Raw genomic sequence first — 144,179 nt, 5'->3', positions numbered from 1 at the left:
AAGGTTTTCATGTACTTTGATTTGGGTATGCATAAAGTTGAATAAAATCATTTTGAGCATCAAACTCTCTCTCCGGTCTCTCGCTCGTACTTGCTCTCTCATCCCCTCATCGTGTGATCTTCTTCTTCCTCCCCGCACCTCCTTCTTCGAGCCGGCCAGAGAACTCTTTCATTTCCGTGGTGGCGACGGCTCTCTACCATCAAAGGATCGTGACGTTTCTCTTCTCAACCCGGGACCTCGTTTCCTCTTCTCCCCGCGAGGCAATCGATCTTCCAAGGTAGGAGTTATCAGCTGCTTCTCTCTAGCCATCAGTTTCTTCTTTCCCGCAAGTTTCAACAAGATAAGCGATCCATGCGCAAGGGGCATTCTCCCTAAAACAGTCGGGAGAATAGAGGCCAACACGAATCTAAGAAGATTCCTCAAGTCGCCGGAATCAATCTTGGATCACCGGCCTTTTCAAAGAAGCAAATCGATCTCCCTCGTCCTTCTAAAAGCAAGTACACAAATTCGTTTGGTTTAAGCATTTGAGTTTAATCAATAGGAGGAGTATTAGCAAGATACGCGGCTCTAAGGCTAGGTTTACCCCTTGGCATCTCTGAGAGGTTGATCTCAGTCTATGGCTGAAAATCACTGTGAAACTCCTCTGGAAAGTCCCCTTTTCTTGGCCAATTGAAATCTAGATTTGTCCACCGGTTGGGCGTTCGGATTCGAGAGGAACTAGTCCGCGAGTGAGAGCTTGTCTTCTCGGTCTTGGGCTTGTTCAAGTGTCCGTATAACCGCAATACATCGACGTCTAAATCCTAACTCCGGGCAAGATTCGTGTGTGAAATTAGTACCAAAGAATCGCCCGAAGCTAAGAATCTTCTCGGTGTATTTTGAAATTCGTTGGAGTAGTATCGTGGGAGTTCTAGCACTGGCCGGATTCCTTTTTATTCCATCGCCGCTGCTACTATGCCGACCACCGGAAGTCACCGGCAGTCCTTTCCCGAATTACCCAGGTTAATATTCGTAAAGTTGATTAATTTTGAGCAAGGGTAAATTAGTATGGATCATAGTTGGCGTTTAGGGTTAAGTTTTCCATAGCCGCCGGCTCTTGAGGCACCTTCCTTAGCCGTTTATTTTCATAAACGGCTAGGGTGCCACCTCGTCGACCCTTCTCATCCTCACCGTCCAAAGGAGTCACGTGGCATCCATTGGAGGAGCTCGCCGACCAGCATGCCCTCCCTTGCCATGAAGATGTTTCGCATGTTCCTTAGTCGTTCCTACAAAATAGGAAACCGGCCAAGTCACTCGCGCTGCCACGTCTCCTCCTTCTGTTTCAGATGCCACCTCACCTCTTCCCTTCTTAAGCGTGCTTCTTTTCCCCGCTCGCCTTCTCCTCTTTTGGTAACTGGCGCTAATTACTCGCGCCATCTCGTATCCTCTTTCCATAACAGACCTAGTCCCTACTTTGACCAACTCGGACCCGACTCCAACCTTGGACCTTGACCTAGCCCCCCTCAGTCCGAACCACCTAAGCTTATTCTCGGACCCTTCTTACCCGTGAATGAATCCAAAATAAGAAGGTCTTTGAGTCACCTAGGTCCTTAGCCTCTCTTGATTCGAACCTAGTCGTTCATACCCGAGTCCTATCCATCAGTCAGCCTTCGTCGCCAACGCTCGGCCAGGCGGGTTGAGCCCTGCAGCACCAACATCAGCCATCCTCACCTCCGGATTGCGGTTGCCTCTCCTCTAGCACCGGCACCCCTTGTGCTATCGACAACACCTCTTCGGCCAAGCGGGTTATCTCGCAGCAATACTCACCTGCGGCCTGGCGGGCCGAGGCCCTTGAACCTTTTGTCTTCGGCACAGCTCGGCCAGGCAGGCCGAACCCTCTACTTCTCCACTCTCCTTCCCTCAGTCAGGCGGACCGAGTCTTCTCACCTCCATCACCTTTGTAGCTGAGATACTCCAGGGAGCGGCTTGCTGTGGGTATTCCCCTGGGGTCACTTGCTGATTACGCCGGGTCCTTCTCGCCGGTAACGCTCTCATCCCCTTTGTAGATATCGGGGTGATAGTCTTTGCTTCCTTTGCTTTTGCAATTTCTTGCTTTTGCCTAGCTGAAGCCACCGCTACCACGCGCGGTTCCTCCAAGGCCCACAGCCAATGACACAACCGCAGGGCAGCTAGCCACCTACTGGGTTCTCAGGGTGTGGTTTGCTTCGTTAGTTGTGGTTTGTATGATGTGAATGTGTGTGAGTGAACTCTTGTATCGCTCACGTTTGTAAAGCCTGTATTCCCTAGTTTCCGTAGTAGGAATAGACTTTGTGGGTCGGGAAACTTTACTTGTACCTCTGTCCTAAGGGTTTTTCTATTGGGATGTCTGTCCGACCAAGTAGAAAATTTGTATTAACTTTCCTACGCCTATGTTCTTGTGGTTCTCCCTCAAAGATCATGACATTCGCGGACCATACTGTAGCTAGATTAGGTCGATGTCGGGTATAGTTCCCAACAACACCCTTCTCTTTCTCCCACTCCCTCGTCGGCCCCGTTGGGCCGGCCCGGCCTGGCTCAGTCCGGCACTTGAAATTTGGGCTCGGGCCCAGTTGGACCATTCAAGCTCGAGTTCAAGGTCGACCCGATTAAATTAGAAAAAATATTCTTTGAAAATATCAAATAATACATAAATATAATTAATCATAATAAGATATTATATATATATATATATATTAATAAAAAATATATAAAAGTCATTATCGACCCACCTAAACTTATCGAGTCCAACCGAACCAGCCCGAAAAAGAATCGAGCCGAGTACCGAGTACCTGCTGGCAGTGCGACCGTATGCTCAGCCTAGAAGAGGGACCACAGCAAGATATAGGGGCTCTTTGGAAGATTCAAGCGGGTGGCGGCGTCGTGGGAGAGGGAAAGAACACGAGAGTCGGACAATCAGAAGAAACAAAAAAAAAAGAAAGAACCACGGTGGAACTCTTGGAGTCATCTCTTGGGACTTCAAGAACATGACCATGATGTTTGCTGAGGGAGGCGATCAGCCCGTCACCCTCACAGCCGTTAATACCACGGTGGCAGCAAAAGCAACCCTCAAGGCTATTGAGGCCCAGCAACCCACATATTGGGTGGTTGCTATGGCCACAGATGTGCCTCTGAAGAACAAAGAAGAAGAATTAGTGTCTGCGGAGGTACAACAGGTACTAGACCAGTTTGAAGACGTGTTTGAAGAACCCAAGGACTGCCTCCAAAACGATCATATGATCATTGAATATTACTTAATAACGGGGCAGAGCCAATAAACGTCAGACCTTACCGTTACGACTACCACAAAAAAACTAAGATAGAGAGATTGGTAAAAGAGATGTTGGAAGATGGCATCGTTTGGCCAAGTAGTAGCCCTTTTTCCTCACCGGTCCTGTTGTGAAGAAAAATGATAACACTTGGCGATTCTGTGTAGACTACAGGGCCCTCAACGAGACTACTGTAAAAGACAGACACCCAATTCCAGTAATAGATGAACTGCTCGACGAATTGACTAGTGCTATTATATTCTCCAAATTAGATCTCAGAGCAGAGTATCACCAAATCAGATGCACGAAGGTGATGTGGGAAAGACTGCGTTTAGGACCCACGACGGACATTACGAATTCCTTGTAATGCCGTTTGGGCTAACGAATACACCGGCTACCTTTCAGAGGTGTATGAACGACACCTTTTGGAGCTACCTGAGGAATTTCGTGTTAGTATTTTTTGATGACATCCTGGTGTATAGTCAGTCAGTGGAAGAGCATGTCTTAAATCTTACGAAGGTCTTATCAATTCTAAGGGCAAACACACTCTATGCGAAACAGTCCAAGTGCAGTTTTGGACAAGCTTCAATCGCATATCTCACGTACATAGTTTCCCGAGAGTGGTTTCGGGCAGACCTCGAAAAGTTGCAAGCCATGGAAGCATGGCAACTGCCCAATGATTTAAAGGGATTACGAGGCTTCCTCGACCTCACAGGATATTACAGACGATTGATACAAGGTTATGGCCTGATTGCAGCCCCATTTACACAAATGTTGAAGAAGGGGCATTTGTAGGGACGAAAAAAACCAGAACCGCCTTAGATAAATTGAAATCGGCCCTAATGTCTGCACCAGTGCTATCACTACCCGATTTCAACAAATAGTTCATAGTGGAAACCGACATGTGTGACACGGGCGTTGGGGCAGTGCTTAGCCGGGACAAGCACCCAATTACTTACATGCCTAAGTTACTAACTAACCGTGGCAAGCCTCTGTCCACGTATGAGAAGGAGTCATTGACCATCGTTTTAGCAGTGAATAAATGGATGCCATATTTGATCGGACGTCGGTTCACCATGAAAACATACCACAATAGCTTAAGACGCATGTTGAAGTAGATGGTATCTACACCAACCCAACATAGATGGTTGGCAAAGCTATTAGGGTACGACTTCAGCATTGAATATAAATGTGGTTCGGAGAACAATGCAGCAGATGCTTTCTCACGATTAAGTGAACAGCTAAACACTCTTTCGGTTCTTGAAACAGACCTTTGGGAGAGAATAACAAACGAGCAAATGAATGATGAAGGGCTCCGTCTTATACGACCCCCAGTCACCCAACAGAATGCCGAGTCCATACCCCATTATACTATGAAAGAGAATGTTCTTTAATAAAAGAACTTAGCTGTTATACCCACTGGGTCGATACTGAAGACAGATCTGCTGCACCACTTCCACTCGACACCTTCAGTGGGTCATGAAGGGGTCACAAAGACTCTACAGAGGATAAAGACCCAATTTTGGTGGCAGGACATGAAACCAGATGTTCTAGGTTTCATAAAAGAGTGTGGCATTGCCAATGAGAAAAATACGAAACCATTAAACCGCCAGGCCGCTTGAATCCGCTTCAAGTTCCTTCGAAGCCATGGGTCGACATGACCATGGACTTCATTGATGCAATGCCAATGTCCGAGAACAAAGAGTCAGTAATGGTTGTAGTAGACAGACTAACCAAGTACAACCATTTTGCCCCTCTACCTAAGATGTATCAAGGACCAATGGTAGCAAACGTCTGCCATGAATACGTCGAAAAGCTGCATGGGGTACTTTAGGTCATCGTATGTGACAAAGATTTAATATTCATGGGATAACTTAGGCACACTGTAGTACATCACTGCCCATCATCCCCAGACGGATGGGCAGAGCGAGATAGTAAACATATCCTTAGAGACCTATCTACACTGTTTTGCCGGGGAAAGACCTAACACTTGGGCTAAATATCTCTCGTGGGCCGAATGGTCGTACAACATGAGTTGGCACACTTCAACCGGGATCACCCCATATGAAGCACCTTATGGGTTTCCTCTCCCGCTGATTCCCATATATGAAGGGAAAACGACAGTTGTAGATGGAGTGGACTGTGAGTTACGATCCAGAGAAGAAGTCTTAGCTTACGTCTAGTTGAAACGGCTCCCGATGAGGCAAAAGCCCCTTCTCAGGCAGCCTTACTCAAAGTTATTGCCAAGGTACTATGGGTCTTACCCTATAATTCATTAAGTCAGAAAGGCCGCCTATCGATTGGCCTTACCCAAAACAACCCTTGGACATCATGTGTTTTATGTATCTCGGCTAAAGCCCCACTTTGGGTCGGTCCCAACAGCAATAGAGCATGTGCCAGATCAACTGCCAACACCTTATCGTATACTACGACACAGGTACGTTCAGAGGCAGGAAAGAGTCAGACATGAAGTGTTAGTAGAATGAGAAGGGTCTGATAGTGGTACCTTATGGGAAGAGTTTGATCAAATCTCCCACCGGTTTCCAGTGGCAGGAGCTTAGGGACAAGCTCCATCTAAGGAGGGAGGATCTGTTACAGACCAACCACTAGAGGGTTGAGATCCAGGTCCGATGGTGCCGAGACCAGTCGGGCAGCCTCGGCCAGCGCAATAACAGGGATAGGCGTAGATGAAACTGCACCTAAAGAGGTTAAATGAATGACCAAGTGATGCTATTGAGGGCAGAGTGGGTGGAGCATCGCAGGCTAGACACAAGCAGCAGGAGCGGATTTACAGGGCTCAAGAGAGACTATACCCGGTTTAGATCTAATGGAGTCATGAGTCTAGTCCAACTAGGTCATTTGAGGTAGCCTAGGACCGAGCCTAGGTGAGTTGCGGGCTGAGCCATCACGGCAAGGCCAAGAGACTCTTTTGCTTTCAGTATTGTTTGAACTCATGAGATGTTTCTTCTCGATTTGCTGGATTTGCTTATGCATTTTGCTTAAGTTGTGTGAGCGTCCCGGTTCGAGCCAATTAGGAACTGAGATGGTAGGTTAATATTTAAGGTTTTCATGTACTTTGATTTGGGTATGCATGAAGTTGAATGAAATCATTTTGAGCATCAAACTCTCTCTCCGGTCTCTTGCTCGTACTTGCTCTCTCATCCCCCTCGTCGTGTGATCTTCTTCTTCCTCCCAGCACCTCCTTCTTCGGGCCGGCCAGAGAACTCTTTCATTTCCGTGGTGGCGACGGCTCTCTACCATCAAAGGATCATGACATTTCTCTTCTCAACCAGGGACCTCGTTTCCTCTTCTCCCCGCGCGACAATCGATCTGCCAAGGTAGGAGTTATCGGCTGCTTCTCTCTAGCCATCAGTTTCTTCTTTCCCGCAAGTTTCAACAAGATAAGCGATCCATGCGCAAGGTGCATTCTCCCTAAAACAGTTGGGAGAATAGAGGCCAGCACGAGTCTAAGAAGATTCTTCAAGTCGCCGAATTCAACCTTTGATCACCGGCCTTTTTAAAGAAGCAAATCGATCTCCCTTGTCCTTCTAGAAGCAAGTACACAAATTCTTTTGGTTTAAGCATTTGGGTTTAATCAATAGGAGGAGTATTAGCAAGATCCGCGGCTCTAAGGCTAGGTTTACCCTCGACATCTCTGAGAGGTTGATCTCAGTCCATGGCTGAAAATCACTGTGAAACTCCTCTGGAAAGTCATCTTTTCTTGGCCAATTGAAATCTGGATTTGTCCACCGGTTGGGCATTCGGATTCGAGCGGAACTAGTCCGCGAGTGAGAGCTTGTCTTCTCGATCTTGGGCTTGTTCAAGTCTCTGTATAACTGCAATACATCGACGTCTAAATCCTAATTCCGGGCAAGATTCGTGTGTGAAATTAGTACCAAAAAATCGCCCGAAGCTAAGAATCTTCTCGGTGTATTTTGAAATTCGTTAGAGTACTATCGTGGGAGTTCTAGCACTGGCCGGATTCCTTTTTATTCACTCGTCGCTGCTACTATGCCGACCACCGGAAGTCGCCGGCTGTCCTTTCCCGAACTACCCAAGTTAATATTCGTAAAGTTGATTAATTTTGAGCAAGGGTAAATTAGTATGGATCATAGTTGGTGTTTAGGGTTAAGTTCACCCTAGCCGCCGGCTCTTGAGGCACCTTCCTTAGTCGTTTCTTCCATAAACGGCTAGGGCGGCACCTCGTCCCCCCTTCTCATCATCACTGTCCAAAGGAGTCACGTGGCATCCATCGCAGGAGCTCGCCGACCAGCTTGCCCTCCCTTGCCATGAAGGTGTTTCACATGTTCTTTAGTCGTTCCTACAAAATGGAAAACCGGCCAAGTCACTCGCGCTGCCACGTCTCCTCCTTCTGTTTCAGACGCCACCACACCTCTTCCCTTCTTAAGCGCGCTTCTTTTCCCCGCGCGCCTTCTCCTCTTTTGGTAACTGGCGCTAATTACTCGCGCCATCTCTTATCCTCTTTCCATAACAGACCTAGTCCCTACTTTGACCAACTCGGACTCGACTCCAACCTTGGACCTTGACCTAGCCCCCCTAAGTCCGAACCACCTAAGCTTATTCTCGGACCCTTCTTACCCGTGAATGAATCCAAAATAAGAAGGTCCTTGAGTCACCTAGGTCCCTTAGCCTCTCTTGATTCGAACCTAGTCATTCATACCCGAGTCCTATCCATCAGTCAGCCTTCGTCGCCAACGCTCGGCCAGGCGGGTTGAGCCCTGCAGCACCAACATCAGCCATCATCACCTTTGGATTGCGGTTGCCTCTCCTCTAGCACTGGCACCCCTTGTGCTCTCGACAACACCTCTTCGGCCTGGCGGGTTATCTAGTAACAATACTCACCCTCGGCTAGGAGGGCCGAGGCCCTTGAACCTATCGCCTTCGGCACAGCTCGACCAGGCAGGCCGAGACCTCTTTTTCCACTTCCCTCTCTCCCTCGGCCAGGTGGGCCGAGCCCTCTACCTCTCCACTCTCCTTCCCTCAGTCAGGCAGACCGAGTCTTCTCACCTCCCATCACCTTTGTAGCTGAGATACTCCAGGGAGCGGCTTGCCGCGGGTATTCCCCTGGGGTCACTTGCTGATTACGCCGGGTCCTTCTCGGCCGGGGTAACACTTTCATCCCCCTTGTAGATATCGGGTGGTAGTCTTTGCTTCCTTTGCTTTTGTAATTTCCTGCTTTTGTCTGGCTCAAGCCACCGCTACCACGCGCGGTTCCTCCAAGGCCCATGGCCAAGGACACACCCGCAGGGCAGCTAGCCACCTACTGGGTTCTCAGGGTGTGGTTTGCTTCGTTAGTTGTGGTTTGTATGGTGTGAATGTGTGTGAGTGAACTCTTGTATCGCTCGCATTTGTAAAGCATGTATTCCCTAGTTTCCGTAGTAGGAATAGACTTTGTGGGTCGGAAAACTTTACTTGTACCTCTGTCCTAAGGGTTTTTGCGCTGGTATGTCTGTCTGACAGAGTATAAAATTTGTATTAACTTTCCTAGGCCTCTGTTCTTGTGGTTCTCCCTCAAAGATCATGGCATTCGCGGACCATACTGTAGCTAGATTAGGTCGATGTCGGGTATAGTTCCCAACAACACCCTTCTCCTTCTCCCACTCCCTCGTCGACCCCGTTGGGCCGGCCCGGCCTGGCTCAGTCCGGCACTTGAAATTTGGACTCGGGCCCAGTTGGACCATTCAAACTCGAGTTCAAGGTCGACCCGATTAAATTAGAAAAAAATATTTTTTGAAAATATCAAATAATACATAAATATAATTAATCATAATAAGATATTATATATATATTAATGAAAATATATAAAAGTCATTATCGACCCACCTAAACTTATCGAGTCCAACCGAACCAGCCCGAAAAAGAATCGAGCCAAGTACCGAGTACCTGCTGGCAGTGCGACCGTATGCTCAGCCTAGAAGAGGGACCACAGCCAGATATAGGGGCTGTTTGGAAGATGCAGGCGGGTGGCGGCGTCGTGGGAGATGGAAAGAACACTAGAGTCGGACAATCAGAAGAAACAAAAAAAAAAAGAAAGAACCTTTTGAGCCGTCCCCTATTTTGATCAGACGGCCTCTGGTGGGCTGTAAGAGGGCTCATAGTGACTATGGTTCAGTTTATATTTATGCATGTCTAATGGTTGCCAATGAAAAAATAAAATAAAGTTCGTTGCTAATAGAACCATAAATAGTCGCTAAAACCACTACAAATAGCTGCTGTGATTGTTTCTCATAAATTTTAAAATTTTAATCATTCATTAACATCCAGCAGGCAACATTATTTAACTATTCCACATACGCACACACACAAGTGATTCTACGTATTTTCATCATGATTCTTTAGTTGTTCAACTAAATTTGTTTTTCATCCTGATTCTTTAGTTGTTCAGCTAAATTTGTTTTGGGTTGTGAAAAGACTAAGGCCGCGTTTGGCTTCATGCTCAAAACCCCTTTTTGAAGACAGAACAACGTTCTTCGAAAAGGCTTTTTTAGGGCATGTGGCAACAATTAAAACTGGATTTCTTGGAAACCCAGTCTCTTTAAAACCTGGTTTTCAGCGTTTCATGTGATGGTTGACAACAACAAGGACTGCTCAAGTGGGTGCAGTAATATGTTGGAATATGTCCAAAACTCCAAACTTTACAGTAGTGGCTTAGCCACACGTGGGATGGGAGGGCAGTTGCCCACACATGGCTGCCACAACTTTTAAAAATTTGTTTATTTTTATATCGAAAATTTTAATATTTATTTTTATACATATATGAGTAACCCTTGATTTATAAATGATTCTAAATATGTGTCCTTCCAATAAATTTTTCTGGTTTGACCACTGTTTTACAGATAAAGCAACATGTCTAGTTACTTCAATTTCATGCTTTTGATCTGCATAGTATCAAACGCTGATACCAAAACCAAGCAAGCTTTATAAAATATCATATTTTAGAAAACCTAGTTTTCAAAAGACGTTGAATAGCATAGTCCTTAATATTATTAAAAAAATGAGGTTTAAGCACGTTATTCAAGCAAACCAATTTTTAAAATGATTTAAAAACTAATTTTTCATAAAACCAATTTTCTCTAAACATCTTTTATATATATATATATATATATATATATAGTGTCCTTCAAACACTACTGTCACAGAGATTAGAATTATATTTAACTATACAGGTAAAGTTGTATTGAATTCACTTGGCAATTCAAAGCCACTGAATATGGATCTAGATTTTACGGGTCCAATCTGGAGAGACCATTATCGCTCTGTCCGAACCGTTCATTAGCTCAATCCACAGAGAAGCCTTGCTGGACCAGGAATTCCACCTCAACTCCTCAGCTTAAAAACCAGAGCGGCCCCTCTCCATTTCTTCTGGTCATCGTTCTTCTTCTTCCTTTCGGCGCCATTGTTCTATGGCAACTATCTCTCTCCCCTCCTCCGTTCCTCCGTCTGCTCCTTGGCCCAACCCCAACCTCAATTCGTCTTCTCTTCCAGCTCTGGAGTCTACTGCGAGCGACCTTATTGCCGGAAAAGGGGAAGGAGGAAACGACCACCACGAGGCTTCCCCGGACGACGCGTCAACTTATCGGGAAAGCCACGACGTGACCGGCAGCTCTCCTCCGTCAATCGACGCCTCAGACCTCTCCATTCCGTCCATCTCCGCCATCTTCCCCGCCCCTCCGAACGCGAACCCTAACCCTAGGCGCCCGCCCACCTCCCTCTTCCACCTTGGCTTCAACCAGGACGCCGCCTGCTTCTCCGTAGCAACTGACTGCGGCTTCCAGATCTTCAACTCTGATCCTCTTACCGAGACTTTCCGCCGCGACTTCGATGGCGGGGGTGTGGGCATCGTCGAGATGCTCTTCCGGTCTAACGTCTTCGCTCTTGTCGGGGGCGGGCCATCGCCGCTGTATCCCCCGACGAAGGTCATGCTCTGGGAGGACGACAAGGACCGGTTCATGGCGGAGCTCTCCTTCCGGGCGCCCGTCCGCGGGGTCAGACTCCGCCGAGACCGCATTATCGTCATCCTCGAGCACCGCATCTTCGTTTATGGCTTTTTCGACCTCCGCCTGCTGCACCAGATAGAAACTATGTCGAACCCCAAGGGTCTGTGTGCAGTGTCGCAGGGGTCGACGTCCGCTGTCCTCGTCTGCCCTGGGTTGCAAAAAGGGCAGATTAGAGTGGAAAATTATGGGTCTAGAAGGACCAAGTGTATCATGGCGCATGATTCCCGGGTCTCCTGCATTGCCCTCACGCTGGATGGGCAGCTCGTGGCGACCTCCAGCTCTAAGGGGACGCTTATTCGAATCTTTAGCACTGCGGAAGGCACGTTGCTGCAAGAGGTAATAATCGGGTTGCAATTGTATATGTATACATTTTCCTTTTAGTGTACTTATGGTGTTTCTTATGTTTGGAACTCTTCTATACACAACGCTCAGCTAGTCATTCTGATGTCCGTTGCTGAATTTCAGCTTAGTTCGTTTAGTTGATTTTGATGCCTGTTGCTGAATTTCAGTTTAGTTCATTTAGTTGATTTTGATTTTGTACGTCGCATTCGCTGAAATATATTTGCAATTTTGTGCCTGAGTTACAATTTGATGGTTCTGTGGTGTGATGTATAAGCGTATTGCGTCGAATATTAGTTGCAAGGTTCTTGCTTTGGTCAATCGGACAACTCCATACGTTGATTTTAGTTTCTTTAGTGTTTCTCCAAACTAACTGGGTTGTAGTGATAAGTGTGCGTCTCACTAAGTTCCTGTCTAGGTGTAGTTGGTAACCACTGGAATATGTTAAACCTTTCGCACCTTTATTACTGATAAGAAACGATGGTAGCAGTGTGCGGAGACCTGAATGATAAGCTTCTGTCTGTTGCATGTTTGGTTGGGTTGTGCGATATGTCATTACTGACTTGACCGAAGGATGCCTCATGTTAGTACTGCGAGCTGTGATTGTTGGTTGTGTGCTGACATTGCTATTCGTGTGTCTCGTAGTGAATGCGTGGAATTTCAATGCATGTCATCTTCCATGACTTTTATGGCTTTACGTGCACAATCTGGCTGAGGGTTAAATAGCCTTTGGTTTAAGTGGAAATATCAGTTTTTTATTAGGTCGCCATCGTGTCTCCTCGTGCATGAATTTCAATTTCCATCTCACTGTGATACTCTTTATAGGTATGATAGGTCTAGCTGTCTAACCTATTTGTTACTCTTTTTTTTTTTTTAAAAGAAGTCATGGAGGAAGTTCAGATGGCATGGCTTGATGAGATCATGAGACTTGTGCTGGTTCATCTTTGAATTGATAAAACTACTGATGTCCAGCAAACGCATATGCCTGCAGGACAAGTTCTTCTGAGAACTAGATGTTAGGAGAAGGGGAATTTGTAGAGAATAACAATCTGACATCTCAAATGCTGCGGGTTCAAAAGGCATGATATTCATAATAGTTTGTAGGTCATGTAGAGTACAACAGTTCTTACATGAAGTTTAAAAACACAGAACTTTTAAGTTTTAATGCTATTTTAGACATTACCAAGTTTCACAGCATGACTCATTCAATCAAATGTAGTCTGATTTACATAGACAATGTCCATAGGAGTTATAGAGGGTATTCCCGGTTCTCAAGACTCATTGAATATGGACATATGCCTTTGGCCTGCATTTTATGAGGTACTGGGTCCATTCTTTATTTTCTGTAGCTGTAATTTACTAATTTGGTGTTGGAATAAATATTTACTAATTTTACTTTCTTCACATGATCAAGATGTAGGGTTTCTCTGAAGTAGTAGACGTTTGATCATGCACTTATAAAAAAAAATAAGCCCATTCAGTGCATACTATTTATAATGATCAGACTGTTCTTGCTGGAACTCTTGGAGTCATTATGATTCTGATATTAATACATGAGATGGCTACTTGAACTTGGAACTAGAACTTTCAATTGGATGGTTTTCACACGAAGGCTTTTCTGTATTATGCTTTCTAGTTGGGGCCTGTTGCTTGTTGTGCTGCTTGGACACTTAATCTTCAGGCACGTCTCATTTAATCTTTCAGAATCATGCTGATTCATGCCAAATTAAATGGTTTATGATATGGAATTTGAGCAGTTTTAGTGAAATGTATATACCTCATCTTTTAACTGGACTTGCAGAACAATAAGCTATGTGATACACCCGCTCCAGAAGAAGGTTATGAATGTTTCAACACAATGCACCAAACATAGGCATGCACTAAAACATGTAAATGTTACCTTGTTAATCTTATAATATTTTTATGATTGTGAAACATTTTCTCAAAATTTTATGTGCAATGCCCCGTAAGGCCGTAAGGTTTTTGTGATAACCTAAGCAATAATTATGTTTTTTTTTTAATTTTCTAATTTTGGGCATAATAATTGCTGAGGTGTATCTTATGCCCTACTCTTTACGTTTAAATAAACTTTGAGTACCCACTACCTAGTATTTTGGTGATCCATTTGGATTTAATACACCGCCCTCCTAAGATTCTACTATGGTCAAATTGGATTTCAATCAGACAAGATCTAGATTCTAGACTTCATAATGTTAGATTTTATTTCATCCATGTCAGTCCTTTAATTTAGGCAATGATCAGTGACTGGATGAAAGCCATTATGCCCTAGACAAAGATGGATCTGGAATGAAAAGTCAATAATCCTGGTGTTTAACTTTTTATATTTATGCTTGTTTATTTTAATGATATATATTTGCGCTTGATCTGGCCCTTTTAAGTTTTCATATTTCAACTGCTGAGTGAAAGCAGTTCATTAAATGTTATAACATAACCAATTTAGCTCAATCTTCTCCTTGTCTTATGAAAGTAGTGAATTTTTTTGCCAATGCAAGTCATGGTTAGATACCTGTGTTTATGCACTGTTTTTCAACTAATGACAGAATTTCCTCTCTCTCCACCCCTTCCTTTTTCTCCACACATGAACATGTGGACTGAGGCAAATGCATTCGGATGTCTGCGTCTGTCCAATCTTCTGGCTGATTATTTCCCTACACATATTTTGGTTGTTGTCCCCCTTCTGTTGGTCTTCTTATTTGTTAATGTATAGCCACAGAGACAGCTGGTCCGATCCAAACTTGATCATTGAAGTTCCTTTGTACTTGAGATTCTGATAGACTTATCTCAATGAAGGTTCGAAGAGGTGCAGATCGGGCCGACATATACAGTCTGGCATTTTCTTCTACAGCAAAATGGCTTGCAGTATCCAGCGACAAGGGAACAGTTCATGTTTTTAGCGTCAAAATTAATCAAGGACCACAGGAGCAGGAAAATATGCCCGTTCCGAAGCCTGATGTTAGTCCTGTTCCAACTACTGGTCACAATCTTGCTTCATCCCTTTCATTTATTAGGGGTAAGGTCATATCTTTTTGTTCTGTAATTTTTGCAGATTTTGGCAGTTCTTCAACCTATCCCAAAACATGGGGACAAAGTTCTCTGAAGTGTAATAGATGGTTGAAGGGTAGTTGACTCAGTCTTCTACTAGCCAGTTGATCTGTTTTTCCCTTTCTAGAAGATTTATAATTTTTCTCAATGATTTTTGTTCTTTCACTGAAGTTTGGTTATGATTTGTTGATTTCAGTTGGAGCACTAGTAGACATGCTTCTTTATTATTGGTCATTTGTGGCTCTAGTTGTTTCTGATCTCTTTTTAGTATCCTTCTTTCCACTACTGGTTCCTTCCCAATACTTTACCATGGGTCCACGACTTTTCTTGATAGTCAAGAAATGTTCTTGGGCCTTTCACTAAAAATGTTTTTCAAAAGTGTCTCAATGTGCTTTTGATCTTTAGGAAATAGCTTTGATGCTAAATTATAATTGTATTATTATTTTGATGTAACAAGAATATGAAGTAGAACCTCGTATATACTTCTATTCAGCTTCTGGTTCCCTGAGTTCTTAACGTTATTACTTTGTCTTTGGTGCTTTGCCTAATGATGGTGTAGTTATTTTTTTTTTCAAACATTGCTTCTTGTAAAGTTGTGCTCTTCCTAAATATTTAATGTTCTTCTTCAGGCGTGTTGCCTAGGTATTTTAATTCAGAATGGTCTGTTGCTCAGTTCCGCTTACCAGAAGGATCTAAGTGCATAGTGGCTTTTGGGCACCAGAAGAACACTATAATGGTTCTTGGTTTTGATGGAAGGTAAATAACTACCAATTACTCAATTGATTCATTCTAGGTTGGGTTTGAGCTTGAGACCTTGTCCTGGTGGAAAATAGAAAGGGGGAAACCTATGATCTATTCTTTTATGAAATAATCATAGTGATAGGATGGAGCAATTCTTGCAGCCACACACACGGACACAAGCACAGATGTACAGATATGGGGGGAAATGGTAATACTTGTGCTAGCACATGTATGTATATTATGTTCTTGTGAAGATGGGAAGGGTTTGCTAGCCAATCTTTGGTTTCTAAATTAACAACATTTCTGAATGAATAAATAACCTCAAGGAACTTTATCAAGTGAGCAACATAAGTGCGAGCTTATTAATCCCACGTAATAAAAGCTCGAGCAATGAGCAAGTGAACAACATGAGAGATAGAATAGCTGATCTTCTGATGAACTTTCTATATCTTTTCTGATGGGATTATGTTTATATGCAGCTTTTATAGATGCCAATTTGATCCATCTACTGGTGGGGAAATGCTTCAAATGGAGTTCCACAACTTTCTGAAAGGAGAAGATTCCTAGTGGAGCCTAAAGGCACATTCATACTGTCCCTCCGAGGACTAATTGTAACATAATGTCTAGCTTAATAGTTTCTGTATATGGCTGTAAATAGGCCCTTTGAATCATAATATAACAGACTGCATCTGTAAATATGCCGACTATGGCAGCACTCTGCTTTTGTTGGGAACGCTGGTTGGCTTAATTGCCTGACCATTTACAAAGTCTGTCTGAATTGTTTTAATGGTGGAAACTAGTTCCCGATTTCTAAGAATCCTAACAACTCTATTCAATTTTTCTTCGTTCGAGTGCATTTAATCCGATGATAAGCTAATCAGTACTCCGATTGTCATGTTTCGCATAAGTCGTGATACTGTTTCCTGTTTCAACAGGTTTAAATTAGGTCAAACTCAAGGTCTGCTTCAGCATGTGCTTGATTAGCTTATCATTGCGTTCTGGCGTCTCCTTTCAGAATTTGTTTTCAAGAACGAGTTTCTGTTCCACGCTTCTTCGATAAGGACCTTATCGTTCTTGTTACTACTATTTTCTTTTCAATTCGATAAGGACCTTATCGTTCTTGTTACTACTATTTTCTTTTCAAAAGATGTGGAACTTGCAAATTCCTCAGATCACGGACTGGTGTTTCTTCAGCGTGGACGTTATTAATTTACTGAACTTGCAAGCCACGCGTCCTGAGAACAATGCTCTCTTTTCTCTTTCCGTTTCATAACTATAATTTCAACATCGTTTCCTGGTCGTCTCTGGCGAGGACGCCAGTTTTCGTGTCAAATACTCTCTCTCTCTCTCTCGTATGGAAAACACAGAGATAGAGAGAGAGCGAGGTGCTCACCTTCTTTCACATGGAAAATGACCTTGTGTTCCAGCTCATGGGAAAGGACTTTCTCTTGGAGACGGGGAAAATGGCGTTTGTTTTGCCTGCACTATGGTATCGTATAACTATTTAAAAGATATTTTATTTTTCAATTCAGATTACTATATATATTTTATTTTATTTTGAATGGTTATTAATGTATTATTATTATTCTTTTGCAGATAAATCAGCTGGTTCATCAAATTGGCTGCCCCACTTCTTTGATTTACGAACTGGTTTTTTGATGGTTTCACTCTGATTGTTTCTTCTTCATGTGACCCTTGTTGCCGGTCAAAAATATTGCTCAGCTGACTCAAAGCCTCGGATCTCCCTCTCAAATTCGATAGAATAGCAATACACATCACTTTCGGCAACCCACGTAAACAATATTTCAAAATTAACAATGGCTTTTAGGGTGAGTGGGAGAAGTATTTCATCCTAATGCACCACATAAAAACCCTAATGCACAGATGAAAACCGAAGGTTCTACACAACCCTTTGTAGTAGAGATGACCACAGAAGCACGAACTTTTGTAGGATCTCATCCTGCAAAACTTTGAACATGACCACCACCACCATGCAAACCATTCTCTGCAAACATAAACTGCCTTCAGGATCTCTTTCATCTTTCAAAATTGACTTGAGAGAACATAAAATCCGTAATGAAAAAGCAATCCTGCATGACATTCAGGAGCATCTGACTGAACTCTAATCTCGCATACCTCTTCACTTACCCCCTAATGTTCCATGAAATTAGAGGATGTCGGTGGTTCCTGCTCAGTAACCACATCCTGCACTTTAGGAAGATATGTTCGTTTCACCGCATATTTGAGGTCTTAGGATCTTAAATCTATGGATTTAAGGCCAGACCTGCCTCACATCCGACCTTAAATTCATGGTTTTTAATATATACATGAATTTAAAATCCATGATATGAGGATAACTCAAAACACACTTTTTTATTCAGCTTAAGATCTAAAAAGAAGCTATCAAAACACAACCTGAAGTTTATAAGAGACTAGTCCCACTTTTATAAAATATAAGGGAGGGTCATTTATATGAATACCCCATTTATGTTTTCCTTGTGAAATACAAATGGGTCCTAAAGAAAACATAAAAGTGTACCAGGTAAGCAAAGCCCAACTTTAAAAAGATATAAATATAAAAGAGAATTTAAATATGTGGATGTGGGATGTTAAAAAAAAAAATCACTATCCAAGTACCATAAAAAATGATTAAAAATTACCATTTGCTGAAGAGCAAAGCTCCTACTCAACTCCTCCTCTCTCTGGGGTGCATGATCTGTTTTGGATGCCTCAAGCACCCCTACTATGTTTTAACTTGCACATTGGTGCCCTCATTTTGCAATATAAAAATTTGGTGTCCCGATCATTCCAAAAACAGAAGTTGCTTGCATACCAACCCACATCCTATCCATTGCGCCAACTCTCTTGTGCATTAAATGGTTAAAATTATATTGTTGAAACATTATAGACCATCAATAAAAGCACTATGAATCTTTGATGCACCATAAGTTATCCCTATTGTTTTTATAGCAACTGCTTTTTAGCGAAAAAATCTTAATTTTTAACCATCTCGCATCGGGTGGATTTGAATTCTCTCTCTCTTTCTCTCACACACACATATATGTACACTAGAATGCTAATACAAATAGTTTACACGATTTTTCTCAGACCTACTTATACGGTAGCGTCTGTGTTTATTATATTAGTTTACATGTTTTGAAAACCTGGTGTGTAACAAAGAGAAGAGGAGGCATGGTTGGTGGAGGGAGTGCGTTAAAACTTCAAGGGAAAAGACTTTTCGTCCGCTTTATTAGCCCGCAATTTTTTTAATACTCCCAAAGGAAATAGAGCCTTGAACCAAGGAAATGCTTTTCTTTTGGCCTAAACATCGGCCTAACCTTAAATTTTTGGAGACCAGAGAACTTATGGAGGCTTTGGCTTTCAAATAAACATTATGATAACCTTGAGCTCAATCTAAGGAGGAGCTAAAAACGAGGGAGTCGAATTAAAATTTTCCAGATTTTTACAGTGTCTTAAAATTTTTATATAACACAAAACTGAAAATTTTTAAAATTTACATGTAAATTTTTATTTTGTTTATTTTTTTTAACCAAGTTTCCTGCAGGCCCGAGGGTTAAACCAAGGCAAAAATCACTTTTTGGAGACGGTTTACGTAATATTAAAAAAAAAACCATTTTCACTACCCAGAAAATTGACAAAAGCAGCGGACCCAGTTGGATATTTTCTTTTCGGACGACTGACCTTGGGTGAAAGGTCCACTAATTAGAATTGAATGAGGACTCCGCCGATGGCGTCACTGCATACGAAAGCTTTTGCCTACGGGACCCACCGTGGCCGCAACTTAAGCCGGCCTTCATTCCGTTCCCGCTCTCCACCACTAGTGGCGAGAGCATCGACGAGTGACAATCAAGACGTGAGGAATTGCCGTCGAAAGTTATCTGACCGTTACGTCTCATCTCATTTATGGCACAATCTTTTCTATAGGTAAGTAATATCTTCGTTTAATTCATGTCTAGTTTATAAATTAAAATAAGAAAATTCGCCATCCAAGCAAAAAATTAATAAATTTTGAAAAATGTACATAGGCGTAAAATAAAATGCTGGTACAATATTTTTAAATTTTTGAAAGATGAAAATATAATGTGTGATGTTGTAACAATCATTTTTTTTATAAAAGCAAGAATATTGTAGGTGGTACCAAGAGTCGAAAGCCAATCCTCTTTCTCCTTGTTTTTAAGGGTCGAGAATTGTTTCGGGATATTGATACTCATACAATATATTTTATTTTTTAAATTGAGTGTTGCATATGCCAATGTTTTTAGTCCATATATATATATATATATATATATATATCAAAGGCCTTCTAAATGTTTTCACTTCTGGCCTACACTAAGCTTTGAATATGGCAAAAGATCTACAGTTAAATTCATGGTTTATCGAACTAAGGATCTTACCTAAAATTTTTATTTTACCTTTTGGAATTTAAAACAAAGTCAAATCTAAGATAAGAGGAGGACTGATATGAACGTACCTTCTCAAATCCCAAAGATTTTTAAAACACTTACTCAATAGCCCGAACTTCTTTGAATGTAATTCAAGTTAAAGTTTGATGGCCACATATGGATCTGGCTTATCCTTTAATTTCGCATTATGTCGGCATTTATTAGAAAGAAAATTAACCAATTTGAAAGAGATTATGACATTCACATACATTATTGTGGTTATTTAACTACTAATAATAATGTGGACATATATTAATATAACAATAATGCATATAGAAGCTCGAAAATGTTCGATCACCACGTTCGCTTCTTTAACCAACTTGCGGTCAGTCTGGACCTGCTCCTGATCTGTTTTTGGACACAATTTTATGTCAAATCTAAGGCGAATCTTCCACGTATATATCACCTTCTTCTTCTCCTTGACTAAGATGTTAGATATTAAAAAATATATAATGTACTAACAGTAATAATGTCATATTTTCAATATCACATGTTTGATGTTCTTGTAACATATTGTGATGCAGTTTGGATTCAGATGTTTATTTAAAAGTTGGATTCAAATTAAAATTTGGATTGTGAATCATTTATATTTATTCTGAATATGTGAATATCCGACAAATCCAATATGATGAAGGGTGCAAATGATCCAAATCCCCTTAATTATTGCCATATTTAACACCAATAATATTGTGATTATATCATAAGATAACCCAAAATTGTTTATGAAATGAAAATTTTCTTCTTCTTCTTTATTTTTGCTTTAAAAAAAAGAGAAAAATTGCAGTCAGTACTCGACCTGCTCGTGGTCTTTATCTGGACCTGATTTTAGGTAAAAAAAAATCTAAGGCGAATCTGCCATCTTCATGTCACCATCTTCTGGACTAAGATGTGAAACAATTAAAAGAAAAAAAAACTTAATAATAATATAAAGCAGCCCACAATTTCATATTAAATTGAGAAAAAAAAAGCGAGACAAAGTTTTCTTGCTATTCAAGTCTGCTGGAGATTAGACTCGAGCGGAGACAAGCACAAGATTTCAGGATATGCCGAATTAATTCCCCATCGATTGAGGAGAGATGGAGCGAAATGGCTCACTTTGACTCCGATAAAAAATTCTTTAACCTGGCAAGTTAGATGCACAAAATTCTTAATGCATTTCCACTCTTTTGGCAATTTGAAGACTTTGCTATTCACAGTGACACGGCATTTTAATATAACGTTAGTGTCATTATTTAAAATTGTCAAATTATAAATGCATGATAGTATAGTTGACAGGTATATCATTCTCTACCTCGATTTTGAAGGGGCGAGGGTAAAAAGGAATAAAATAAAAGTTTTGACCTCTGATGGGTCGATAAAAGTGCGGCCGTCTCTCAAAACAAAATATGTATCGTTCTTTTAAATTGCTAATTATGAATACACGATAACATAGTTGATAGGTGTATCATTCTCTACTCAGATTTTGAAGCGTTAGTGAACCTTGAGGTAAAAGTAAAAGGGAAAAAATTTCGACCTCTGGACTGATGGGTCGATAGAAGTCAGACCGTCTGTTAGTATAGTTGATAAGTGTATCATTCTCTACCTAGATTTTGAAGCGGCACTTAACCTCGAGGGTAAAAAGATAAAGAAAAAAGTTTCAACCTCCAGACTCATGGGTTGATAAGAGTCCGGCCGTTCAAATAACCATAAGTGTTAAATTGCTAATTATGAATGCATGATAGTATAGTTGACAAGTGTATTATTCTCTACTTAGGTTTTGAAGCAGCATTGAACTTGGAACATAAAAGGGAAAAAAAAGGAAAGTTTTCAACTTTGGATTGAATGGTTAAAAAGTCGATTGTCTATATCTAGTTGACAGGAGTTTCATTCTTCACCCAAATTTTAAAGCAGTATTAGACTTCTAAAGAGAAAAGAAGAAAGGTTTCGTCGAAATATTTTCAAAACCGAACAAAACATAAAAACTTTTGTTTTTAATTTAAAAACAAAAAAAAAGCATAAAAACTTTTATTTTTTATTTAAAAATAAAAACTTTTATTTTTTTTAATTTAAATTGTAGCAAGTGTACAAGATAATTATGTTTTAAAATGCAAATTTTTCAAACTGTACGGAATTTATTTTTCATGAGCCCGCTTGCTAAAAAGGCCCATCTCAAGATTTTATTAATATTTTCAAGCTGTGCTTAACACATTAGAAAAAAAATCATGAAATATCATTTCTCCATTACAAAAATTTTAAAAAGTTGTACCTTTCCATTTTATTGGCTAAATTTGCATTATGAACTCATGTCGTGTCCTGTGTCGTATTTATGCAATTTCACGTAAATCGAGGAAAAGTCATAGAGAAAAAGAAAAAGGATTTTCACAGGGAGATTGAGGTCTACAATAAATTAGATCACATGGTGGTTTCAGCCCCATAACCATTCTTTTAATTCACCCAACTACCCAACCCTAGCGTCCCTCATCAATGCTAGTGAAAGAGTTGTTTTATTTTATTTTATTTCATTTCCATTTTTCATTTTCATTTTTTTCAGAAATGTGACTCAAAGGTCCTCATCTTGCCTAATATTTTAAAAGGTGGTTCGTTTTCAAAAAAAAAGAAAAAAAAGCTTAGTGGTCCAGAGACCAAATGTTCATCGAAGCCGACCAATACATGGATGAAGACAATTTCATGCTCAAGAAGTGTGTGCAAAGTTCTCTATGAACTTTGTTTCAAAATGCAGCAGTCATTTATTTGTTTTGTGAAGAAAAATTTCCATTTTACTGCCTTCTTTTTTCTATAATTTGATTCAAAGCACCATTGTCTTGTGATTTTTCAAAACAAATTACGTTTTTCACAAAAACAATCAAGCGAACTATCAATGATAAGAACTCAATCTACTTATGGATGGTAACTGCGAAAGCAAATCAACACGGCGAGTGCTTGTTAATCTTTTCAAATGAACTAAAATTCACTTCAAAACTTATTGCATAATTTTCATTGGATGTGTTTCCCTTTTTTTTTTTCTTCTAAGGAAAGAACAAAAGGTAGCTTCCTGTTAGAATTGTGGGCAAAGTGTAGGCCCAAAAATGAAAATTTCCAACTCTTTTAAATTATTAGACCACTAACAATAGTTAAATTTATGAAACAGCCTATCAAGGACTTAAACTGACTTCCAAAGGTTGAAATACAATCAGGTCAACATTGAGTTTTAGGTAAAATCTTAGGTCATAGGAGTATTTTTCTAGAAAACGCTTGCATTTGAATGAAAAGTTTGTTTTTAGAAAATATATAAAATAATAATATATATCTCTTGCATGTGAAACTGTGATTAAGATCTGGTGCCCAGTTGAGTTCCAGAATCTGGTTGACTTTGAGCTGGCTCTGGATGAGCATTTTGTGCCGTTCACACCTTTCTCTCTCTAACTTTCTCTCTCTAAAATCTCTATAAATTCCATGCCCGAGATAGGAAGGGAGTCGCATTCTTAGTTAAGAAAGCTTCAGCTTAGCTTAGCAAGAGAGAGAAAGAGAAGCAGGAAGAGAGAAAAGGAGGAAGAAGATGGGTCTCAAGGTCTATGGCATGCCCATGTCCCCATGCACAGCTACGGTGCTCGCCTTACTTGCCGAGAAGGGCCTTGACTATGAGCTCGTCCCTATCAATGTCCGCGCCGGGCAACACAAGCAGCCCTCTTTCCTCGCCCTCAATGTATGTGCGCAATAACTTTTTTTCTTTCCTTTTTAATGTATTTGCCAATTTGGGTGAAGGAGGAGAGCATCTAACCTTCTGACTTGATTGCACACTTCTCATTCAAACACGATGGAAGATGTCTCTTGACATTCTCCGTCAAGCAGTGCCCTGAAAGCCTTTTTCGTTTTTCGTCTTTCGTCTTTCAAAAATTTTGCCGCAACCTTTTTGTCTTAGATGTTGACCTCATCAAACACGGTCTCAAACACAAGAAAGGGTTTACAGAAGGAGAGAAGCAGTCGTGGTTTGATTTTTTTGACCCCCGAAGGTCGGAAGGACAAGAGAAATGAAAACCAACTTTTCACTTTTCCAATTTCGTCCTCTCAGGCGAATTTTCGTTATGTCTTTCGTAGAAATGGCCCGGGTCATTTATGTAAATTCGGCCAGCCCAGCATTCCCCTTCCCTTTCTTCGTCCATATATGTCTTCATCCACATATTAACAATTTATATTAACAATTTTTTATGATTGGTATAGGATTTTTATAAGGAAACTTTGTCCATATATGTTTCTCTCTTAACTCTTTCTTTTTTCATTTTTTCCGACAGCCATTCGGCCAGATCCCGGCATTGAAAGACGGCGACCTCCAACTGTTTGGTGAGATTCTATTTCTTCTCTAGTTGATCTATCTTGATGGCAAAGTCTCTTGTTTGATTTGAGGTCACTTTCACGTGTGATGGCGAAAATAGGGTGCCCCACTTTAAAAAAAAAAAAAATTACATGTAAATTTTGTTTTATATAATTTTAAAAAAAAAATGATATTTTGGTATCCGTAAAAATTTGGAAACTTTAATTAAAATTCTGGTTCCAACCGTGCGTGAAAAGGCTCAATATGCGGCAATGCTCTTTGCCGTCTATAATCAGTACAACATTAAAAAATTTTCATTATGTTCAGAAAATATCATCATGTTGGACTTAACTTTGCCCCGCAAATATATTTGGCGTAAGTGAACTTATCATTTGATCCAACATTATACATACATCCATGAAAATCAAGGACGCAAATGGATTTGGATCCAGAAATTTTTTACCGGGTCGGACCCAAATCCTAAAAGATTTTAAAGAGGGAACTGTGATTAGCATTACTTTCACATTTTTGTTTGTATTATCGGAGGCTGGATCAGATCTATTTGTGGATCAGGTCCAGTCTCTTGAAAACGACCTTTAAGGGGAGGGGTTTTATGATATTAGGTTCTCAAATGAATGGGATCCAGATTACAGATACAGCCAAAAAAAAAAAAAAGTCTTTGTAGCCCGATATTTAGCCCATTAGTTAATATTTTCAGGCCTTCTTTGGTGGCCGTCGATCTCAAATATGAGGTGATCTAAGATCTTAGGACCAGTCTTCCTTCTAAATGCGAGAAGCAGGTTTAGATCGAGAGATATAAAGGCCTCCGCCGCATGCAAACTAGACGGATAAAGATCTGTTTTGGCGCTACTCATTTCCGATCTGGATCCAAAACTATTTCACCAGATCTGGTACAGATGCATGAATCAGATTCCTAATCGGATTCAGATTTAGTACTCAGTTTTACGACTAAATCTGAATCCAAATCTGATATCCATCTGGGAACCAACAAGACATGATTGTATGCAAGTTTTGAATCTTTATAGTAGTCGGATCATGAATCAGCAGGTCCATTTTAGGAATTTTTGAGTTTTTTTTTTTCACAAATCTAACATTGTAATGACTTCAATGTTGTCAACGGATCAGATTTGGATGGGACATATCCTTAATCATATCCACTTTTTCTCATAGTCACATCACATTTTTTATATTTATATCCAATTTCGAATCTGGATTTTGATCTTGATTTGGCCAATTTTCAAAACGTAATGGCATTATGATATTTGTCTAAAAATGATCCATTTCGAATCTGATACAAAAATCAGATATAAATTTGTTTTTGTATTTGATTTTTTCAGATCTTATCGGTTAATTATTCGATTCAAATTTGACATATTAACATCCCTAATAATAATGTCTTTGGTAAGATTAAAGAGGGCATATTATTTTGCGTGATTAGAAAATATAAATGTTTTGGGGATAAAATATTTTCAAAAAGTTTGGAGGGCCTAAATGTTAAATTTTGTAAATGCCCAGTACAAATTGCAAACAGCAATTGATCAAATGAATGATTGATTGTTGACATAAAACACACACACACACCCACAACTTTCTTAATGCAAAAAAGCACAAAGCTACAAGCGACGACGTAGCATAACCGGTCAAGTTGGTGGTGTGAGTGTGAGTGACGACACACCAACATAATGGTGCACTGTCTCCTGACTGGCCATCTTATTATTGCAATGGATTGGGTGCATGTAAAACTACAAGACAATGGCTTGTGTTCTTCATATGAATAGGCCTGAGTCCAAACAGATGATAAAATAAAAATTTTACAAAGGTTTACACACTGGGGTGAACAGTTGCCCACACCAGCCCCGTGAGCGATAGCTACGCTACTAGTATCTTCAAACTATAAAGTCAAGTCAGTGACATAGATGTGGCCGTTTGATCAACAGAGTCAAGGGCAATCACCAAGTACATCTCATACAAATACAAGGACATGGGGCCAGACTTCATGAGGACGGACCCAGCTGAGGTTGCCGGAGTAGCAGCGTGGATGGAGGCTGAGGCTCACCACTACCACCCAGCCATAGGCCCCCTCGTCTTCGAGTGCATCTTCAAGCAGATGTTTGGCGGGGCGCCGGATGAGGCCGTGGTCGCAGCCCAGGCCGAGAAGCTCGGCAAGGTGCTCGACGTCTATGAGGAGACCCTGTCCAAGAGGAAGTACTTGGCCGGCGACTTCTTCTCCCTGGCCGACCTGCACCACCTGCCCTACACTCACTACCTCATGTGCACCCCTCATGCCTCCCTCATCACTTCGCGCAAGCATGTCAATGCCTGGTGGGAGGACATCTCTTCTCGCCCGGCCTGGCAGAAGGTTGCAGCCAACATGAGGTTCAACTGAGAAGGAAGAAGGAGAAGAAGAAGAAGAATGGTGCTGTGTTCCAAGACTTTTTTCTTCATTTTGGTTGGGGGTATCAATAGTTTGAGGTTTGATTAGGGTTGCTTTGAATAATTGGTCGCTTGATTATGGTTTCGAGGTCACTTAGTTGTGACTTTTGTTTGTTGGAAGGAGTCCTCTTCATGCGTTCTTAATCTTTGTTCCTACATCCGGGAAATTAGCTTTTCCTATATGTGGTGTTTGATATATATCATTTTCTCCCATTATATCTCCCTCTTTTTCTCTCTCACATATGGTATAATATAATAGATTGCACAAGTAATGTATTTTAGTTTACCAATAAAGGACACTAGTTATATAATTTTAGATTTTAAGAGGCGCCTGTATGTAAACTCAAAAAACAGCTATAAAATTTCAATATAAAAATAACCATTTTTGTTGGTCTGTGTGGGCAATTGCCCACACTATGCACACACCTCCCTCCGCCCCATTTTGGAAGACATCCAAAACACCCTAAAACAAAGTTTCTGAGTTTTTGGAGTGTTTGGATGTTACCAAAACTGGGTTATATATGGGTGTCATCTACATATTACACAGCCATGCTGTTGACTCCCAAGCATATGTTTGGGGCTTGAACTTATTTGGGAATGACACCACCTGAAAAGGAAAATGAATCTTCCTTCATTGGATCCTCAAGAAAAGTTGGTGTAATGGATAGTGTAGGTACTGGCAGTCAATTCCTGTTTCTAATTTTTAGAGCATCAACAATATCATGTTCTACAAGAGAAGAGAGATGACTGATAGACAAGTTGACAAATAAAAGAGGCATCAGCCCGATGTATCCAAAGCAGGTCTGGTAGGCTTGGGACATAGGGGAACGAGTGAAGGCTTTGGTCCTTTCGTTGGATGGTAAAACGAAGTACACCTTGTACTCACCAAGCAAGCCTCCTTGTTGATATATTGAAAAATAATTAAAAAACTTATGTGAATGGACTGATCACTTACACCTAGAGTGCCCTAATGTCAAACCGGTTTGCAAAATGATATTTTAGTCATTGTCAAAATTTTGGAACTATAATTCAGCCCTTCTCAAGAAGTTTAGCTAAGGGGCGTTAACTTATTTCTCGCTCATGAGGATGAGCGCTTGCAGGGCACTGACTTAAATCTAATGTATGCACCACATGTGGTTGGACTTAGGTCGAGCTCACCATAAAAGATTTCAAACACTAGCATGGGTGGAGGCGGTGACAGGGGGCGGTAGGGGCCTTGGCCCTCATTCAAAATTTCAAAAAAGAAAAATTCTTACATTACATGTATTTTTTTCAAACTTTTCACTTAGCCTATATAAAAAGTTTGAAAAACTATATTTTCGGCCCTTATTAAAATTTTGAAACTATAATTCAATCCTTTTAATAAAAAATTACTTGGCTCCGCCCCTAGGCATAGGTAGTGGCTACACCAGTCACACAGAAGCTTCGCCACTGTTTGCGTCCGTTAATCCAAGAATGATTGTTGTGGTGAACCATTCACGTAAAGACGTGGGCTAGACTATTAGATGCTGTGGATATTTTTTGCCAACTTTTTTTATATAGTTAGAGGTTCCCAATGTCTCTGGACCATACAAGTGGAGGGATACTATGGTTAAAGCCATCAAATCATTTTCTACAGAGGGAGTTGGTGTCTCCCCTTCTTGCAATTGGGTGCATTCTCCTACTATAGAACTTTATGCTCTTTTGTTTTTTTCTTTTTGGTCCAACTGGGTAACTCAAAAACAATAAGATTAAGATTGGCAAGAAATGCTTTTAGGTTGCTAAGATTCGAGGTTGCATAAAAAGGTGTGACTTGAAACATTGTTGGTTTAAACAAACAGCGGATCTCAGTAGCATAGATTTCAAATTGATGCTAGACGTTAAAAACCATGGACTTAAGGACCGATTGGAGGGGGAAAAGAGCCTATCTTAAATCTATGGATGTAAAACCCTAAGAATCTTAGATCACCGCAAATCTAAAATCCGTAATAAAACAAATGCAACCGGACGGTGCCCTTACAAAAGCTGAAGCTGAGACATGCTTTAAGATGAGCCATATTTTAATGGTGAAGTCTCTATAACTTTTTGGTTCATGATGTAAGTTGTCCTTTGAGACATCCTACAAAAAAAATACGGATATAAAACTCCAAGAATCTTAGATCACCGAGAATCTGACATCCTTGATAAAAAGAAAAGTGCAACCATGTTTTAATGGTGAAGTCTCTTTGATTTTTGGTCCATGATATAAATTGTCCTTTGAGACATCTGGGGATTTGGCGTGACAAGATAAACTGTGAATTTTTCGTGCACGTCACCCTACAATCACGTTCGTTTCCGTACACCGGAATTCTTTTTCCGGGATAGCAAACGCGGGTTCAATGGTGATGAATGGCAGCTTCCTGCCATGATGATAATATTAATAATGCATTTCGTAGAAAAGAAAAAGAAAGGATATATGAATGCTTATGACAAGATTAAGAAAACAGAGGAGAAGAGAGGCAAGTAGACCAATGTGTTCCAAGGCGTGGTGTTGTCCACCGCTTGATGGGACTCATAGAACAGCGGGAGACGGACGTCCTCTTCTGCCGGTCGCTCTGCAAGTCAAAGGGCCTTGACATGAGACCAGACCGGTAGCTGACTAGTAAATGAACAGCCACCTCTTCTACCCTTCTAAACCTCTCTCTCTCTCTCTCTCTCTCTCTATTATAAAAATGACAGCATTGTGAAGAATCCGAAGACACATCCTAAAGAGAGAGAGAGAGGCGAAAAAAAGAAAGAGAGAAATGGGGGTGAAGGTTTATGGTGTGGCGCGTTCGACATGCACAACTAGGGTGCTAGTGTGCTTGGAGGAGAAGGGGGTCGACTATGAGCTCGTGCCTGTTAACATGGCCGCTGGTGCCCATAAGCAGCAGCCTTTTCTCTCTCTTAATGTATGCTATTATAACCTTCTTTCTTTCTTTTTCTTTCTCATTGTAGTCTATATGTATGGTATGATTGATATGGCATGAGTCGCATATCTGGTGCATTTTAGTTTGATTCTTGTGAGTACTACTTTTCTTATACCACTATTGTTATTATGGTTTTTATTAATTATTGTATTTTGTCTGTAAAGACTTTTCCTTTTTTAATGTAGAGGCAAATTGCAACATTTTGGGTTCAAAGAAGTTCGAACAAATAACATACACCGCAACTATTGTTGGCGGATGTAGGGCTGCACATGAGCATAGTTAACGTGGCTGAAACTCCATACAGCAACCAAAGCCTTGGCTCGAGGCGAGCTCAAACCCCAGTCAAGCTCCGCTCAAACTTGAGTCGAGCTCAATTAATTTTGTAGCTTGAGATCCATTCAAGCTCGACCCAGGCAACGCAGAAAACAACAGGTTTTGAACTTGTGCAAAACACCAAATGTCTATTATTGGGACTCTTAACGAGCTTAGATCTTGAAGCAACTCGAGTTCAGCTCGTCTAAAAACCGAGTTCAAAGTATGGTTAGTTCAAGCTCGACTTGTTTATCGTGTGACAGAACTTAAGCAGGTTCGAGTCATAGTCAAATCAAAGTTGCTCTACCCATCCTTGACAATGAAATGACCAAAATGCCCTTTTGGTTCCTTGATCAGTGAAAAAACAAGAAGGCAAAAAAAGTTTCCCAAATGACTGAAATACCCCTCACACAAGATAATGCGAGGAGTCGAACATTCGGTTTACTGCTCATTCTAGTGTAAATTTTTCTGACTCTGCCACTAATGTGCAGGACAATAAATTATGTAATGGGCTCATTGAATGCTAGCATGATAATTGTCGGCCGGCCCAAGATCCGAAAGAGACATAATAACTATATATGGATCCATATATAGTCAAATGCAACTTAAAGTCAAATAAGCCTGATGCTCTTATTTTCTGTCTCTTTTTTTCAGCCTTTTGGTCAGATTCCTGCATTTGAAGATGGAGATCTCAAGCTTTTTGGTAAGGGAAAGCAAACCACATTTCATAAGAAGTTTATTTCTTCATGGCAGTTGGTGCTTTGATTGGCCGTGAAACATATCAAGCAATTACATAAATACTTGGTCCCACCACAAAATAATACATACAACTACCTTACCAATTTATCGGCAATATAAAACAAAGGATTTAAATTAACGATATATTGGTGCTTGCAGAGTCTAGGGCTATCTCAAAGTACGTGGCACACAGGTACAAGGACATTGGGACAGACTTGCTAGGCACCAGCCCGGCTGAGACGTACTCAGTCGGAGTCTGGCTGGAAGTTGAGGCTCACCAATTCAACCCGGCCATCCAGCCCATGGTCTATGAGTTATTGGTCAAGCCATCCAGGGGAGGGACGCCGGATGCAGCCTTGGTCGAGGCCCAGGCCGCGAAGCTGGGCAAGGTGCTCGACGTCTATGAGGAAGTCTTGGCGAAGAGGAAGTACTTGGCTGGCGATGTCTTCTCCCTTGCTGATCTGCACCATCTTCCTTGCGCTCACTACATTATGCTCACCCCTTATGCCTCCCTCATTGCTTCGCGCAAACATGTGAATGCCTGGTGGGAGGACATCTCTTCGCGCCCCGCCTGGAAAAAGGTCTCGGCCTGCATGAAGTTTTGAAGAAGTGTGGGTGTTTGTGTGTGTGTGTCTGTGTGCGTGTATGTATGTGTGTGCATATGCATGCACAAACACGTATGTGGAGCATGTCATGCATATGCACTTGCATCTTTCAATAATTGTACTTCCTTAGTTCTATGTGGCTAAGCAAGTGGTATGCTTAATTGGAATAAGAAAGTGCATTTTCTTGCACCAAAGCATCTAGTGTGCACTCAATGCAAGCATCAACTGTTAAGATCAGTCATGCACGAGAGCATGACTCAGTGAGGGCCTTTTTTTTTTTCTTTCTTTAAGGCTGCGTATAATTGCCTATGATTTAAGATCCTCAGGATTTGAAAACCATGGATTTAAAAACAGACACTCCTGCATTCAATCTTAAATCCGATCTTTTTTCTAATGCAAAAAGATAAAATTAAGATTGCGAGCATAGATCTTAAGTCTGAGCTAAGATCCTTAGTTTGATGAACCACAAAATTTACCGTAGATCCTTTTTAATATCAGCAAAAACATGTTGCGTAGATCAAATCCATGGATTTCAAATCTGAAGCAATCAAACTTCCTATGAGATTTCAAATCTGAAGCAATCAAACTTCCTATGAGGGTATTAAATTACAGCTAATTAATTAAGATAGAATTAATGAATCGCTATGAACAGAGGTGGTTGAATTGCAACTCGTCACATACAATTATGCTTCCTTCCTATTTCAAGTACAAAACATTGCAAATTCAGTATACTAATAGTGAATTAATGTGTTAAAGGAGGAGGCTGATTTACATTAAAATGTGGATATGTAGTCCGACCCAGCCTCCTCCTCCTCTTAACTTCTTTGACTACTGATCCATGGTTTTCATAATATAGTGTGGATCTCAAATCCCCAATTATGAAATCCAATGCTTGCTTGAACAGTATATATTTATGGCCTTGAATCTCAGATCAGATGCTATCAAACATTGCCCCTTAGATCTGTGACCTACGTGGGCCGGACCACGATCCATGGTTTCATCAACATATCAAGGATTTGAAATACATGAGTTTGAAATCCGTCTCATTCTTTGATATTAATCCGAGACTATCAAACATAAAAGTGTTTATATGAGAAATTGAAATCAGAATGTAATTATCAAAATTTATCTCTTGTCAATAAGAAACGTGGTCATAAACCCTATTGAGAATAGCCGTAAAACCTTCGAGTACATTTCCCCTTCTCTAGTACTACTAGTGGCGTGCACTACAAAAAAGACCTTACGTTTACTGACGGTAGAAAAGCATCGGTAAAACCGTAAAAGTAAGAAAACCGTCAATTATAGTTTTACTTGACGGCAGTAATGCTGTCGGTATAGACATCTTGTCGTGGCCTGATGTGGATAATTGCTCACACCAGCCCACACAAATTGCTTATCTACATTTTTCTCAGCCACTTATACTTGCAAACACCAGAATTCAGATAAAACGGGATCGCATGGGACAGCACACTTGAACCACAGGACCACTTGCAACCAGCCCCAGGAAGTGTACCATGAGTTAAATGAATCTTCTAATTGATAATAAAAGTTCAATTATTTAAATTCATGCATGCTTTAAGGTGGCATGTACATGAGTTCAACATTAGAAGTGACTACTTTAAACAATTTATGACGAATTACAAGTTTGCAACAAAAAAGAAATATAAATAAATATTTTAGGTAACAATATATTGATGGATTCCTAAAAGGTTGGTGCAATGAAAAGGACAAAGGCTGATAGTCTGTCAGTTTTCATTTTGAATTATCAAAACATTAAAAGGGAGCTACTGATCTTAGAATTAGACTTGGCCTTGATTTGTTCCTAAAAGTTGGGCAGTATTTTAATATTTTCCACTCGGACATCTTAATTTCTAATGTCTGTTTAGTCTGATACCATAATGGCTGTAAACTTGAGATCCAACTTGTTAGTAGGCTTTCTAAATATGAAATAATAAACAAGTGTTGCCAGTACTCTACCACCCAGTGATCAATTTCTGTTCCATTTAAACTCTCCTACACGGCCAATTTCTGTTCCATTTAATATCTCCTACAGGACCGCATATCTTTCTAGCCAAGGGCAGGGCAGAGATAGGTGTGGGCTATGTGTGGGAAATTGATATACACGGACCTGAAGGAACTACAGCAGCGGAACCACCACCTTGTTCAACTTTGTGTCTGTGCAGCAGGGTCGTCAGCGGCGTCTCCAGGATGAGCACACGGTCTGTAGCAGCCAGCGGATGCTGAATAACAGGAAGAAGTAGAGACCAGGGAGAAGAAGATGAAGCATAATTCAGTCGGTTTGCTTCTACGAGGCTTCACGAGAATCATCCTCTGGATTAACCCTAGATTCAGTAGCTCTAAGAACTTCATACCAACCTCATAGGTTTTCCTATTTCCCAGCTAACGGTTATCGTCTGTGAGAGATTGACAGAATATTAAAGGTAATCTTAATTGAAGAAAATCTTCTTTATTTGGAAGCGGTGTCCTCTTGCGGTCTTGCGGTTAAAAGATGAAGAAATAGGGCTCAGGGCCACTATCTAACAGGACCCCCAAAAAAATCTTTTTATATTGATATTTACGAGCAATTCATCTTATTACATATTGTTTGCTCTTTAAAATTTTAAAGTTTTATATCTTGTTGCATGAATCAAATGTTATGTTTCGTTATAGAAGAGGTACATCTTTGTCAGCAATAATTCTCCCTTATTAGGAACAGATTTGATAAATACTGATAACTCGAGCCAAATAATCAATTGAAGCTAACATAAAAATGACTTGTGAAGTTTGAAATGTTAGGTGAAGTGGTGGCCGCTGCATGTGCCACAAGTGTGCCAACCTTGCTACCATTCACACCAATCTCTCTAAATTTCTTTCTATGTGTAAAACTTGATTTTCCTATATATAAATACTTGAAGATGTAAAATGAAGTGAGTGTGAGTTGTGGTGGTAACCATAGGTGCTGCATGTTAAACCTGTGCCGCTAGGTCTCTCGGGGAGGAAGGTTGCTTCGTTAGTGCGAAAAGGAAAGGAAAGAAGAGGAAAGAAGAATGGGCATCAGGGTTTATGGCCATCCCAGGACGACGAATACAGCACGAGTGCTCGCATGCTTACTCGAGAAGGGGCTCGACTACGAGCTCATCCATGTGGATATCTTCAATGGGGAGCATAAGCAACAACTTTACCTCTCTCTCAATATTGGTTCACTCACTTTGCCTCTTTTTTCTTTTTCTTTTTTCCAGAAAAGGGGCTTTGAGTTAGCCATGTTTTTTTTTATTTTTCAGTTTTATTTAGTTGGCACTTAAGTGAGAAGACAAAAGTTAAAAAAGACATAGTGTAGCTGGTCAGGTTGGTGATGTAGGAAGAGACGCGTTGCAAGTTCGATAGGGTAAAGTGCGGCGCCAAGTTGACAGTAAAGTGTCTCCAAGCCAAACCCCGATGTATGCCCCTGCCCAGATTTTTAGAAAATAAATATTTTACTTGTAAATTTTAAAACTTTAGTTTAACCCATATAAAAATTTTGAAAATTACATATTGGCCTTTGTTAATGTTTTGAAAATATAGTTCAGCTCCTGCAATAAAAAATTTCTAACTCTGCCCCTGAAGCCGGGAGAAGAGGGAGCTTTTGCTCTCATTTGGGCGGCTTTCATTCACCCAGTATCGAGTATGAAACCTAATAAGTTAGCCCAAATAATGTACTTCAGTTGTTGAACTTTTGAACCTTCTTCAACTTGAACATTATTATGTCTCCAACAACTAGCGAGTTTTCTCTAATGCTTATTGATCATAGTTTATTGTTTAATTAGTGAAGTTCATTTCACAAACTTTTTCATTATAAAAGAACCGAGAAAATGGGAATATTTTCTTTGTCTGAAAGAAAAATATTATCTTTCTTTTGGCAGTCCTTTCGTAAAATCTGCATATGTTGAGGATGATGCAACAGTACTTTTTGGTGAGTTTTGTCAGACCTAGTCTTTCTTCTACTGAGCTCAGTCTGCCTGTTGTTGGTTCAATAGGCTCGGCTCGGCCGATCAAAACATTTTTGTACTAAACATGCTATGCATCTCGCTTCTTACAGAATCAAGAGGTATCACAGACCACATTGTTTCCAAGTATAAGGAGAAGGGGACGGACCTCCTAGGGCCTGAGCTTGCTGGGATAGCCATTGTGGGCTTGTGGATGGAAGTTGAAGCCTACTAGTTCGACCCGCCGGCTTCGGTATTAATTCTCGAGAGCGTCATGAAACCGGCCTTTGGCAAGGTGCCCGACGAGGCCCTGGTCCGAGCTCAGTGCGAGAAGCTCAACAAGGTGTTTGATGTATATGAAGAAAGGTTGTCTAAGTGCAAGTACCTGGCTGGGGACTACTTCTCACTGGCTGACCTTCACCACCTTCCTTGCCTTCACTACATCATGGCTTCGCCGCACTCCGGCCTGATTACGTCGCGCCAGCATGTCAGCGCCTGGTGGGAGGACATATCGTCACGCGCCACCTGGAAGAAGGTCTCCGAGCCCATGAAGTTTTGATTGAATCATAGAAGCATGTCCCTCTTCATGCATCCATTTGCTATTGGTGTTGGTGTGTTTGTGTGTTTTTCTGTTTGGTAACAATAACATTATGTAAAAATTGTGTCCCTATGTGGACCTCGAGGTATTTTTCGACTGCCTTTGGATTGGAAATTTGTTAAATCCTTTGCACGAATCCCGTTGTTTGAATCCTTTGTGAACTTTTGATGATAAATTGAACGGCTATTTGCATATATTCTCATAATATAAAAAAATCCACTGAAAATTTGTTAAATCCTATGCACGAATCCGTTGTTTGAATCCTTTGTGAACTTTTGATGTTAAATTGAACGGCTATTTGCATATATTCTCATAATATGAAAAATCCACTGAGATAAGTAATTGAGATTTTGTTGAAGCATAATTAATGTCAAGAATTCTAAATGTGAATTTTAAGCAGAACAGGTGAACTTCATTAGCCACATCAGATATTGGATGTTTACATATGATCTATGGAAAAAACATTTTAAAAAGGAAAAAAACTATACAAATGAGAGAAAAATTTTGATATTTAAATGTTAAATGAGCTATAAATTTTTGGGGAATCTGCACCAAAAAACTTTACATCCCCTCAAATACATGGTAAAATGATTGTGGGGTACTATATAAATAAATAAACAATTGTAGAATACTAACGTGTGTGTATATATATATATATATATAAAATAGGTAGAAAAACAAACCATTAAGTCAGTGATGAAATCCAGACTCTTTAAATATGATATCAAAATTTTCTTTAATTTAACTTTGTTAACATATGTTGATGCAAAATATATGTTAAGTTGACCATTTTAGGTTTTAATAGTATGTTTACAATAAGCTAGAATGAATAGCTCTCATAACATCAATAATGGAAAAAGCAACATGCGTTGTAAGACAGACAACTTGGTTCAAAGCATTTTTTATATAAAAATAGTTTTTATAAATATATTAGGATGTGTATGTGTGTAGTTTACACGTCAGACGGCAATGTTGTTGGATTTAACGGATTTTTAATTTTTTGTTCTCTGGCAACATTCGTCATTTGGTGCATATGTAATGAATTGTGATCGATCAGTTTCAACGTCAAAAAATGATTGTGGACTTCAAAAAATAAATAAAAAATAAAGTTGAGCCAAAGGAAAGAAATGAAAAATCGAAAAAACTATGTAGGATGGAAGTCTTTTTTTTTATATCTAACTTTTGTTAAGATATGTTGATGCAAAATATATATTAAGTTAATCGTTTTATGTTTAATAATATGTTTATAATAAGCAAAAATGAATAGCTCTCATAACATCAATATTTTGATAATAGAAAAGCCAACATGTGTTGTAAGACAACTTGATTCAAACCATTTTTTATATCAAAATAGTTTTTATAAATAGTTTCCGATGTGCGTGTGTAACTTAAATCTGTCGGGCGACAAATATTGTTAGATAGTTCAAAGTAATAAAATCTATTATTAAAAAAAAATAATCATACCAATTGTTTACAATGTTTTCAACAACAGGTTTTTAATTTTTTGTTGTCTAGCAACATTAGGCATTTGGTGCATGTATAATGAATTGTGATTGATCAGTTTCAAGGTAAAAAAAAAAAAAAAGACTCTGGACTTCAAAAAATAAGGTCGAGCGAAAGGAAAGAAATGAAAAATAGAAAAACCAGCGACAAATCAATTTTTCATGTAGAAAAATAAATAAACAACAATGAGGTAAAACCAAAAAATATCTATCCATAAGGTCGGTGAACGCAATAAATTACCAAAAGAAATAAGTGTGCGATCATTTTCGGTAGGAGACTAATTTGTCACACCATCAGTGACTGGTACTGTTCTATTCTATTGTACTTCTCTGTCACAAAAGTAATAAGGACAGGACGACGTAATTAGGTGATGAAATGAATAATACACTTAAGTTTGAGAGTATCAAAGCCTTGTATCTAACTGCTTCGGTGAGCAATAAAAAAGAAGTATGAATGCTTCTGACAATATTAATGCTATGTTTAGATGAATTGAAAGAGAGGGAAAGGAATTGATGTAAGGGAAATGAAGGAAAAGAAAAGGGAAGGGAATGGGGAGGGGAAGAAGAAGAAAGAAAAGAAAATGATATCAATTTATTTCCCTTCCAATCTCTTCCACCCTGTTTGGTTGGAGGAAAAGGGATGGAAAGGGAATGAAAGAACAATTCATCTGTTGTTTGTTTGGTTGATTAATTAAAATGAAGAGAAAAGAAAGAAAAGCAAAAAGTTTGTTTGGTTGCAAAGGAAGGGAAAAGAAAAGGAACTCTAATGTAAATTCAATCCCTTCAAAATTAGAGGTATTAGGAAGGAAATGAAAAGTCTATCCTTTTTTACCGTGTATACCTCTGCCCGCAAAAGAGACATCAACTGACCTTGCGTGGCTCTTTCCCTTCCTCATCGCTGCTGGTCAAGACTCTGACGGGCGCCGGGTCTGCCTCTCTATCCCTTCCGGCCACTGCTCAAGACTTGGATGATATTTCACAATGGCTCCTTTACCAAAATCAAGTTTTTGTCATTTTTATGTCATCCAATTAGTACACCTGAAAATGGCATTTTGTTTGATTGATATATAAATTTTTATCATATTTATTACTATAAAATGAAATGTCTAGTGTAAGTATAGTTCCTCTTTTATTGAATCAGGAAATGAAATTAAAAATATTTTTATTTGAATGATAAATTTTTTAATGTTAAAGGTATTATTGTAAAGTGTAATAAATTTTATCATTCTTTTCCTTTCTATCTAAACAAGTTTTATAATCACTTCTTTCTTTTCCTTTTCATTCATTTTTCATTCCATTTCCTTTCATTTCCTTTTTATCCCTCCCTTTCCTTCTTTTTTCCCTCCATCCAAACGAAGCATTCATTTTTGAAGAAATTAAAATTATATTAAAAAATTATTTTCTTCCCATCCCTTTCCTTTCCCTTGCATTCAAACACAGTTGTTAGTTCTCCTTTCCTTTCCCTCCATAACAAAAAAAGACCTTTCTTTCCATTCATTTCTCTCTCTATCTCTCCCTCCATCCAAACAGGCTGTGAAAACACAGGTGAAGAGAGGCGAGTAGACCAATGTGTTCCAGGACGTGGTGTTGCCCACCGCGATGGGACTCATAGAGCAGCGGGAGACGGACGTCCTCTTCTGTTGGTCGCTCTGCAAGTCAAAGGCCCTTGACATGAGACCAGACAAGTTGCTCACTAGTAAATGAACAGCCACCTCTTATACCCTTCGAAACCTCTCTCTCTCTCTCTCTCTATATATATATATATATATATATCTATATATATATATATATATTATAAAAATGACAGCATTGTGAAGAATCAGAAGACACATATAAAGAGAGAGAGAGATGGGGGTGAAGGTTTACTGTTTGGCGCGGTAGAAACCCACAACAAGGGCACTGGTGTGCCTGGAGCAGAAGGAGGTTGACTATGAGATCGTGCCTGTTAATATGGTTGCTGGTGCCGATAAGCAGCAGCCTTTTCTATCTCTTAATGTATGCTACTATAACCCCATTTCTCTCCTTCTCCTTCTCCTTCTCATTGTAGCTTATAGGCATGATATGATTGTTCAGGCATGAGGTGCATTTGGGGTGCTTCTTTTGTTTGATTCTTGTTGGTACTATTTTTTTAATACCATTATTGTTATTATGGTTTTTATTAATTATTATATTTATCTATAAAGAGTTTTTCCTTTGTGAATGTAGAAGCAAATTGCGACATTTTGGGTTCAAAGAAGTTCAAACACAAAACATGCACCGCAACTATTGTTGCTGGATGCAGGGCTGCTCATGAGCATAGTTAACGTGGCTGAAACTCCATTCAGCAACCAAAGCATTGGCTCTAGGCGAGCTCAAACCCCAGCCAAGCTCAGCTCAAACTGGAGTCGAGCTCAATTAATTTTGTAGCTTGAGATCCATTCAAGCTCGACCCAGGCTAGGCTGAAAACAACAGGTTTTGAACTTGTGCCATCGTTTAAGAAAGCACACTAAATGTCTATTATTTGGTCTTAACCAGCTTATATCTTGAAATAACTCGAGATCGGCTCGTCTAACAATCGAGGTCAAAGCGTGATTAGCTCGAGCTCTACTTGTTTATCATATGACAGAGCTTAACCAGGTTCGAGCCGGTAAAATCTAAAGTTGCATTACTCACCGTGCTGCTTTTTTTGGAATGAAATGACCAAAATGCCCTTTGATTTGAAGAGGAGACCGTCCCTTGATCAGTGAAAAATCAAGCAGGTAAAAAATTAAAAAGACTGAAATACCCCTCTACTCACCGTGCTGCATTTTTTTTTTTAATTTTTCTGTGAAGACAAAAGTTAAAAGAGGCATAGCATAGTTGGTCAGGTTGGAGATGTAGGAAGAGACGGGTTGCTAGTTTGATAGGGTAAAGTGCAGCACCACCAAGTTGACAGTAAAGTGTCTCTCCAAGCCAAACCCCGAAGTGTGCCCCTGCCCCGATTTTTAGAAAATAAATATTTTACTTGTAAATTTTAAAAACTTTAGTTTAACCAATGTAAAAATTTTGAAAAATTACATATTGGCCTTTGTTAATGTTTTGAAAATATAGTTCAACCCCTGCAATAAAATTTTTTTAACTCCGCTCCTGAAGCCGTGAGAAGAGGGAGCTTTTGCTCTCATTTGGGCGGCTTTCATTCACCTATGAAACATAATAAGTTAGCCCAAATAATGTATTTCAGTTGTTGTGAGCTTTTTGACCATCTTCAACTTGAATATTATTATGTCTCCAACAACTGGCGAGTTTTCTCTAATGCTTATTGATCATAGTTTATTATTTAATTAGTAAGATTCATTTCACAAACTTTTTCATTATAAAATGACAAAGAAAATGTGAGAATATTTTCTTTATCTGGAAGAACAATATTATCTTTCTTTTGGCAGCCCTTTGGTAAAATCCCTGCATATGTTGAGGACGATGCAACAGTACTTTTTGGTGAGTTTCTCCGGCCTCAGTCTGCCTGTTTTTGGTTCAATAGGCTGGGCTCGGCCGATCAAAACATTTTTTGTACTAAACATGCTATGCATCTCGCTTCTTACAGAATAAAGAGCTATCACAGACCACATTGCTTCCAGGTATAAGGAGAAAGGGACGGACCTCCTAGGGCCTGAGCTTGGTGGGATAGCCATTGTGGGCTTGTGGATGGAAGTTGAAGCCCACCAGTTCGACCCGCCGGCCTTGGTCTTAATTCTCGAGAGCGTCATGAAACCGACCTTTGGCAAGGTGCCCGACGAGGCCCTGGTCCGAGCTCAGTGCGAGAAGCTCAACAAGGTGTTTGATGTATATGAAGAAAGGTTGTCTAAGTGCAAGTACCTGGCTGGAGACTACTTCTCACTGGCTGACCTTCACCACCTTCCTTGCCTCCACTACATCATGTCTTCGCCGCACTCCGGCCTCATTACGTCGCGCCAGCATGTCGGACATACTAGAAGAAGGTCTCTGAGCCCATGAAGTTTTGATTGAATCATAGAAGCATGTCCCTCTTCATGCATCCACTTGCTCTTGGTGTTGGTGTGTTTGTGTGTTTTTCGGATTGGTAACAATAACATTATGTAAAAATTGTGTCGCTATGCGGACCTCGAGGTGTTTTTCGACTGCCTTTGGTTTGAAAATTTGTTAAATCCTATGCACGAACCCTGTGGTTTGAATCCTTTGTGATCAGAGTCGATGGGAAACTCCCGTAATCATATTTATTTATCAGGTGTTCACATATTCAGATTTCAATCCGGGTTCGTGCACAAATAAAGAAAAAAGTCTAATACCAATGTAAATATAGTTTCATGTTCAGCCATCAAAATCCAATCCAACTTTTATTCCCATATCTTACTCCAAATCTAAATTGGACTTTCCAGATCTCATTTTGCAATTTTGAAGTGTATGGATATTGGATATGGGATATTTATTTGTAGTTGAAATAGAATCCAATAGGACATTGTTTTTAAATCAAATCTGAATATATATCTGATTTGATGTCATTTCTTAAATCCACATGCAATCCGATCTCTTAATTAACATTTTTTCATTTCTCACTTTTTTAAAGAAATTCAATTTGGAACTCTATTTGAATTTGATCTATTGACATCTCTAGCTAACCTAAATTGACTTGTTAATTACCAATAAGATAGGGATGAATATTAAGTTAACCGCATTTTTACAATGTTTTATCAATTATATATGCCAAACTCTTTAGATACTAGAACGGCGACCTAATATGTACAAACGAAATTAGGTGACTTGCTCATATTAGGTGGACTTGGTTAGGTAATGTGGTTGATTGCCGCAACCAAGTTAAATTCACTATTGATCATGTCCAAAAGCTATGTGTTGTATTTAATGCACATATAATATCTGATTGTGTACTCGAGATTTGAAATCCATGAACCCAATGTAGAATATTTTTACTGATGTTACAGAAAATTTATGGTAAAATTCATGATTCCTCAAACTGAGGCCAAACTTCTGATCCACACTTAAAGACTCTTATTTGCTTCTTTGTACAGCGAAATGGTTGGATTTAAGATCAGATGCTCCGGTTCTGAAATCTTTAGTACTTCAAGATAACTTTTTTTTTCACATTTAACCTCTTATGCTCTTATGCATTGCTTTATCAACAAGAAAACTGCATGATCTTTGACATCATATATTCAAATTTGAAGGGTCTTTGAGTTTGAATGGTTCTACTACTGAACATGTAATGAAAATGATGTAGAAAAACCGTTAAGTTGAAGATCCTGAATCGAGTCTCAAATTTGTTATAGATGCGTAGTTGATGAATAATATTGCCGGCCTATTGGCCTACTTTTTTGGTGATTTTGACTCACAGAGTTTCTACTCTTCAAAGTTTGATTGTCATCAAAGAAGAACAAATGAAACGTTTACGGACCTCTAAACTTCTTTCATCAAACATATTTTTTTTTTTAAAAATTGTTCATTTGATGCAACTTCGTCATTAAACATCACAATTTTTAGTAATTTTTTTATTAGGAATGCTCATTTAAAAGGTGTTTCCATATGACACTTGAAAAATAGTATTTGGGTGCCACCAAAATTCGATTTAAAAAACTTGATTTTGATTAAGCCTGAGCATCGGGTCGGCCTGGCCTGATGTGGAGTAGGGCTCGAACCAGCCTGACAACCAAAACCTAGGTCCGGCCCTACAAACTCGAGCCCGAGCTTGGCTTGGGCCCGACTCGATTAAATTAAAAAATTTATATATTAATATAAAATAATATATAAATTTGTAACAAAATATTATAATTATATATAAAAATCAACAAAATATATATAAAAAATATATTATCAGGCCTACACCCGAGCTTAATCGGGCTCACCGGGCCAGCCAGATAATTGATCGAGCCAACTCGATGCCCTTTTCTCTCCGCTTGAGTCGGGTCTAGGAACGGGTACTTTTCTCTCTAGTAACGGGTACCTGTTAGGTACCCGGCCCAATGCCCATGGTTTTGTAAAATAAAATAAAATAACCCAGAAAATAACCCAGCAGGCCCTTTTAAGTTATTCAAGGATAAGGTTTTGGAAGTGTCACCCAACCCAACCAAAAAGAAAAGACGAAAAAGAAAGGGTTTTAAAACTCATAAAAAACTTGCTTTCATTACAAAACTTGCTTTTATTACAAAACTGCTGGGTAAAATGATGTTCGATGCAAACTGTTGTCGCACTATTAGTAACGCCCTTGTATCGACTTTTTTTAAATTATGGTGAGATATAGTAGAATACAAGCTTATCAAAAACTGATGGCAGAACTCCTAAAATTTCACTTTTACTTTTATTTTTTAACAAACGCGGTGGTTCCATGATTTGCTTCCAATTATGACAGTTCTAAATTAAAAAAAATAAAGTTTGTGAACTTTAAATGTTAAATTAAACGGCTATTTGCATATATTCTCATCATATATTACTTTTATTTTTTAACAAAGGCGGTGGTTCCATGATTTGCTTCCAATTATGACAGTTCTAAATTAAAAAAATTAAAGTTTGTGAACTTTAAATGTTAAATTAAACGGCTATTTGCATATATTCTCATCATATAAAAAATTTTATAAGAAAAGTACTCGAGATTTTGCGGACGTATAAACTTAATATCAAGTACTCGAAATGTGAATTTTAGGTACAACATGTGAATTTCATTTGCGACATCAGATATGAGATGTTTACATATGATTAATAGAAAAAATAAAAACTTTTTTTTATATCTAAACATTTTTTTAAAGGAGAAACTTTACAAATGAGCGCAAACTTTTTATATTTAAATGCTAAATGAAAGTAAAATTCATTTTTATCTACACACCATGGCTGAGCTATAAATTTTTGGACAATCTGCACCAAAAAAACTTTACATCCCCTCAAATACATGGTAAAATGATTGTGGGGTACTATATAAATAAGTAAACGATTGTAGCCAGCTAATGTATAAACATATAATATTTTTTGAGACCGTGAGGACAACCGCCCACACATGCACATGTGACTCAGCCCCTATCATGTACACACATCTCTCTCTCTCAACTTAATTCTCTCTCAACTTAATGGTCTGGCTTTGTACCAACCAGACTATTAAGTTAGTGATGAAAGTCAGAGTCTTTAAATACGATATTGAAAGTGTTTTCTTTTTTTAATATAACCTTGATAAGATATGTTGATATAAATATATATTAAGTTGATGATTTTAGGTTGTAATAGTGTGTTTACTGTAAAAAAAATGAATACTCTCATAACATCAACATTTTGGTAATAGAAAAACCAACATGTGCTGTAAGACAACTTGATTCAAAACATTTTTTATATAAAAAATAGTTTTTATAAATATATTATATAAATATATTTGGAAGTGTGTGTGTAATTTAAGTATGCAGGACGACAAATGTTGTTGGATAGTTAAAAATAATAAAGCTTATTATTAGAAAACAATAATCATATCAATTATTTACCATGTTTTCAATAACAAATTTTTAATTTTTTGTTGTCTAGCAACATTCGGCATTTGGTGCACATATAATGAATTGTGATCGATCAGTTCAAAGGTCAAAAAATGATTGTGGACTTCAAAAAATAAATAAAAAATAAGGTTGAGCGAAAGGGAAGAAATGAAAAATGGAAAAAACCGGCGACAAACCAAATTTTCATATAGAAAAATAAATAAACAACAATGAAGCTAAAGAAAAAAAACAGTGTATCCAAAAGGCCGGTGAACGCAATAAATTGCCACAAGAAATAAGTGTGTGATCATTTTCGGTAGGAGACGAATTTTGTCACACCATCAGTGACTGGTACTGTTCTATTGTACTTCTCTATCACAAAAGTAAAATGGACAGGACGACGTATTTAAGTGATGAAATGAATAATACATTGAAGTTACGGCCTTGTATTTAAGTGCTTAGGTGAGCAATAAAAAAAAAGAATGAATGCTTCTGACAAAATTAATGCTATGTCGAAGGAAAATGAAGGAAAAAGGAAAATAAAGGAAAAGGGAATGGAAGATAATGGAGAGGGAAAGGAGAAAAAAGAAAAAGAAATGATCATTCATTCATTTCTCTTTCAATCTCTTTTTTTTTTTTGAAAAAATTGAAATTATATTAAAATATCATTTTTTTCCTCTTTCTTTTTCTTTTTTTTACCTTACATTCAAACACAGTTATTAGTTATTCTTTCCTTTCCCTCCTTAATTATTCAAACAAAAAAAATGTCTTCCTTTCCATTCATTTCTCTCTCCCTCCCTCCATCCAAACAGGCTAAAAAAAACAGGAGAAGAGAGGCGAGTAGACCAATGTGTTCCAGGACGCGGTGTTGCCCACCATTTGATGGGGCTCATAGAACAGAGGGAGCACGGACGTCCTCTTCTCTCTCTCTCTCTCTCTCTCTCTCTCTCTCTATCTCTCTCTCTATTATAAAAATGACAGCATTGTGAAGAATCAGAAGACACATCCTAAAGAGAGAGAGAGGGAGATGGGGGTGAAGGTTTACGGTTTGGCGCGGTCGACGCCCACAACAAGGCCGCTGGTGTGCCTGGAGGAAAAGGGGGTCGACTATGAACTCGTGCCTGTTAATCTGGCTGCTGGTGCCCATAAGCAGCAGCCTTTTTTCACTCTTTATGCTACTATAACCCCCATTCTCTTTTCTCCTTCTCATTGTAGTCTATAGGTATGGTATGATTGGTCAAGCATGAGGTGCATTCAGGGTGCACTTTTGTTTGATTCTTGTGGATACTATTTTTTTGATACCACTATTGTTATTATGGTTTTTATTAATTATTATATTTTTTCTGTAAAGAGTTTTCCTTTATGAATGTAGGGGAAAATTGCAACATTTTGGGTTCGAAGAAGTTCAGACACATAACACACACCGCAACTATTGTTGCCAAATGTAGGGCTGCACATGAGCATAGTTAACGTGGCTGAAACTCCATTCCCCAACCAAGGCCTCGGCTCCAGGCGAGCTTAAAGCCCAGTCAAGCTCTGCTCAAACTTGTGTCGAGCTCAATTAATTTTGTAGCTTGAGTTCCATTCAAGCTCGAGCGGCTGAAAACAACAGGTTTTGAACCTGTGTCATCGCTTATGAAAGCACATCAAATGTCTATGATTTGGACTCTTAACCAGCTTAGATCTTGAAGCAACTCGTGCTCAGCTCGTCTAACAATCGAGCTCAAAACATGATTAGCTCGAGCTCTACTTTTTTTTATCGTATGACAGAGCTTAACCAGGTTCGAGTCATGGTCAAATGTAAGTTTCTCTACTCACCGTGCTGCATCCTCTGGAAATGAAATGACCAAAATGCCCTTTTGACTTAAAGAGGAGACCATCCCTTGATCCGTGAAAAAAACCAAGAAGGCAAAAAAGGTATCCAAAATGACTGAAATACCCCCACACAAGATAATGTGAGGAGTCGAACATTCGGTTCCAAACATCGCCCTCGCCATAAAATGGAGCCGATTTTTCTGACTCTACCACTGATGTACAGTACAATAAATTCATGTAATGGGCTCTTTGAATGCTAGCATCAGAATTGTTGGCCGAACCAAGATCGAGATATAATAACTATATATGGATCCATATATTCAGCCTACCACTTAAAATCTTTTTTCTTTCGCGTATTCCCTAAGGTTGCATTTGATTACCGTTGATCTCACGTCCGAGAATCCGATATCAAATCCACACTTTTTACATTAAGGGCCCGTTTGATGGGCGGGTGAAATTTAACGCGGTAAGTTTACCAAGGTAAATTTTTCTAGAAAAATTTAGTGGATGAAATTTTACCCTATTCTAAAACGAGGCCCTGTTTGATTGTCGGGTGAAATTTAACGTGGTAAATTTAACCCAGTTTGATGAACATGAAGAATTTAACATGGTAAATTTAACCTTGTTTGATGCACAGGGAAAATTTAACCTGGAAAATGTTGTTTTTTTTTCTCCTCCCCAATTCCACTTTGGAAGGAGTAGGAATGCTAACTTACAAAACAACAAAAGATCACCACTCAAATAAATGCCACAAAAGCTTGTGTTTCGAAGCCGAAACATCTAACGAGAAAGATCATCACCTCAGCACCGATTCTTATATGTACAGATTACCCAAGCACACCACCAAACGAGAAAGATCATCACCTCATGGAACCACCACCAAGCCAAAACCAATAAACAAAAAATGGACTGCAGAACCCATATATTTCTTCATCAATCATCCCAAAACAAATCACCATACAGCCAGTTCATTAAAAGACACGGCCATTCACACGATATATATAACAAAAGGCAAAAAGAAATATCTAGCAACACATTACAACAGAAAACACCTTCTTAACTTAATCTACAACTGCAAAAGTTATATATTTGTTCCCAAAAACATTAAACAGAAATTGTCCACAAAAGTAACATGAGTACGAATCCACAAAAGGGTGTACTTTCTACTAAGAAGAAAAAACAAAGTTCAATGAGTACATATCCAACAAAGAAAACATGTAATCACAAAACAAGTAATCCAACATTTCTGGCTACTTCGTGTCTTCTATATCTTGCTTTGCGATAACATCTTCAATGAGTGGAGACCTGCGTACTTACACACCATACTTGTTCTGGAGATACTCATGCATGTGATTTTTTGCTACTTGTAATGAATCAAACGATCTGAAGATGGCACCCTTGTACCGATAGACTAATGGTTGGCACCGCTCCCAGCTGTCATATATGTCTCGCTCACGTCCTTCGAAAACCACATAGTACTTTTGGCGGGGCATCATCTTCATTGTCCTGTTGAAAAGAAAACAAATGTCAGACAATCAAACTGAAGAAGTAGTCAACATTTATAAACAAACTTACTATTCAATTGATAATCTGTAAATATTTGAGATGATATAGCTGCTCCCAAAGCATTGTTGCTTCCTCGCTGATGTGTTTGGCTTGCAATTTCAGGTTCGCTTAAGACAAAGTTATCAATCGAAGGTGCATCTTCATCATCAAATTGCTCGGCATTTGGATTGTGTTCAATTATGAAGTTGTGCAGTACACATGTAGCAAGAACAATTTGAGCTTGTTTTTGGAAATGATACTGAACTTGCATTTTCAATATTGGAAAACGACCTTTCAACATGCCGAAAGTTCTTTCTACTGTATTTCGGAGTGATGAATGCCTATGGTTGAATAATTCTTCTTCTGTTCTAGGTGAACGTGCTCCTCGAGTGTTAAACTCAGACATATGATAACGATATCCTCGATAAGGTGTAAGCAAACCAACAATGTTTGGATACCCCCCATCAGCCAGATAAAATTTGCCTACAATTGAACACAATTTATTTATACATTGATACATGCTTCTTAATAAAAGACTGAACTGGTTGGTGGAACTACGTACCTTCTGGGACAACAAATGGGTCTGTTTCATGATCTAGTGCATTGTACAATACTCTTGAGTCTGTTGCACTTCCTTCCCATCCAGCCAAAACGTAGTGGAATTTAGTATCTAGGCCGACCACAGCCATGACGTTTTGAGAAACGAAACCTTTTCTATTGCGAAACCTTGCTTGATCTGAAAAAGGGACCCAAGCCGGTATATGTGTGCCATCGATTGCTCCTAAACAATTTTATATGATAAGGCAACTAATTAGTCATGTTGTAGTTTGTCATGTTGTATGTGTCATGTTGAGTTGAAGATGATGAAATTACCTCAAAATATGAAAAGAATCGTTTAGAATGTCGAATATGTGCTGGCATCATCTCATCATTGGGCCGGCGAACGTAATCCTTACCCAGTATATATATCGCTCGTAGCACTAGGCTGACATATTTACTTATTGTTTGTCCGGAATGTTGAAACATATTTTGAACAGCACGATTCCGTTCATTATGTCCAATTGTCAAAAGCAATATAGCTACTTGTTCTTCTACAGTAATGTCACGAGCATCCTCCAACAAATTTCTATTCCTTAGAATGTTACACAGTCTCATATATGTATGTCCTTCCATACGGAGTAAGTCCAAACAATTTCTAGGATGACCGCGAAGCATTAGTTGGACAAAAGATGTACCAGCATCTCGAAATGGATGAACAATCCTCCTAGATGATGGTCGGTCTTTCAACCAAAAGAAGATGAAGACAAAAACCATTCGAATGATGAAAAGCACTCGTTCATCGTCGTCATCGAACATGTCAAAATCAATCATTTCGACTAAACTGCATATACATATAAGGTACTTGAATAACAAAATCAATCATTTCGACTAAACTGCATATACATGTAAGGTACTTGAATAACAAAATCAATCATTTCGACTAAACTGCAAATACATTGCAACAATTTCTCACTACATGGATGTTCATGGAATGAAAAGAAAAACACACAACAAATGTTATTGTGCCAAATGAAACATACAAATAATTAAACTAACAGACATGGAATCTTACCTACAAATCACCAAGTCTACGCGACAACCATGTCAGCCGGTCTTCAGGTGGAACGTTGAGAAAGATCATGGAATTGGTTCCCTCTCCTAACAGGTCCAGACTCATCAGTCTCGTATGACTATCTAGTAGCCCTGTGTCCACCATCTCTTGTAAAATTTCACAACATTTGACATATTGAAACCCTCTAGAAGTATGTGTGAGGGAGTCCACATTTTTAGTTATACCATTCAACAAATTGTAATACATGTCATCATTGGTTGACTTGTTCCGTTTTGACCTACGTGTACTTGTGTTGGTTGTCGGATTCTCAGTTGTAGGAGTTGTAGGTAGTGGCGACTGTGTAAATGACTGTTCACTATCAGGCTGCATGTACGAAGGTGATGTCTGAGATGCAGGTGTACATGGGAGTGGTTCAGTCTCAGCTTCAAGCACGTTGTTTAATGTGACTGCGTTTTGCCCAGTTGCATGAGATTTGCCATATACCTTGGCGAACTCATCATAGTATCTCCAGACTTTTGGACCTCTGTACTTTTTCCTATTCGGATATTTCTGAAGAAAATTCGGATATTTCTGAAGAAATTCATGTGTTCAAATATTGCAGAAGCAAATACATGTGAGACAAAACCTAATAATATTAATTTTATAATTTACCTCAATGTAGTCGTTCCATACTTGGGGGTCGACCTCAATGCATTTGTTAATTGGGTCGTAGCCAAACCCACTTATGTTCAACATTTCCTTCATCACTGTCAAGTTGGGTTTGGAATACTTCAATTTGTTTTTTATTTTGTCTTTCGTGAATTCTGGACCGAATCTATCCATCATTGCTTTTTTAATAGCTGTGTATGCTTTGGGCTTCAAACCTCCGCCGGATTTCATGCCAGGGATGCGTGACTGCTCCACAAGAAGCTGGACTAAGTAATCCATTTGTGGTTCAGTCCATGTAAGATTTTCTCTTGAAGGACCGCTGTCTTCCATGTTAACGTTTTGTATAATAATTCTTCACAGTAACAGTAATATAAATCTAGCATGAAGAACAGTTGTACGAGAAACAACGACAAAGGAGCATCAGAAACCATCAGAAACCATAAAAGCATAAGTAGACCTTTCATACACAGAAAAGAAAGGAAATTCATCCATAATAATGCAGCATGATAAAATCAAAGCAAATTAAAACAGTCCAAAAACACCCAATAAGAAAATAAACTAAGAAATATTAAATAAAGAACCAAAGCAAACTAATAACACATGATAAGTACAAAAGACGTCAGCAATAAACTGAATATTTGGGATTTTAATTTGTCGTTCACTAGCAATGTTGCCAAAATTTGATGCAAGCTTTATGCAAAAAGAATAGCAACTATTTTTGCAATAGGAATCAAGTGAAAACCGCACTCTAAATCCAATAAAAGTTAAAACTTGATTCTTGCAATAGTGAGAATTTGTGTCAAATACAAAAAGAAAAAGATTAACCACTACAAGCTCCAAACAATGGCTCTATTTGTTGTAAAGACAAAGTGAAATGAAAGTGTTTTTGTGAGAACGATGAGCTAATGCTATATGTTATGTTTCATCCATAGAAAAGATCATTACATGTTTTTCTTTCGTGAAAAACATATAAGAGAACAATAACTGAGAATAGAACAATTAGACACCGGAGGCGTGAACAACGTTATTTATGAACAAACTGCCTATTAATTCAGGCATGTTTCTCCATCTCATGCAGCCCATTTTGCTTCTGCAAGCCTCCGATATAAGTTGAAGAAAACCAACATCCTAGAAACAGGAAGAATCTACACGGTGATTGTTATGCACTACTTAAAAGTTAAAAGCACCCTTAGACATTCATGTTCTCTTCTATCATATACTTGGCCAAGACAATGACAATTGGTAAAAGAAAGAGAATAAAAATGGAAAAGGATACAACAGTTCTACTAGGAACTAATTCGAAAGAAATTCACTCTCCCGTAGATACAGAGAGCTAGGCCCTGTTCTTTTTTGCAGGTTTTAAGTTATAAGGCACTGTGGTACTCTTACTGTTGGTCTTTCACAAAAGAACTTGAGAAGGCAAGACAGGAACCCTAGGAACAGAGATCGATTACTCATTGTCGGCTCATATTAACATAACCAAGGTGTGGAAGGGTCTGAGTTCCATGGGGGCGACCTCCAATAGCTTACCTGACAAACGAGAAAAATAGATTCTTCTCTTATTGTCAGATAGGTCCCTGTACAGGCAACTTGCGTGGCTGAAATCTAAGCCCCGTTTCTATCTAAGGGCCCAAATTCCCTAAGGGATAACATAATAAAACTCAGAGAAAAGAACGGCGATACTGATAACGAGATAAGGTTAAGGCAACCATTTCTATGCCTCCACCAAAAGCTTGTTTTCAATACATGGAGCTCAATGCTTCTATTACTTAGCTGCTCGTTTACACAGACTGCCGCAAATAAGAACGATAAGAAATGTGAACACCCAACAAGAGAAACAAAACATGAAATCAAATAAAAAAAAAACAAAAGAACCACACAAATCGAAGATACAAAAAGCGGAAATGGAGGAGTGAAGATTATGGCGTCTGAGGGAACTACCCAGCACAGAGAAAGGGGGGAAATGTGCGGAAGAAAGGGGGGAAATGTGGGCAGCTAGCGACAGGGAGAGAGAGAGAGAGAGCGACAGAGAGATATACCGGCAGAAAAATGTTTGATGCCGGCCGCTTGAGGGTGTTGCGACAGTCGACGGTGAAACCCTTGCAGTGAGAAGGCACGAGGGAGGGAAAAAATGGGGGCGTTTGAGGGGGGGGGGGGGGGGGGGGGGGGGGAATGGGGGCATTTGAGGGTGCTACCCAGCACAGAGAAAGGGGGGAAATGTGCGGAAGAAAGGGGGGAAATGTGGGCAGCTAGCGACGGGGAGAGAGAGAGAGAGAGAGAGAGCGACAGAGAGATATACCGGCAGAAAAACCTCCGACGCCGGCCGCTTGAGGGTCTTGCGACGGTCGACGGTGAAACCTGGCAGTGAGAAGGCACGAGGGAGGAGGAGTTGCGGAGGGAGGTCGAGCGTTGCAGAGGGACTTCGAGCGCTGCGAAGGGAGGTCGAGCGTTGCGGAGGGACTTCGAGCGCTGCAGCAGAATAGCATGATGGGTATATTTCGAGCGGGTGAAATTTCACCCGCTCGAAAGTCTGAGCTCCGAGCTCGGACTTTCGAGCGGGTGGAATTCCACCCGCTCCCTCTTCGGTTAAACGGGTGGAATTCCACCCCGTTTGATGGCTTCTCAACCGGGCGGGTGAAATTACAAATTTTTCCTCCCCCGCCCACTTTCACCCGCCCATCAAACGGGCCTTAAAGTGTGGGTTTGAAATTCACATTGGGGGTAGAAGCAAAAAATCTACAGTGTGATACAACTGTGGATTTCAGCTATCACGGATTTGAGATTCTCTTGGATTTGAGATCAGTAGGAAAATAAATGCAACTTCAAGTCAAACAAGCCTGATGCTCTTATTTTCTGTCTCTCTTTTTCAGCCTTTTGGTCAGATTCCTGTATTTGAGGATGGAGATCTCAAGCTTTTTGGTAAGGGAAAGCAAACCACATTTCATAAGTTTATTTATTCATGGCAGTTGGTGCTTTGATTGGCTGTGAAACATGTCAAGCAATGAGATAAATAATTGGTCCCACCACAAACTAATGCATACAACTACCTTACCAATTTATTGGCAACATAAAACAAAGGTTCTAAATTAGCGACATATTGGTGTTTGCAGAGTCTAGGGCTATCTCAAAGTATGTGGCACACAGGTACAAGGACATTGGGACAGACTTGCTAGGCACCAGCCCGGCTGAAATGTACTCAGTGGGAGTCTGGCTAGAAGTAGAGGCTCACCAATTCAACCCAGCCATCCAGCCCATGCTTTATGAGTTATTTCTCAAGCCATCCAGGGGAGAGACGCCGGATACGACCTTGGTCGAGGCCCAGGGTGTGAAGCTCGGCAAGGTGCTCGACGTCTATGAGGAAATCTTGGCGAAGAGGAAGTACTTGGGTGGCGATGTCTTCTCCCTTGCTGATCTGCACCATCTTCCTTGCACTCACTACATTATGCTCACCCCTTATGCTTCCCTCATTGCTTCGCGCAAACATGTCAATGCCTGGTGGGAGGACATCTCTTCGCGCCCCACCTGGAAAAAGGTCTCGGCCTCCATGAAGTTTTGAAGAAGTGTGGGTGTTTGTGTGTGTGTGTATGTGTGTATGTGTGTATGTGTGTATGTGTGTATGTGTGTGCGCACGTATGCATGCACAAACACGTATATGGATCATGTCACCTATATGCACTTGCATCTTTCAATAATTGTACTTCCTAGTTCTATGTGGCTAAGCAAGTGGTCTACTTTAATGTCTCTAAATGACATGCTTAATTGGAATAAGAAAGTGCATTTTCTTGCATCAAAGTATCTAGTGTGTAGTCAATGCAAGCGTCAACTATGAAGATCCGTAATGCACGAGAGCGACTCAGTGAAGGCTTTTTTTATTCTTTAAGGAGGCATTTGACTGCCTATGATTTAAGATCCTCATGATTCGAAAACCGTGGACGTATAAACTGACACTCTTGCATTCAATCTTAAATCTGATCTTTTTCTAATGCAAAAAGATGTTAAGATTGCGAGTGTAGATCTTAAGTCTGAGCTAAGATCCTTATGAACCATAAACTTTACCGTAGATCTTTTCTAATAGCAGCAAAAGCATGTCACGTAGATCAAATCCATGGTTTTCAAATATGAAGCAATCAAACTTCCTCTGACGGTATTAATAGCTAATTAAGATAGAATTAATGAATCACTATGAACAGAGGTGGTTGAATTGCTACTCGTCATATACAATTATGCTTCCTTCCTATTTCAGGTACAAAATAGTGCAAATTAAGTATACTAATAGGCTGGTGAGTAGTTAGAGAATTTTCTCTCTCCTAAGGTTCAGGAGATCTCATCATTGTGGAAGGGGTAGCTGCCGGCCTCAGTGGGCCTCTGGCCCAGCAGGGGCTCCCGAAGATGGGGGATACTAATGAAAGCAGAGAACCCATGGTTTTGGGTGGTGCTGAAGAGGATGTTGCTGGGAGAGACGTTCTGCCTTATCTTGGGCAGCTATCGTGGATGGGGAAGGCCTGCGACAGAGATGAATATGCCTCCACTGGAGAAAAATAAGGTGGCTGGGAATAGGCAGCTGGTTATCTCACAAGAGTCGTATGAAGTTCTGTGTCAGTCATTTAGGTTCAGTGCCATAGCTACTCTGGCCAGAGGGGCTGGCAAAGGTCGCTTGGATTACAACTTCATCTTCACGAGTCATAGAATTTTATGGTCTGGTATTACCTAGGTCACCTGAGTGAGTTTCAGGTGAGCTCGCACCCGCACGGGTGCGTTGCGGGTGCGGGTGCGGGTGCGCTCCAGGTGCGCACCCAATCAGCACCCGCTGATGAGCTCGCACCCAAACCGCACCCGGGGGTTGGATCTAGTTTCGAAACCAAATCTAAACCAAGTTTATGGTTTGGATCTAAATCTGATTTCGAGAAAAACCAGATCCAAAATCCATAAAATCAAATCCACCATTCTCACCCGCCAGCCATTACATCTAAGTTAAATACATCTATAGATATATTATATGTTCTCTTTTCTCTTTCAAAAAAAACGATACAGGACTAAAGAATGGTGGCTTTCATAAAACAATCTGTTTGTCTTTTTTCAAACATTTCTTTTTTGATTTTTTTCCACTACCATAAAATGTATAATTTTAATTGTGTTATTTAATTTCTACAAAAAATTAATAATAATAATAATATTATTATTAATATTAATAAAATATCTTCATCGCACCGCCGCACCTAATTTTTTTGAGATGTACCGCACCGGCACCCGCACCCCGCACACAGGTGACATAGGGTATTACTGACTTAAGATTCACCTCCATGAGGAAAGGTATGCTTCTTCTCCGCACTTCCTCTGAAATTGATCTTAAGCTCATTATGTCTCCTGTAAGATGGTTTGTGGGAGGGAGACTTCTTATTGCTAACGAATGGCACCCTGGAATGCACATGCGGATTGAGAGTTCCAACCGAGTCCATATATGATAAGGCTGCCTGATCTGCCAGTCGAATGGTGGAATCCTCAGATTTTCAATGACATTGCCAAATTAATAGGTGGTTCATTCGTGGAAGCAAATGATTATACCAGGCATCTCCAGCATTTAGGTTTTTCCTGCATTAGAATGGAAATCCTGCTTGGGCTTAGGCAAACATCAGAGATTGAGCTAGAGGTTTCAGGGAGTAAATTTTTTGTTCTATTTATAAAATATGAAATTAAGGTCAACTACTGTCAAAAATGCGGGTCCACTGCCCACTTTGATGGTTCCTGCATGGTGACAAAGATATCCAATGTAGGGGATAAGACTGAAAACCACTAAATGAAGAAGACAACCCAACAAAGAAACAGAGGATTTGCAGCCAAAACATAATAAATTTGAAGCTCTCTCACATCTGGTGGAGGAGAAAACAGATAGGGAAAGTTTTTCTGGTCATCCTGGTGAGAGGGTCACAAGTCGCTCAGATGAGAAGGGGCAGGAATCATGTCTGCTTGTGGTTGCTAATAGAGCAGAGGCCGGTAATGCACCAGAAGTTCAAGGCGTGCAGAAGAAGAGTAAAGGCAAGCAGGGCCCTCACCCAGCCCTACTGTCTCCATAATTGAATCCAAGCATCCCTCAACAACCTGTGACAGTTTCAAGGAACGACTCTAACTCACTAACAATGCACAACTGGCTAAGAAGGTTAAGAAAATAACTCTCAAGCACAAGGAAGTTAATGAAGCCAAAATGCAAACCAGTCCACCTAAAGTGAGCGACACACTTGAGAAGGCAGGAGGGAGACTCCAAGAAGATCAAGACCTTGCCACGGTGGGGTCTGATCGAGGGTATTAGGAGGGATCCCCTTCAGACGAGATGGAAATTAGCATCGGTGTGGTGCAGTTCGTCTCAAAGGTGATGGCTGATGACAAGGCTGACAACTTCTCAAACAACCCAATGGTTAGCCAAGACGGGAGGGGCCACAACCTACCCTGCTCATGAAGATCCGTGCATGGAATGTCCGCAGGCTGGCGCCTCCCCCAGCCCAACATCAGTTCTTACGAACTCTTAGGTCTATGAAGTCTACCATTTCTTTTGCCATTGACACCAAGCTTAATTCCGAACAGCTCTAGAAGTTCTAATTCAAGATCCCAGACAGACGCCTAATCTCCAACATTCACCTGTCGAGGCATTGGGTGCGCATCATTGCTCTATGGGATCCGACGACAGTGATGCTTCAAAATTGGTATGTTCATCCTCATTGGATTGTCTCTCAATTCTGTATTATCTCATCTGGTCAAACTTTCATGGCGATAGGGGTTTCTTTGCACACCAATTTCAGAATTATGAAGGATTAGTTTTCCACTCTTGGTGCAGCCTTGAACCTTTGCAGTGTGTCGGTTATATGTTGAAGATCGATAGGTGCTATGTTTCCAAGCATTGGGTGGGTGATCCAGAATTGATGATGCACCTGAAGTGCATCCAAGGACAATATCTGATCACAATCCTATTTTTCTTTGCATCTCCAAGTGCAGGTTTAGAACATGGGGTTGTGCCCCATTTCGGCACTTTCAGTATTGGTAGGACATGGTTGGGTATAGTGACCAAGTTTTTTTAGCCTGAGTGGTGGACACGACGGGCTGCGCGATAATTAAACTCATTCACAAATTGGAGGCCACCAAGGACAAGCTAAGGGTTTGATGCAAGGGTGGAGCCAATGATCTGCCACAACAAATAATGGAGGTTAAGACCAAAATCAAGCATGTACAGTCCCAAAGTGAAAGTGGCCATCTTGAGGCCATTGACGAAGAATGCAATCTCAAGCGCGATCTTTCCATGCTATTGTGGTTAGAAGAGCGTCTATGGCGTTAGAAATCTAGACTCAAATGGATGAGGGATGGAGACCTAAACACCAAATTCTTCTAGGGGATCGCTATTGGGAGGAGACGGAGGAACAAAATCGAAACCATCTTCCACGAGGGACATGTCCTAACAGATATGCCTGAAATTTTTACGGCATGCAAGGATTTCTTTGCTGGTTTATTAGGGACTACCCATGGTTCTTGGTGCTTACCTCATACCCTCACTCCAGGTCCTGCAGTGTTGCCAGAGGAGAATGCTGAACTTTTGAAACATGTCGCTGCAACAGAAATCCAGTGGGCAGTAATCAAGGCTGATAGAGAATCCGCGCCTAGCCCAAATGGGTTTGGTAATACCCTCTTTCAGAAAAACTGGAGCATTGTGCAGGCGGCAGTAGCAACAGCTATATGTGATTTTTTTTATTCCGGCAGATTGGTTAAATCTATCAATAAGACCCACATTATACTTCTGCCAAAGGAGTAAGGCGCGACGCAGGTGGACAAACTTCGGCCCATCTCCCTTTGTACTAGCACTCTGAAATTCATTACTAGGATTATGGTCCAATGCATGCGGCCCATCCTTAACATGATTATGTCCAAGAACCAAAGCACTTTTCTGCAAGAAAGATGCATTCAAGACAATTTTCTACTCAGCCAAGAAATTGTCCACATTTTTCAAAACAACAAGAAGCAAGCAGCTTGCATCAAAATCGATTCAAGCAAGGCTTACGGCAGAGTTGATTGGGGATTCTTGAAGGCTACCCTATGTCATCTTGGTTTTCATGAACTATGGATTCCGAAAATTATGACAATCGTCTCCTCAGTCAAATCGGCGCTTCTTATCAACCGAGATTTGGTTTGAGAACAAGAGAGGTCTAAGGTAGGGGGACCAACTCTCTGCCTACCTTTTTATCACTGTTATGGAAATGCTCACTCACAGCATTCAAGCACACATTAATAGTAAGCAAATTAAGATCACGTCCATGGGGGCTGGTACCACTTCCCCTTTCTCCACGTTATATGCAGACCTATTACAGGACTTGCAAAACCTGAAAGTGTGTTTGGACGAATTCTTCTCATGCTCCGACCTGTTAAGGAAAGATTTGACAAGGAGATATGCAATGGATGAATGTTATCAATCAATGATTATCGAGTAAATCAATCAGAGATTATCGAGTGAAGGATCTTCTCAAACTGTAGAAATAATTTTGAATTATTACCATATATGTTTCAATGTTGTAACGTTATATAGTTGTACCATTCATGTAACGTTATGTAACTGATAAAAAATTACAGTATATAATACAAGGTACACTCTTGCAAGAGATATGCAAGAGAGTTACTCATACTCATCCTCTTGAGTGGTCACTTTCTCGTCTTTTTGTTTCACATTTCTTTCGTGATACTAGAGCTATCTGTGTGGTTCTTGGTGCTCCTCTGTTCTGGTTGTCCATTTGTTCAGTCATAGTTATTTTGAGTGTTCCTAATTACTTGCACATCAACAAAGGTACCAACCTTTGTTGGTCCTCTTACTGCTCAAGTTTCATCCTCTATTAGTTTCGGTTCCAAGAAACCCATTCTTGACCAAAACTGTCGCCAGAACCTTCTGCTTTTCGGCTTGCAACTTCTTCTTCTTCAGTGTAGGGAAACACAACATCTGATATTGTTCATCTACACACTGTCACTGGTGTCAGCCTCCGTTGCTCCTCACGCTGCTCAGGAAACATCCCTTGCTCATTGTGGTTCCAAGGAGCCCATCCTTACTTGAAACCGTCGCCTGAGCCGGCTGGAACCTTCTGTTTTCTGACTGCCTCTCTTACTGCATCTTTTGTAAAACAAAGGAAATCAACTTCCACTTTTCACCTTAAAAACTCGGCGATGTTTCCTTGCTCAGCAGATCCCCTCGAGGTTGCACAGGAAGCATCGCTAAGGAGTCTTCTTTTCATCGGACTAGTGCTCGACTATATTCAGTACCAGAGTTGGCCAGAATCAGGTGGTTTCTGGTCGCCTATCTGCGAGTCCTCTTTTCAGTGCGTGAAAAAGGGGAAATCGGTCGGTGCTAGTTTAGCATGTGAAAAAAAAAGAGAGGGAAATCGGCCACACCCAACTGATTTCCTTGAATGACCGGTGCTATCTCCTCTCGCCCCCTTCTCTCACGCCACCAAAACTGTCGATAGGGCTGCTCGACGTCTGCGTCTCTGATCTTAGACGGAGAGAGAGAAATCCCTTTGATAAGGTGTGGTTCTCGATTTTTGCATAACTCTGCCTTTGAATCTCTACTCCTTAGTATTCTCTGTATTTTTTGGTGGTGTTTGAGTTCCATGGCTGCCACGATGCCTATTCAATGTGTAGAAACATGCAACACACAAAAGAAGAAGAGAGGAACACACGATATACGTGGAAAAACCTCAGAAAGAGGAAAAAACCACGGGAAGCTCTGACCTAGGTGCACACGGCAACCTTAGGAGAGAGAAAATTATATTCACTTAATCACACAATTACACTTAAGTGAAGATTATATAGGAGGGAGAGAAGAATGCCGCCTAGGGTACCGAGCCGGCCTCGGTACCCGTGCCCCATGGGACCGGGTCCAGAAATGGACCCGGTTCCCCATTACATCTATTTTAACACTCCCCCTCAAGCTTGGCATACATGTCAAACATGCCAAGCTTGCTAACATTTTTCTCAAATTGAGATGTACATAAAGACTTAGTTAAAACATCAGCAACTTGATCTTCATACTTCATGTAGGGCAGGATCAACTCCTTAGAATCTATGCGTTCCCGTATGAAATGGCGATCGATCTCCACATGTTTGGTTCTGTCGTGCAAGACTGGATTGTTTGCCAAGTTAATAGCCGACTTGTTGTCACAATACATCCTCATCTTCTCTTCCATTTTCACCCCAATATCTGCTAACAGAATTTTGAGCCATAACATTTCTGTAACCCCCATGGCAACCGCCCTGTATTCAGCCTCAGCACTGGACCTGGAACAAACTTCTTGTCTTTTACTTCTCCATACCACCAGGTTACCTCCAAGAAAGATGCAGTATCCTGTGGTAGACCTTCTAGTATCTGTGCAACCTGCCCAGTCGGCGTCAGAGTATCCTTCAATACTGAGTTGACTTTGTCGAGTATAGAGCAGTCCTTTCCCTGGGTCATTCTTTAAGTATCCCAATACTCTTTCAGCACTCTTCCAATGACAATCAGTAGGGGCATGCATAAACTGACTTAACACACCCACAGCATACGTAATATCCGGGCGAGTAAGGGTGAGATAAATGAGTTTACCAACCAGCCGCTGATACCTCCCTTTTCCTTCCTCATCCAAGATCGTCCCAGTTTTGATACTTATCCTTGTGCCAGACTCCATTGGAGTAAGAAAGGGCCTGCATCCCAGTTTACCTGTCTCTTTTAGAAGGTCCAAAGTGTATTTCCTTTGGCTCATAACAAGACCAGTCTCAGATCTAGCAATCTCAATTCCCAAAAAATACCTCAGTTTACCCAAATCTTTGAGGTCAAATTCAGCAGCTAACGTTTCTTTCATCTTCCTTTTTTCTTCTTCGTCATCACCTGTGACAATCATATCATCAACATATACTAGTAGGAGGCTCACCAGACCATTTCTCTGCTTGATGAAGAGGGTGTGATCACCATTTCCCTGTTTATATCCATTAGTCTTCATCACAACCCTTAGTCTTTCAAACCACGCTCTAGGGGACTGCTTGAGGCCATACAATGCTTTCTTGAGATAACAACACTTTCCTTTCTGCGCATATCCAGGCGGCATGCTCATATAGACTTCTTCCTCAAGGTGACCATTCAAGAAGGCGTTCTTGACATCAAGTTGGTCCATGCTCCACTTCTTTTGTACTGCCAGAGCTAAGATGACCCTTACTGTCTTCAGTTTAGCAACGGGAGCGAACGTCTCAAGATAGTCAATCCCATATTTCTGGCTAAACCCCTTTGCAACAAGACGAGCTTTATAGCGTTCTACAGTGCCATCAGGTTTGTACTTCACAGTAAACACCCACTTGGAACCAACTAAGTGAGTTCCATTAGGAATATCAACAACCTCCCACGTATTGTTCTTTGTCAGGGCGTCCATCTCCTCTGTCATGGCCTGTAGCCATTTGGGATCCTCCCTGGCATCCTCCACTGACCTGGGAATAACAGCCATATATAAAGAGGTAATAAAGCACTTGTAGTCTTTACTGAGTTTAGCATACGAGACAAATCTCTGAATAGGGTGAGAAGTACATGACCTGGTGCCTTTGCGTAGGGCTATGGGAAGATCTTCATTCATTGGACTTGGATCATCCGGGGAGCTCACAAGATCGGGATTGGTAACATCAACAACCTCCATCACATCATTCTTCTTCCTGTTGTAAACCTGACCAAACAAATGATCACGGGACTGTTCTTCCACAGGGCCCCCTTCCATCTGACTGTCTCTGTCCTCACTGACTGTGTCAACCACACTCACACTCGGAGAACTAGCCGTGTAATCCAAGAAATCTGTGAACTGAATCAACTGATGCGAAGAATACTCGTCCACTCTCTCACCTAAACACTCCCCCTGAAGAGGATTCGTAGGAAAGTATGCCTCGTGTTCATGAAAGGTAACATCCCTGGAGACAAAGACTCTGGAAGTGCTAGGGTCAACACACTTGTATCCCTTCTGAGTGGAGGAATACCCCAAAAAGACCGCTTTGATGGACCGAGGATCAAGTTTCTTGAGAGTGGAACTATGATCATGGACAAAGCAAACACACCCAAACACCCGAGGGGTCAAAGGCCAGGGACTCTGATTAGGCCACAAAACAGAATGAGGGGAATGACCATTCAACACACGAGTAGGCATACGGTTAATGAGATGAGCACTAGTGAGAAGTGCATCACCCCAGTACCGCTTAGGGACATGACGTTGAAACATAATGGCCCGGGTGACATTTAACAAATGACGGTTCTTCCTTTCAGCCACGCCATTCTGAGGAGGTGTGTAGCTACAGGATGTTTCATGTATAATACTCTTGCTTCGCAAGAAGTCATCAAGGGATAGGGAGACATACTCTCGAGCATTGTCAGTACGAAGGGTCTGAACAGGGGTTTGGAATTGAGTTTCAACAAATGCAACGAAGTTTTTGACAATGCCGGGAACCTCACTACGTTCTTTCAACAAGTACACGAACGTACAACGAGAGTAGTCATCGATAAGAGTCATTAAATAATGAAAACCACGACCAGTGGGCACTCCCGAAGGACCCCAAACATCAGAGTGAACCAAAGCAAAAGGATGGCCGGTTTTATTGAACGAAATAGGGTACGAGGCCCTAACATGCTTAGACAATTGACACACTTCACAGGCGAAGGTGTCCAAAGAAACAGACCGAAACATCTTAGGAAACAATTGTTTAATCAACTGAAAAGGAAGATGACCAAGTCTCTCGTGCCAGCGCATAATAGCGGATCTGTCCTCCACGTCAGATAACTGTCCACTGGTAGCTGAAATCAAAGCAGAGGCAACCTGTACTGGCATTCTGTAGAGACCGTCAATAGCCGAACCAATCCCAATCTTCTGCCCCGTCCCCAAGTCCTGCAGTAAACAACGATCAACAGAGAATATTAGATTACAGTTTAGCTCTTTGGTAATACTGCTGACAGATAACAAATTCACGGGAATATTCGGAACATGCAGGACATTATGAAGACAGTATTTGTTCAGTAATGATAAACTCCCTTTTCCAGCCACAGAAATAGAAGAACCATCAGCCATAGAAACACGCTGCTGCCCAAAAGTCAACTTGTATTCTTGAAACATCTTAGGGTCCCCGGTCATATGATGAGTAGCCCCACTGTCAACAATCCAATCACCGGGAGAGGAATTACCTTGATCACTTGTAGCAACAAGAGCCTGAGCTAATTTAGCTCCATCAGACGTAGATGTGTCCTCTGACATAGTAGAAAGGCGACTGATGTGAGCTTGTAGTTCCTTGATTTGATCAGGGGAAAGCCTCGATTTTTCACCACTTGAAGAACCACTCTGAGTTGAGTCCTGCACAAGAGGACCTCGCCGACTAGACGGAGGGCGACCACGAACAAGTCTCTTCTCAGGGTGAAGATCCCAACAGAAGTCAACAGAATGTCCTGATTTGTGACAATGTGTACATCGCCTAACAGGGCGCGGTCCAGACACAGAAGAACGGCTAACAAAGGCCGAGGGACCAGTCCCGTGACTGGGGTCAATGTGCATCACTTGACGCCTTTGTTCCTCGGATTCCACTTTGGCATAAACATCTTCTATTCCAGGAATCTCATCACAATTGAGAATTTGACTCCGAATGGATTCAAACTCATCACGCAAGCCTCCAAGGAAGAGGAACGTCCGGTCCATCCATTCCTTTTCCCAGTACCGAGCATGATCAGAACCACAGTCCCAGTTATCATTCACATGATAATCAAGTTCCTCCCACTTAGTTTTCAGGGCTGCATAGAAGGAGGCAACAGACAGGTCACCCTGTTTCAGAGAATAAATACTGCGTTTAATCTGATACGTACGCAGAACCCTTTTCTTGCGACCATACATCCTTGCAAGCACAGTCCACATATCAAACGAAGTCGGCTTCCGCAGAATAAGAGGCTGAATATCAGCGGACACAGAGCTGATGATCCACACCTTAACCTGACTGTCTTCCAACACCCACGTCGCCCATTGAGGATCAGTTTTGCTGGGCGCCGGTTTGTCGCCTGTAATATAGGAAAGACGACCACGGCTCGTTATCCCAATCTCGAGAGCAGCAGACCAAGAGAGATAATTGTCTTTAGTCAGACGAATGGGCGTGACCTGAACCGGCAAGATCTCGCTCTTGGGAGCGCTGCCCGCGTCAAAGGCCATATCACTTTTAGGTGCAATCTCTTCCGCCATCACAAGCAGTCAAGTTAGACACAACACCAGGCAACAACAAGACAGCACGGCAGCGGCTGAAACACCAGCACCACACGGAACCTTAGGTGTCGGCGACGGCGCTGGATCGCCCGACGGCGGCGACGCAGAGGCGTGACAGCGCTGGACACCCACGGCAGCGGAAAGAGGGGATGGCGCTGGATCGTCCGACGGCGGAAAAGGAGACACCCACGGCAGCGGAAGTCACAAGCGGCAACAGGCGGCGGCGCTGGATCGTCTGACGGCGGCGGCGCAGAAGATCCCAATGGCGGCGGCGCGGGAAACCCTAACGGCGCAGGCGGCAGCGGTGCAAGGGCGACTACGAAGATATGAGACGAAGCCGAACGATCTCACGGCTCTGATACCATGTAGAAACATGCAACACACAAAAGAAGAAGAGAGGAACACACGATATACGTGGAAAAACCTCAGAAAGAGGAAAAAACCACGGGAAGCTCTGACCTAGGTGCACACCGCAACCTTAGGAGAGAGAAAATTATATTCACTTAATCACACAATTACACTTAAGTGTAGATTATATAGGAGGGAGAGAAGAATGCCGCCTAGGGTACCAAGCCGGCCTCGGTACCCGTGCCCCATGGGATCGGGTCCAGAAATGGACCTGGTTCCCCATTACATCTATTTTAACACAATGGAATGTTGTTGTTGCACAGGTCTTGGTCAAACTCAACCGTGATAACTACTTGTTATGTCGAAGTCAACTAGAGTCAGTAATGGACTCTCAAGATCTTCTTGACTTCGTTGATGGGACCCAATTCGAACCACTGAAGGAGATGACAAAGGACCGCATAACTGAAGTGAATCCAGAATTTGTTGGATGGAGAAAAATGGATTGTCTTGCATTAAGCTGGATCAAGACAACGGTCACGAAAGTTGTGTTGGGGCAGATTATGTGCACCAAAACTACTTATGATACATCTTCGACCCTTGAGAAATCATGTGGTTCTCAGTCCCCTTTGAGAATCATGTTGTTGCGTAAGGAGTTGCTTTTGATCAAGAAGGGAAGTATGTTTATGCAAGCATATTTAGATAAAATCATATTTCTTTCGGATACTTTATCCACAGCTGGTCAAGAAATTTTCGATCAAGATCTAGTACAAGTCACTCTTAATGAATTGTCATCAGAATATGAGAGTCTTACAACCATGCTTACGTCTATCATCATCAAAACTTTCATTTTCTGAACTATTTGATCTTCTGCTCAATCAAGAAAAAACGGCTTGCCATACTTAAGTCGACTTCGACTGAAGTTGTTCAGCCAGCATTGCAGGTTATCAACCACACTGGGTTCAACATTTTTCGCAGGCAGCATCGAGGCCGAGGATTTTTCTGCGGCGAAGGAGGAAGAAATCATGGTGGTCGTGAAAATCTATTTCAAGGGCATGGCAATCAGCCCCAGTCACAACAGCGATCTGGTATAGCTAACACACAATATCAATGCCCTCCTATTGTTTGCCAATTTTGTGGACAGAAGGGGCACTAAACTCGTACATGCTACGACATTCCTTAAGCCTACTTTGCCATGAGTCTTGGTGCCCAGATACAGGTGCTACAAATCATATTATAGAAAATGATGATATGATGCACCACAAAGCTCCTTAGGATGGACAAGAGAACGTGAGCTCCTTTGGATGGACAAGAGAACGTCATGATTGGTAATGGTTCTCACCTTTCTATTAATCATACTGGTGATCTATTAATTGATGTTGATGGGAATTTTTTTAAACTCAAGAATACTCTTTACTTCCCCACTATTGCTTACAATTTGTTATTGGTTGGAAAATTTACTACGGACAATGACTGTATCTTTGAGTTCTCACCATATGATTTTGTGATCAAGGATCGACGAACAAACAAGATTCTTGTTCAGGTACCAAAGAAGTGTAATGGACTTTATCCCATTATGCTTAAGAGAGCTAGCAAGAATCAAGAAAGAACAGCCTTTTGCAGTTGGTTTTCACGCCAGAATAATGCAACTTGTTATGAGCTATGGCACCGTCGGTTAGGACATGCGAGTAAAAGGATTGTGAATCTTTTAAGTTGTAGTTGTTTAATTTCAATAAACTCTTCGTCTAGAAGAGATGTTTGTGAATCTTGTCTTGTTGGTCAAATGCATAAACAACCATCTGGAAGAGATGTTTGGGGACCGGCTCCTGCATTCTCTAAAGATGGTTTCAGATACTTCCTTCTGATAGTTGATAATTTTTCTCGCTATTCATGAATATTTCCACTAAAGACAAAATCTGAAGTAGTCAATTGTGTTCACAATTTCAAAGTCTTTGTGGAGAAACAATTGAATTCAACTATTTCCACCATTCAATCAAACAATGGCTGTGAATTCTGCAACAAGGCGTTGGAATCGTTCTGTGAAGAACATGGAATTCTCCATCGATTTTCATGTCCTTATACACCTAAATAAAATAGCATAGTTGAAAGAAAGAACAGACATGTTGTAGAAACTGGTTTGAGTATGTTGCATGATTCAGGGTTCAACTACATATTTTGGGTTGAATCTTTCAGGGCTGCAGTATACATCATTAATTGGTTACCGACTATTAAGCTCAAACGAAAAGCTTTATTTCAGTTGTTGTTTGACAGGGTGCTTGATTACACTCTCCTACGAGTTTTTGGGTCAATATGTTATCCACTTCTCACTTTATCTTACAGCACCAAATTCCAACCAAAGACCACTTGGTGCATTTTTCTAGGCTATGCAAGCAAACATAAAGGGTATATTTGTTATGATGTCACACTTTAAATGACTCTTATATTTCGACATGTGATTTTTTATGAAAGATTTCATAAAGAGCAGTCACCAACAATTTTTTATCCTTCACTATGGACACCCAATGTTAGACTTGATCAAGGTACAAATATTAATCTTGAACATAGCCATTCTCACAACATGTGTCCTCCACTAGTTGAGCCAGCATATCAAATAGCACTCTTTCACTATTCAATCATGCATTAGTACTATGTAGACAACAAAGTTCTCTCATGTCACACGTCACTGATTTTTCAGCTTCACATAATGATTGTCATGACATGCCCATCTCTTTTTCATGAGGTCATGCTGCAAATAGGTCCATACCACAACAACCAAGCCTCTTATCACCTCTTGTTACATCATGTTCTCATAATGATCTCCCCGATCTCATCCTATGGTCACAAGGTCGATGACCAATTCCTTGGTACCAGAAACCTTTTGTGTTATGCTAGATCAGAAGGAACCAACCTCGTTTAAAGAACGATTAAGCATACTGACGGGCAACAAGCTATGAAACATGAGATTGAGGCATTCAAACAAAATCACACATGGCATCTCATTCCCAGACGCCCTGGTCTTCGTGTTATTAGCTCAAAATGGGTGTACAAAATTAAACGGAATGTTGATAGGACCATAGCTAGACATAAGGCACGAATTGTTGCTCATGGTTTCCAACAAGAAGAAGGCATCGACTATTCGGAAACATTCAATCCAACAGTAAAACCCACTACCATTTGGGTTTTACTGTCTTTAGCCGTGCAATATGGGTGGCCTCTTTGTCAACTTGATTTTGACAATGTGTTTCTTAATAACTATCTTAATGAAGATGTCTATATGACTCAACCTGAAGGATTTGAAGATCAAGAACATCCTACTTATGTATACAGACTAGAAAAAGCCATCTATGGTCTCAAACAAGCTCCTCAAGCTTGGTATCATCGACTCAGTTGTCATCTCCAAAAGCTTGCTTTCTTCAACTCACAATTTGATGCATCATTATTTATTTATTCCAAAGGCACTATCAAACTTTATATGCTCATTTATGTTGACAATATAATCCTTGTTGTATCGCCCCCATCTCTTGTTGACTGGGTTATTCGACAACTACACGATACATTTTCAGTGAAAGATCTTATACTCTTATCATATTTTCTTGGGATCGAAGTCGCACGGACAACACATTCGATATATCTATGTCAACAATCTTATATCTCCAATATCATCAAACGAGCTAATGTGGTCAAGGCTAAGCCCATTGTTTCACCGATAAGTACTAATAAAGACAAAGAGTCATCTCCAATGCGTTTTGATGATCCTTCCTTATATCGAAGTGTGGTGGGGGCATTACAATGTGCCACTCTTACTAGACTAGACATAGCATTTGTTGTCAATCCAGCTTGCCAATTCATGCACTCTCCTACAGTGAATCATTGGATAATGGTTAAACGAATCCTGCATTACTTGAGTGGAACCAGTCATTATGTATTGCATCTTAAACCATCGTCAGCATTACAACTTTGCACCTTTGCATATGCCGACTGGGCAGGAAGTCCAGAAGATAGAAAATTTACAGGTGGATTTGTTGTATTATTAGGAGATAATATCACATCTTGGGCGTCTAGGAAACAACGAACTGTTGCTAGATCTAGCATTGAAGCTGAATACAAATCTTTAGCGTGTACAGCTGTTGAACTTCTTTAGCTAAAATCACTTCTCAAAGAACTGGGGATAAATTTATCATCTTCACATGTTCTTTGGTGTGACAACATTGGAGCATTATATCTTGCAGCCAATCCAGTTTTGCATGCTCGAACTAAACATGTGGAAGTGGATTTTCATTTCGTTTGAAACCATGTAAATTAAGGAAATATCTAAGTTCAATTCATATGATCTGCTGAGCAACTGGCTGATGGAATGACGAAAGCTCTCTGCATTAATTCGTTCAACCTGTTTAGAGACAAGCTAAACATGGTTGAACCAACATTCACCTTGAGGGAGCATGTTAAGGAAAGATTTGACAAGGAGATATGCAACATATGAAAGTTATCAATCAGGGATTATCGAGTGAAGGATCTTCTCAAACTATAGAAAGAATTTTGAATTATTACCATATATGTTTCAATGTTGTAACATTGTATAGCTATACCATTCTTGTAAGGTTATGTAACTGATCACAAATTATAGTATATAATACAATGTATATTCTTGCAAGAGATATACAAGAGAGTTACTCATACTCATCCTCATGAGTCGTCACTTTCTTGTTTTCTTGTTTCACATTTCTTTCACAGCCTGGTTATGAACATTGCCGAAAGTTCAGTTCTCCCTTTCAACATGGACAGTCGGGTGCTTTCTCAAATGAAGCGTGAAATGGGCTGGAGCAGGATTAAAGAGAAAGTCGCTTGGAAGTTTGGCAATAGTGCATTCCCCTCCAGACGAAAAACGTGACAGAGGAACAATGTTCTATCTTCCCACAAGGTAGCACTCTAGAAACATAAATGTCTTTCTTTTGCAGGCCGATTGAGTTTAATCGAGCACGTTCTCTCTCTGGTGCCAAGCTATTGGATCTTGGTGGTTAAAATCCTCGCTACCACCTGTAAACAGTTGAATAAGATGGCGATTGATTTTCTTTGGGGCGATATGGCAGACAGTAGAAGTTACCACCGTATGAATTGGTCCACTCTATGCCTCCCAAAATTAGAGGGAGGTGGAGGCCTTAGAGACATCAAGGAAACTAACCTGGCCAATATGGCCTTTTTAGTTTTCCGAGTGTCGTAGCAGGCCTCTTCCTAGGCGTCCCTGGTTAAAGTTTGGTATTGCGAGCATAAAGGACTGCTCGACAGTAGTATGAGGGGTAAAAGGGTGTCCAGAGCTTGGTGAAGGGCGTTGCAGTCCTGGAGCAGGATTAAAGAGAAAGTCGCTTGGAAGTTTGGCAATAGTGCTTTGGCAAAGTTTTGGACAAACCATTGGAGAGAAAAATGTCTGATTGACAAGATCCCTATATCCCACGTCCATCTAGTCCAAGAAATCATCACCTGCCCGGTTAAGGAGATCATAGAGGAGAACGGGAAATAATAATGGACTTCCTCGCCAGACTTAATACCCCCTTCACTTGCCCTAGTCTTTGGGCTGGGTTGTCGGATGTTCTGGTATGGAAGAATGGAGATAAAGGTGGCATCAACTGACACGAAATCTGGCAAAGAATCTGGAAGAAAGGTAGTGAGAATAATGACAATATGCTAGTTTGGAAAGGGAGACGACTCCCAAGGGCTGCCTGGGTGGTCTATATAGGTAGTTCCGGTCGTCTTCCTGCAGATGGCCTCGTGCAAAAGCAAGGTCTATCTCTCGCTTCCAGGTGCCATGTAATTGAATATATCAAACACCTTTTCTTCGGCTACAAGGGAGTTCGATCCGTTTGGATTTGCATTTATAGTAAAGTTAGAGAGGGCTGCACCATGGCATTGGAGTCCCCAAAACCTCACGCAAGGACTCAGCAGGTGTCTTAAGAAAGGCTTCAAAGACAAAACTCTAGATAAATGTTGGAAAAATAGTTTCCATATGGCAATCTTGTTCATTTGGAGAACCCGCGATCACTTTAAGCATAAAGGGAGATACCATTTGGCAACTTGGTGAAGCAATTTTGGTCGCACTGCAGTGAGCACTGGTGGAACGTTCAGTGGACCGATTCTTAATGGGTTAAAATTTGTAATTGGCTATGATCTGGTATCCCATGGAGTTCATCAAGATGATACATGGGTTGAAATCAGCATCACCTCATGGTACAAGGCTGGCAGGAAAGGGAGGGCGGGCCTTATTAGAGACGCCGCAGGTCGGTTTCAGTATGGTCTAACCAGAGACTGAGATTCTAATGGACTGCATCGGGATTTTTGCTAACATGGATGATAACTTAAGGCGAATTTACATTCTGGCGAATGAATGATGGTGATTGGAAGCAACACTACGCAGGTCTGACATTGTGATCAACTCACTGGTCAGCAATAGCTTCTTGAGCAGGTTTGCCATTTGCAAGAGATGGCCTCTTCCTGAAGCCTCTAATCGTTTGATGATTATTCCGGACAATGTATTGTATACCAAATAGAATCCCATAGATAACATGTGGGACCCATTAATAGAAAGCCCTACGATGAGCTGCTGTACATATTTCTCAATTTCGTTGCAATAAAAGGATGGGGGCCTCACCCCCAAGCAGTCTTTGTCTGGAAGTATACTAATAGTGAATTAATGCTTTAAATGAGGCGGCTGATTTACATTAAAATTGTGAGTATGTAGTCCGACCCAGACTCCTCCTCCTCTTAATTTCTTTGACTACTGATCCATGGTTTTCATAATTTAATGTGGACCCGAAATCCCCAATTGTGAAATCTAATGCTTGCTTCAACTGTGTATATATTGAATCTCAGATCAGATGCTATCAAACGTTGCCCCTTAGATCTGCGACCTACATGGGCCGGACCACGATTTGAAATACATGATTTTGAAATCCGGTTGTTGGACTTCAATTTCTGGTCTCAGCCTTTGATATTAGATCTAAGACTATCAAACATAAACGTGTTCATATGGGAAATTGATATGAGAAAGTAATTATCAAAATCTATCTCTCTTATCAATAAGAAATGTGGTCATAAACCCTATTGAGAACAGCCGTAAAACCTTTAAGTGCATTTTCTCTTCTCTAGTATTTACTAGTGGCGCGCACTACAAAAAAAAAAAAAAAAAACCTTATGTTTACTGACGGTAGAAAGCATTGGGTGAAAGTAAGAGAACCGTCGATTATAGTTTTACTTGACGGCAGTAATAACCTGTCAGTATGGACATCTTGTCGAGGGCTGATGCATCTTAGCCAAAAGTTAAAATTTATAAAATTAAAGTAAGTGCCCCTTCAGGATTAAAATTTAAAATACTGCTGCATCTTAGCCAAAAATTAATGGCTCAGCCACTTATACTTGCAAACACCACAATTCGGATAAAACCGGATCGCATGGGACAGGACCACTTGAAACCAGCCCCAGGAAGTATACCATGACTTAAACGAATCTTTTAATTGATAATAAAAGTTCAATTATTTAAATTCATGCATGCTTTAAGGTGGCGTGTACATGAGTTCTACATTAGAAGTGACTACTTTAAATAGTTGTTGATGAATTACAAATTTACAAATAAAAGGAAATATAAATCAAGATTTTAGGTAACAATATATTGGTGGATTCCAAGAGGGTTGGTGCAATGGACAGTATAGAAGCTGATAAGTGGTCAGTTTCCATTTTAAATCATCAAGGCATTAACTCCGTGTGCTGCAAAAAGAGAGCTACTGATCTAAGAATTAGACTTGGCTCTGAGTTCTTCGTTAAAAGTTGGTCAGTATTTTCCACTCGGACATCAAGTAGGCTTTCTAAACATGAAATAATAAACAAGTGTGGTCACGGCCAATTTCGGTTCCGTTTAATCTCTCCTACATGGTCGCATATCTTTCTGGCCAGGAGCGGAGATAGGTGTGGGCTATGTGTGGGAATTTGATGTACACGGAACCCCCAAAAAAAATCTTATTTTTGTATTGATATTTGCTAGCAATTTTTCTTATTTACAAATTGCTGACCATAAAAATTTTAAAATTTTATACCTAGTGTCCTTTAGTCAGAATTTTTTTGCTTTGCCCTTGGTTTCCTCTAAAGAATGGAGTCTCTTTGACCTCTTGGTGCATGAATCAAATGTTAGAATAACTCTGGCCATATAATCAATTGAAGCTAAGATAGAAATGACTTATAAAGTTTGAAATGTTAGGTGAAGTGGTAGCTGCTGCATGTGCCACAAGTGTACCTACCTTACCTTGCTACCATTCACACCCATCTCTCCCTTTCTCTCTCTAGATGTAGAACTTGACTTTCCTGTATATAAATACTAGAAGATGTAAAGTGAAGTGAGTGTGAGTTGTGGTGGTAACGATAGGTGCATCATGTTAAACCAGTGCCTCTAGGTCTCTCGGCGAGGAAGGTTTTCTCCGTTAGCACGGCGAGGAAGGTTTTCTCCGTTAGCACGAAAAGGAAAGGAAAGAAGAGAAAAGAAGAATGGGCATCAAGGTCTATGGCCTTCCTAGGTCGACGAATACCGCGCGGGTGCTTGCATGTTTACTTGAGAAGGGGCTCGACTACGAGCTCATCCATGTTGATGTCCTCAATGGAGAGCATAAGCAACAACCTTACCTCTCTCTCAATGTTGGCTCACTCACTTTGCCTCTTTTTCTTTTTCTTTTTTTCAGAAAGGGGGTTTTGAGTTAGCCATGTTTTTTTTCTCCTTTTTATATAGTTGGCACTTAAGTGGTAAGGCAAAAGTTAAAACACACATAGTGTAGCTGGTCAAGTTGGTGATGTAGGAAGAGAAGTGTTTGTAGTTCGATAGGATAAAGTGCGGCACCAAGTTGACAGTAAAGTGTCTCCAAACCAAGCCCCAATGTATGCCCGTGCTTGAAAATAAATAATTTACTTGTAAATTTTAAAAACTTTAGTTTAACCTATATAAAATTTTGAAAACTTATGTTTTGGCCTTTGTTAAAGTTTTGAAAATATAGTTTAACCCCTGCAACAAAAAAAAAAATTCTACCTTCGCCCCTGAAGCTAAGAGAAAAAGGAGCTTTTGCTCTCATCTGGGCAGCTTTCGTTCACCCAAATAATGCACTTCAGTTGAACTTTTGAACCTTCTTCAACTTGAATATTATTATGTCTCCAACAAATAGCGAGTTTTCTCTAATGCTTATTGATCATAGTTTATTATTTAATTAGTAAAATTCATTTCACAAACTTTTTCATTATAAAAGAACAAAGAAAATGTGAGTATATTTTCCATATCTGAAAGAACAATATTATCTTTCTTTTGGCAGCCCTTTGGTAAAATCCCTGCATATGTTGAGGATGATGCAACCGTACTTTTTGGTGAGTTTTCTCAGACCTAGTCTTTCTTCTACTGAGCTCAGTCTGCCTGTTGTTGGTTCAATAGGCTCGGCTCGGCCGATCAAAACATTTTTGTACTGAACATGCTATGAATCTCGCTTCTTACAGAATCAAGAGCTATCACAGACCACATTGCTTCCAAGTACAAGGAGAAGGGGACGGACCTCCTCGGGCCTGAGCTTGGTGGGATAGCCATTGTGGGCTTGTGGATGGAAGTTGAAGCCCACCAGTTCGACGCGCCGGCCTCGGTCTTAATTCACGAGAGCGTCATGAGACCGGCCTTTGGCAAGGCGCCCGACGAGGCCCTGGTCCGAGCTCAGTGCGAGAAGCTCAACAAGGTGTTTGATGTATATGAGGAAAGGTTGTCCAAGTGCAAGTACCTGGCTGGGGACTACTTCTCTCTGGCTGACCTTCACCACCTTCCTTGCCTCCACTACATCATGGCTTCGCCGCACTCCGGCCTCATTACGTCGCGCATGCATGTCAGCGCCTGGTGGGAAGACATATCGTCGCGCGCCGCCTGGAAGAAGGTCTCTGAGCCCATGAAGTTTTGATTGAATCATAGAAGCAAGCCCCTCTTCATGCAGCCATTTGCTCTTGGTGTTGGTGTTTTTGTGTGTTTGTGTGCTTTTCCGTTTGGTAACAGTAACATTATAGTGACATTATGTAAAAATCATGTCGCTATGTGGACCTCGAAGTATTTTTCAACCAACTTTGAGTTGAAAATTTTTAAATCCTATGCATGAACACCGTGGTCTGAATCCTTTGTGATCAGATTCGATGGAAAATTCCTTTTATCATATTTATCGGGTGTTCACATATTCAGATTTGAATCCGGATTTATGCACAAATAATGAAAAAAGACAAATACCAATCTAAATATAGTTTCATGTTCAGCCATCAGAATCCAATCCAACTTTTATTCTCATATCTGGCTCCAAATCTAAATTGGACTTTCCAGATCTCATTTTGCAATTTATATGGATATTGGATATGGGATATTTATTTGGAGTTGAATTAGAATCCAAAGGGACATTGTTTTAAAATCAAGTCTGAATGTATATCTGATTTGATGTCATTTCTTAAATCCGAATGTGATCAGATCTCTCAAGTAACTTTTTTTCGTTTCTGACTTTTTTTAAGAAATTCAATTTGTTTCTTTGTTTGTATCCGATTCATTGACATCTCTAGCTAATCTAAATTGACTTATTAATTAGCAATAAGATGGGGATGAATATTACGTTTACCGCATTTTTATAATGTTTTATCAATTATATATGCCAATCTCTTTAGGTAGTAGAGCAGCGCATTAATATGTACAAATGAAATTAGGTGACTTGCTCATATTAGGTGGACTTGGTAAGGAAATGTGGTTGGTTGCGGCAACCAAGTTCGATTAACTATTGTTCATGTCCAAAACCTATGAGTTGTATTTAATGCACATATAATATGGATTGTGTCCTTTAAGAGGCATTTGATTGCTCAGGATTTGAAATCCATGAATCTGATGTCGAATATTTTTACTGATGTTACAAAAAAATCATGGTAGGTCAAAACTTAAGATCCACACTTAAAGACTCTTACTTTGCTTCTTTGTAGGAAGAAATGGTCGGATTTAAGATCAGATGCTCCCGTTCAGAAATATTGAGAATCTCAAATCCAAGGCAATCAAAGGCCCCTTAAGGAGGGGCACAAATATTTTATATATTTAAATTATTTCTTCTAAAGAACACATCTAATTTATAAATACTTCAATATTTACTTAAATATATCAATCATGATCCACTTTTTTTGTTAGGGTCCTCTTAGGACTATTATGAAATTCCCATTATGGTTTTTTTCTTAAAAAACCACTAATTTTTTTTCTTTCTAAAAATTCAAAGTTTTCAGAAAATCCAATAAATGTGCCCACTTCCTACGTTCCTCCATATTGTACAAACTATATTGTACACCTTCATCTATTGAATCAACGTAATAAAATTCGTATATTTTAATTTTTTAAATTAAAAACTCAAATGGGAAATATGTGGGGACCCAAAAAAAATCAAATTACCTTGCGGAGTAAATGATCAATTCTAGTAATGAAATCTGGGTTTGTAGTTCGGTAACTTAACTAGAACCTAAATCCAATATTTGCATGATGATGATCTGACCCGATTTAGATAAGATTAGATAGAATGCAATCAAATGAAGATTGGATCCCAGATTCGCCAAAGTCGCAAACCTACCACTCTATGCCTTCCTTATATGTAGGGGTGGGTATTCGGCCGGGCCGGCCCCGTCCATTTAAATTAAAAATATATTTTTTAATTATAAAATAATATTTTTTAATATAAAATGTATTTATTAAGAATAAAAAATATTATTAAAACCAAAAAATTAAAAAAAATATTTTTTTTTATCTTACCGGGCCAACCGGGGCCTAGCTATCGGGCCCGGGCCTAGCTGTCGGGCCCGGGCCGGGATTTCTGGGCCGGCCTGGCCTGGCGGCGGCCCGGCCCGACACCCAGCTTTACTTATATGGTCAAGGTCTTCAAGGTCAGGGGCAGAGCCAAGGAACGCAGCGCAGGGGCCCTGGCCCCACAGTTTTGACGAAATCATCTAAATTCTAGAAATCATCAATTGATATTTTCAAACATTAGCCGAACTACACCAATTACCAGTAGAAGGTCCGAATGAAGAATATCTTACTGATTGCTCTGAAATATACTCGATAATCCTTTGTTTACTAGGCTGTAACTCAAAATTCATCCAAAAAAGGTTTAGATTTGGCTCTTTAACCATGATTTATTTATCCCCTTCATTTGAAGAAACAATATCACCAAGCGGTCTCTGAAGAAGATGACCAATCTCTAAAAGACTTGGAAGAAATTCAAGTTCAAGCTAAGATGACCACTGAAAATACTAATAACAAAAACCAATGGAAAATTCCGAATAAACATAGTAACAACCCATACATATAGGTCAAGAAATACATACCTTTGATTTATCTTAGAGAAATAAGAACTAGGAAAAAATAAAAACCTTACCTTCAAAAAAAAATTAAAACAAAATTACATGTGAATTTTAGAAAATTTTACTTATCTTATATAAAAATTTTAAAAAATAATATTTCAGCCCCTATCAAAATTTGAAAACTTTAATTCGGCCCCCCTTATGAAAAATTTATGGCTCCGCCTTTAACCTGAACTCTATTAATGACGATGACAAGAAAGATAGACACAGCATCTTTTTCCTTGTTTTGGTATATTGACTTCAGCCAGTGGCTGGTAGATGGCCGGTTGCCCGTTTCACAAATAGATGTCGACCCCTTGCAGGCGCCAACATAGCCTTAGACCCGGAGGGCTGGGGGACGACTTGTCTCTTCGATGAACGTTTTTCGGAATAAAAATTCACAAGCTGATGTTAGACAGATCCTTAATAATTTATACTAGAATGCACTGTGTTAATATTGAAGGATGGTGTATTAGGCACTTCAAGATAACCTTTTTTTTTTCACACTTAACCTCTTATGCTCTTATGCATTGCTTTATCAACAAGAAAACTACATGACATCTTTGACATCAAATATTCGAACTTGAAGGGCCTTTGAGTTTGAATGGTTCTACTACTGAACATGTAATAAAAATGAATCGAGTCTCAAATTTGTTATAGATGCATAGTTGATGAATATAATATTGCCGGCCTATCGGACTACTTTTTTGGTGATTTTGACTCACGGAGTTAGTTTCTACTCGTCAAAGCTTGATCGCCATCAAAGAAGAAGAAATTGAACTTTTAAGGACCTCTATACTTCTTTTATCAAAAAAAAAAAAAAAAAATGTTCATTTGATGCAAGTTCGTCATTACACATCACAACTTTCATAATTTTTTTATTAGGAATGCTCATTTAAAGGCAATGGGGAAACCAGAAATTTCTTGTTATGGGGCATCCTAACTGAACATTTCAAACTTGAAGGGGCACTCATATGTAAAAAATTAAAAATTAATGAGGTTTTTATATATAAATAAATAATGTAAATTTAGTGGTCTGGTATGAGCAATTGCCCACTCCAGCCACAACGTGGCTCCGCCATTGTTTAAAGCAGGGGCGGAGGGAGGGGGGGGGCCGCCTAGGCCATGGCTCCACCCTGGCAAAATGAAAAAAAAAATTTACATTGAAAAGAAAAATATTTTTTAATCACTCTATATATTTTTTAGATTTAAATTTACTTTGGCCCTACTCAGATCCAGAGGTTGGACTGTTCTGGCTCCGCCACTGGTTTAAAGGTGTTCCGATGACACTTCAAAACCAGAGTTTTAAAGTATTCGGAATCGGATGCCACCAAAATTCTATTCTAAAAAACCCAGTTTTGATAAATCATGGTTTTGTAAAAGGAAATAAAAAGCCCGGCCGGGCCATTTTAGGTTATTCGAAGACAAGGCTTTGGAGGCGTTACCCAAACCCAAAGAAAAAAAATTAAAACTCATCGAAAATTGCTTTCGTTACAAAACTGGGTAAAATGAAGGTGTCATGCAAACGCCCCTTAATATTTTATTACTTGTGAATTGTCACCTGGGAAGGAAGGTTCCTTCGACGCAGTTGGTGGTGCGCTTTCATATTTTGTGGTCCATTTATAATGCAGCATGTCAAAGTGGCATTGATTGTCCTACACACATATATATATACTTACTTTATTAATAGTTTATATATATATATATATATATATATATATATATATATATATATATATATATATATATATATATAAAAGATTGTTAATAAAATAAGATGGAGCTATGAAGAACTATGTCCTGAATATGCGAAGCTTGTACACATCATCCCCTTCTAAATAGAATCTTAAGAAATTTTTTTACATTTTATGAGAAATTTAAAAAAAAAAAAACATTTGGAACAAAGTTTGAGAGTGCGAAGGTTCAAACTTTGTGTGACCGCTTGGGGACATATTTGAAGGGAAATGTATAACTCCCTTGGAATTGGGACCCACTTCACATGGTTGCTTGGACAACGGCATGCGTCTTAATTTTGTGACGAAAAAATATCCTCCGGCATCTTCCTCTGAGATGCTTTCTCGTCTTATGGCTTTCCGCGAAAGGACAAAATTCTATATTGGAGTTAAATTTTGCATATATTTCTTGTAACCGTCACATTTACAACTATTTCCAAAATAACCTTCACAATTTCTCCGGACAACAAATACCAGCATTATGGTGAGACATCGTAGAATACATGCTACAACTAAGTCAGTGATGAGATCCAGACTCTTTAAATATGATATTGAAAGTTTTTTTTTTTAAATCTAACTTTGTTAAGATATGTTGGTGCAAAATATATATTAAGTTGATCATTTTAGGTGATAATAGTATGTTTACAATAAGCTAGAATGAATAGCTCTCATAACATCAATAATAGAAAAAGCAACATGTGTTGTAAGACAACTTGGTTCAAAGCATTTTTTATATAAAAATTGTTTTTATAAATATACTAGGATGTGTATGTGTGTAATTTAAATATGTCAGACGGCAAATGTTGTTGTATAGTTAAAAATCAACAAACTTTATTATTAAAAAACAATAATCATTCATCCTCTCTCTCTCTCTCTATATATATATATATATATATATAATTTTTAAAGTTGTTCACACTTCGTCCACAATTTTAAAACTACAATTTTTTTTTATATATATCTAACTTTGTTAAGATATGTTGAGGCAAAATATATATTAAGTTAATCGTTTTAAGTTTAATAGTATGTTCATAATAAACAAAAATGAATAGCTCTCATAACATCAACCTTTTATAATAGAAAACCAACATGTGTTGGAAGACAACTTGATTCAAAGCATCTTTTTTATATAAAAATAGTTTTATAAATATATTAGGATGTGTGTGTTTGTAAGTTAAATCTGTCCGACCACAAATGTTGTTGGACAGTTAAAAATAATAAAATTCAATATTAAAAAACAATAATCATACCAAATGTTTACAATGTATTGAATAACAGATTTTTAATTTTTTGTTGTCTGGCAGCATTCGGCATTTGGTGCATATACAATGAATTGTGATCGATCAGTTTCAAGGTCCAAAAATGATTGTGGACTTCAAAAAATAATTAAAAAATAAGGTTGTGTGAAAGGAAAGAAATGAAAAATGGAAAAAACCAGCGACAAAGTGAGACCAAATTTTCATATAGAAAAATAAATAAACAACAGTGATGTTTAAAAAAAATCTATCCATAAGGTTGGTGCACGCAATAAGTTACCAAAAAGAAATAAATGTGTTATCATTTTCGATAAGAGACGAATTTTGTCACACCATCAGTGACTGGTACCGTTTTATTGTACTTCTCTGTCACAAAAGTAAAATGGACAGGACGACGAAATTAATTGATGAAATGAATAATACATTTAAGTTAGAGCCCATCAAAGCCTTGTATCTAACTGCTTCGGTGAGCAATAAAATTAAATAAACACAGTAATAAGTGTACAATATATGTTCATCCCCATGTGGCTGGAATAATTTGATCTCATCCTCTCTCTCTCTCTCTCTCTCTCGCTATATATATATATATATATATATATATATATATATATATATATATATATATATATATATATATATATATATATAAAATATTCTTTAAAGTTGTCCACACTTCACTTCAATATACTTTTTTCCACAATTTAAAAACTGAAATTATCAAATTTCTTGTGTATAAGAATGGCAAACTGATCCCTTTTATATTTGTTCACAAATGATATGTTTTTATATCAAATATTACATACATATTTAGACATAAAGCAAACTATAAATTGTGATTTAACAAAAATACCAACTACTTAAAGTATTGAAAAGACATCGATTCACAATGTTTTAGGTCGCGTTGGAATACAAATTTAAAAACATGTTTTTATAAAAAATTAAGTTTTCTAACATGTTGGTTTTCTAACTTACGTTTCAAAACATGATTTACGAAGGTGACTCCTCTGTTCAGCTCCCAACAGGCCCTAACAGTGAGCCTTCATCTCCCTTAAATTTTAAAAAATTTAAAAATTTATATGTAAAGTTAAAAAAATTAGTTTAATATATATAAAAAAACAAAAAAATTTATTCAGTTTCTCTTTGAAATTTTGAAATTATAGTGCTGCAAGAAAATCTTTACTTCGCCCCTGCCCACACCCTTTATTTCAAACTTTGATACGAGTGGTTGAATGCAGTAAATTAGAAAGAAATTGACTGTTTTATGAAAAATTGAGATTCTTGAGCACGTTCGTTTGATTTTTTTGGAAAAAAAATGTAAAAATCAGCTGGTTCGTTTGAGATTTTTGGAAAAAAGGTAAAAAAATATCTTATTCAACTTTAAAATGAAAAGGTGAAAAATATCGTAATAGGAGTAGAAGAATGATCTAGAAGGAAGGCAAAGAAGGCCTATAAAGGGAGGCCTCCTCTGGGAGTTCTCTTCATCGTTCTTCCACTCGAAAAGCCAGTCAGTCGAGAGGAAGTCGGAGTTAAGAGCGAGCTCGAGCGGACGGCCATGGCTGAGCGGAAAGTGTACGGCGCTTCCTTGTCGACGGCCACGATGAGGGCCGTCGCCTGCCTTTACGAGAAGGATCTTGACTTCGAGTTCGTCCAGGTCGACATGAGGGCCGGCGCTCACAAGCAGGAGCCGTTCATTTCCCTAAACGTATCGTATCGCTCTCTGTCCTCCTTATCTTTCTGTTTCAGGCGACTCGTTTTTCCTTACTCTGAACGGATGAACTCCGGATGTCGGCTTCGTTGAACCGATTAATGTTTTTTTTTTTCATAACTAAGACGTGAAGCGAGTTTTTTTTTCTGCTACGGATCTAACTAAAAAAGCAACATAAAGTTCAACACAAAAGACACTTTTAAGGGAGTTGTTCAAGTTTAAATCGATGCCTCGTAACTTTTAGAAATTGGAAGGTTTTGAGATCAAATTGCAACTTCGAACTGAAAGATCTTCATCTCAGGTGCATTTAGGGTCTAATTTGTTACAGTGACTCGGATTTTGAGTATGACGTCACTGCAGAACTCGGTCTTTTCCCGTTTTATCTGTTTGATCTCACTGAAATTTGAATCGGTCGATACGTAGCGAATGTTTTACGCAGAAAAGGGGAATTTCAGGATTTCCCTTATCACCTGTTTGGAAGGAATGTTGTGAACCCTGAGAATCTTAATTTCTGCTCTTATCCAAGCGCGTTTTCTTTTTCCTGAAAGAATATAAACATATCGGATGAGAAATTGACGAGCTGGCTTTGTTCTGACAGCCGTTTGGACAAGTTCCTGCATATCAGGAAGGCGATGCGACGTTCTTTGGTGAGTATTTCTCTAGTTCGTGATTTCTGTCCTTCTTCTTCTGTTTGGCCTTTTTCTCCAAATGACCAAGTTCGAGAACTCTATTTGTCAAGAACTTTACGCGTCCCGAGCTTCGTACATTTCCCAGAGAGTTCTTCCCTGAGAGGGGAGAAACCACGGGAGTCCAGGAATTTGTCGTTTTTCATTTACCCGTTCCCGACTTTTGTGATACTTGACTCCGTTTTGCGATCTCATGGGCGAACGTGGCCACATTTGGATCCATTCCTTGCAATACAAATCCAAAACCGCTCTCATCTCTTGGATCCTTTTTCTTCATTACAGATTTTTTTTCTCAATTATTTGCAGCATAAATGTGTTTTGGCTTTTTTACCACTGAATCATAATTTCCCAAAAAATTGAGTCTTTTCTGCCAAAATATGATGCTCTCAAAATTGATTCTTTTGTCCAAAAGATAATGTTGTGGACTTTATGCATACTTTTCTCAAGGCTCAGGAAGACTGGCCTAATGGGCCAGGCTTTTGTCTTGAAATGGAGCTGTCAAATCAGTTCATATCAAGGCAATTGGGTCAATTACCGATTCAATTGACTCGATTTATGAATTATTTAAAAATTTATAAATTAGAAATTATGTGTTTGAAAATGAAAATTTAAATATAAATGTTTGAAAAGATTTTTCTGCTGGAACCTTATTTAAATTTATGTTATTAATGGCGCAGTTTTTTACAATGAATTCCGTTTAATTATAAGATCTTTTTAAGTGCAAGAATCTGTTGTTGGCATCTTTCAATTACTTGGAGGTTCCCATTAAATTATTCAAAATTCATAATTTTTTTTGAGAAAATTTATTTTTCTTAACTCAGCGTGTAATGAAGTTTTGGTTGAGAACTTAACGTGGCTCTGAAACTAATGGCTAACTTGTTGGTATTACTGGTGCAGAGTCAAGGGCCATAAGCAAGTCCATAGCCTACAAGTACATGGATAGGGGCACTCAGCTCCTCGGCATGAGCCCAGAGGAGTCGGCCCAGGTCGGAGTGTGGACCGAGGTGGAAGCCCACCAGTTCGACCCACCGGCCTCCAAGCTCCTGTTCGAGTGCCTCTTCAAGCCCATGTTCATGGGCACCCCAACCGACGAGGCCGTGGTCGCCGAGAACGAGGCCAAGCTCGGCAAGGTTCTCGACGTCTACGAGGCGCGCCTCGGCAAGAGCAAGTACCTCGCCGGGCCCGACTTCAGCCTGGCCGACCTTCACCACCTGCCGGTCATCCACGTCCTGTTGAAGGTTCCCCGGGTGGCCGCGCTCTTCACCTCGCGCGAGCACGTCAACGCCTGGGTCAAGGACATCACGTCTCGACCGGCTTGGTGCAAGGTGGTTCAGACCTACAACTTCTGAGCTCGGAGTTGACCGTTGACTTTCTGTTTTTCTCTCTCTCTAGAGTGTGTGATCGAAATAATGCGTAGTTGGTGTGTTTGGTTCGCCGATTCGAAAGTCTTTGGTCCTTGTGTTGTTGTAGGGAGAGAAAAAGCACGGCAGCCTTTGTGTCTCGCTAGAGGCCAATAAATATTTGTTGTTTTTTATCCGCATCACACCTTTTGGCATGGTTTTCTTATCCTAATTTGGTTCCCTAACTTTTGTCTAGTCCAGTCCACCTAACCTGCACTTCTAGAAGCTGAATTTGAAATCCTTGACACATGTGGCGCATGCATCGCGCATATGATATATTATTTAATACACGTACGATATAATATGTCTCGTATTAATTGAGCATTATCCACGTCGATATGAACAAGTGACTTAATTTGAAATTTTCAATTGACAGAATCAAGGAAATGTTGCCTGCTTGTAGGATTTTAAAGCAATTAATTATTTATTTAACTTATAATTATGTTAATCATAGGCATTTAACTATTCTAACACTAATTTCCTAAACGCTGGCTTGATATGATCTTACAAGTTTTTTTTAATATTTTTATGGCATAAAACTTATTTAAATCACATTATTATTATTAATTTGTTTTTGTTTTTTTTTGTTTTTCTCTGGATGAAAACGTATTCAAGGGCCATGTGAGGAAGATATGAGGAACAAAAACGTCTAAACTTCACGCAAAATTTGGAGCTAACTTGCTTTCCAACGTCTAATTATCAATTTGTATAACAAAGAAGAAGCGCATACAACTATTGCCTCGAATGACGCTCGGTTCGGATCAAGTGGCCTTAAAGATCGTCTGAAGCGAAAGGGAAAAAAAAATGCATGTCCGGGAAATCGAACGTCGGTCAGTACCGTGGGAGGGAAGTATGATACCACGACACCAGATGCTCTAGTCGATGAATCAGATTACCTTTACCTTACATATGTGGCATGCAAAAGATTTGCATCTTCGAGGGACTGTAGAAAGATCGTATTAGAAGCCATTTAGTCGGATTTGATAAAGAGACCAGTATCCAATTACCGATTACAATTGGATTTTGAACTGCTGATAACGATCTGACTTGATGGGTTCAAATTTTTAAGGACTGTGTCATTGGAAGACTTATTGGGATAACACACGGTTTAAATGATGCCATGTTTTTGTTTCAGGAAATACTACACGGCTATGAATTTTACTTTTCTATTAAACAGTTAAACTCCGTACATAATTATATAATAATTGTCGCAACAAAGCATTATGTTTATAGAATATATTGTGGACAAGTTCATTTTAAAACTTTATTAAAACCAGAGATAAAAAAAGAGGTGAAAAAAAATCAGGCATGAATGAATTCAGGTTTGCTATTGACTTAAGCCACATATAAGGTCCTCATACCTCCATGTAAGTGGGTATTTGGATACACTTAAAGTACTTTTTAAATCAAAGTTGATTCAAACTAATTAATTTTATTTTGATTTATTTCTTTTCAACTTAGTTTTCACTATATTTTTTAGAGTTATCGATCGTTAAAATAAAATATTTTTATTTATATTACTTGTTTATTTAAATGCTGCATTCAATTATAATTTTGCAATATTGTGTGTACATACATATATATATATATATATATATATATATATATATATATGTCCATGCGTTACTCCAATTATTCGTGCATGCAATTTGTTAAAATTGCCGTACCATACTTTACCTATACTAGTATCATATCCAAACCATATCCATACCCATATAACTTATTCTTGCATGCAATTTGGATATAACTTATTGGTGCATGCAATTTAGAAGGCTTTTGTTATAGCAATAGAAGTAGCAGTGGAAGTTGCACATCTGCACAATAAGTTCACCAACGGCTCCAAATTGTAGATAGAGAAGTAGCGTAAGCTGAAAGAAGCAAAGCAAGAAGAAGAAGCAGGAGAAGAGGAGAAGAAAGCATAGAGGCCTAGGTTTCCTTCTAAGGGTTTCAAGAGGATTAAACCCTAAATTGAGGGTTGTCGGGCACAAATAGGCTAGCCTCTTAAGTTTCTCCGTAGCCGAGCAGATGGTTAGGGTGAGAGGGATTTCAGGAAATTCAGATAAAGATGAGTGTCCATGTTCATCTCGTAACTGTTAAACAGTTAAGAGATATTTAGGTAGGGCTCAATGGCCACTATCTAATATCTCTCACTTGGCCATGAGACCGTCAGTTTGCTTCCAGTATACGTGGGTTTTCTTCATTTAATTAGTTACGTAGTTTTTCATAATTAGTTTTTCTATTGTAACACAAATTTTGTTTAAGGTTTACAATGAGGTTTTCCATTCAATGGTTTTCCCTTTGCAACCATTCAAATATATTTTAACCTCGTATGAACCACTTGTTTTCAAAACAAGTATTCAGATATTCTCTTAGTTAAGGGATCAGCTACCATATCATTGGAAGACAACTAATCAACCGAGATTTTATTTTTCTTGATCATTTCATGAACATAATGGTATTTCACCATTATATGTTTACTTTTTAAGTTAACAACTCCATTTTTCATAAGAGATATCCCTGCCAGATTATCACAGTACAGTTGAACTGGTTCATGATCAAGATCTAATTTCAAGTGTTTTAAGAATCGATTTATCCAAACAACAAAAGTAATTGCAATATTACATGCAACCTCCTGAGTATGCTGAGCAACATGTCCCTGTTTCTTATAGGACCAGACTACTGTTCCACCTCTAAATAGGAAAACATACCCTGAAGTAGACTAACTGTCGTCTTTGCATCATGCAAAATCCGTGTCGAACTAGCCATCTAACGTTAGCTCATCTGCTTGATAGGACAATTGCAGTTTTTTCGATCTTTTAATATACCGAAAAATTCTTTTAACTGTTTGCCTATAGGGCCAAGCAATTACATACATGAAACTGCCAATAACTTGTGCATATGAACATTTAATTTTTGTTGTCCATCATGAAGACAATCACTGTTGCTTAAGTTTGCTACTTTAACTACATGAATCTCAATTGGTTTGGAGTCCAACATGCAGAATTTCTTTAAGATATAATCAATATATCGTTATTGGCTTAAACTAAGAATTATTGAGTTTATATCTCGAGTGATCTTTATTCCTAAGATTTAGAATTTTTCACATAAGTCCTTCATTTTGAAATTCTTGTTTAGTCAAGTCTTTGTTTTGAATATTATATAGTTACCATTTCCTCTTAGTAATATGTCATCGACATATAATGATAGGATACAGAAAATGCTCCCACTTTTCCATACATATACATAATGATATAGTTGGTTTGCAACGAACTCAAGTTTTGTAATTGCTTCCTAAAAGACAAAATAGCAATGTCTAGGCAACTGCTTCAAACCGTACAAAGATTTATTCAGCTTGTACGCTTTGCCTTTTTTTTCCTTGGTGGTATACCCCTGTGGTTGAGTCGTATGTATGGTTTCTTTCAACTCACCATTTTGGAAAGCATTTTTTATATCTATCTGACAAATATCCAAGTCATTGAATGTTGCGATAGCCAAAATTATTCTAGTTGATGCAAACTTTGCAGTCAACGAATAAGTTTCTGAGTAATCAATTCATTCTTTTTGAGAAAAACCTTTTACCACCACTCTGGTTTTTAATTTTTCTATTGATCCGTCAGCATTATACTTCTTCCTTAGCACCCATTTATATCTAATGGGTCTTCTATCGTTATGAAGATCTATTAATTCTCAGACTTTATTCTTTTCTATGAATTCAATTTCTTCATCTATAGCATTCACCCACTCTGACGATTCATGCGAGTTTATAGCTTCGTCATATGTTATATTGTCAAACATTTCGTCAATATCTCCTAAATAGTATAGCTCTTCTTCAAGATATACATAGTAATTGTTTAAATATGAAGAATCATTGTTTTCCACCGAAATTGCAAAACAATTTTCTAAAACCCTCTTTCAGCAATTTATAATAACTCTGAGGGTATTACAACACAATTTCATTTAAAATTCTAGGTTTTCACCGAAACAAACTTTCGCAAGCCTCTTTTTGAAAAAAAGATTTTAGCAAAATGTTGCGGCATTAATTTATGAAACTTATAACAGCGGTTTTGAATACCCTTTTGAAAAACCCCTTTTGAATTATTGTATTCATTTTCTTGTTTGTTCTCTCTCTCTCCTCTCGAGAGTCTCTCTTTCCTAAAGCGAAACCCAAGCAAAGGGTTACGTCTCCAGTGCCTCCAGCACTCCCTCTTCTCATTTTCTTCCACCGCCAATGAGAGAAACTCGTTCTCCCTTACTTCTAACGCACAAAGGCGGCAGGCAAGAGTTCGACGAGCCACCAACAATCTCATGCCCTTTTCCTCCATATTGGGGTTTTTGGGTCATCTTCTGTCGTCCAATGCTTTCAGCTCTCAAACCCACTGGACAGGGGCTTGGGTCGTTAGAAAAAAAAGAGCAGCGGTGATTTCCCGATTGTGAAGGTCAAAACAAAAAAAACAATAAAAGAAGGTTTTCGGCCACACAGTAAAGGAAGGTCTTCGGCCACAAAGACTGAGGCAAATCTCTTACTTTCTACTAGAAGAGATTGTTGGAGCTTTGCGAGGAATCTAGATAGCACACAAACAAAATATGCAGAAATCGAAAAAGACAATCATGATTCATGTGTTTCATATAGGGTGGAAGAATAACCTGTAGAGGCGACCGCCGACTGAATGTTGGCGGCTGTAGGAAGAACGGCTACAGCCCCTATAGAGTCGTTCCCTTGCGGAGGTAGCGGCGGCGGCGGCGGCAATGGGTTTTTCTCCTCAGCCATAGCAGCCCAGTGATGGGGACATGCAATTCACGTATGGCTAAGGGGACCGATTACCCAGACGGTAAAAACTGAATGTGTCTCACACCATCACAAGACACGAGTATTTATACTTAGGGTCCAAAACGGATATGGACCCGTATCAACGCAGGACTATCCAGATGGAAAAATCCCAACAATCTCCCACTAGTCCAAGTCGATATCAAGGGTAAACAAAATAAATGGATTAGCCTTAAAATCCATTCCAAGGTCCCACCTTGTTGTCTTACAAAACTTCTCAACAAACAAATGAGAATACAAAATAAATAGACAACAAACTTAATGAGAATCAACAAACTGTATGTGATCACATTCATAAATGTTTGCATAATAGTGTGTTTACATTGAACTACACAAACCCATCCTCTTAACATGTTCAAAGAACATACCAGATGCTAGCGCTTTAGTAAGAGGATCTGCAACCATATTTGTAGTTCCAATGTGTTGAATACACACTAGTTGATTCTCTGTCTTTTCCTTAACAACAAAATACTTAAGTTCCATATGCTTACAAGAAGTAGTACTTTTGTTGTTGTTGGAAAAATACACTGCAGTTTCATTATCACAGTGAACCTTAAGTGGTCTATCAATGGATTCCACTATCTTGAGCTGTGAAATGAAGTTCTTTATCCAAATTGCCTGTGATGTAGTCTCATATAATGCAATGAATTCTGCTTCCATGGTGTGAGCAGCAGTCACAGTCTGCTTTTTGCTCCCCCATGAGATGGCACCTCCTGATAGAAGGAAAACAAAACCAGTAGTAGACTTTCTACTATCGGTACATCCTCCAAGATCGGCATCAGAATAGCCAATCACTTCTAAATGGTCCACCTTGCGATATGTCAACATGTAATTTTGTCCCTTGCAAGTACCGCATGACTCTCTTTACGGCCTTCCAATGTGCCACGCTTGGATTAGACTGAAATCTACCAAGCATGCCAACAACAAAGGAAATGTCAGACCTAGTACAAATCTGCGCATACTGCAAGCTGCCAACCGCAGATGCATATGGAATGTTGATCATTTGTGCCTTTTAAAATTCGTCCTTTGGACAATCATTTAGGCTCAATTTATCCCCTTTAGCTATGGGTGCCGAAATAGGAGAACAATTCTCCATCCCATATCTTTTAAGAACTTTATTGATGTATGATGATTGGGAGAGACTTAAAACATATTTAGATCTGTCTCGACGAATCTCAATGCCAAGAACAAATGAAGCCTCACCCATGTCCTTCATCTCAAAATGAGATGCGAGAAAATGTTTGGTTTCTGTTAGCAATTGAAGATCATTTGAAGCAAGCAAAATGTCATCCACATATAAAGTCAAAATTATGAACTTACTCCCACATGTCTTAAGATACACACATCGATCAATGATGTTTTCTGTAAATCCAAAAGTCGTAATGACTTCGGAAAACTTAATGTACCATTGACGTGAGGCCTGTTTAAGTTCATAAATCACTTTATTAAGCTTGCAAACCAAATGATCTTTACCACTCTTAGAAAACCCTTGAGGTTGATCCATATATACCTCTTCGTCCAAATCACCATTCAAGAAAGCCGTTTTCACATCCATCTGATGTAGCTCTAAATCAAAATGAGCTACAAGTGCAAGGACAATCCTCATTGACTCTTTAGCAGAGACAGGTGAATATGTCTCATTATAGTCAATGCCCTCCATTTGTGTGAATCCTTTAGCAACCAATCTTGTCGTGTATCTCTCTATGTTGCCTTTAGAGTCCCTCTTGGTCTTATAGACTCATTTACATCCTACGGGTTTTACTCCTTCAAGCAACGACACAAGGCTCCACGTCTGGTTTTTAGCCATAGAGTCAAGTTCTACTTTTATGGCATTAATCCAGTGCCTATATTGTTTGCTTTCAACGGCTTCAACGAATGTGGAAGGATCATCATCAATATCTATGAAATCACTAGGCTCTTGTAGGTATACCACATAGTCTGATGATATGGCAGATCTCCTGGCCCTTGTAGATTTACGAACAGGTAATTGATCATTTTCAATTTGTATGTCTATATCATGTTCGTGTTCATCAGTATGATCTACGCTTAATTCATCTGGATCTGATGCATTGCCTGTATGATTTGTATTCATGTCATCCTGGGAGACAACGTAATCATACACATTTATATTCTCTTTATCAGGTCTACTTTCAGTATCCTGTATTTCCTCAAAATTGAGGTTTTATAATACATCTAACCCAAATGAGCCATCTTTCAGGAACTTAGCCTTATCTGTTTCCACAATATGTAGTGTATGAGATAGACAATAAAACCTATAGCCTTTCGATCTTTCAGGTTAACCAATAAAGAAACCACTGGTTGTTCTAGGATCAAAGGCTTTTATGTAGGGGTTATACAATTTAGCTTCAGCAGGACATCCCCATATGTGCATATAAGAAAGAGAAGGTTTCCTACCTGTCCATAACTCGTAAGGAGTTGTGGGAACAGCCTTAGTAGGAACCCTATTCTGTATATGCACTGCTGTCCTGAGAGCTTCACCCCACAAGGTTAAAAGGAGAGTAGAGTAATTTAGCATAGCTCGAACCATTTCTTTAAGCGTACGATTTCTTGTAGAGATACAAATACCGAGAATAGTCATCTATAAAGGTGACAAAATACTTTTCGCCTGTGTAACAAGGAGGGAAAGGTCCACAAATATCTGTGTGAACAATTCCTAATCTTTCAGTACATCGCTCGGCACCTTCTTTATATATGTTAGTTTGCTTTGCCTTTATGCAATCAACACATATGTCGTTATCTGTAAAATCAAGAGATCGTAAGATCCCTTCATTTAAGAGTCTACTTATTCTCTTTTCAGAGATATGACCCAAACGGCGGTGCCATAGCATGTATGAATCATCCTTTATGGTACTACGCTTATTGCCAATTATATTATGACTAGAAACCAACGATTCAGGAGATTGGATCTTCACATTCAACTTGTATAAACCATCACACAATATAGCAGAACCAATTTCAACAAGATCTTTATAAATCAACATTTTTGAATTTTCAAACTTTAAAAAAAAATCAAATTTGTCCAGTCTTGATACAGAAATTAAGTTTCTACTATATGATGAAACAAAGAAAACATCATGAAGATCCAAAACAAAGCCAGTATCAAGCCTAATCTGGCATTCTCCTACAGCTTTCACATGTAAGCACATTTTGTTTCCTGAGAAAATGTTCCTCTCATGTAGTGTTGGTTCACTTTTGCTCAGAAAGTCCTGTAAATTATTGACAATATGCACAGTAGCACCAGAGTCAATCCACCAGCTATTAATAGGAACATTTAACATATTACTTTCAAGTGAAACATATGACATGTTACCTTTCTTCTCTAACCAATTCTTGTACTTGATGCAGTCTGACTTCTTATGCCCCTTTTTCTTGCAAAAGAAACACTTTATAGGGGCTAAGTTAATCTGCGCAGTTTGACAAGCAGTTTGTCCTGTTGACTTCTTCTTGGCACTTATTTTCATTGAACTTTTCTTTATGCCAACTTTACCAGCCCCAGAGTGAAAAACCATATGTGCACTTTGCAACTTCTCACCCTTCATTCTTTCCTCCTCTTCAACACACTTAGACATCAATTCATTGAATGTCCATTCAGTATTATGTGTGTTGTAACTGATCTTAAAAGGAGTGTATTCAGCTGGTAAAGAGGTCAAAGTAAAGAATACCAAGAATGATTCAGAAATAGTCAACTTCATGTCATTCAATTGAGAAGCAATGTTCCTCATTTCTAACATATGCTGGCGAATGTTACCCCCTCCTTGATATTTCATAGATATTAACTTTGACATTAGGGTACTGGCTCTGGCTTTATGAGAACTGACAAATTGAGCGTCAACTGCATCCAAGAACTCTCTCACCGATCTACAAGGTGGGATAGCACCACGTATGTTCTTAGCGACCCTTGATTGCAAATGCAGCAAGTTTAGTCGGTTAGAACGCTCCCACTTGTCAAAATACACTATTTCATTATGTGTACTTTCTGGTGTAAGAGGTGGTGGCTCAGGTCGCCTCAAAGCCATATCTAGATCCATATACCCTAATGTAAACACAACATTTTCTTTCCATTCAGCATAATTTGAATCATCAAGTAAAGGGATAGAATTTGAGCTATTAAAATAAATAGATCAAGGCACTGCAGACGACAAAAGACATCTATAAGTTGACATGCATTATATGAGACAAACCATATGGAACAGTAAACCAAATAAAGGCTCTTTATGTCTACTATTTCCAAGACAAATACCCAGGGTCATTAGGATACTACTTTGGTAATATATCTAATACGCACATGTATTCCGTCTTAACTTTATCTAGTAAAACTAGGAAATGTAAATCCAAACTATAGTTAAGCATAACACATTTGGGTGTAAAATGACAGAACTATGTAAGGATCTATTTTCCTATTTTACTCTACTTATTCTCCTGAACATAACACACTATCTTTGGGTAATTATGCTACTTCAAATGAAAATAAGTACAACATGAAACACTAATGTGCCTTTAAATCATGCGTAGTCACTTTGGTGAGGTATAACATGATTTAACTAATCACATGCTCCTTACATTAGCGTTATCGTACAACTTTATGATAATGCAATAAAATTTAACTTTAGCATAGTCCTAAACAAAACATGATACAAAAAAAATAATATGTCACAATAACACATTTAAAAATGAAATACACGAATCACATGAATCGTTTCTGCATAATCAACTTAATGCTATCTAAATTATTCATTAAAGCTCCATAAAACATAATGAATCGGTCCCGTATCGATCTAAAATGATCGAACCAATCTATTAAACACCTTAAATAGGCATAAAAACACATATACCAGCTTCCTCTAGCTTAGAACCGGTCCCGTATCAGTCCTAAATGGACCGAACCTGTGGAAAACTAGATGAACTGGTCTGAAAAGGGAAAGAACCGGTCTCAAACAACTCTGAATCGGTTTGAAAAGACCTGAATCGGTTCTGAAATTGAATGAACCGGTCTGAAAATCAACTGAACTGGTCCAGAAAATATCCGAAACAGTCCCAAAATGCTCGAACCGGTCTTGAAACGGATCGTATCGGTTCTTAAACGAACTGAAACGGTTCTGAAACGAACCGAATCGATTCTGTTTATAAAATCAGACCGAATGGATACGGATCGGGGTCGACAGGACCCGACCCGATCCAAAAAGAAATGAAAAACGGCGGGCGGGCGGAAGACGAGCGGGAACGGGGTTTTTTTTTTTTTTTAACGAGACGCCTTCCACCACGGGCCTGGATCGGTTCCGAAAAGAACCCCGACTCGGACCCGCCCGACCTGTAGGGCGCGGCAGTTTCGGGAAAACGAAACGCCCCCCACCGCCGCTGCCCTAGCCCAACGGCAGGGGTGATGGGGCGGCGGGAGATGTTTCAGATAGCCCTCCCACCAGCCGTGGGACGTCTCCGGCAGTCGCCTGGCGCCGTCCGGCACCCGGCGACACCGCCGGCCACTCCCAGTGGCTGGTGGGCAAGGACGCCCCGCCTCCTTCTTCTTTGATGCTGTAAACAGAAAACGAAGGGGGAGGCGTCGGGCGATCCTCATACCCGCCTCCCGCCGCCTGAGGATGGCGGCCGGACGTCGCAGGGGTTTGAGCGGTCCACGGCTCCACGCCTGAATGTCCATCCCTCTTCCCGTTTCCCCTTTTCCCTCTTTTCCCTTTTCTTCAAATTAGGGGCGTCTGCAACGGCGGCGGGAGAAGCCACCGGCGAACCTCCCTTCCCAACGACACCCTTCAACGGAAGGCCAATGCCTTCCCCTTTTCCTTTTCACTTCTTTCACGTTTCTGCCCTATTCCCATTACGTGAAAACAGAATGCAAATGGAAAACGCGCAGAGGAATCGTGGTGTGGGCCCATAACCCATTGTTGGAGCTTTGCGAGGAATCTAGATAGCACACAAACGAAATATGCAGAAATCGAAAGACATTCATGATTCATGTGTTTCATATAGGGCAGAAGAAGAACCTATAGAGGCGACCGCCGACTGAATGTCGGCGGCTGTAGGAAGAACGGCTACAGTCCCTATAGAGTCGTTCCCCTACGGAGGTAGCGGCGGCGGCGGCGGCAATGGGTTTCTCTCCTCAGCCATAGCAGCCCAGTGATGGGGACAGGCAATTCACGTATGGCTAAGGGGACCGATTACCCAGACGGTAAAAACTGAATGTGTCTCACACCATCACAAGACACGAGTATTTATACTTAGGGTCCGAAATGGATATGGACCTGTATCGACACAGGACTATCCAGATGGGGAAATCCCAACAGAGATAACCAAACACAGTATGTCTAGCACAAATTGAACTTCATGTCCCTAAACAGGGAATGTGTTGAAGACACTGATAGCTAGTCGACAGAAGGAGGCTGGAGCAAAGAGGTCGAGAATAAAGAAACCGGTCATTCGGGGTCCAAGGGAAAAGGGAGCAGTCCCTTACTCTTCCCTTTTTCCTTTAGTATTCTCTTGTTTAGCGAGCAGAGTATGTTCTGCTTACTGTCGTTCTCTCGGTCTCTCACGAACATAGAATAAAGAGAAAAACGACATACTATAGAAACAGGGAATTCCAAACCCAATCATTACTATCATACTTCATGATTGAACTCAGTTTAGCCTAGCATGCTTTGTTTTCAGTAAATGGATCACAGCATGGCACACGCATGATACACAGGCAACACACATGCTTCACAGTAGTATTCTGCACAGGCACCACAGTAGTCGAAATCACTTATTGTGTTCGATAGGTATGTCTCTAATACCACTGTTGGAACAAATGAAGTGGCAGCGGAAGTTGCAAGTCGTCTCCTGCGCAGTATATTCACCAGAGGCTCCCAATGCTCAAGTGAAGAAGCAGCGATTAGTCCCATGTGGAAAACAGCAAAGCAAGAGGAAGAGAAAGAAGAAGAAGAAGAGCAAGTTAGATGTAGGGGATTCCTTCTAAGGGGCTCCTCTCAAATCTTCTACTCAAGATTTATCATTATACATTAAGTGTTGTTGGGTATAAATAGTCAGCCCCTTAGGTTTTCCCCAAATCCCAGCAGCGGTTAGCATAAGAGATTTTTTAGGAAAATGTTGAGATAAAGATGAACTTTATCTTGTGTTGTGAGAGGTTTTGAGTCAATCTCGTAACTGCCTTGCAATTACGAGATATCCGGATAGAGCTCACTGGCCACTATCCAACAATATATATATATACTCAAAGCTTATTGGTAAATAAGATGGAGCTATGAAGAACTATGTCCTGAATATGCGAAGCTTGTATAAATCATCCCCTTTTAAATAAAATTTTTACATTTTATGAGAAATAATGAAAAAAAAACATTTGGAAGAAAGGTTGAGTGCGTCAAACTTGGTAACGAGACGTTTTATTGATATCCTGGTTTTGCCACCAAGTTGTCATTTCAGCTTACTGGAATGACTTCAAAACCGAGTTGTGTGAGAATTCAATTTTGTCAAAACCAAGTTTAACTTTTCATAGACTGCACCCAGAAAAACATGTCTCTCTTAGTCTTTAAGTTTTCCAAATAAAATTCTTTTTTTTTATTGGTTGTTGTAATCCAAACATTCAAACCATGATTTAGAAATTGAATTTTGAATGAGTTTTCACAAAGCCAAGTTCTTTAATTTTGACACCCTTTAGGACTTTGAGGCTAAATCATATCAAAAGTTTAATACTCAAGTTAAATAAAATCAAAAGTTAAATGCTTAAGGTGTTGTTTGGCAGCAAAGACATTTTGTAAGTGTCCTATAAATATACTTCAAATATTAAGGTAGGTTCATTAGACACAACAAGTCTTATTTCATGAACTTTCTCTAATTTTAAACGTAAATTTACAAGACACTCACAAAGTGGTAGGTCTTTATGCATTGGCCATTTTGGACATGTTCATCATAAAAAGTTAATTGAAAAAAAAATATTAAAGTAATGTTTGGATGACATTTCAAAACAAATTTTTTGAGTCAACGTATTTTTTTTGAAGTTCTCTTTAGTGTCTGAATTACACCTTTAAAAATAATAATTGTCAATAGAACGAAGAAGGTGTGGAGAGTTAAGGAGATGGTAATCAAGGGTATTGCTCGTCACTTGAACATAGAAGGGGTGCAGAGGAATGAGGATGGGGAAGATGTGCGAGCTCGTATTTTTTGTCACTGGAACCAGGAGCATGTTCATACCCATGGATGGGTTAAAAACCAGTGGTGGACGGGAAGTTATTTCTCTTTTACGAGTGAGCCACAGATCTTTCGGATAATAGCTGTCTACATGCCAAATAACCCTCTTCTGCGACACAACAGCTTTGCAGAGCTGGGACTTTTTTTTAATGCGCAAGACATTTCTACTTTGATCTTTGGGGATTTTAATGCTATGCATAACAGCTTCAACAAAACAGGTCAAGCTCCGACTGCCCAAGCATATATTGATTTTTATAGGTTCATCCTATCTTCCAATTTGAATGAGCTATATAACAACCAAAGCAACTATACTTGGTCCAATAGGCGCCAAGGAAATGATATGATCATATGCAAACTTGATTGGGGATTCACAAATTCTGCATGAGAGAGACAGACCGATATAGTATGTGCTCTTTATACGTCCCCCCGAGCCACTTCAGACCATAAGGTGATTATGGTCAAGATGGAGAGTCCTCTATGGCAAAGTAAGAACAGAAGATACTTTAGACTCATTAAACCTTGGCTGCTGACCTGGGAAGGCCACCATGTTATCAGTGAAGCTTGAGGGGAAGCGGTGCAGGGTTGTTCTACGCTGCGGGTCTTTCAAAAGCTTGAGGTGGTTAAGCACAACCTGATAAGCTGGAACAGAAATTCTTTTAGGTGTATTGAGGAGAACATAAAATCCCCACAACATGAGCTGAGTTAAGCTCAAGTGAATAGTGAGACAGGGGATAGGTGGGCATCCAGGGAAGAGGAATCCATCAAGAGAAAGCTTGAGCAGGCATTACACTTTCAAGAGATTATATGAAAGGAAAAGTCCAGAGTTAGGTGGTTATTAGATGGTGAGGAAAACATGCACTTCTTCCAAACAATAGCCAACAATAGATCAAGCAGGAATTGCATTGTAGATCTTCAGGTGGCTGGACAATCCTTTTCCTCACCCGACAACGTGTTGAAAGTAGCTAGCAGCTATTTTGAATGCTTCGTTAGTGATGATAAGGAGAGTAGCGATATCACTAATGATATTTGGGAGGGAGATCTTGTCACGGCAAAGGAGAACTCATCCCTTTTGGGACCAATCACCTACGCGGAAGTCAAGGAAGCAGTTATGTCTCTTGATAAAGACAGTGTTTCGAGACATGATGTGTTCCCGAACTCTTTCTATCAAATTATGTGGGAGGAGATTGGACAATATATATGGAGCATGGTGGACAATTTTTTGAGAACATAAAAGATGGTGCGAAGTTTGAACAAAACTTACTTGATGCTCACCCCCAAGAAAATAGGAGTTTGCCGGATTGAGAACTTTAGGCCAATTGCCCTTTGCATGGTGATTGTTAAAGTTATGGTTCAGCGCATGAAGAAGATCATGTCCCAATTGATTGGGATAACTCGAGGGGCTTTTGTCAAGTCAAGGGTGATCCATGATCATATTGGCATGGCCAATGAGCTGATATATTTTTTTGGCAAGAGGAAAGAGGCAGTGGCTTGTCTCAAACTCGATATCTCAAAAGCATATGATAGAATATCTTGGAGGTTCCTGCAAAACAGCCTTTTTTACCTGAGATTTCACCCATCATGGGTGGAAAGAGTCATGGTTTGTATTTGCTTGGTCTCCTATGAAGTGATGATTAATGGTGAAGTGGGGAGAAATTTAACTGTTGTGAGGGGTGTTAGGCAAGGCGACCCGATGTCCCTCTACCTTTTCATTCTAGTAATGAAAATGGTCGCTTGGTATCTTAAGGGACAAATAGTGAGGAGGGTCATACGCCTCCCCTCCTCAGTTAGAGCCAAACCTGATGTCCACTGTCTAATGTTTGCAGATGATTTCCTGTTGCTTAGTGTTGCCTCAGTTAAATCGCTTACCAGTATCAAGAGTTTCCTTAACCAGTTAGAAGAGAGAGTGGACTTCATAATCAATAACTCCAAATCATTTTGTTTACCTTTGGCGTAGATTGGTAATTTTTGGATGCAATATTTCTCTCTCCCGCATGATGTAATGAAGAAGCTTGGGAGATGTATAGCCGGTTTCCTTTGAGCTGATACGGAGGACAACCGACATATTCACCAAATAGTCTGGCATTCATTGTGTAAGCCCAAAGCGGAAGGAGGGATTGGAGTATGCCTTCTTGACGATGTTAATGATTCCCTTCTAGTGAGCAGACTTTGCTCTTCTTAAATAACAACTCCCTCTTTGCTCAGTGGTGTAGAGCAAGATACCTTAAATCCAAGAGTTTGTGGACTGTGTAAAAACCATGGAGGGGATTGCTGGAAAAAGATAGAAAACTGGGTGAGGTGGAAAATTGGTGATGGCAAATCAGTCTCTTTCTAGTCAGATTGGTGGCATGACGAAATTCTAGTGAAATCAATGAGTGGGGTCAGCTGAAGCTTTCAGTGGCTGAGGTAAAGGAGATGGGTGTGGCTAGACTAGCTCTGCCGAGCAAGGCATTTGACGTGACTGGGTGTATTCAACTAGCTAGTGCAGCCGACCAACTAGTTAGTAATGCCCAAGCCCTCAATGATCTAAGCTCTAGGTGGATCTAGGAAGCCATAAGGAAGAAGTGTGATCATGACGGCTGGAGGAAGGGTATATGGAACAGACACATCCAAGCTAGAGCAAGTTGGACTACTTACATCACCAGCTATATGAGACTGACCACTCAAGGCAGATTATAAAGGCACGAAGTGCATTTGGCAAATAGATGTCACCTATGCAGAAGGGAGGAGGAAAGCAATGTGCATGTTATGTTCAAGTGTTCAGTAGTGCCAAAGGTGTGGAGAAGGGCGATTGCAAAAATCAAAATATAGATAAAGAAATCCAGCTTTGGAGTAACGTATCGTTCAAGACTAAATGGCTTAGGAAATGTTTGATGTTGTTATTCCCAATCATGGTATGGAAGTTGTGGTGGTTTAGGAATGAAGTGGCACATGAGAGAGTGATCACAGTTACAACTGAACATATTTTCTCTGTTGTATGGTGCTCAGCTAAGGAGGTTTTTCAAAGTATGCAGCTGAAGGACGAGGAGCAAAAGGCAATGTCGACCTGGCTGGTGACTGGAATCTTGTGTAAGGGCAGGCTCTCAAGCTTAAACAAGGAAGCCAATGTGCTTCAAAATGTCACCTGCAAGAAGGGCGTAAAAACCATGGGGATGGGCTTGTGGAGATTGAGAGATATGGAATCTAGTGAGGCCCTACTTATTGAAGGTCGCTCTCTGGACGATGAGGCTGAATTGCACATGTTGAATGGTTGGCTGCAATCTATGGCGAAAGTCAATAGCAATTTTGGGATCATAACGAACAATAAAGGCTGGAAGTGTAGACTCAGAGCGATGCTGGAAGGCAAAAGACCGATTAATCAGAAATGCCAACATATTAGGGCACTCAGTCACCGTCTAAGTGCACGTTGCCAACTGCCTACATTAGAGGATGGGGAGCATATGTGTCAGTATGGGGAAAGAGATGGGAGGGATGATGGTGGTTAATGCTATAAGCATTATGAGCTAATCTTAGTGCTTAAAGTCCTGTGCCTTTTTATGAAGAGCAGCTACTCTGGTGGTAGGTTGGCCTTTTGGTGGTGGTGTAGCTGGTGGTAGGTTGCCCTTTTGGTGGTGGTTTTGGGGCAGCCGGCTTATGCTTGCCTTTGCCTGAGTTATAAGCTTTACAGCTACTGTTGGTGCTTAAAGTCCTGTGCCTTTTAATGAAGAGTAGCTATTCTGGTGGTAGGTTGGCCTTTTGGTGGTGGTTTTGGGGCAGCTGTGTTGGTTTATGCTTGCCTGAGTTTTTATCTCCTACTATGGCTGTCTTAATTTTGTGAAAAAAAACGTCCGGCATCTCTTCTGAGACGCTTTCTCGTCTTATGGCTTTCCGCCAAAGGACAAATTTCTATATTAGACTTAAATTTTATATATATTTCTTATAACCATCACATTTACAATGATTTCCAAAATAACCATCACATTTTCTGCGGATCACAAATACCAGCATTATGGTCAGATATCGTAGAATACAAGCTTCATCAAAAACTGATGGCAGAACTCCTAAAATTTCAATTTTACTTTTGTTTTTCAACAAACCCGGTGGTTCGATGGTTTGCTTCGAATTAGATGACAGTTTTATAAACATGTATTGTTTTTTGAGACCCAGTGCTGCCCACACATGCGCATCCGACTCAGCCCCTATGTTGTACACACAACTCTCTCTCACTCTCTCACTCTCTCTCTCTTGGTGAGGTTTCTACCAATCACTATATATATATATATATATATATATATATATATATATATATATATATATATATATATATATATATATATATATATATATATATAATGTGTATATATTAGAAACCAGACCTTAAAGACTCTTTAAATATGATATTGAAAGTGTTTTTTTTTTATATCAAACTTTGTTAAGATATGACTATATGTTGATGCAAAATATATATTAAGTTAATCGTTTTAGGTTTTAATAGTATGTCAACATTTTGATAATATAAAAACCAACATGTGTTGTAAGACAACTTGATTCAAAGCATTTTTTACATCAACATAGTTTTTATAAATATATTAGGATGTGTGTGTTTGTAATTTTTTGTCGGACGACAAATGTTGTTGGTTAGTTAAAAATAATAAAATTTATTATTAAAAAACAATAATCATACCGATTATGTACAATGTTTTCAACAACAGGTTTTTAATTTTTCGGTTGTCCAGCAATATTGGGCATTTGCTGCATATATAATGAATTGTGGTTGATCAGTTCCAAGGTAAAAAAAAAAAAGACTCTGACCTTCAAAAAATAAATAAAAAATAAGGTTGAGCGAAAGAGGTGGGGAAAGAAAGGAAAAAGGGGAAAAAAAACCAGCGAAAAAGTGAGACCAAATTTTCATATACAAAAATAAATAAACAACAGTGAAGTTAAAAAAAAAAAATCTATCCATAAGGTCGGTGAACGCAATAAATTACCAAAAGAAATAAGTGTGTGATCATTTTCGGTAGGAGACGAATTTAGTCACGCCATCAGTGTTGTAGTTATTTATCACGGAAGCAAAAAGGACGGTACGCCGTAATTAAGTGATGAAATGAATAATACACGTAAGTTACAGCCCATTAAAACCTTGTACTCAAGTGCTTAGGAGAATTTAATCTCATCTCTCTCTCTCTCTCTCTCTATCTATATATATATATATATATATATATATATTTAAAGTTGTCCACACTTCACGTCAATATACTTTTTTTCCCACAATTTAAAGATTGCAATTATCAAATTTCTTGTGTATAGGAATGGTAAACTGATCCCTTTTTATATTTGTTCACAAATGATATGTTCTTATATCAAATACTACATACATATTTAGGCATAAAGCAAACTATAAATTGTGATTTAACAAAAATACGAACTACTTAATATATTGAAAAGACATCGATTCACAATGTTTTAGGTTGCGTTGGAATGAGAGGTGGGCTTCCACAGCATCCTTTAGAAATGAAACGAGTGGTTGAATGCAGTAAATTGGAAAGAAATTTACTGTTTCATGCAAAATTGAGATTCTTGAGCACGTTCGTTTGATTTTTTTGGAAAAAAAAGTGAAAATCAGCTGGTTCTTTTGAGATTTTTGGAAAACAGGTGAAAAAAATATCTTATTCAACTTTAAAATGAAAAGGTGAAAAATATCGTAATAAGAGTAGAAGAATGATCTAAAAGGAAGGCAAAGCGGGCCTATAAAGGGAGGCCTCCTCCGGGAGTTCTCTTCAATCGTTCTTCCACTGGAAAAGCCAGTCAGTCGAGAGGAAGTCGGAGTTAAGAGCGAGCTCGAGCGGACGGCCATGGCTGAGCGGAAAGTGTACGGTGCTTCCTTTTCGAGGGCCACGATGAGGGCCGTCGCCTGCCTTTACGAGAAGGATCTTGACTTCGAGTTCGTCCAGGTCGACATGAGGGCCGGAGCTCACAAGCAGGAGCCGTTCATTTCCCTAAACGTATCGTATCGCTCTCTGTCCTCCTTATCTTTCCGTTTCAGGCGACTCGTTTTTCCTTACTCCGAACGGATGAACTCCGGATGTCGGCTTCTTTGAACCGATTAATGGTTTTTTTTTTCATAACTAAGACGGGAAGGAAGTTTTTTTTTTTTTGTTTGCATGTGGAGCTAGGATTTTATTTAGGAGCGGTTCAAACCATATGCGGGTCGTGGCAGCGACGGGTCAAACCAAACTAAAAAATTTTGATTTTTTTCATATAAAAAAAATCTTTTTTGGGCTCACTCGGACCATGGCCCGAGTGGGCCCCCCTCCCTTTGCCCCTGGTTGGAGGGAAAGAGAGGGAACTGAAGGGACGAAAATGGAGGGAAATGAAAGATAAAAGAAAGGAAAATGAAAGAAAAGAGGTGATTAAAAAGATTTTTTGGATAAAAAAGAAAGAAAATACTAAAATCTTCCTTCGTTTTTTTTAGACTTACGTCCTCATGGGTAAAAAAAACTTTTGATCTTGCTTTTCTTTCATTTTTCTCTCAATCAGTTTCATTTGAGAGGTATTGGATTTACACTAATCTATCATTTCCTTTCTTTCTCTTTCCTTTCATTTTCCTCGCAGTCAAACACAATTGTCATTTTTTCTTTCTTTCCTTCCTTTTTAATTAGCCAACCAAACAAAGGAGGGAATGTTCAATCACTCTCTTTCCCTCCAACCAAACACACTGTTAAAAGGAGCTGTTCAAATTTAAATCGATGCCTCGTAACTTTAAGAAATTGGAAGTCTTTGAGATCAAATTGCAACTTCAAACTGAAAGATCTTCATCTCAGGTGCATTTAGGGTCTAATTTGTTACAGTGACACTCGGATTTTGAGTATGACGTCACTGCAGAACTCGATCTTTTCCCGTTTTAAATGTTTGATCTCAACTGAAATTTGAATCGGTCGATACGTAGCGAATGTTTTACGCAGAAAAGGGGAATTTCAGGATTTTCCCTTATCACCTGTTTGGAAGGAACGTTGTGAACCCTGAGAATCTTGATTTCTGCTCTTATCCAAGCGCGTTTTCTTTTTCCTGAAAGAATATAAACATATCGGATGAGAAATTGACGAGCTGGCTTTGTTCTGACAGCCGTTTGGACAAGTTCCTGCATATCAGGAAGGCGATGCGACGTTCTTTGGTGGGTATTTCTCTAGTTCGTGATTTCTGTTCTTCTTCTTCTGTTTGGCCTTTTTCTCCAAATGACCAAGTTCGAGAACTCTATTTGTCAAGAACTTTACGCGTCCCGAGCTTCGTACATTTCAAAATTTAGAAATTAGACATTATGTGTTTGAAAATGGAAATTTGAATATAATTTTTTAAAAATATTTTTATGTTGGAACCTTATTTAAATTTATGTTATGAATGGCGCAGCTTTTTTATAATGAATTCCGATTAATTGAAAGATCTTTTTAAGTGGCTGTTGGCATTTTTCAATTGCCTGGATGTTCCCATTAAATTATTCAAAATTCATAATTTTTTTCGAGAAAATTTATTTTGGTTAACTCACCTTGTAATAAAGTTTTGGTTGAGAACATAACGTGCCTCTGAAACTAAGGGCTAACTTATGGTGCAGAGTCAAGGGCCATAAGCAAGTTCATAGCCTACAAGTACATGGATAGGTGCACTCAGCTCCTCGGCAAGAGCCCAGAGGAGTCGGCCCAGGTCGGAGTGTGGACCGAGGTGGAAGCCCACCAGTTCGACCCACCGGCCTCCATGCTCCTGTTCGAGTGCCACTTCAAGCCCATGTTCATGGGCACCCCAACCGACGAGGCCGTGGTTGCCGAGAACGAGGCCAAGCTCGGCAAGGTCCTCGACGTCTACGAGGCGCGCCTCGGCAAGAGCAAGTACCTCGTCGGGCCCGACTTCAGCCTGGCCGACCTTCACCACCTGCCGGTCATCCACGTCCTGTTGAAGTTTCCCCGGGTGGCCACGCTCTTTACCTCGCGCAAGCACGTCAATGCCTGGGTCAAGGACATCACGTCTCGACCTGCTTGGTGCAAGGTGGTTCAGACCTACAACTTCTGAGCTCAGAGTTGACCGTAAACTTTCTGTTTTTTTTTCTCTCTCTCGAGTGTGTGGGATCTAAATAATGCGTAGTTGGTGTGTTTGGTGCGCCGATTCGAAAGAGTCTTTGGTCCATGTGTTGTTGTAGGGAGAGAAAAAGCACGGCAGCCTTGGCCAATAAATATTTGTTGTTTTTTTATCTGCGTCACACCTTTTGGCATGGTTTTCTTATCCTAATTTGGTTCCTTTTAACTTTTGTCTAGTCCAATCCACCTAACCTGCACTTCTGGAAGCTGAATTTGAAATCCTTGACACATGTGGCGCATGCATCGCGCATATAGTATATTATTTAATACACCTACGATATAATATGTCTCGTATTAATTGAGCATTATCCACGTGGATATGTACAAGTGACTTAATTTGAAATTTTCAGTTGACAAAATCAAGGAAATGTTGCCTTCATGTAGAATTTTAAATCAATTAATTATTTATTTAACTTTTAATTATGTTAATGATAGGCATTTAACTATTCTGATAATAATTACCCAAACGCTGGCTTGATATGATCTTAGAAGTTTTTCTTAACTACTTTTATGGCATAAAACTTATTTAAATCACATTATTATTATTATTATTATTTTGTTTTTGTTTTTCTCTGGATGAGAACGTATTTAAGGGCCACAAAAACGTCTGAACTTCACGTAAAATTTGGAGCTAAAAATTGCTCTCCAACGTCTAATTATCAATCTGTATGACAAAGAAGAAGCGCATACAACTAATTGCCTCGAATGAGGCTCGGTTCGGGTCAAGTGTCTTTAAAGATCGTAAGAAAAAGGAAGATGCGCATCCGGGGAATCGAACCCCGGTCAGTACCGTGGGAGGGTACTATGATACCACTACACCAGATGCGCTAGTCGATGTAACTGCGTACCTTTTCGTTAAATATGTATCATATAATTTGCATCTTCCTGCAGATCGTATTACAAGCCATTTATTTAGTTGGATTTGATACAGAGACCTGTATCCAATTGCCGACTACAATTGGATTTTGATTTTTGAACAGCTCATAACGATCTGACTTCATGGGTTCAAATTTTTAAGCACTCTATTATTGGAATACTTATTCGGATAACATATGGTTTAAAATTAAACGATACCATGTTATTGTTTCAGGAAATACAACACGGCTATGACTATTACTTTTCTATGAAAGTATTAAACTCCGTACGTAATCATACAATAATTGTTGAAACAAAGCATTATGTTTATAGAATATATTGTGGACAAGTTCGTTTAAAAACTTTATTAAAACCAGAGAGAAGAAAGAGGTGAAAAAACGAGGCATCAATGAATTCAAGTTTGCTATTGACTTAAGCCACATATAAGGACTTCACACCTCCTTGTACATGTACCAAAAATGGGTACTTGGATACACTTAAGTTTATTTGATTTATTTATTTTCAACTTTGTTTTCATTATGTTTTTTATAGTTATTGTTCATTAAAATATAATATTCTTATTTATATTACTTGTTTATTTAAATGCTGCATTCAATTATATTTTTGTAATATTGTGTGTGTATATATATATATATATACATATATATGATGTCGTCTTACTCCTATTATTGATGCATGTAACTTTTTAAGATTACCGTATCCATACTTTACCTATACTCGTATCATCATACCTTGTCTGTACCAAACCTTACCCATACCCATACAACTTAGCTTTTTAAGATGAACTCGAAGAACCTGAGGTATTTGTTATACTTTAGATTTTTAATGCAATTCGTCGGACATAAAGTTCAGCGATTAAAAAATGTACATCGTCATTGGTAACGTCCACCGGCTGTGATCAAAGCGAACGTTGGTCATTATATATAGCTTTTTTAGAAAATGCGTTCATGTTTTAAAGAGCAAATCGCCACATCGGGCACTGAATGTAGAAACTGAAGACCCGTTCCGTTATTAGATGTAAAATGTTGGACTTTGAAAGATATTAGGCCACGTCTCATTGCGGGTATGTTTCAGGTTAACACTTTCTTTGTCGGATAACATTTTTTTTTTTGGTTGGGTTGGAGGAAAAGAGAAGGACAGGGATGAAAAAGGAAAGGAAATGAAGAGTGAAGAAGAAAAAAAGAAAAAAAAGGAAAAAAAAAAGAAATGAAAAGAAAAGAGTTGATTATAAAATTCATTTGGATTAAAAAAAAAGAAAACATATAATTTATAATATTTTTATAATAATACTCTTAACATTTAAAATGTTTAAAAAATTGAGAAAGATAAGAAGTAAAGTTTCGTTTATTTTCTAATTTATTGAATTAAAATTTTATTTTTTTTCCTTTTTTTATTTTTAATTTCGTTGCAAACAAACAAACTTTTTATTTTTTATTTTTATTTTTAATTAATCAATAAAAAAATTGATTGTTAATCCCTTCCTGGGCCTATAAGGGGCGACTCTTGGCGGGTATATTGGGAGGGAAACTGGCGAACCTCTCAAATTCGAGTTGAGAGGGGGAGGAAGAGAGGGAGAATGGGGGATAGGAGCGAGGATGAATCGGCTGATCATGTTCTTGCTCAGCTGGTGGAGATGGGGTTCGATCTACAGTCCGCCATCGACGCCATTGAAGCTGTGGGTCCTCGTCTCGATGATGCCTTGGACCGCATTCTAATGGCCTCTCCATCATCTATTCCGATCGCCAACAATATCGATCCTTATCCGTCGATTCCTGTAATTCATGATGACATCCATCAAGAGAAGGACTCCGTTTCGCGTTTGCACGGCCCCACCACCGAGAGACCATCGCCGGAGGCGAAACTGCCACCACCGTCGTCTTCCTCGCCTCGATGTTCAGAAGAATGCGAGGCTCTTGAGTCAAATTGGGAAGCGAGGGCGAACGTTATTCTGCGCAGGCATTTTGGGATACCGGCCCTCAAGGGGTTCCAGAAGCAGGCATTACAGGCATGGGTGGACAATCGAGATTGCCTTGTTCTTGCGGCTACTGGATCGGGTATGTTGGACCTCAGTTTTCCTCATTATCGTTATTATTGAGTTTTTTGTCCATTATTTCGCCATATATTTCCTGTTTGCATTTCGATTGTTGGTGTTCTGTTTGATATAAAATTGCAATGCGTGAGATTTGCATATCATGGCATCGCTGCCCTTAGAATTCCTCATTTTCCTTCTCTCCTTTTTCTAATTCTTAGACTCTAGTGCGTTATTGTGTTCTGTTCCTTGGCATTACCCAATTCAGCTTCTGATTAGATTGGTTGCCTGTTCTAATTTCTATATGTCCTAGTCTGCCTTTCAATATGCGGTTTCTGTAACCGGTCCTTGAGTTATCGACAGCTTGTCATTGTTCTCGGGTTGGTGCTTGTGCTTCAGCTTGGCACCTGCTAATGGCTGTGCTATTGTCGTTTCATGTTGAATTTGGTTGTCTTTGATCGTCTATTTCAGCTCGATGATGGGTCATCTGGCTTATTTTTTTGCTTTTTGCAACCAGGTGAATGGTTGATGGCTCGATGGCTCGAATTTGTAAGTTGTTAATAGGTTTATACCGGTGTTTTATTAGCATCTACAGCTGCTTTAGAAACATCGACCTTCTGGTGACGATTTTTGAAATCCAGAAGCTCGACTGGCCTGTGTGAAAAGAAATTTGAAGATGCAATTCTAATAAGCCCATGGCGTGGGCTTGCATTTTTCGTTTCCAATGTAATTTTGTTGTAGCAGTCTTGTTTTCCATTTAGTGTTGTCCAAAGCATGCTATTTTTGAAGGCATCGGGGCCTGACTAGCTCGATAGTTTCTTCACTTTTTGAAATTGTCACGTTGAATGCAACAGGACTGGAACGGGTAACCATGTGCAACCTTGCAAATTAATGGGGACTGTTGGATAGCTCATTGCTACATGATGCATGGAATTGTTTATCTCTGGTTAGCTTTTCATTGCTATATGATACATGGAATTGTTTATCTCATAGTTCATGTATATATTATTTAAAAACTGTGATTCTCTAAACTCTTATTTTCTCTCTTAAGTGACTGGCGCATCCATTCTCAACACCACTATTAAAATTTTCTATGTTGTCAATGGTGAAAATAACAGCTATTAATATGTCTCGGTTTTTCTTGCTATTAGTTTCAGGGGTAATTCAGTTGTTCTAACGAAGTGGTCATATATGCAGGAAAATCTCTTTGCTTCCAGCTTCCTGCTTTACTGACCAGTAAAGTTGTTGTAGTTATCTCGCCCTTGATCAGTTTGATGCATGATCAATGCTTAAAGCTTTCTAGGCATGGAATTTCGGCTTGTTTTCTAGGATCAGGCCAGACTGACACTAGTGTGGAGCGAAAGGCCCTGAATGGCATGTATTCCATTATCTATATTTGCCCTGAGACAGTATTAAGGTTAAGATTTGTCTAATTTATCTTTTATATAGTTTCACTATTATTGAGGGAGGTTATAATTCATTAATGATCCTATTTTACAGGCTGATTGAGCCACTACGCAGGCTAGCAGAAAGACGTGGTATAGCTCTTTTTGCTGTTGATGAGGTTCACTGTGTCTCCAAGTGGGGTCACGATTTCAGACCCGATTACAGGTTTCACAGATAATCGTTTTCTTCTTTAATCCTTCTTTCATGGTGCATTTACTTCAATTGAACTTTCACTCTGCATGAATTGTTGTGATGTTCAGGCGATTAAGTGCTCTGAGAGATAATTTTAGATCACATTGCTTGTCTTCTCTTAAGTACGATATTCCACTGATGGCGTTGACTGCTACTGCTACAATTAACGTCCGCAAAGACATCATAAATTCCTTATGCATGTCCCTGGAAACAAGGGTTGTGCTTACCTCATTCTTTCGGCCAAATCTTCGTTTTTCAGTAAGTTGTTTTGCTTCGCATTTCCATTGCTTCAGTCCTTATCAGAAAGGTGTCAGGACTTCTTCTTTGATTCTTTCCTAATACATAATTTATATGGTTCTACAGCAGCAAGATGTCTTCATCAAATAAAAGTGTTGCGCCTGTTTGGGTATTATATGCCTGGTTACTGAATGTTTTGACCACTAAATCAGGCATAAACTGAACCTCATATAGGTTTTATTACCTAGACACTGATAAAGTATCCATCGTTGGTCTGAAGTGTCAGACATGTTGAACTGTAAATCAAGTGCATGTATAAAATAGGTGTATCCAAGTCAGATTGCTTTTTTGCTTAACGTAATCTTGTAGACATGATGTTATAATTGATTTAAGATAGAAAGTATGTTAAATTGGCAATTTTCATGATTTGTGTTTCTTGAGCAATACAAAGAATCAACATTGTATCTCACACCAAAACTTGCTCATCAGGAATTATGTTTTTGTGAATTTTTTCCAAACTAAAGCATGGTTCATACTTCATAATAATCAACATTGATCATGTCTGTGTGCTTTAATTAAGTTGCGATCATTTTGAAGTGTGCTTGTCTCGTGTGCCATGTGTGTGCATATGAAATTTAGAAAAATAACCACTTATTTTGGTTCCTGAAAATAGAATAAAGGTATTAGAAGGAGAGTGAGGGGAAAGATGAAAGAGCAAAAAGAAAAAAATCCTATTCTCAAGAAGCAGGTTGAGTAATCACAAACTTATATGCGAAGGCGAGAGGGAGAGAACAGGCGAGTAAACAAGGAGAAAACTAGGCTAAAACTTTAAACTGTGTGGTCAATTAGTCCTAAATTAAAAGAAAGTAAAAGATTCCTTTTTACAAGTTAACTTCTTATTCTAACTAAAAAATGAATACCAGTCCGCAAATTTCCTGATACAGTCTACCCTTTGTTTGACAACTGTCAATAGGTTCAAATTTCTATCAGTTCCATTATTTGTCAGGTTAAAATTTAAATTCAGCCAATGACAGTAATACCCTTTCTTCCATCACAGAAAATAAGTGTAATCATGTTTATGGGAGGAAAATATGGAAGAATACAGACGGTCATTTTTTCCCAAAATGACAGACACCTGGCTGTCAAATTGAACACTTTCTAGATCAAAAGATTGCAGTCGTCAGAAAAACCTCAAAAGCTATTTGGTTCTAAAGGTCATCATCATGCTCCACAGAGTCAAATAGTCAATCGTTAGAAAAACAGAAGGTAGTTGATAAAAGATCAGTCGCCTCCACATTTTTGAAGTCTGTAGCATGCTCAGTAGTGTTGAAAGCTTTAAAGTCTATAATTAGTCATGTTGGAGCCATGTCATGAAGTGTCAAGGATGGACATGGCTACGACAAATGTGCCTCTAGGGGTGTCCAGATAGCATGGGGATTCGGGAAGGATTCTTAGTGACGTGCTTTCAAGTGTGAAAACATAGTTTGGAGCAAGACTTTGCAAGGAAGCAGCAAGAGTAACCTTCATGGAGACAGTCATCATCCAGTAGTGAATGCTATAACAGTGTGTCAAGCATAATGTCATCCATCAAGAGTTAGCTTGTCAATAGTGGCACTTGGTTACTATGCAGCATGCAAGCATCAAAACATGCACATATGCATAGGCACATATGCAAGTGTGAATGTGCACATGCATGGTGGCAGAGTCATACAAAGGCATGATACTCCTGGCTTGCTAAAAAATGTAAAAAAATGGTTCTTATGAATTATGATCCGGCTGATTATTACTGATTACTTGCATAATTCATGGCTAGCTATTACATAACAGTAGGTCTTTTTTCGGCTATAAAGCTTAATCTCTTATGTCCTGTGAATATTCTAATTAGAACTTTATATTTTTCAATTAAAAACTTTTTTTGTGTTCAATACCATGATGCTAAATCGCTGTGTACATGGTTGCTCTGCTGTATTCATGTGCTGACCTGTTTCATCATGGTTAATGCATGAATTTTTTCTAACTTGAACAGGTTCGTCATAGTAGAACATCCAATTTATCATCTTATGAGAAGGATTTCCATGACTTGATTGGTAATTATTCTTCTCAAAGAACAGGTAGAAATCCAGGAAAGAAAGAATCCTGCATTGTTAACCTTCAGAAAATTAGGAATTTGTCTGAGAACCCCATCGAGAATTCGAACAGATCAGATGATGCCAATGATGGTGACAATGATGATGATGGTGAAAGATCTTTGACTTATAGCTACAGTGATGCTGAACCTGATGGATCTGAGCATGAAGTTAGTTCATCTAACGATGCTTCTCTTGATGATTCAAGGGAAGAACAGATGTCAGTTGAATACCTAGAAGATGATCTAGACATACATAATCGCGTCAATTGCATGGACGGTATTGATTTTTCTATCATCTTCCAGCTTGAAATGCTTTAGTTGCTAAACCTTTTGATCACATAAGCCGATTTAGTGAGATAAGGAAGACACTGAGTTTGAACTTTGGACCTTATTTTGTGCATTTCAGTTTGTGGTGAATTTGGAGCTCATTCAACTGCTGGGTCAGAAACATCTAGGCTTCATGAAGAGTCTGAGGTTCATGATCCTATAGAGTTAGACAAAGGTCCGACTATCATATATGTGCCTACCAGAAAAGAGACTATAAAACTTGCTGCCTATCTTTCTCATTCTGGTGTAAAGGCTGCTGCATATCATGCTAAGGTACATGATATCATCCGGAAGTTTATAGGGTTTGTGTAAGCAATGAGTCGAAAGAATTTAATTTTTTTAATTTACTAATAGGTAATACTGTTAGGTATTGTCCCTCCAATTCTATTTTAGCATGTTTTGATGAGTGACATAAGGCTAAGATATTACTCTGCAATTTATTTTGTTGTAAGAAACTCTCTTATTTGTAGCATCATTTTCTAACAGGCTAGCCTGCAGTGAGGTGTCAACAGGATTACTGAAGCTTATCAATGTTTAAGGCTTTAAGCTACCAGATGGCCTATATGAAGCAAGAACTCTTTCTCTTTTGAAAGCTTTTCCTCTCAATTGAAACCTAGTTTCCTGTTTAAGTGAAAAATGGGAGGAAGTAAAATTTTGGAACTAAAGTTTCCTGTTAAAGAGATAATTCTTAACATGCTTGAATATATTGGTATTTTGGGGGCTATAAACTTTTGAGAGAAAGTGCTTGACTAGTGGCAAGTATATATAGGAAAATATGAATGATTTAGACGTCCCATCTAAAGTGAATAAGCAGGGGCCCACAAGATTCATAAATTAATTTCAGTTGTTAAGCTTAGGAAATATGAAAAATGATTCAAGCAAGCATGCCGTACTTTGTATATACAAAAATTTGTGACCAACCATTTGACTATGGCATTAAGTAAAAGAAAAGAAATAATTTATAAACACGTTGTTGTTTTCAAGGTGTCATAGTGCAAACTAATATTTAGAAAATGATAATTTGAAGAGCAGATTATGAAACTAAGAAATGGGTAATGACAAGCATGACATATTTGCATAATGTTTGTCACCTTTCTCCTGTGTTTTTTTGGTCGTGCCACTTTGGCTTGTAAATGTCTTTATATAATAGCCATTAAATAATTTGCATAGTCCTACTAGTGGAAAACCTCATTGTCTTTTGTTCTCTTCTTTGCTTTTGTTGTTTGCTTAGAATTGAAGCAAACTATGTGTCTTGGACATTGACATAGTTCTCAGCGTTGGACATGGTATGAATTAAAGTTCCATAGACACATTTGACCTTAAAAGGCTAGAGATATGGACATGACTGTGCTTGTTTTACATGATAATTTTATGTTTCATTCTTGTATAAGATTTATTCCAACTTCTTTGGATGCACGTTGTTTGAATTAGTGAATTGATTGCATCAAGTAATACATGCATTTGTGCAGTTGCCAAAGAAGCATCTGAGAAATGTCCATGAAGGATTCCATCAAGGCAATTTGAAGGTAAGAGAACATCTTGAAAAAGGTCACGGATGGCTTTGGTAATTCCAAATTGGTAATTTTTTTTTCATTTATGTTCTACTTACTGTTCTTCTTCCAATCTGAATATGTAAAATAAATGAAATGTCCTAAAACATATAGACAAGTTAACTAGTGAATTGATCCATTCATTGATATGTTATGGTCAATGTTGTAAAAGGCGATAAAGCGAGGCGATGTGTTAATTGAAGCGTAAGCTTCACAGACAAATTTGTGAATTATATAATATTTATAGAAATAACAACAAAACTGAAAAAAATGACTACTATACTAAGCAAATCAATAAAGAACAATGCACAACATATGCAAACCACAATAATTTGTAAATCCTGATAAGTACAATGTCATAACATACATAGTACAAAGAGTGCTTGCATAATTGGCACATAGCACGACCTGTCCTAAGTTAAATGTCATAGAGAGAGAATAAAAAAATGTGTATGAATAACAAATCCAAACAACTTCGGTCTCAAATGAAGCATAAATCTAAAGATAAAAGGGAGATTCTTGGGTGCATGGCTTGTTGTCTTGCTCATGTTTAGTAATTTAATGATGCTTTTAGTGAGCATTGTAGTTAATTACCTTTTCAAGTCACCATTATGTGTTCAATATAATTCTCTAGACATAGGGTAATAAAAAATAGTACCTATATAATAATAATAAAAAGTAATTCTTAACTGTTTTTATCAGTAGACATGCTTCTTAAAATTCATTTATAACTTGTCAAAAGGAAAGACGTTTTCTAAAAGTGTGGATTAATTTTATAAATGGGTCAATAGTAAGCAACTCATGCAAAGTCAAAACGAATATGCACCTGTAAGAATACTCAACATGATGGCAACGGTGGGTAGATTGCCTACTTTCAGTTCTATATTTTAATCTTTATCTTTAAGACAGAAATTTGGATGGTCACTGACTCACCAAAACGATCAACCTATGCACCTAAGAAAAGCACAACAAATCTGATTTAGGATAAGATAGCAATGGATCTGACCACCCAGCCCAGCTAAAACAATGGAGGTTCAAAGTCCACTGCCGCAGTTGACAAAAGACGCCCTTCACCACTTGTAAATTGTAATAGTGCTGCAGTCTTTTGGTGCTCAACACCACTTGCAACACTTGGCAACATTGGGATGAGGACCACCATCCATGGAGAACACGTCCAACTCCAAATGATGATAATATAAAACAAAGATGAACACCGTAATATTATATTATGAATGCAAGGACATGACTATGAGTGCAATGCGTGAAGAAAATAGGTTCAAGAGGGCGGCAAGTCATGGCCAGAGAGCGAAGAAAATAGCTTCAAGAGGGCTGCCAATCATGAGAGGAGAGAGCGAGATGGTGGCCATGGCCAGCGCCAGACATGGACAGAGAGATTGAGACAGAGAGAAAGGTGGCCACCTATGTTAGGAGGAACATATCAGCCATGGAGAGAAAGAGAGTCAAAGAGGAACATATCAGCCATAGAGAGACTTACAGACTTATATGTGCAATGGATTTTTGACGTTGGTGAATGGCGATGGCTCCATGAGCTGCAGCTCCAAGCCTCCACCCTCTAGCAATTTCACAGGTGATTTGGGATTGATAATAGGGGATTTAAGGATACAAAACTGGTTAAATTAGGGCTACGTGTGAAACCCTTGACCATTTTTATTTAATTTTAAACTTTTTTAATTAAAGAAACTAAGAAACCGAATTTGTCCTTGAGGCATACGCCTCAAGCATGGAACGTGCCACAGATGGAGGTGCACGCCTCTACCAAATGAGGTGCATGCTTCAGGGATGCGTGCGCCTCACTGCCTTGCCTCAAGGCATTTTTTGTAAAAAACGCTTTGAGTCGTGTATTTTTAGTGTGAAGCATACGCTTCTTATAACATTGGTTATGGTATCCTTCGCTTGAGCTAAGCACTTGAAGTAGTCTTGACTAAAACTGCACCTTTGTTCATGTTTGCTAGTAGATGTGTTAGTGATGATTCTCAAGTGTTTTTGTTTACTGAATTACTGCTCATGTACAATGGTTATATGCAGTAGCAGTATCTCTTTCCTTTCCATCTTGGTAAATTTCTGGTTTTTGGTTGCTTGTTTGTTTATCCATTTTCAGAAAATTTTGCATTCTGTGTTGACCTTAAACCTTTCAATATGCTAAATATTTTTCACTTGGTAAAAATTATCCTCCTCCTTTTTTCTTGAGTTCCTACTTTAGGGCTAAGTCACACAGATTCTTCATTTTGAGTGCCGCACCTTATCAACACATTATTTGTATAATGCAGTTCTTATACTGTTTTCCTTTTAGTGCACATTTACTTCTAGAGGTATGGTACTTGTTAAGTTTGTACATATGGATCATGTCACCTAAACCCGACCCATTTGATCCACATGCCCAACACATCATGAGTGGTGACATACTTGTAAATCTTATTGTTATTTTGTGTATTTTATGATGTACCCTAAGTCGTGATTAGTATATAATTATAATAAGAGGCAGACGTCATTTGTTGCTGCTCTCTTTCATCTCTTTCTTGCTTGGACGTGCAGCCCACTTCTCTCTTCCTCCTCTTGCATCTAAGTTCATTCAGAGGTTTGGTATTAGATATCAAAATCTTACATGGTATCAGAGCCAGGTTTTGCCACTGAGAATGTTCGGTAAGAATCTCTAATTTCTGCCCTTAACTTTGTTTCTTTTCTGCCCTAATCCTCAAATCTCTATTTTCTGCCCTAATCCCCAAATTTCTGCCCTAATCCTAATCCTAATCCCTAAATTTTCTGCCCTAATCTTCCTTAATCCTATCGTCTACCCTAATTTGCCCTAATCCTACCGTCTGCCCTAACCCTACCATCTGCCCTAATCCTACTGTCTGCCCTAATTTGTCCTAATATGCCTTACCGTCAGCCACCTAACCCTAATATCAAAATTTCTGTTTTTCCCCTATTTTCTGATTATTGCATTTATGGATCCCCACCGCAATTCCAGCATCTTGTCTTCCAATTTCCTCTCCCAACTCATCTCACAAAAGCTAAATCATACCAATTATTTGAGATGGAAACGTCAAATGGTCTCGTTCATCAAGAGTCACAGTCTCTATGGACATCTCAATGGCACCACACCTGCGCCACCTGAATGGATTATGCGAGAGGTGAAGAATGCTGCAGGGCAAGTTCAAGAGACCATTGCAGAAATCATCCTAAATATGAGATGTGGATGGCTCATGATGAATCTTTCGTTGCTTATATCACCTCCACACTATCAGAGGAAGTTTTGGCGGGTGTTGATGATGATCTTTCAGCACTTGAGTTGTGGAATGTACTTGTTACCACATATTCTCAAGTATCAGAAGCGAGATTTCTGCAACTCAAGAAACAATTTTCAGGATATCAAGCGAGATGCACGTTCAGTCTTGGAATATATACATGAGATCAATGTTATCCGTATCGTACAATACGGACGCGTATCGTATAGGTCAAAGAAACCTATACGATACGTATTCAATATGCAATACGCGTGCGTATCATACGCGTATCGCACGATACGGGCGATACACCCCCGTATCGTACGATACGGGTTAAAACACAAAATTTTTTATTTTTTAAAGTTTAAACACTCCTCCCTCTCTCTCTTCTTGTATTTAAAGACTTCAAGAGACGTAGGAGGGAGAGATTTTGCACATTTTTATCAAGAATAACCAAGGATTCATCGATTTGGGAGATATTATCGTTAAATCATGAAAGATGATAGCTATATGTTTTGAACTTATAAAATTGTGATGTAATCTAAGTCCTAAAACTCCAAGTCTTAAGACTCTTAGTCTTAAGATTTTATAAAATTTTCAAGTTTAAAATTGTGATGAATGCTTATTATGTTATTTTGATATCTAATTTCTTATTTTTGAATGTGTTGTTGATACTTGATATACATGAATGTTCCTTATGTATGATGATCTTTTTTATATTTGAATACATTTTTTCTTGATTTCTGATTTTTTGTTCATTTTTTCAAATTTTTAATAATTTTTCTCTATTTTTTTATTTTTAAATATTTTTGAAAATAAAAAAATTAATTTTACGATACGCTACGCTACGTTTACGATACGTCACGATATAGTGTATAGGTCGGCCCGACCGATACATGATACGCTACGCCTTTTATAACATTGCATGAGATAAAAAATGTCAGCGATCAGCTTGCCATCATAGGGCATCTAGTCAGTGACAGGGACAAGGTACAACAAGCCTTGAGTGGATTGGGGCCAGAATTTGATGTTTTCTGCATTGTTTTAGAAGTATTGCCTGTTCTTCCTTCTTTTGAAGACTTGAAAGCAAAATTGATTAAGCATGAAGCGAGTCGTGTACAGCGACATGAATTTGTTCATTCTGGCGGTCACAATGTATTGGTCACTGGGATCCATGCTTTACAAGGAAGTCGTCCAAGAGTTTGGAACTCACAGGCAGGGATGGAGAGAGGTATCCTTCCTACACCTAACACAAATGCACAGACAAATGTACCACGAAGGATACCTACTTGTTTTTATTGCAATACGAGAGGTCATGTGAAGTCAGAATGCTGGCATAACCCACAGAACAAGGGAAAACAGGTCAGATGTGACAATAAGGTAGCAGGGTCATCTGTTTCGAACACGATTGCGGCATCGAACATTTCCCCTGATGTGCAGTAGATTCTAATGACAGCATTGTTTAAAGTCAATCTCAAGCAAAATGAGGAAGGACAATGGTATGTGGATTCTGGTGCTGCAGCTCATTTAACTGGTGACGCAGGTAAGCTTTCTAGTGCTCTCTTTTATTTAGCTAAAGGCTCAGTCGTCACATGAGATGATTCCCATCACAAAATATCACATATTGGAAATGCACATTTATCCATGGCTTATTCCTCAATACCCTTAAAGAATGTTCTTGTTGTTTCAAATGTCAAGAAAAATATCATTTCTGTGTCAAAGCTTATTGATGATACTCATTCATCTGTTGAGTTTACTCATTCTTTTGTTTATGTTAAGGATGTTCGAACCAGGAAGACATTCGCCGAGGGTGTTCGCAAAGGAGACATGTACGTTATTAAAGAAGCTCCAAAAGTGTCTAAGTCTTGTGTTTCAGATTCATTCTTTTCCAGTCATAGTGAAGTCAATATCACAGAGTATGATATGCCATCTCTTTGGCACAGTCGTTTAGCACATTGTAGTCGGTCTTTCATTCAAAGCCTTGTTGCAGACGGACTATTACAAAAGTCCAGTCTATGTCCTGTCAGTGAGTCTAGCATGTGCTCAAGTTGTCATATTTGTAAGAGCCATGCTCTTCCTTTTCAATCAATAAATAAGCAAGCTTCAAAGTTAATTGACACAATTTATTCTGATGTTTGGGGGCCTGCTCCTATTTCTTCCTCTTCTGGGAGTAAATATTATGTTGTTTTCATTGATTCTTATTCTCGTTACACTTGGATCCACTTCATGAAAAGCAAATCAGAAGTTTTCCGCTTGTTCACCCAATTCCACGCCTTGGTCCAAAACAAATACTCTAGTAATATCATGCATTTCCAATGTGATGGTGGTGGTGAGTTCATTTCAAATGAATTTACTAAGTACTTATTAAATCATGGGATCACTAGACAGATTTCCTGTCTTCACACACCACAATAGAATGATATTGCTGAAAGAAAACATAGGCACATAGTTGAAAGTGCTCTCAGTATGATGCATAACACTGATGTACCCATGACTTTATGGACTGAAGTCTTCCATACTGCTGTTCATGTTATTAATCGACTGCCACTATCCATGCTTGAAGGAAAATCTTCATTCTTCATTTTACATAAAAAACAACCAAATTGTAAGATTTTCCAGAAATCTGTCTCTCCGGCCTGAAACAAGAGTGATTGAGTAGAGAAGGTAGAAGCCGATGGAAGAGAAGGTGCAGTTGGCGTGAAAAAACACACTGCAATCCTTAATCACTGTTATTAAGATAACCTAATCAGATTACAACAGTTTGTACAAAAATATGTAAAAAATTACAAGTATGCCACCGCCTAGTAAGCCTGGGCACCGGGCCGGGCCGCTGCCGGGTACCCGGTACCTGGCCCGACTCGCGCCCGGGTTCGGGCCTTGAAAAATGGTTTAACGGGCCTTTTTTATCGGGCCCAGCCCGGCCCGGTAATTAACGGGCCGGGCTCGGGTTTAAAATATATGTTGTCGGGGGCCCGAAAAGCCCGGTTACTTATTTAAAAAAAAAATTATGTTAGGGTTTCTTCAACTTGCATTCTTTCTCTCCCTTTCCAGACTTCAAGCCATCGACCATCGTTCATTCAGCCCTGCAACTGCTTGAAACTCCTCTGCGTTTGGTTCTCTGAGTCCCTGTCGCCCATCAAGGTTAGGAAGATTCTGCATAATATCCTCAATCCACTGCCCTCTGACCGTCCCCACCACCCTTCTGTGTGTGAAGGTGAAAGAGGGAGAGGGATTGATTCAAGGGGAAGCCTTGCTGCCACCTCGAACAACCTCTATTCTGTTAGTCCCTGAGAAGTTGCCGCCTTCGTCTGCTTGAGGCTTGTATCCTTTAGCTTACCTCCCCACTCTGATTGACGAGTGAGACTGATGGAGAACAAAGGGAGTGTGGGAAGAGGGAAATTAAAAGGGAGGGGGAAAGGAAAAGAGGGAGGGTGCAGAGCAACGGAAGAAGGAGGGAGGCACGACACCCTTCCTTGCCTCTCCTTCCCTTGGGCATTGGATCTGTTCATCACCCTTCTGCTGCTGCGATACCTCTTCTCCCTTCATTTTCCTCCCTTCCTCTTCTTCCCTCTCTCTCGCTAGCTCCCCTGCGACTTCTCAGAGAAAGTCCAGCCCAACAACCAGGCCTGGCCCGAGAAAGCCCGACCTGGCCTGGCAATAATCAGGCCGGGCCGGGCCTCGGGCATACACAAAAGCCCGAGGCCCGATAATACAAAAGCCTGGCCCGGCCCGATAAAGAACGGGCCGGGTCTCGGGCTGGTCTGATGACTTTAACGGGCTTGCATTTGGACATTTTTTTCGGGCCGGGCAGGCCTGCATTTGGACATTTTTTTCGGGCCAGGCCGACCGGCCCGATGCCCAGCCCTACCGCCTAGTATATTTGGGTGTGTGGATATAAAAGAATGAGATCAGGTCGTCTGGACAGACCCGATCCTGGGCGCACAAACTTAATAGCCCCCCTCAAGTTGTGCATGAGATTTGATCATGCATAACTTGTTCTTCAATTCCCAAAAGTGTTGTCCTGTGAGTCCTTTGGTGAAGAGGTCAGCTACTTGTTCACTGGTGGGTACATAAGTAGGCAAGATCTCGACTTCTTCAACCTTCTGACGGATGAAGTGTTGATAAAACTCTATGTGTTTGGTGCAATTATATAGAATGGGGTTGAAGGCAATTTTTATCGCACTTTGGTTGTCACATAGTAACGATGACGGAGGGCTGAGTTCTCCAAGCAAATGGCGTAACCATGACGCTTCAGCTGTCCCAGCAGCCATCGCTCTATATTCTTCCTCAGTGCTAGATCGAGCAACCGCGCGCTGCTTCTTACTGCTCCAACAAATGAGATTAGAATCAAGAAAAAGACAGAAACCTGAAACTGATCGTCGATCATCGGGATCTCCTGCCCAGTCTGCGTCAGTATAGGTATAAATGCGATGTCCAAGCGTAACATTGGGGCATCTTGTGTAGACTAGTCCATCTCCAAGAGTAGCTTTGAGATACCGTAAGATTCGCTTAGTGGCATCCATATGTCCTTCCGTGGGTGCATGCATAAATTGAGAGATTTGATTTACAACATATACTATGTCTGGGTGTGTAAAAGTGAGGTATTGTAACATACCAACAATGCTGCGATAGAATGTAGGATTGAGATATGCAGCAGTTCCATCAGAGGCAGTCAATTTAGTGTTGAGAACACTAGGAGTAGTTATGGGTTTGCAATTAATCATGCCTGCCTTGTCCAAAATATCAAGAGTATACTTATGCTGCGTAAGAGTCAATCTATCGTCTGTCCTGTCAAGTTCAACACCCAAGAAGTATCCTAATTCGCCGAGATCCTTCATCTTGAATTCTTGCTTCAACATATCTTTAACATAAAGATATATGTGAAGAAGAATTATTAGTGATAACAATATCATCAATATAGATAAGTAACCAAGTGGTAGATAAATAAAGAGTGATCGAAAGAACTTCGGAGAAAACAAACTTGTTGTATATGATGAGAAAACCGATCGAACCATGACCTAGAAGCCTGCTTCAACCCATATAGAGACTTGTGTAACTTACATACTCATTTTTGAGGATCATGTGTAGCGTAGCCGGGAGGTTGCTTCATGTATACTTCTTCCTTTAGAATCCCATGAAGGAAGGCATTTTTGACATCCAACTGATAGAGAGTCCATGCATATGAGACTGCAAGAGAAATAATTACGCGGATTGTTCCCATCTTGATGACCGGATTGAATGTTTCATTACAATCTTTCCCGTATTGTTGAGTGAAGCCTCGCGCCACAAGGCGAGCTTTATATCGATCAATGCTACCATCAGGCTTATATTTCAGTTTGTAAACCCATTTTGGAGCCCACAACATTCTTACCAACTGGACGAGGAACAATCTGCCAAGTCTGAGACTCATTCAAGGCTGCCATTTCCTCATTCATAGCTTCAACCCAACATTTTTCCTTACTCGCATGTTGATAACATTTTGGTTCCACCTTTTTGCTGACTTCTGTCATAAAAAGCTGAAAATCTAAGGAAAAATTGTTATAGCTCACCCATCTATCAATAGGATGCCGTACGCGTTGTGATTTGCGTAGAGCTGCGGTAGGGACTGACCGCCGAGAATACACCAAGCCTGAGAAGCGGTTATCTATAGGTGGATCATTGGGCTGAGAGGATGAAGGCAGGCTATCCAAGAAAGTGGTGCTGTCCAAGGAACTATTGACAAATTTTTCGGGCTTGTAGAAACACGCAACGAAAGAAGAGAAAGAAAAGCCACACAGGATTTACGTGGAAAACCTCAGAAAGAGGTGAAAAACCACGGGGAAGCTCTAACCTAAGGGCAAAACCGCAACCCTTGGAGAGAGAAAACTTCATTCACTTAATCAACAATTACAATAAGTGATTAGAATTAAAAGAGGGAGGAAGAGAGATGGGGAAAGAGGTGAAAAACCACGAGGAAGCTCTAACCTATGGGCAAAACCGCAACCCTAGGAGAGAGAAAACTTCATTCACTTAATCAACAATTACAATAAGTGATTAGAATTAAAAGAGGGAGGAAGAGAGGACCGCCTAGGGAACCGAGCCCATCCTCGGTTCCCGTGCCAGTGGGTACCGGGTCCATATCCGGACCCGGTTCCCTATAACACTGTATTCTAACAGGGCTCATCAACAGCTTGCTCTCTCTGTTCAGGCAACATTGCCACCCCTTGTCTTAAAATTTCAGCATGTAACCAAGTATTATATACCTCATTTTTATCATTGAGTGTCACAGAAGGCGCCTTTGGATCATGTAACCTGTTTTCATAAAAAACAACATGATGTGAAATATGCACACGCGCAGTTTTAGGATTGTAACATCTATGGCCCTTGTAATTTTCTGCATACCCCATAAATCTGCACAAAACAGCACGATCTTGAAATTTGTTTCTTAAGGAAACATCAATATGCTCGTAGCACACACATCCAATGACCAAAAACACGCAATTCCTCATAATGTGGCTGGTCCTGATGTAATAGAAAGAATGGTGATTTGCCATCAAGCAAAGCCAATGACAGTTGGTTTATAACATGGACAGCCGTATGAAAAGCCTCGGTCCACAATGTCATAGGTAAATCTGTGTCATGCATCATGCTGAGCACACTTTCAACGATATGCCTATGTTTTCCTTCAGCAATTTCATTTTGTTGAGGTGTATGCGGGCATGAGATTTGTCTAGTGATCCCATGATTTAGTAAGTACTCAGTAAATTCGTTTGAAATAAATTCACCACCACCATCACATTGAAAATGCACAATATCACTGGAGTATTTATTTCGAACCAAGGCATGAAATTGAGTGAACAAGCGAAAAACTTCTGATTTGTGTTTCATGAAATGGATTCAAGTATATCGGGAATATGAATCAATAAAAATGACATAGTATCGACTCCCGGAAGAAGAAGGAATTAGAGCGGGCCCCCAAACATCGGAATATATAGTGTCAAAAAGCTTTGAAGCTCTTTTATTGATTAATTGAAAGGGAAGGACATGACTCTTACAGATGTGACAACTCGAGCACATGCTGGACTCACTAACTGAATTCAGACTGGACTTATCTAAAAGCGCGTCTGCAACAAGACTTCGAACAAAAGACTGACTATAGTGAGCTAACCGACCGTGCCAAATGGACGGCTTATTATACTCTGCGACATTAACTTCACTATGACTTGGAAAAGATGAATCTGAAAGATAAGGTTTTGACATCTTTGGAGCTTCTTCAAGGACATACATATCTCCTTTGCGAGTGTCCTCAGCGAATGTCTTCTTGGTTCGAGCATCATTGACATAAACAGAAGATGGTGTGAGTTTAATAAAGGAATGAGTATCATCAATAAGTTTGGACACTGAGATAATATTTTTCTTGACATTTGGAACAACAAGGACATTCTTTAATGGTATGGAAGAACGACCCATAGATATTTGTGCATTTCCAATGTGCGATATTGTGCAATGGGAACCATCTCCCGTGACAACTGAGCCTTGATCTAAATAAGGGAAAACACTAGAGAGATTACCTGTGTCACCAGTAAAATGGGCTGCTGCTCCAGAGTCCACATACCATTCTCCTTGCTCATTTTGTTTCAAGTGGAGTCTAGATAGGGCTGTCATTAAAAGCTGTTGCACGTTTGTTGAAATATTTGATGTCGCATTTGAGCCGGATGATGATGAAGCTGACCCTACTGCTGCCTTGTTCTCGCGCCTGATCTGGTTATTTTTGTTCTGAAGATTGTGCTAACATTCTGATTTTAAGATTGTGCTAACATTCTGATTTTACATGCCCCCTTTTGTTGCAATACAAGCAAGTAGGAACCCTTCTAGGCGTGGTAGATGTAGTATTCATGCCTGGTGGTATTGGGAGAATACCTCTTCCCATTCCTACCTGAGGAGTCCAAGGACGGGTGCGATTCCCATGCAGTGCGTGTGTCCTTGTAATCAGTACATTGTGGCTGCTGGAAGGAATCAAGTTTTGTCGCTGTACACGACTAGCTTCGTGCTGAAATAACTTGGCCTTCAGATCTTCAAAGGATGGGAGGACAGGTAGAACTTCCAAAGCTGTGCAAAATATGTCAAAATCTGTTCCCAGTCCACTTAAAGCTTGCTGCACCTTGTCATTGTCGCTGACCGGATGTCCAATGACAGCAAGCTGGTCGCTTACATTTTTTATTTCATTCAAATATTTCAAAATTGTACGCGTCCCACGCTTGATGTCCTGAAACTGCCTTTTTAATTGTAGAAATCGTGCTTCCGATACTTGAGAGTACGTCGTGGCAAGCATAGACCACAACTCTAGGGCTGTTAAATCATCATCAATGCCTCCCAATACTTCCTCTGACAGAGTAGAAGTAATGTAGGCAACAAGAGACTGGTCGTGAGCCAGCCAAACTTCATACTCAGGGTTGTTTCCAGTAAGAGTTTCATACTCAAATCTGATCTCAGTCCCCGCAGCTTGATCTGCCACTACAGTCCTCTTCACTTCACGGTTGATGCACTTTGGAGGCGCTGGGGTGGTGCCATCGATATGTCCATAGAGTCAATGGCTCTTAATAAACGGGACTATTTGATGTTTTCAAGTCAAATAGTTGTTGTGATTCAATTTTTGGGAGATAAGTTGGGAGAGAAAACTGTAGGATAAGAGAGAGGAGTTTCGCTGGTCCATGGCTGAATAATGAGAGCAGAAATCGAAGAGGAATAATGGAACGGGTTAGGTATTTTGTGTAATGGTTTGGTTTGGAGTTTGGACAAAATTAGGACAAAGGAGATTAGGATTATGGGATGTAGAAATTAAATGGAACAAAATTAGGGTAGATAACACAGAGGTAGAATTTAGGGCAAGTACTGGAATTAGGGCAAATCACGCCAGGACTGAATCCACTTACCAGAGGACGATGCTCAACCTGGCTCTGATACCATGTAAGATTTTCCAGAAATCTGTGTCTCTCCCGCCTGAAACAAGAGTGATTGAGTAGAGAAGGTAGAAGCCGATGGAAGAGAAGGTGCAGTTGGCGTGAAAAAACACATTGCAATCCTTAATCACTGTTATTAAGATAACCTAATCAGATTACAACAGTTTGTACAAAAATATGTAAAAAATTACAAGTATGCCACCCCCTAGTATATTTGGGCGTGTGGTTATAAAAGAATTGGATTGGGTTGTCTGGACATACCCGATCTTGGGCGCACAAACTTAACACAAATTATGATGAGCTACGTGTTTTTGGATGCATTTGTTATGTTTATGTTGATGTTTCTTTGAGAAATAAGTTTCAAGATCGAGCTGTCATGTTTAGATTTGTGGGTTATGCAGAAAATTATAAAGGCTATCGCTGTTACAATCCAAAAATTGGACGCGTGCATATTTCACGACATGTTGTTTTTGATGAACTTAGGTTGAAGGATTTAAAGGAGCCACATGCAACACTTAATGTTAGAAATGATGTATATGACTCATGGCTAAATGCTGAAATATTCGACCAAAGAGCTGATACACACCACGCGCAACATGACAGAACTATTGATGAGTTCGAGACAACCACAAACACTCAGATGGATAGCATACCTTCATCTACTCAGACCAACAACATGAGCATGACTTCACCTAATTGGTTTTCAGGAATGGTGTATAATCGACGATGAGTTCCAGCTGATTCAGAAACTGCCACTACTTGTCCACATAGATCAAAACGTGTGCGGCACCCTATTGATAGATGATAAGTTATGGTAATTTCTCTTTGGATTTTCAGCTCTTCATGACAAAATTAAACAAAAAGGTGGAGTCAAAATGCTATGAGCAAGCGTGCAAAAGCAAACATTGGATCGAGGCCATGAATGAAGAAATGACTGCCTTAAATGAATGTCAAACATGGGAGATTGTTCCTCGTCCAGATGGTAAGAATGTAGTGGGCTCAAAATGGGTTTACAAACTCAAGTATAAACCTGATGGAAGCATTGATAGATATAAGGCTCGACTCGGCTAGAGGCTTCACGCAGCAGTACGGTGAGGATTATGATGAGACTTTCAGTCCAGTCATCAAGATGGGAACGATCTGGGTTATCATCTCTCTTGCCGTCTCATATGGTTGGAATTTATATCAGTTGGATGTTAAAAATGTTTTTCTTCATGGCTTTCTAAAGGAAAAAGTTTATATGGAACAACCTCCAGGATATTTTCCAATGATCCAACCAAATGGGTGTGCAAATTACAAAAATCATTGTATGGGCTTAAGCTAGCATCTCGTTCATGGTTCGATGCTGGTTTCCTCAGAAGTTGACTTTATTATTCCTTATTCATCTATCATTCAGGTGAAGTTACCATTTGGCTACTTATATATGTAGATGACAAAGGCTACTCTTGGGGATGGACTCATCTACACAAGATAGTCAACTGTTTTGCATGGCCACAACATTTCCACTTATACTGATGCAGATTGAGCAGGTGATCCAGACGATAGACGATCAGTTTTTGGTTATTGTCTTTTTCTTGGTTCCAATCTTATTTGTTGGAGTAGCAGGAAACAACATGTAGTTGCCAGATCTAGCCCTGAGGCAGAATATAGGGCAATGTCTGCAGGCACTGCTAAAGCTTCATGGTTACGTCATCTGCTTGGGGAACTTTCTCTTCCCATTGCTCAGTCATCTCTATTTTGTGACAACAAAGCGCGACCAAGATTGCCTTCAATCCTGCTTTACATAATCGCACTAAGCATATAGAGATTGATCAACACTTGATTCGTCAAAAGGTTGCGGAAGACGAGATTGTTCCCACTTATATATCCACGTCTGAACAAGTGATTGATCTTTTTACCAAGGAACTCATAGGGCATCATTTCTGGGAATTGAAGAACAAGTTGCGCATGATCAAACCCCATGCACGACTTGAGAGGGGCTGTTAAGTTTGTACGTATGGATCGGGTCACCCAGACCCGACCCATTTGATCCACATGGCCAACACATCATGGGCGGTGGCATACTTGTAAATCTTATTGTTATTTTGTGTATTTTATGATGTACCCTAAATCGTGATTAGTACATAATGATAACAAGAGGCAGATGTCATTTGTTGCTGCTCTCTTTCATCTCTCTCTTGCTTGGAGCCCACTTCTCTCTTCCTCCTCTTGCATCTAAGTTCATTCGGTGGTTTGGTATTAGATATCAAAATCTTACAGTACTTACTTGTCATGTTGCCACATTTACTTCGGCTCTAACATTTGTTCTTTTTTTTTCTTAAACACAGCTTGAATGTCAATAACTTTAATAATTTTCTGTTAATCGGTGCGTCTATTTCTCCCTGGTGTTGATCGGTGAGGCACATTGACATATTATTTTCTTACAATTTCAGGTAGTTGTTGCTACTGTAGCATTTGGAATGGGGATCGACAAATCAAATGTTCGTAGAATTATTCACTATGGTTGGCCACAGGTATGATATATCACTTTTTCTTTTCTGTACATTGACATCTGTGTTTGTCCACCAAAGGGGCTTGCTCAATACAGTTTATAGGTTTGGTGGAATAATGGATTTATCTTCTTGAACTTATAAAATAATTGGCACGTTATTTTGGTAGCTATAATTTCAAATCTTTATAATCATCATGTGACTACTCTGTGTTCCCCAAGTTATCTAAAAAAATGCTGAAACTGCTCTTTAGGTTCCATATGCTAAAATGTTTGTGTGACTTTGTGCATGCAATGAGACATCGTCAGTTTTGTGCATCATGTGATGAAATTCTAGAAGCTATTACTTTGCTTTTATTGTTCCATCTTGGCTAGTTACCATATTCCAATAAAAAAATGATAAAAATATGCTATTAAAGCACCAAAATTTGTCATTGACATGTTTACATGAGTACATAGAGCAGTGAATTCAGCCTCATGTCTACTAACAATTATGTAATCACTAACCACTAAAGAGTGGACAATAAATACATGCCAACCTCTAACTGTTAACCAACATTTTTGGCTTACTTTTTAGGGTTTTGGTTTCTGCTGGCATTCAACATTTCATATCCCTTCATGCTATTCTGCTTATAAATCTCGTAAAAATGGCCATATCGAGTTAAACATTGTTGGAACATTGCATGTGATGGCTGTTACATCAGTCACTGTAAACTTTCTTCATCAACTTGTGCTTGTTCAGCCACTTTGCTAACATTATGGTTCAGTATTGGGTGCTAAGTCACATGGGTATGGGTACGCTGGTATCTAGATATGGGTATGAACACGACAACTTTAAAAAATGTGGGTACGGGGATATGGCAGGAATTAGGATATATGTATGTATGTAATATGTATATTATATATATGCAAAATGACACAAAAAACTCAAAATAAGGGCATCTTTTGAATAAACAAGTGATTTTAAATAAAAAACATTACATGCTAATGGACAGCGACTCTAGAAACAAAATGAAACTGACTTGGAAAAAATTAAATCACGTAAAATTAAGCAGTTTGGATCGGTTTCGATCTAAAAAGTACCCATTTTGGGTACAGTACGACAACACAGGTACGTGGACCTTATTGAAGTACCCGTCTGACTTAGGCTGGGTGTCTTCATCAAGCGTGTTGTTGAATCCTTTGCATGAACATATTGTTGAAATCGTTTTAGAAGTATGTCAATTTCATATAATTGTTAAAATCATTTGTAGAGAAAATTTTCAATTTAAAGCTTGTATAGATTTTGGTCATGGTGAGGCACTCCAGTTTGTCAAGTTATTGATGTATCTTTAGATTTAGCACTGTGAATCTTTAATCCCTTTTTCTCTTGGCTCTGTCAGCATTTTTGTTTCAGAGGCCCAGATTGTAGCTCCAATTATTGTAGTGCAAAAGTGTTCACTTTTGTTGGTTTTGGATGGTACTGTTGCTGGTATGTTCTTGGGACTTGTAATCGTCAATTGTAATTAATATAGGCTCAAAAATATCAACATCTTTTGAAACACGTTTGTTCAGTGCTGAGTTCTTGTGTATCTTTTTTTGTGCTTGGACATGTTCTATTGAAGTGTCTATGATGCTTTAATAGACAGGTAGCACATAGATTATTGACATACAAATGTACAGGGTGAGACATTGTTCAGTTTATTTCAGTTGTGTGTGCATGTTCGATTGTGTGTCATAGCAGCTATCTGTGAAGTCACATGGTTATTGTGCACCTACTTAGATGGATTTATTTATCTAATGCTTTTGGAAATATCCTATATTCCATGCTTTGCATCCTTCTTGTTGTAATTTCATAGCATTAAAATTTGCCATATTTCAGCCGGATGGACATTGCACCTATGCCTTTTATTATAGCACTTAAGTTTAGTCCTTTGGCTATTTGTCCTTAACAAGAAATGATGGATGTCTCTTTTTTGTTTTGTTTTCTGCTGGTCATTTTGTGGTGGGAATGGACTAACTCATCCAAGAGTTTGGAAGCATACTATCAAGAAGCAGGTCGAGCTGGAAGAGATGGAAAATTGGCTGATTGCAGTATGTTTGACTATGTACTTCATTGAAACACTTCTTACTTGACAAGTAATTTTTCTCTTGAAAATACTTGCATGTAGAGGTACTTTTAGAAGGTTGTGGTATACCATCCAATATACGTTAAGTTCATCATTATGAGTATGTTATGAAAATACTTAAAACTGCTTACACATAGTTAGCCTTGCATATATAAAGATAACCTCGCAGCAATGTCTGCTAGAAAAAACTTCATGTTATCAGACATAACAGTAAAATTGTTCTAGCAAGTTAGCATGAAAAAAAAAAGCAGCATAACCCACTCTAGAACACAACAAATCTAATGCATTCAACTCAAATAAAACAAATCAATGCACGATGCTGTAGGAATTGGATAAAACAAATGTAGATGAAGAAGAAACAAGCAGAGGAAGAGGTCATACAATTGAGTATTAGTTAAAACTATTCTCTGGTGAACTTTAAACCTGTGCATATGGACCATGAAGAAGTGATTTTTTCAGCTTCATCAAAGTACTTTCTTTTTTGGTGATATTTTCCTGACTATGAACAACTGTGAGTAGTTGGGTTCCTAAAAGGGCATACAAAAAATTTATGTGGAAATATTACAAGGAGCTGAAGCTAAGTTTGGTTTTGATCTTTATGAGATTGCCAGTTTTGGCTAATCCACTGACAAGAATGACATGTACTTGAACACTTTTTATGGAGACATTGTTAGAAATGAATTTCTTCCTGTACCGTTTCATTATGACATATCACCTGTGTAAGGCTATTCGTTTTGCTTTTCTATTGTTTACTCATGTTGTGTTTTTGGTGCTTGATATACTATTACTAGCGTTTCTTGATTTCTTCTAGATTTATAGTGTAAATGAAAATAATTTATGTAAGATCATGTGGACTATGCATTAAAAGTTCTATTGAGAGTCTGAGACTTTTACTCAGAGAGGGATCTGAAGGTGTTGTAGGTCTATTTATATATGCTTTTGCTACTGATTTCACAGTTCGGCATAACAAGTATATCATCCAAAGCACCCTGACATTTGATATGTTCATGTTAGCTCTCTATGCAGACTTGTCAAGGATACCTACATTGCTGCCTAGTAAAAGAGACGTGGAACAGACGAAGCATTCAACTAAAATGTTGTCTGATTGTTACAGGTACGTCCTAGCTGCTAATAGAGCTGACAATGTTTCAGTTGTAATAGGAACTGACCTAATCTGACCTGACTTTTGGTCCAGAACTAAACAAACCTGAGAATAAATGGTTTGCATATGTATCATCTGATCATTAGCAATTTAGCAGACCTGCCTGAAGTGGGTTCTCTTATCTAGACATTAGAGCAGTTGCAGCCAGACTAGTGCAAAGTGCAAACTGCAAATCTTACTGACTAAAACTGTACAAATCCTCTTACAGGCAACTCAGATATTTTTTGATTTATGTTGGCTGGTTTAGATGCATTTGTTACTCAATTTTAGCATATAACAATTCCAGATACGGGATGAGCGCCAGCTGTTGTCGAGCCAAGATGCTTGTAAAATACTTCGGAGAAGATTTGATTGGCGATGGATGCCATTTGTAAGTTATTTTCCTTTTACACCTAGAAATAATTTTTTCTTGGTTGATAGCTTTGTGCCAGTGGGAATAACCTCCTCTGCTATGCCTGTGCCTTGTGGTCTTATTTGTGTCGATAGCTACATTGTGTGGACATTCTAAAAAGGCCATCACATACATGTTAATGAAACCTGACAGGGTTCATGCATGGCTTGCCATTCAGACACACGGTGCAATGTACTGTGTGGTAAGTGGGTAGGAATTTCCTCCCTACCTGCTGGACAGGACAAAGGTGCTCCTGGCAGCAGGATGGGGTGAAAGGCAGTGGTGGTTGTACCATACTATCGCATGAACCAATTATATAGTATTGTGTATGTGGTATATTGGGTCAGCTTGTTGAGCAGATCATGAGGTGCATCTCATATAGTCTACTGTTCTTTTTTACTTGATATATGCTTTCTGGGTGGTTTATGCCTAACACCAAGCAGATTATAGGTGTGACATTTGTGTGGATGGACCTCCCAAGCTGCAGGATTTTGGAAAGGAAGCGAAGATCTTTCTTCAGTCTCTAACTCCATGTTCAGTGAGTATATTCATATAATGGACAGTGTAGTTCGAGTGGATCTTCTTTGTAAGTTTATATTCATTATATTTTCTGAGAATGGATCTATCCCAACTGTTGCTGTTTTGATTTTTCATATTGCTTATTATAACCAATTTATGCATCCGATAATATGGTATACGAATTATATAATCTCAATGAAACTTTAAAAACTTTCATAAATAAAGTCATAAATCTAGAAAAAATTTGACATCATTTGCAAAACAGGACCATAGGATCACATATATGTAATCATGAATTGCATGAAACATCGAAAATAAAACTATCACAGATAGGTGCTCACATGGACATGCATATATCATGAGACATGGCTGAAAAAGTAAGAAAGTAATATAGTTTAAAATCTTAAACAGATATCAGATGATAACAACATTCACAACAACCGGAAGAGTAAATGCCTTCTATTTCTTGCATGATGTTTGCTTTAGGGCGCGTTTGATGCGCCGGAAATGCACTGTTCATCGAGAAATAAAATTCAAAACTTTGAAATTTTTCCATCGTATCAAACGGAGAAATATTTTTTGGACCGTTTGGTTCCATTCCCGAAAATTTTTTCCGGAAAAAAATTTCCGCCTGGAGGGACGGAAATTTTTTTCCGGAATTTTATTTTTGCCCGTTAGGGCACGCGAGCGCGTCTTCGTGCCCTCCTTCTCCTCCTTCCTGTGCCGCAGCCGCTCCCTCTTCTTTCTCGTCGAGGCACACGCAGACGACGCGCTCTCCATTCTCCTCTCCCTCTCCGCATCAGAGTTCCACGCCTCCACTCCACCCGAGCAGTGCAGCCGCTAGCCTCCTGTCCCTCTCTCTCTCGCAAGGTAGTATCTCTCTCTCATTCGCTCTCTTGTTCCCCTCTCCAAGTAGGCGTTTTGAATGGAGCCTTTTTTAATGCGCTCAAGCAATCTGCCTTTCTGATGTCTGCACTCTTGTTTGTCGTTCATGTAACCCTCTTTCATTTCTCTTTTCTATTGCGTGCTGGATCTCTTCCGTGAGCATCAATCCCCTTCTGTTTTTGTATATTTTTCTGGTTTCTTCTCAGGTGATGTCTGCACTCTTGTTTAATGTTCATTGTGTTCTACTGAGTGAAGCTTGTTCTGTTCCAGCTAGCGTTTGGTTTCAGAGACTTTTTTTTTTCCCTGTTCCAGTGAGCTTTTCCTGTTTTAATGCATACGAAGCATGGATCTATAGTTGATCAAATGAATGATCATTGTACCTCTTCCTTTGAAAAGGGGCAGAAGGTCGGCAAATCAGAATTGTTATAATCGATTGTGTGGGTGATTATATCCGGTCTATACATCCATACATTCATAACCATGTTCTTGCCATATTTTTGTAAATCTGGATAAATGTTTCTTTATCATCAAACTAAGAATTAATTTTCTGAAAATATATTTCTGTACCATCAAACTCAGAAATATAGAATTGGAAATATATTTCTGAGTCATCACACACACACCAAAATTGGAATCGGAAAAATCTTTCCCATTCCATTTTTCCATTTCCTATATTTTCAGAAATATATTTCCAGAAATATATTTCCAGGCCATCAAACCGGCCCCTTAGATAAAAAAATTTCTCCTCATGACACATAAGCTATGTTCACATGGATGGTTTAAGATACTGATGCTTGGTTAGAATTCATATATGTCAATGTGATCTCTGATGCCATTACTGCAGCTAGTGCAGAGCGAGAAATTTCTGGCTAAGGGGCACTATAATGTTAAATTTCAAACTGTAAGGAGCACTCATGTATAAAAAAAGTAAAAACTAAGGAAGTACTAGTGTGTAAATAAGACAAATTTTGTTGGCCGGTGTGGGCAATTGCCCACAACAGCCACAACGTGCCTCCACTACTGACTGCACCCTATTTTTTCTTCAATCTTGGACTTGGGAAAACTTTTGTGCATTCCAATCTTGTCCTTTTTCAAAACCTTTTGAACTTTTTAATATTTTTGGTTGTATCATCTTTTGTTTCCTTAAAGTTTTTTCTTATGCTATGTACATTTATCAATCGACCAGTTTTTTCACATCCTATGGACATGGAAACAAGGCGCGAAGATTTTTAACTTTTTCTTGTGGAAACATGGATGCAAATTGTTTAGTATTATTATGTAACAAGAAAAAATTGCAATTGGTACCTTGTCAAACTCAATCTAAGTGTCTCGAGTAACTTGAGTCATCCCTCAGCCCTATATATATGCCCTCAAGAATCTGCTGTACAAAAAAAAATGATTGGTTTTAGAGTATGGTTAGGATGTAGCATTTGATCTTTATGATATGAGGAATGTCAATGGCACAGATTTGGACTGGATATCTGACCAGCTTGAATTTCTTGTAGGCTGACATAATCGCTTTTCCATTTACAGTGGGCATGTTTTCTAACATCCTGATGATTTTTCTTTGCTATGTTGCTTAATCTATTACTTTCACAGGAGTAACAAAATAAAGTTATCGTGGATTTTTTTTTTTTTTTTGTCATTTCCTCTTCATAGTCCAATATAAAGATGGGTAGTTATGAAACTGGTGCTGCTTCTTTTTAAGAGAATTTTTATGTGAATGAAGTGGATGCTATTTCTCAAGAAAAGAAATTTACACCCTTTAGAATTGAAATTTTTGGAGCACAAGTTTTTTGTTTAAATAGTTCCCATGATTAGAACCTAACTAATCTGCAGTAGCCAGTACAATTGTTTGCATGTTTCTTTATATTGGATCAGAGGCTGCATTTTACACTGTTATTTTTAATCATAAGAACATTCTTATGATGTGATTTGGATCCGTGTGTAAACTGTAAAGTACTCCTCTGTGGGTGAAACACTTATTGCTTTTGTTTCTTCAATTCTTAGGATTCTTGGGATGGTAGGAGTCCCATGCATAGATCTTCATTTTCCTGTGACATGAGAAAACACAAGCTGGGGGAAAAGCCAAACATGAGAATGGTGATTGCTAGAATAAATGAGCAGGTCCTTTCTCTTTTCTCTTTTTTTCCCTTACCGGATTGTTGTTGAACCTTGGGTCTTCATGTTTCTTTGCCAAGTGAGGGTTTGTGCTGTAAAGATTAGGCTTTCCTTCCATATGCTCAAAATCAAACCCACAGTATTTGACGGTTTAAATTTGGTAGCAGCAATATGAGTTTGTGTAATCTGGTTCAGGCAAACCATGTTGTCTTGTCATTTGGTGTACATAATGGTGAATAATTCCTTTCAGAAGAAATGGGATCCTTTACCTCCTGCTTTCCCACAACTTGTAAACATTCTTCAGTGGTCTGTACCATCTTTATATTGATTTTCTTTCGAGGCAAATCAAGACATAAATGTAGTTTTTTTTTTTTTTTTCCTTATTCTGTTTCATCTGGATTCATGCTTAGGAATGAAGCTAGAATAGGGAGAACAAGTGAGCCAACAAATGGAAACAGTTAAGAAGGTCATGTTCTTTTCCCTTTTGGAGTGGGGGGATGAAGAAAAGAAAGTGCTTCCTCTCTTCTTGTCTTTTCTTTTAGGATCCTAGCCCTTTCCCTGTTTCAAGTATAGTGCATAGTGCATACATTTGTATGTCTATCTTATTATTGATTAAATGCAGAGTAATTTTTACGTGAAACAAGGTGAGAGTTTTTTGGTAGTTATAGTTTTGTTTATTTTTTTTAAACCTTGGTTTGATAGATTAGCAGCTTAAATCTTGCACAAACGAAAGACGCAGAGGAATTCAATTTCAGCTAGTTTTAGAAAATTTTTATTGATTTGAATGTAACCTTAATGCAGCAGGAAGAACTTCCTAAAGATCAACTGTGGTGGAGAGGTCTTGCTCGCATTTTAGAAGACAAAGGATATGTACAAGAGGGCGATGATGTGGTATGCATTTTGAGGATAGTCTTTGTCCCTAGTTTATGCATCACAATCTCAGGAAAAGTATTTCTTCATGTTTTTACATGTTTGAAGCAGATTATGTTTGTGCTCGATTAAAGTCTGTTTGGATAATTTTATCCAATTCACTCACTTGTAAACTATGCATATTATTTTTTTTATTATATAATCTTGAAAGACGGGATGTTCTGGTAACTATTGCTTAATGTCCTCTTCGCTTTAGTATGTTTACTTCTTTGTCACACATCTATCAATGCAAATCAGGTTGGGTTTTATATCATATAGCCAAACCTGCCACATGATGAACCACTTCTTTGTTGCCTTTTGTTGTAGCTGTTTTGGTACTGCTCATTTCCTCTTTTTTCTCTGATTTTCTATCGCTAACCAGGAATCTGCTTGTTCAGTCATCAGCATCCAGACCTCCTGTTCTGTGTGTCATCATTTGATGAACTTGTCTATAAGAAAATCAAGACATGATCACGTAACCCAAAATTGGCTCACATCTTACGGGTACTACTGTCAGAAAGCAATCATCATAGGATTATCTACAACTGTTTTCATGTTAGTTACCTTGTGCGAACCAGTATCTTGAAGTTTAGTAACTCCTTGCCTTTGAATGTTGATCCAGTCACAATCATTTTCAGCATTTTGAAGCAAAACAACTTGCAGATTTGAATTCCTTGCTAATTATTGCTTGCTTAATATTCGTATACAAATGCAGGTACATGTATCCATTAAGTGCCCGGAATTGACTGCCCTTGGCTTGCAGTTTGCTCACATGAAAATGGAAACGACATTGTATGCTTACCCTGAAGCTGACATGTTGCTGGCCATGCGGACCAGGCTGTGTATATCCAGTGCATCTGATTGGGGGCGAGGATGGGCAGACCCCTTGATTAGGCAGCAGCGCTTGGGTCAAAAAAGGAAGAGGAGACAGAGGAGACACCAAAGAAAACAACATCAAGAACTAAGAACTTCTAGAGGAAGGATTGCAGCAAAGCTATTTAAAAACAGTCACTAACTAATGAAACGCGAGGGCTTTTATCCAATAAAGAAGGAATTACAAATAAGATAAATGACACCATTGGCGCTTGCAGCAAATTTTTTTAGCAGGTATATAATGTCTTCACTGCTGCAGGCATATTATAGGTAGGGTTTCACTTTGGCCACCCAATATTCTTATGTCATGCCCATAAATTGACCGTCTATTGCAGTAATCAATTGACCAAAGTTTATCCAATTATACATGGACAATGTGTGTATGCACACATACACTCGTGCACACACCCACACGCAGAGTTTAGTAGATGAACCTAAACCGAAGTTAGGCCTATGAATAAATGTAGAGTGATGTTATAATGATACAATTGAAACTTGACATGACATGTCTGGCTAGCTAAGGTAACAAAAGTTGACATTTTTTCTTTAAATGTCATTGACTTGACAGCCAGATCTTAAAAGGGTAATAAATGCTGAGAACGGTGTGATTATCTTATTTGTTTATTTTGAAAATATCATATATGCTTGTGATGCGCAACCCAATAAATGAGGATATCCACCTGGCCAAGGGTTGGAGTTTAGATATTGAAAGTGGAAATTTAAGGAGGTCAAAAACCATAACCGCTCTGGTACCTGGCATAATCTGGTAACATCTACCTAATGCCATAAAGTCATCTAGTTTATTTCTATACTCATCTAGTTTCTATATCGTTCCTTGGACGTGACATTTCCCTGATATTTTTAAAATGGCACACGATTTTCCACTGCCAAAAAGCTCTCCAGTATGACAACTTTGTGGCCACACTTTTAATCGAAGCCTCTCTGAAATTATCATCTCTTAGTTTTACTGTTCATTAATAGTTTTTTTTTTTCCACAAGAAAAGCATAACTAACAGGATTTCATGTTAGTTGAGGTCGACTGTTGCCCTTAAAACATTCCTGATAGTTATTGCCAACTGTTGATGCTTGTTTTTCAGTTATCTGGACAATCTGCGACTCCCACCCACTCACTTCTTTGCTTGTCAATGTCAAGGTGATCGTATGTTAACTCATGCTGATTTGTTTGACAGGACAGTGTTAAATATAGCGGATGACAACCAAATGTTATACATAATAGATTAGTTCAGAGGTCACAATCTTAACTGGATGATGCAAAGTGATTTTTAAAGAACTGAGACCCTTGTTGGGTATGGAAGGTAGACTGCATTCGCTAAAGAATTCACGTGAAGTAGACAGTTTACCTGCTCCTGGAATGAAGTAATTTTCATCTTCTGGCTTATCCCTTGGCCCTTGCCCATTATTTCAGAAAGGGGATCACCTTTTTTTATTGTTCTCATAAAGGGTCGCACCTGTCGTGAAAACTATCAAATAGAAGGCCTGAGGTAAATTTCCATTAACCTGAAAGACAAAATGTAGGTAAAATGATATATATGTAATGAGTGATGGAGGTTAACATTAAGAAAAGAAAAAAAGACCTAATGTTTTGTCTTTTACAAGTCAATAGAATTTACCTTATACCTTTAACAGTTTTCATCAAAAGTGTAATCCTTATCAGAAAAATCATAAAAATGTAATCTTTTTTTTAATTATGGGCAAGGCAGGCTCTGTAACGGAATTTCCCCAGTAAGAAATCATTCTCGTATAACTAGATAGTTTGGCCTTGTTAGTCTTTGTACTTGTAGCGCGTGATCCAAGTAATCTTTTTTATGATTGTTCATTGGTTGACCTTGTTTCCATAATTTTAGCTACTTTTTGTGCTTTTACTGAGGCGTTTTTTGATGTCGATATCATCACAAGGAAACTGTAAAATGACGGAGTCATTTTGTTTTTAATTTATTCGCACTTGTTATTCATGGTTTTTTGTTTATTTTATGAATCAATGATTCAAGTAGGCTGAAGAAATTTTTTAAAAAGTTTCAAAGGTTTTCCTTCGTTGAGATCTTCATAAAGAGCAATATAGATATGCAGCATTTCTAATGAGTTCCCTGGCTCTCATTAGGAAGCTGGACTGACCTGAGGCATGGTTGTGTTGTAGTGGGCCGCTAACTGGCGGTGGCGGTGCACATCTTCCACCATCGTGGTTGTCATCTCTTGTGGTTCCCATTGTGCAAAGAAAAACCTTGCACTTTTCTTATCTTTAGTTTAATGGTAATGGTAAGGATAATATTTCATGAATTTGCTCCAATTTTTAAAACAGATTCAATAGCACTTGTTTATATTCTTTTTTTAAGTGCTTCTTTTTGGTGTTTCATGAGGTTGGAACTGTAAAATTCTAGAATAAAAATTCCCATTTTTTATGAGATGAGAATTGCTTTATCAAACAAAGAATTTTGATTTCTGAATCATAAGATTCATACTTGAATCAAAATTCTGGACTTGTGATTTTACATTAACAGGTGGAATTATGATTTCAGAATTTTAGAATTCTTTTATTTCTCTTTACGGCACATGTCATGATGGTTTTAGTTGATCAGTTATAGAATTTTAATTCATGTTTTATCAAACACATCATTTTCAATTCTCACAAGTTTTGATCTTTGCTTTGAAAAAATAAAATAATACATGAAAGTCCAACATAGGTTCTATTTACGTCAAATCAAATGCCTGCCTATGTCTGACCTATCCATTGAATCATCCAATTCGATGACCATACATACTTCAGTGGCGGAGAACCTCTCATCCAGGAAAAATCCCATTTATAACAAGGCTAGGAACATCCTCCACCATGTTTGAATTGCTTGTGTACGGCAGAGACAAAAAGTCTTCTGCCTGTTTGGTGATCCGCTTAAGTTTTTAGCTGAATCTATTGTAATAGGAAAAAAAAACTAAAAAAACACACATTTTTTTAAACAAAATAATTATCACATTATTTAAATTACAGAAAAATTAAAATGACTTTGTGGACCACTTTGGTACAGGTTTAATTATTCTTGATCGGTTGGTATATTGACTTCTATAATAGGCCTTACTAATGCGGATATAATGGGCTTGGATTCCAATCAGATCCAACAGGTTCCATGTTCTCGTAATCGTATTCTCGGATTCAGAGTCATATTCCACTTTCTAAGTATAAAATTGACAGCATCGGACGTCTGTGTATGTAACGGGTTCAAATCTCGATTTCGATTCAATTGTAAAACTGCACACCAGATTGGAATCCACTTAGTAACCAGATCTAAATCTTTTTTTTACCAGATCTGACTAAATGGTTTCGAGTTGAGATCAGTAATCAGATATACTTGGTCCATTCACACTCTTTCCTGTCGTGGCAAGGTTGCTCAACATTAAGCGAGCATATCCTCAAAGTGGTTAGCGCAACGGTCGGGGCAAAGGCTAGTAGGTGGGTGGTTCTTATTTTTATTCTTGCAAATCAACTCTTTTCGCTGAAAAAGAGGGGCCACTGCAGTGTATGTTGGAACTCAGAAAATGCGACATCTCGAGGTACTAAAAGCAAACCATGTACTTTAAAAGGATAAATAGTTGAGTGGAAACTTTTACTTTCTACCGCACAGTGGGAAACTCCACTTACCAGGAACTTTAAGCGAGCATGTTTTCTTTCCTGTCGTTCGCAAGGTTGCTCAACATTAAGCGAGCATATCCTCAAAGTGGTTAGAGCAACGGCAGGGGAAAAGGCTAGTAGGTGGGTGATTCTTATTTGATTCTTGCAGCATCAACTCTTTCTGCTGCAAAAGAGAGGCCACTGGAGTGTATGTTGAAATTCAAAAAATGCGACATCTCAGATACTAAAAGCAGGCCATGTACTTTAAGAAGATAAAGAGTTGAGTGGAAACTTCTACTTTCTACCGGATAATGGGAAACTCCACTTACCATGAACTTTAAGCGAGCATGTTTTCTTTTTCGAGGCTAAAGTCGGATCTAGTTGTACTAGGCAATAAGGAACCGAATGAATGCTTGGTCCCATGTCGGGCATAATCGAGTGACTTTTAACCTAACTCCAGCTCACCAAGTTCTTGTTTGTTATGAATTTGTTCTAGATCTTCGTCTCTCTATTTGTTGTTGCTGTTTCATATTTTACCAATATTATCAGAGGTAGGTCGATCAGCCTAACTCAATTGATTAAAATCAAACTAGTGGCCAACCAATTTAATTTTGCAGCCAATTCATGAATGTCACGCCTTACGTTTTTTAGAAGTTTTTTTAAGAAATTACTTGAATTTTTATTTTTCATTTTTATTTTTTTTCAAAAATGTTTTTTTTTTTAAACCAACTAACTAAAAAATCGGCTTTTAATTGGGTTGAACCTATGTAGAAAACCGTCAGCCCTTTCGATTCAGTTCACCAAAACAATTTTTTACCTTTAACTATGGATGGTAAGTTGGGTGTTGGAGCATTCCCTGCATTTCACTCTTGCTACATTTTCTGATACTTGACAAAGTCATTTCCAAAATCGCTAAATAGTGTCCACATTTAATCTAAAACTCAAATAACCACTCAGAATGGGCTCTCGTGTTTCCATACAAGCAGTCTATAATTTGCTAAATAGAGACCAGCTATTTTTAAAAAAAAAAAAAACATATAAAAGAAAGAAAAAGACTGTGTCGTTTCTAATTTTATTAATAAAAACTAGTTCTGTAAAATAAATCGGCCAATTTACTAAAATGCCCAACATCGTATTCTGAATCATTTCGCCGGAGGGCAATAGAAAGCAGCAGCTCCCAAGTGGATATTTAAAATCGCGATATACAAAAAGCTGTTTCAAGTTTAAAATATTTAAATCGTGAAATATCCTGTAAATATCGCGAGCAGTTGAATAGCGAGCTGATGTGAGACGCGTCCATCGTTTGACAAAGCCTCCACTGTCTGCAACGATGAGAGCCAAAACATGTCGGGCCCTTTCTTATTGGACCAAGTTGTAACGGACTCGGGTCTCCCGAATCCAACCCAAATCTCAAAGAGTTTCATTCTTTTTTTCTTTTTACTGGTTAATTATTAGCTTGCATAGTTTGAATTAGGGCTTTAAGTTAATTTAATTACGTTTGATTGGTAATTTAAAATTAAAAAAAGAAAACTTCATACAGGCTGATGCTAAACGAATTTAAACAAAAAAAACCTTCATACACTATCCCAATTTGGATTATTTCAATAACTTTCAGGGGTTTGGTGTAATTATTGGGAGGAAAGCTGGTGGGTAGTTTTTTTTTTATGTGAATTCTTGTGATGTCAACAAACATATGTAAGCTGAAGTTTAGGAAAAGCTCCAATCTATGCATTTTGAACAAGTACAATTTGATTTTTGTAAAACTTTTTTACCTCAAGTAGGATGGTGTGAGTAACTGAGAGGTGAATGGTAATTTGAATTATTGTGATGTCAACTTCTTTATGTTGTACATTTGCAAGCTGAAGTACAAGAAAAGCTTCAAATGCATTGAAAACACAGCTCAGCATTCTAAAAAAAGAGGGTATAGAGAATTGACTGATTTCTTTTAAGGCGGTTTAATTAAAAAAAATAATTATTCACATCATGTTGTCATTAGATACAAAAGTAAGCATGAAAATGTAAATAGCCCATAATACATGGGGCAGTAATAAATAAAATAAAGCCATTTCACGAACCCGCACGCTGAACTCGGTTTCCTCGTCTCATGTGTTTGACTTTTAACAAGTACGAAATTACGAAAATATTCCTGCACATTCGTTTAATGACCGAGAGTCTCTCTGAGGGTTGAAACTTCTTTGGGGGTAATTTTGTAATTTCGTTCAGATGACCCCCCCACTCGGTTTGAAAAGCAGTTAACCTTTCACACCGGAAGTCGGCGGGGCAGTCAATGCCTGTTCAATGAAGTTACCCGAGGGCAGTTTAGTAAATTGATCAAACAAGTCGTTCTCAAATCGTGGGCTGCCGAAGTGGCCGCTTTTTCCCAGCCACGACTGGGGGAGGCACCAACCACGTTTGGGCCTTCCGTTTCGACTAAATTACGAGCGCGCCACTCACGACTGACCATCCCGTAACATTCACAAGAAGGTTGCTGTCGGTTAGGATGAATTTCGGGGAGAACCGATCCAAGAACGGGTCCGACTCCACCGCGGACTCTGACCCACTAAGGCCTGGACCCAGCTCAAGTCTGGATCTGGTTTGGGCCAGGCACTATAGGTTCTTGCTGGATGTGAATTGGATATGGGCCATTTAGACTCGAGGTGCATGACCAAATGGGCCTTGGTGAGCTCATAATGTCCTCTTAAGTGTCAGAAACCCTAATTTGCATCATATTGATTTAGGTGAGTAAAACAAACATAAACATGTATCTCATATTTGAATTACTATTATTTTACTTTACAAGTCATCGGAATGTGGATGATGTGACGAGTTATACCTTTCTCGGCCTTTTGGCGACGAAGATT

The 144,179-nt window shown here is 39.2% G+C and overlaps 8 protein-coding genes and 1 non-coding gene across 15 annotated transcripts; 8 read left to right on the top strand and 1 right to left on the bottom strand.

Annotated features, from left to right (window-relative positions):
* The first annotated feature begins 10,599 nt into the window (after positions 1-10,599).
* On the top strand, positions 10,600-16,259 carry LOC116254862 (autophagy-related protein 18a-like). Its single transcript, XM_031630478.2, has 4 exons — positions 10,600-11,635; positions 14,450-14,669; positions 15,331-15,457; positions 15,922-16,259. Exons 1-4 carry the CDS (start codon positions 10,706-10,708, stop codon positions 16,007-16,009), a joined length of 1,365 nt encoding a protein of 454 aa, XP_031486338.1. The 5' UTR covers positions 10,600-10,705; the 3' UTR covers positions 16,010-16,259.
* A 7,083-nt stretch (positions 16,260-23,342) lies between these two features.
* On the top strand, positions 23,343-26,863 carry LOC116254044 (glutathione S-transferase-like). The gene is made up of 3 exons (XM_031629079.2): positions 23,343-23,587; positions 24,174-24,222; positions 26,152-26,863. Exons 1-3 carry the CDS (start codon positions 23,441-23,443, stop codon positions 26,598-26,600), a joined length of 645 nt encoding a protein of 214 aa, XP_031484939.1. The 5' UTR covers positions 23,343-23,440; the 3' UTR covers positions 26,601-26,863.
* A 2,492-nt stretch (positions 26,864-29,355) lies between these two features.
* LOC116254031 (glutathione S-transferase-like) lies at positions 29,356-31,423 on the top strand. Its single transcript, XM_031629056.2, has 3 exons — positions 29,356-29,556; positions 30,541-30,589; positions 30,784-31,423. Exons 1-3 carry the CDS (start codon positions 29,410-29,412, stop codon positions 31,227-31,229), a joined length of 642 nt encoding a protein of 213 aa, XP_031484916.1. The 5' UTR covers positions 29,356-29,409; the 3' UTR covers positions 31,230-31,423.
* Positions 31,424-38,890: 7,467 nt separating this feature from the next.
* Positions 38,891-41,485, top strand: LOC116255276 (glutathione S-transferase-like). Its single transcript, XM_050078101.1, has 4 exons — positions 38,891-38,976; positions 39,187-39,286; positions 40,694-40,745; positions 40,855-41,485. The coding sequence occupies exons 1-4, from the start codon at positions 38,891-38,893 to the stop codon at positions 41,259-41,261; spliced, it is 645 nt and encodes a 214-aa protein (XP_049934058.1). The 3' UTR covers positions 41,262-41,485.
* Positions 41,486-45,770: 4,285 nt separating this feature from the next.
* Positions 45,771-53,936, top strand: LOC116254865 (glutathione S-transferase-like). Its single transcript, XM_031630482.2, has 3 exons — positions 45,771-45,917; positions 53,234-53,282; positions 53,474-53,936. The coding sequence occupies exons 1-3, from the start codon at positions 45,771-45,773 to the stop codon at positions 53,917-53,919; spliced, it is 642 nt and encodes a 213-aa protein (XP_031486342.1). The 3' UTR covers positions 53,920-53,936.
* A 19,409-nt stretch (positions 53,937-73,345) lies between these two features.
* LOC116254109 (glutathione S-transferase F13-like) lies at positions 73,346-75,165 on the top strand. The gene is made up of 3 exons (XM_031629217.2): positions 73,346-73,633; positions 74,296-74,347; positions 74,474-75,165. The coding sequence occupies exons 1-3, from the start codon at positions 73,487-73,489 to the stop codon at positions 74,917-74,919; spliced, it is 645 nt and encodes a 214-aa protein (XP_031485077.1). The 5' UTR covers positions 73,346-73,486; the 3' UTR covers positions 74,920-75,165.
* Positions 75,166-81,810: 6,645 nt separating this feature from the next.
* LOC116254304 (glutathione S-transferase-like) lies at positions 81,811-105,422 on the top strand. 4 transcript variants are annotated; one of them, XM_050078081.1, is made up of 3 exons: positions 81,811-82,050; positions 104,274-104,322; positions 104,758-105,380. In XM_050078081.1, the coding sequence occupies exons 1-3, from the start codon at positions 81,901-81,903 to the stop codon at positions 105,207-105,209; spliced, it is 651 nt and encodes a 216-aa protein (XP_049934038.1). In that variant the 5' UTR covers positions 81,811-81,900; the 3' UTR covers positions 105,210-105,380. The 4 variants fall into 4 exon arrangements, with proteins under 4 accessions (XP_049934038.1, XP_049934037.1, XP_031486589.1 ...); XM_050078080.1 differs by lacking the exon at positions 104,274-104,322 and adding an exon at positions 82,652-82,700 and having other exon boundaries at positions 81,812-82,050; positions 104,758-105,369; XM_031630729.2 differs by lacking the exons at positions 104,274-104,322; positions 104,758-105,380 and adding exons at positions 82,652-82,700; positions 83,637-84,273 and having other exon boundaries at positions 81,813-82,050.
* Positions 105,423-106,031: 609 nt separating this feature from the next.
* Positions 106,032-106,102, bottom strand: TRNAG-CCC (transfer RNA glycine (anticodon CCC)). The gene has a single exon. It is a non-coding gene; the product is annotated as a tRNA-Gly (tRNA).
* A 1,576-nt stretch (positions 106,103-107,678) lies between these two features.
* Positions 107,679-138,310, top strand: LOC116254303 (ATP-dependent DNA helicase Q-like SIM). 4 transcript variants are annotated; one of them, XM_031629616.2, is made up of 16 exons: positions 108,087-108,204; positions 109,034-109,125; positions 109,377-109,596; positions 109,680-109,790; positions 109,886-110,075; positions 112,081-112,459; positions 112,589-112,782; positions 113,979-114,035; positions 128,676-128,756; positions 130,741-130,804; positions 131,854-131,953; positions 132,288-132,371; positions 132,843-132,930; positions 135,807-135,923; positions 136,719-136,808; positions 137,542-138,310. In XM_031629616.2, the coding sequence occupies exons 2-16, from the start codon at positions 109,107-109,109 to the stop codon at positions 137,839-137,841; spliced, it is 2,094 nt and encodes a 697-aa protein (XP_031485476.1). In that variant the 5' UTR covers positions 108,087-108,204; positions 109,034-109,106; the 3' UTR covers positions 137,842-138,310. The 4 variants fall into 4 exon arrangements, with proteins under 4 accessions (XP_031485473.1, XP_031485472.1, XP_031485471.1 ...); XM_031629613.2 differs by lacking the exon at positions 109,034-109,125 and having other exon boundaries at positions 107,679-108,204; positions 131,866-131,953; XM_031629612.2 differs by lacking the exon at positions 109,034-109,125 and having other exon boundaries at positions 107,679-108,204; positions 136,722-136,808.
* The last annotated feature ends 5,869 nt before the right edge of the window (positions 138,311-144,179 follow it).

The sequence above is a fragment of the Nymphaea colorata genome, chromosome 5 (assembly GCF_008831285.2).
Source record: "Nymphaea colorata isolate Beijing-Zhang1983 chromosome 5, ASM883128v2, whole genome shotgun sequence".
Lineage (NCBI taxonomy): Eukaryota > Viridiplantae > Streptophyta > Magnoliopsida > Nymphaeales > Nymphaeaceae > Nymphaea > Nymphaea colorata.
This window is presented reverse-complemented; position numbering and strand designations above follow the sequence as displayed.

Coding starts and splice junctions, on each gene's coding strand:
- LOC116254862 (XM_031630478.2), top strand. CDS start 10,706: ATGGCAACTATCTCTCTCCCCTCCTCCGTTCCTCCGTCTGCTCCTTGG. Junction 11,636..14,449: donor AAGGCACGTTGCTGCAAGAG/GTAATAATCGGG, acceptor ATCTCAATGAAG/GTTCGAAGAGGTGCAGATCG. Junction 15,458..15,921: donor GTTCTTGGTTTTGATGGAAG/GTAAATAACTAC, acceptor GTTTATATGCAG/CTTTTATAGATGCCAATTTG.
- LOC116254044 (XM_031629079.2), top strand. CDS start 23,441: ATGGGTCTCAAGGTCTATGGCATGCCCATGTCCCCATGCACAGCTACG. Junction 23,588..24,173: donor CCTCTTTCCTCGCCCTCAAT/GTATGTGCGCAA, acceptor TTTTTCCGACAG/CCATTCGGCCAGATCCCGGC. Junction 24,223..26,151: donor CGGCGACCTCCAACTGTTTG/GTGAGATTCTAT, acceptor TTTGATCAACAG/AGTCAAGGGCAATCACCAAG.
- LOC116254031 (XM_031629056.2), top strand. CDS start 29,410: ATGGGGGTGAAGGTTTATGGTGTGGCGCGTTCGACATGCACAACTAGG. Junction 29,557..30,540: donor AGCCTTTTCTCTCTCTTAAT/GTATGCTATTAT, acceptor TCTTTTTTTCAG/CCTTTTGGTCAGATTCCTGC. Junction 30,590..30,783: donor TGGAGATCTCAAGCTTTTTG/GTAAGGGAAAGC, acceptor TGGTGCTTGCAG/AGTCTAGGGCTATCTCAAAG.
- LOC116255276 (XM_050078101.1), top strand. CDS start 38,891: ATGGGACTCATAGAGCAGCGGGAGACGGACGTCCTCTTCTGTTGGTCG. Junction 38,977..39,186: donor CTTGACATGAGACCAGACAA/GTTGCTCACTAG, acceptor ACCCACAACAAG/GGCACTGGTGTGCCTGGAGC. Junction 39,287..40,693: donor AGCCTTTTCTATCTCTTAAT/GTATGCTACTAT, acceptor TTCTTTTGGCAG/CCCTTTGGTAAAATCCCTGC.
- LOC116254865 (XM_031630482.2), top strand. CDS start 45,771: ATGGGGGTGAAGGTTTACGGTTTGGCGCGGTCGACGCCCACAACAAGG. Junction 45,918..53,233: donor AGCCTTTTTTCACTCTTTAT/GCTACTATAACC, acceptor TCTCTTTTTCAG/CCTTTTGGTCAGATTCCTGT. Junction 53,283..53,473: donor TGGAGATCTCAAGCTTTTTG/GTAAGGGAAAGC, acceptor TGGTGTTTGCAG/AGTCTAGGGCTATCTCAAAG.
- LOC116254109 (XM_031629217.2), top strand. CDS start 73,487: ATGGGCATCAAGGTCTATGGCCTTCCTAGGTCGACGAATACCGCGCGG. Junction 73,634..74,295: donor AACCTTACCTCTCTCTCAAT/GTTGGCTCACTC, acceptor TTCTTTTGGCAG/CCCTTTGGTAAAATCCCTGC. Junction 74,348..74,473: donor TGATGCAACCGTACTTTTTG/GTGAGTTTTCTC, acceptor CGCTTCTTACAG/AATCAAGAGCTATCACAGAC.
- LOC116254304 (XM_031629617.2), top strand. CDS start 103,004: ATGGCTGAGCGGAAAGTGTACGGTGCTTCCTTTTCGAGGGCCACGATG. Junction 103,154..104,273: donor AGCCGTTCATTTCCCTAAAC/GTATCGTATCGC, acceptor TTGTTCTGACAG/CCGTTTGGACAAGTTCCTGC. Junction 104,323..104,757: donor AGGCGATGCGACGTTCTTTG/GTGGGTATTTCT, acceptor CTTATGGTGCAG/AGTCAAGGGCCATAAGCAAG.
- LOC116254303 (XM_031629611.2), top strand. CDS start 107,727: ATGGGGGATAGGAGCGAGGATGAATCGGCTGATCATGTTCTTGCTCAG. Junction 131,954..132,287: donor ATGTTGTCTGATTGTTACAG/GTACGTCCTAGC, acceptor TAACAATTCCAG/ATACGGGATGAGCGCCAGCT. Junction 136,809..137,541: donor TACAAGAGGGCGATGATGTG/GTATGCATTTTG, acceptor ATACAAATGCAG/GTACATGTATCCATTAAGTG.